The 144,179-nt window shown below is 38.8% G+C and overlaps 2 protein-coding genes across 2 annotated transcripts; both read right to left on the bottom strand.

The window, feature by feature from the left end:
• Window positions 1-1,286: 1,286 nt before the first annotated feature.
• On the bottom strand, window positions 1,287-39,323 carry LOC145986449 (tubulin alpha-3 chain). Its single transcript, XM_083120476.1, has 4 exons — window positions 39,243-39,323; window positions 11,785-12,007; window positions 8,790-9,091; window positions 1,287-2,523 (listed from the first exon to the last, which is right to left on the bottom strand). Exons 1-4 carry the CDS (start codon window positions 39,243-39,245, stop codon window positions 1,699-1,701), a joined length of 1,353 nt encoding a protein of 450 aa, XP_082976602.1. The 5' UTR covers window positions 39,246-39,323; the 3' UTR covers window positions 1,287-1,698.
• Window positions 39,324-64,465: 25,142 nt separating this feature from the next.
• Mettl2 (methyltransferase-like protein) lies at window positions 64,466-116,652 on the bottom strand. The gene is made up of 6 exons (XM_083121644.1): window positions 116,382-116,652; window positions 96,168-96,320; window positions 88,218-88,643; window positions 84,130-84,243; window positions 75,350-75,522; window positions 64,466-65,099 (listed from the first exon to the last, which is right to left on the bottom strand). Exons 1-6 carry the CDS (start codon window positions 116,597-116,599, stop codon window positions 64,957-64,959), a joined length of 1,227 nt encoding a protein of 408 aa, XP_082977770.1. The 5' UTR covers window positions 116,600-116,652; the 3' UTR covers window positions 64,466-64,956.
• Window positions 116,653-144,179: the final 27,527 nt, after the last annotated feature.

Genomic DNA, 144,179 nt, shown 5'->3' on the forward strand with positions numbered 1-144,179 from the left:
CTGTGCTAACTACTCCGCTACGTTGGCCGGCTAAATTTTCAAGGAAGTTTTCTAACTCAAACTCTTCAGCGCGATCCATACTACTGAATTTAAGGCTCGGATGAACCTTTGGCCGACGCGAGCAAAGCCATTTTCGAAAATTCATCTCCTTTCGAAAAAAACGCTATGATATTCCAAAATGTGAAAAATTACTTAGGCTTAGAATTCGTTCTACAGCATTCATGTGAATCTTCATGTGGTTTGCTTCACTGTTGTTTAGATATTCGCAATACTTTAATAGATTTACGTATAGCTACAGAACTATTGCGAATATCTAGACAACAGCGAAAACAAGACGACTTCCGTGGAGCTCAGCGCGCTACGAGTCCCGGGTTCGAATCCAGACTTAGGCTTGGCTGTTCTTTGTGAGTGTCCGTTCATAAATTTCCTCATATCATCCTCATCTTTACGACTAGCCAAACGTAATGCTTCTGGATGCAAGGCTGAAGTGCACACCCATAGATTCAGGCCACCAGTCGCCACTGCTCCAAAGGATCATTCAAGGCTCAACCAGGACATGTGTTTCATTGTGTTTGTTCTTTAATTTTGCCATTCGTCCTCGTTGCAATTCACAAGAAATATAATGCAAAATAATGCATCTACATTTGAGAATGAATAAATATTTCAAAAGGATAGTTTTTTAAAGTTTTTCACCGCATCATATTTAACTTCCGTTTTATTCTTCTCACCTTCGTCTTTGGTACTTACGTTAATGTTTATTATTATGATTAAAACGTAATAAATGTCAGATTTTACATTGGAATTATCTTGCATGTGTGTAAAGAGATAAGGCTAAGTGAAGTTCACTGTTCAAATTTTTGTGACTTTTGGAATTTGTTAAACACAACTTATTTCACGTGCACCTATGAAGTTTGAAGTATCCAAATCTTAGTAATGACTACAACTTTACTTTCACAAGGTCCACAATAAAAAACATGTTTACTTCATCGACAATAATTTATTTAAATACTTACTGACATGTTTGTCACCTTCGTCTTTGGTACTTACGTTAATGTTTATTATTATGATTAAAACGTAATAAATGTCAGATTTTACATTGGAATTATCTTGCATGTGTGTAAAGAGATAAGGCTAAGTGAAGTTCACTGTTCAAATTTTTGTGACTTTTGGAATTTGTTAAACACAACTTATTTCACGTGCACCTATGAAGTTTGAAGTATCCAAATCTTAGTAATGACTACAACTTTACTTTCACAAGGTCCACAATAAAAAACATGTTTACTTCATCGACAATAATTTATTTAAATACTTACTGACATGTTTGTCTTTCATTTAGCAAAGAAAAACAAGAACAGCCTAAAATTGGCCACAGTAAAAAAAAAATATAAATGCCCAATGTAAATTCAAATTACAAATTAATATAAATATAATCGAATGTTATATTTGGAATGATTTTACATTGTGCAGAATTTCTTGAATTACAAACATCAATTTTTTTAAAAAATTACATGAAATATTTGTTCTTGGAAAATATCTTATTTTTTCTTGTCAAAAAAGAACGTTATGTCTTAAATGGAATTTCTAACTACAAAAATCCCTGCCAGACATTTAAAAGTATAGTTTATTAGAGTTTGTGCAATGCTGTGACAATAGTCAAAGACAGTTTCGCTTGAAACAAAAGTAGTGTAGAAGAATGAATTAATATTCATCTCCTTCATCTGCCTCGCCCTCGACGGAGTCAACACCAACCTCCTCGTAGTCCTTTTCGAGGGCTGCAAGATCCTCCCTGGCTTCGGAGAACTCTCCCTCCTCCATTCCTTCCCCAACGTACCAGTGGACGAAAGCACGCTTGGCGTACATGAGATCAAACTTGTGGTCAAGACGTGCCCAAGCTTCTGCAATGGCGGTGGTGTTGCTCAACATGCAAACCGCACGCTGCACCTTGGCCAGGTCACCTCCAGGCACGACGGTGGGTGGTTGGTAGTTGATGCCTACCTTGAACCCGGTGGGGCACCAATCGACGAACTGGATGGTACGCTTGGTTTTGATGGTGGCGATCGCCGCGTTCACATCTTTCGGTACGACGTCGCCACGGTACAGCATGCAGCAGGCCATGTACTTCCCGTGACGAGGATCGCACTTGACCATCTGGTTGGCAGGTTCGAAGCAGGCGTTTGTGATTTCTGCGACCGTGAGCTGTTCGTGGTAGGCCTTCTCTGCGGAGATGACCGGTGCGTATGTTGCCAGAGGGAAGTGGATTCGCGGGTAAGGAACCAAGTTGGTCTGGAATTCCGTGAGGTCCACGTTGAGGGCGCCGTCGAAGCGAAGGGACGCCGTGATGGAAGAGACAATTTGGCCGATCAGTCTGTTGAGGTTTGTGTAAGTTGGTCGCTCGATGTCCAGGTTTCTTCTGCAAATGTCGTAGATGGCCTCGTTGTCCACCATGAAGGCACAGTCTGAATGTTCCAGTGTGGTGTGCGTGGTCAGAATGGAATTATATGGTTCCACAACAGCTGTAGAAACCTAAGATGGAAAAGAATATGTGTCATCTCCTTCCTTTGATACATATAAACTTATTATTTGTACAGTCGCCCACAGAGATACGTATACGTAAATTGTTCATCACTATGCTCACTTAATTTGTTGCATGCACTGGATATTCTATACCAAGTTCAATGCAACGTACAATTCTATGCAAATTTAAGAATTTATGCATAAAAAAAATTAGTGATGAATAAGTTGTGGACGACTGTATAATGTTTCTAATATTACAATTTTCTCACACACAAAGCATATGGATTTGTATCGGCTATGTGCTCATGTATCATATAACATACAATAATTTACACTGTACGTTTGTATACTACTATTACATATAAAATTTACAGTACGAGTAAACTAGAGAGTATCTCTGGTGAATTCTGTAAAGCATAAAATGCATTATTGGATTGCTGCCACCTATGTAAGTTTTTGCTATAAGTGTGTGAAAATATTTAAAAATATCAAATTCCCCTCCCATTCTTGATAGGCAACTTAAAAGTAGATGTTCGTAAATTTCTATTTATCTAATCGTGAGTTTAACAATAACGAGATTTGTATATCTTAGATTGTAATTGGTAATAGATATTTAGTCAAACAGTAAATTGTAACAAAACAGTCTTACACCCATTAAATCAATATTTAATGGATATGAAGTTCTCAGTTCCAATTCTAATAACTATATAAAGTATTTTAGTACGTATTTCTATAAATGCATGAGGTAAACAGCCGGTCTACATTTTCTTTCCAGAGACAGAAGTTCTCGAAATGTTTCTACAATTCCGACAGACAGATTCTAACATAGAGACATGATTAAAAGAACAAGTAAAAGCTCCTATCAAGCAGAGAATGAAACCATTTTCGGTTGAGGAAGCAACGGGTACTGGAAGAACTTTCCTTGCACGAAAGTGGACGTTCTATCTTATCTGTTTCAATTCATTATTGCCTACTATACTTTTGGTTATGAAACTATGCAGGTTAGATGTGAAAAGGAAACAAGTTTGATTTAATCTGCCATCTGGAAAGGATTCCCAGTTCATGGAAGTCAATATCTCTCAGGAACATGCTTGAAGGTTTTTATTCGGTTGTCAACCACGTCATCTGCAAGCGACATAAAGCAATGTCTCGGTTGGTTGGTCCCATCGTCAGAGTGCTGTAATAATAGGCTCAGAGTCGTCGCTTTATCAGCTGCAGGATTTCCACCTGACAGGCTCTGAAGATGTGTTTTTCCACGTCTCTACACAAGTAGACTCGGTGGTTGTTGTTATGGTCAAAGAGCTACACTAACCGCAAATAAACTCAAAACAGCGTGACTTGAAAGTGGCGCGTTCTCGGTTTCTAGGAATCCAGGGTGACATGTCGGTTTCAAAATGTCGAAGAATCATTCCTTGAATGTTTTATCCTTACACTGTCTTTGATTATCTTGGAAATTGAAAATGCCATAGCTCTTGAGCTCTTTCTCCAAAAGGCTTGATACAATAAGAATAAATATTACATTTTAACGTCAATTAGATTTTTAAATTTGTTATTTTAGCAAGCATTTTCTTAGATAAGTTCAAAATTTTTGTTGTAATGTGTACCTAGGTATTCTAATTATCACGCAGATCAATGGGTTTCTGCCTTAAGACTGTATTAAACCACCTACGCTATTGTCCCGACTTATCTTAAGTTATTCATCATTTATTCACTGATTTGGCTACTTTACGTCAGAATTGGTAGACCAACGTTCTGGTAACCAGTGAGTATCTGTAATCGCGCCAGAAAAAGTAAGAAGGCACAGGGGGCGGGAATATTTTCGGGGTGCAATGCCATTGAAAATACCTCTAAATGCAATATATTCAGGCGTAAAGACTAATTTGCTTGCTTGATGGGGAAGGGGTGGACTTGGCCTTCTCTGCCTCGTTGGTGTTGTCACTCTTAAAATTAGATGAAAGAATGGAGGTTCATAGGTAGGATGCTACATATTAAGGATCCCGGTCATAGTCAACATGGTGTGACACCATAACCTAGCGTAGAGAGAGATTCAAGCATGCGCCAGGAGCATGGCCGTCCGCAGAATTTTGTCTTGGTGAAGGGGAGAAGGCAGAAGTTCTCAAAGTGAGCGGATGTGAGGGATCCATATCCCAACCATGTTCCCCCATCATTCCCCAAAGTAGGCAAGGCAATCCCCCCCAAGCTGAGAATTTCCACTTGGAACAGAGTAAAATTTTATATCTTGTCATCCAGTCATAAAAACCTGATATTTTACATTTTATTGTTTTACAAATCATAGAACTGAAATTCAATTTTAAATACCTTAGCGTTGTAAAGTTCAGTCGAGTCAATGGACATTTCCACTCAATTTTTTTTACAACAATTTTAAAAACTACACCCTGGAAAAATGACCCCTGCAAGTTCTCGTGTTTCTCTGCGTCCAGTTTAAGGCAGAAACGAGACTTCCAAAGTTGCGAGGCTAGCGTTGCGCTGAAAACACGCCGCCGCCATGTTACTACGTCACTTCTTAGGGAGAGCTCGTTTGTCGTCTGCTTCGAGCGTCCAGTTCCGGATGGGTAGCCCACGGTGAGCGAATACGTGCAGCAGTTTTACAAATCGGAGCGATAGGAGAAAGGAAAGCTATGCTTTGTAATGATCATTCTCCTATGAAATATCCGTGCTGCTCACGTGCAAGATAAATGAAAGGGTTCAGCTGCGTGTGTTCTCAGGCCATGCGAAAAATATTGCTTATAAAATTGGTTGCTGACCATACACTCAAAAATATTTTTTAAACTTGTATTTATCGATGTTTACAGTAACGTATGTAGTGCAAAATAGGAATTTTCACATTCTTCACTTTATTTATAAAGCCTATTTAACTTTCTCTTCCATAAAGCAATTTCAGTTTGTGTTCCATTTCTGTTGCGAAAATTATGATCAAATATTTTTGTGCAGATAAGAGAAAATACAATAAGAAGATTACATTAGTTGCACAGTACATATCTATACTTAGTTTATGTATAATTATTACAAGGAAATAATGTGTATAACCATGGGCGTATTTAAGGAGGATTCAACGGGTCCAACCCCCCTCTTTTTTTGGTTCACTAAAATTACCAGTTTCCTTGTTCGATCCGCTTGTTCATAAAAAAATTCCTTCGCATTTATTTCATTCGCTTAAATTAGAGACGTATAGGACGGGATACGGATGAGAAGGAAATTTCAGTAATTCCACACACCAGATGGGACTGCAGACCAATATCTGCAAACTTCCTGATAGTTTCGGAATTTCTGCGATAAGAAACTGCATTGAGTCTATCAAATCAGTTATTTTTCCCCCTCGAATCATATTAAAGAAATTTGGTTCTTAAAAACGTAGTGACACAAGATGAACAGAAAAGTATCAATACTTCGTGACTACAAACACATAACTTTGTCGGGTCCAACATCCCCGACCCCCATGCTCCCCAACAAGCTTCTGGCCAGCAGTGTCCTGGATTTTCACTTACGAAATAAAGCAACCCTAATCATACCAAAAGTTGATCCATCCCTCACCCCCGTGAACTATATATACGCCCATGTGTATAACAATATCCCATTCTGAAATGGTACGATATAATTATTTTGAATTTTGTACTGCAAAAAAAGGAGCCTCATCTCGTTACCCTGAACGCATTAATTGGTTGGTTCACAACTTCACCACTAAGGATCCTATCGAGACGAGACATGGCAGCCTTGTTCTCGTTCTCGTTGAGAGTTGTAAATGTCTGTCTCGTGTTTATTTGTAAATGTCTCATTGACAGTCTCGTCTCAATTTATAAACATCCGTCTCGATTTGGGAGGGCAATTTTCGTTCTCGTCTCAAGTCTAGAAAAATATAGAATTAACAACGTATTCAGAGGCTTATCATTATAAACACAAAAAAAAACTTCCTTAATATTTTTTATTATTATTATTATTATTTGTCTCCTCGTTTCGACGGTACAGCCCTCGAAAACTAAATATTATCCTGCTTATATATGCAAACCAAACTGCAGATTCAGAATTACCAGGAATGAACTGGCGTTGTAATTATTATACACAAAATTCATGATTTATCTGAGGAAGTCGCATGTTCCAGATTTGACTCTCGACCTGGGCATGACTGTTTCCTTGTGAGTGACATTTCATTGAACTGGAAATTGTTACATGGTAGGATGTTTGCTCGAGACTTTGGGGACAGCTAGGGGGTGCTTCTATTGTTAATGTTAGTGTTGCTCACGAGACGAGGCATGTTCCGTCTCGTCTCATAAAAGGAGATGGGACAAGTGAATGTTTTCGAAATGAGATGGGACAGAAGAAAAAGTTCATCTTTTATCGTGGGAGGTTGGGTGATACTTAGATTGTGCAGTTGTGGTAGTGTGTGTGTGTGTGGGGGGGTGTACTCCTGCACCCCGACTTCGAATACAGCTTGTAGTTATTCATCTTCATTGTAGCGATTAGCCAAAAGTGGGAAGAAATGTGATGTTAGAGATGATACATAATAAATTAACCATGCGTTCTCATCGTGGCGGTTAAACAAAGAACGGAAAAGCGACGTAAAAATAGGCTAAATACAAAAAATTGCAATATATATATTAACTGAAGAAAACTGTCATTTACTGCAGGAAATTTAAAAACTCACCGTACCTTTTTATACCGTATCACCTCTTATATTGCAGAAATTGGCGTGTAAACCAATGTGTTCTAAAAGTATTATCTTAAAATTTGTGAAGAAAATATTATGACGAAAATAACTGTAATTCCAGAAAAGGCATTCCTATAACATTAAGTTCTTGCCAGTCAGAACTAACCTATGTATTCGCAATGAACAAGGCTGTTCACGTGTTCAGCCATTGACTTTTACAAGGTTTGCTTAGTCACCCTAATGGGAAAACCCTCTACCGAGTGGCTGAATTATAGTAAATACTACTATGCTGCTAGGGTATAATTCATCTCCAAGAAATGGAGCACAGATTTTTGCACTGGAAGTTGTAAGATACTTGTTTTACACAGTAACAAGTGAATTTTCTGTCGCTTCCGCGGCTCATGCTAAGTTGACGGGACAAGCAGAAGCCCCGCCTGCACGCATTTCTAAGTGATGACGTCAGAGGACCTCCTGTCTGTGGAGAGGACGTTTTCAAATCCGTGACGTAGTAGGTGAATTTCAGCGGTGTTTGAAGGCGTGTTTCTCGAGAACCGAAACAAATATCGCCGAGATGTTTTGCACATCTCATGTTTGTGTAAAATGTAAAATGAATGGATTTAAAACGTTTTTTATGTCAAAGTGGAAATGTCCATTTGTACTTTTTCATGCTGCACTGCACGGATGTTTTCACGCTAAAATTTTACCATTCGTATTATATGAGGTTTTCCCTGATATCTAAGGGGGAACAAGTGCCGCTGGTCCCCCTCTGCGGGCGCCCTTGACTACCAGTGACCTATGTTTTTCAGGTAGAATGACGAAACAAAACACTTTATTAGAAAGGAAATTGTAAAGCACGTTTGAAAAATTACCATATGAAGAAGGGATATCAAGTTATACCATGCATATATTTGTAAGTTAATAAATTATATCTACAGCTTGTTTACTTAAAACTTGATACACCCGCACATGCAGTCGTCTGTAGCAGATAAAGGAAGAGGGAGGTTTGAAGCATGCGTTAGGATGATCTGATGTATAAAGGGTGCGAAATCCTTGGGGGGGCTTTTCCCTTGGGGGGTGCTTTCCCCCAATGATTCTCTCGTTCTCTTTCTCTTTCTGCCTCTATCAATAACAATTTATGCACAATACAAGTGAAACGAAATATAATTATGATATCTAATTTATTTATATTAATAAAAAGCCGGAACTAAACAAAAACTTATACGTATAATAACCATTTCAACTATTTAGTAATATATTGACATTTTCGACCAGTTGGTAAGTGAATTACTGTGTTACTTATTAATATCTGATACATATGAAAGTAACGAACGATACCTTCATACCTGTATATATGTTTTGAAATATTTTATAATTTACTTCACAGATAAATTCATGACATGTGTGTGTGTGTGTGTGTGTGTGTGTAAATTAAGATTTTCTTCCCCCACTAGTTTTAAATGATTTCCTACCCTAACTAACCGTACACCATATTAAAGTGTATTTACTTTCCTGTAGTACTAATCATGAACACTGTATCGTCTTGGTATTTCAATGTAGTTTCTGACCCTAAAAAGAAAATAAAGTATCTGATATTTAAGACTGTCTTCCTCACCTGTGGGGCAGGGTAGATAGAAAATTCCAGTTTGCTCTTCTTTCCGTAGTCAACGGACAGGCGTTCCATGAGAAGTGACGTGAAGCCCGACCCGGTGCCTCCACCGAAGGAGTGGAAGATGAGGAACCCCTGGAGCCCCGTGCACTGGTCGGCAAGCTTCCGTATCCTGTCCAGCACCAGATCCACGATCTCCTTCCCGATGGTGTAGTGGCCCCGGGCGTAGTTGTTCGCAGCATCCTCCTTCCCCGTGATCAGTTGCTCCGGATGGAAGAGCTGGCGGTATGTCCCAGTTCGAACCTCGTCTGGAAAAACACCGTCAAGGAGCCTTGAGATTGCGTTCAAAAAGTTTGCACGATCCTATAATATACAGGGTGGTCCGAATGTCTTGTTACCACCTGCAGAAGTCCAGGTCAGTATGGGTTCCACCATTTTCTTGACACAAATAAATTGTCCGCAAGTCTTGTGTGAGATTATTGTCTGTCCCGATTGGTCCTCTTTGATAAATCTTTCAGTGAAATCACATTGCACTTCCCTTATTGTTTTACCTCGTCTGGAAATACACCGTCAACGTTGGAAATGGTGAGAAATAATGTTTGCATGGCCCTAAAATATACAGGGTGGTCGTTAGGGTGTCTGAATACCATGCTAAAGACCCGGGTTCGATCCCCGGCGGGGGAGAACCGGAATCTTTTTCACGTGTTCAAGTGGCTCCGGCGCCCACCCAGTGTCGTAGAAAGTGGGTACCTGGAGGAAACTCTGGAGGGTAAAGGCGGCCAGGATCATGGTGCTGATCACATCACCCCCACCTTCGGCCATGATCTCCACACCCCTTATACACCTTCATGGCGTGGTGCAAAACACAGGGGAGCACTTTACTTTACTTTTATATTGTTTTACTGGTCTATGTATCGTTTCGCTCTGATAACCACCTGGGGATAACAAGACATTCGGACCAGCCTGTAGGTATACAATGTGTGCCGCCGTACAACACCAACAAGCGTTCAAAGCGTGTAGAAAATATAAAGACAAAAACTTTTTCTGATAATGTTCTTTCGACATTACAAGCCCTCGAAAAACTGCTTTCTCTATCCTGTATATATGCGGACATACGCCACAGATTCGAACGTGTCCCAACCTTTCCAGTTGCTTTGATAAACATCTTGCATTAATTTATATTCCATAATCAATATCATATAAAGAGACAAGATACTGCTCTGTTCGACACAGTTCTGAAAGTTTCATGGATGTCTGAACAGATGACACACAAACGGACATAGTTTCTTCCACAATCAGAGCTCATTTATGTTAAATTTTGGGGGGGAGTATACAATTCCTTCACTTTGGGAGCAGATTCGGACAAATAGTAAAATGGCGTGAATGAAAGAATATATTCTGGCAAATCAATATTCTTATGAAAATAATAATTGAATTGTTGTTGTTTATTGAATCGTTGTTTATTAAATTGGTTTATTTTACTTCGCTTTTCTGCCACTTTTGGATAATCTCGAAGATGAGGATGAGTGATGATATGATGAAACTGATGAAGGGACATTTACAAGGAACATCCATGCCCAGGCCAGGATTCGAACCCGGGACTCCTGGCATCGTAGCGCACTGTGCTAACCAAGCTGTTTTCACCGCAAAGCACTAATGAAACCGCTTCCAAAGAAAGAAAGATTGACCTATCCGAAATATGAAAAAAAAAATAATGTAAGGAGAATACTGTTATGGACATTAGATGCGACGTGGCATCAACAAAACACTACATTCAAGTCGTATAATTACTGCAGAAAAAATGAATGAACTTTCACTTTATCTCTGTGTACTTTGACACGAAAAAGTTTTGCCGTACGTGTCATGCCACGTGACATAGCTACCACTTGAAAACGAACCACAATAAAAATGCACACAGGAGTGATGTTTTTATGTAAGTTTTTCAAGTGGCGTGTCATACATGCTGCATGTATGCATACGTGATAAGAAATACTATGAGAAGCTTTAATTTATAGGCCTGTATTAATTGCACATGTAATATAAAGAAGATTTTCGATAACTTATCATTTGTAGTTGACAGTAAGATAAAATATGTGCTCGAGGATCAACACTGAGACATGGTATTTTAATACCAGTAATAAAAAAAACCGTTAAATAATGACTCGCACAAACCACGTATATGGACGAACCACGTGGACTTGAATTGTATAAACTATGTAAGGTTCTGGAATGAATTTTAATACTTGTATTTTGGGTCAGATAAGGGAAAATATTTTGAAGCTTTTCCTCAAAACATACGCTAATAGTTTTCCAGCTTGCTCACACTAGCAGGCAAATTATACAGTGAAACTGCGATTTTACTACTGAAGTTAGTCTTACCAATATTAATATTCGTGAATCTTAAATGCCAGATTTGTCCATCTCCGTGTTTATTCCCCTTGTTTTGCATAATATGCAGTTTAATAAACTAAAACGAAGCCTCAAAGAGCAATTACAGGCCCATATTTAAGGGTGTGGGTTTGGGTTTAAAAACTCCGAAACTTCTGGCATGTTGGATTAATGCAAGGTCAGACACAAAAATTGGCAACTCATTTTTAAATACTCATTGAAAGGTTTACAAAAATACAACAGGAAGACAATGCTGAGAGATCCCTTCCTTAAAAGAACCGAACCAGAATTTTCAAACCATTAGAATTCCTGAAACATAGGTTTTATTCTTGGAATCGGAACCCACCAGCGGCCACTCCACTTTAATTACTGGCCGTCTTCTTTCCAGTGTTGTTCCTAAATTGGACTGAAAATCCCCAAGACTCCTTTCGACCCTTAAAATTCCTGTATCATTAGGTAAGGCATTTTAATACCCCTTTGACAAGTGTTCAAAACCTGGAACCTGTGGATTTGCAGCGCATTACACCGCTCCTCTACCCCCCCAAAAAAACAACAACAACAGAATTCATATTTTTCATTTCCCCACCAAGCATCATGCTAATTTGAAACGTACCGACTACTGTTGGCTCGAGGTCAACAAAGACCGCTCGAGGAACGTGTTTGCCAGCGCCAGTCTCGCTGAAGAATGTGTTGAAGCTGTCGTCGCCGCCACCAATAGTTTTGTCTGAGGGCATCTGTCCATCGGGTTGGATCCCGTGTTCCAGGCAGTACAGTTCCCAGCAAGCATTGCCGATCTGGACTCCAGCCTGTCCGATGTGGATTGAGATACATTCACGCTGTAACAAATGAACAAGAACATTATTATCAACTTCGAACAGTTGTTGAACATTCTCAGAAACACCACTTTACCCAGAAATGACAGTCCCATGGTCTTCAACTTATTGCATTTTTGGCAGGAGAGACAAGTTCTTGTTATTAGAACCTTCAGCTCAGAAGTACAAGTATACTAAATTGGTTAAGGAATTCGGTTCACTTTACAACTAGTGTGTAGTAAAAATTCAATTAAATCCCAGAAGGCGGAACGGAACAACCCTTACGTCATTTTTTCGTGCCATTCCCAACTGTTTCCTGTTGACAGTCAACACCCAAAACATGTATTTCAATCAGGAATGAAAACTAGAGATTTTTGCATTGCATCTACGGTGAGAACACTATAAATTTAATCAATAATAATAATAATTTAGATTAACAATATTATTAATAATATTGTCCTATAACTAGTGATTCTGGAAGTAACTTCATAAAACTATCTCCAAAAACACGCTTGTGTGCATCGGAATTTTAAACATGTAAATTTGGAAAATGAAACGGGCGTAGACCCCCACACAGGGTCGGAATGTGACAATCCCTGAAAAATCAAACACTGACGATATCAAGTATGGGGGTTAAAGGACCGTGGTGTTAGACACATCATCTCGACTATGGCCGAGAATGTTATCTACATCTCCTATGTGCCTTCCTGGCAAGATAATATGTACAGTGGGAAATTTACTCTTTCTTTATTAAACTATTTGTCGACCTTATGGAGTAGTTAGCACGCAGTCACACTGAAAACTTTACAAAACTAAAATTGTGTGTGTGTGTGATTCTAAGTATCTTTATTCCAGCTATTCCATGCTGCATAAGAATATAAGACATGCTAGCGGTAATACTCGTACATCTGATCAAATCATTAGGTCGATAATATTTCGTTCTCACTTCTGCACAGTCAATGAAATCAACACAAACGAAATATCCGCAACGATGCGAAAGTGAAATATTATAAATTTGAACACTGTTCAGTGCATAAACGGTATTAAGACAATGCTACTTTAAATTCCCGTTACTTAACAGTATGGCAGCCAGTTTGCTACTGGGAACCGTTTCTATCCTTTCTCTTCGGTTCTCGGCATCAAGAGCATCACGCATTTCTTGGATGTTTTTGTTGTGTTCGGAAAGAGCATTGTTCTTTCAGAAGCTTTATATCCTGATGAGAAAGATCAGCCATCGCGCTTTTCACATCATTCCCCACATTCTCACACAGAAACTAATCTCCAGATCATCACTGCCTACAAAGTTCCTTACCTTTTGCTGGTTCGCTGCAAAACATGCCTACTCCATGTGCAACGGCGAGGAATGTGGAATTTCCCCCGGAACAAGATAGAAAATGTCTGGAATTGAACTATTTGTCACTCTGGAGAACGTTAAAATATTTTTAAGATTTGAAGTTGATTCTTTTTAAGTCCACTTTGTGCATGGTTAGGCTAATGGGGACTGGACCTTCAGTTTAAAGTGGGATCCGAACTAGGTACAGTGTGTACAAAAAAGAATGTCCTAGTTTTAAATTGTTATAACTTCTTGTAGAATACGTGAACAGTGTTCATTCAGTGTTCATTCATGACTTGAATGTTTGAAATTTTGTTGTTGTTCATTAGTTCTCCGTTATCCAGGTAGGCGGCGCTGGCGTAGCAAAGGGATAGAATAGGCGACAGGGACATGTTAACACACACAATGTTCGTATTTGGGGGACCGAAAATCCTCACGAGTTCGTGCAATGTGAAAGAGACTCGCCTAAACTCAATGTGTTCTGTGCAGTGTCTTGAAGTCAAGTGTATGGGCCGTTCTTCTTCGCGGAAGAAACTGTGACAGGGGTAAACTACCTTGATATGCTTCAAGAATGGTTGTTCCCACAACTTCTAGCAGATGAACCAGAGAACTTTATCTGGCAACAAGATGGTGCTCCCTCTCACTGGCACACTTGTGTGCAGGAATGGTTAAATGGTGTGGTCCCCGACCGCTGGATTGGTCGTACTGGAAAGAATGACAGGGCTTGCTTGTCATGGCCCCCCAGGTCACCTGATCTGACCCCTTGTGGTTTTTTCTTGTGGGGTTTTATAAAGATGCTGTATACGTACCTCCCCTTCCAAATGATCTACCAGAATTGCGCCGCCGAATACGATCCCGGGTTCGAGTTCCGGCCTTGGCATGGACGTTCTTTGCGAGTGTCCCTTCGTCAATTTCATCATATCAACACTCATCCTCATCGTCGTGGTTACCAAAAGTGGCAGAAAAGCGACGTAAAATAATCTAATTCAATTAATCAATCCAAATATATCCTCCCCTATCCCGAAATACTAATATTAAATAAAGACTTGTAGAAGTCTTCTTTTTTCTTTTTGCATAATATGAAGTTTGTTTGTTTCCATCGAACATACGTGAATATAAGGTTTCGAGTGGAATGAGTCAGTTTTGTATTGGTGTCTGAAAATTAATACATATAATATTAATATACATAAACATTATAACCAGGAACTTCATTTTTTTTAACTGAAACTATCGCCCTTTTTGTTATCTCAAGAAAATTGCATGTTTCTATTTATTCGACATTGTTTTTAAAATTTTTTAAAGATACAAATTTTGTGGTCTTGAACTGTGAATATATGCGATCACATATCATCGTTTTAACTTTCCGTGTAATTATTATTCTACCTATTATTCCTTAAGTATTATTACAGTCGACATCTTCGTCAGCTTTCAAGGCTTTGTCCAGAATTATTATTTATAGATATATGCGTGATATGGCATGTGTTCTTTTCCTATCGTGTTACGAATGCCGGATGAGATTACGTCAGCAATAATTGCAGGTTCAGCTTGGTCTGCTTATAAATCATATTCCACGCCTCGCTGTTTTCCAGAAAAAAATCGTTTCCATCCCCCAGAAAAGCGTGTGACGTGTTCGTTATCTTGGCGTCAGAATGGCGCTCGATTGAGAGAGGCGAGTCTGTTTGTTCATTACTCAACCGCTGTTCTGGGAAGGCTTTGTCGCCAGCAAATAAATTGATGGCACCGCAAGACGCTTATTATGACGTGTCTCGCTGCATAAACCAAACTTTTCCATTAGTTCATGTCCGTCAGGGAAGGCCGTACAGAGCACGCGAGATCTCCGTACGCAATTTCATGGCACCTTCGATATTTCAGAAAGCTTTGTGTTGTGCTGTTTGTACAACAGAGTTCAAGCGCCAGATCAAATATTGATTTAGTACGGTTAGTGTCAAAAATGTTGTTACATCCATTCTCAAGGACAGGCAACCTTCATTTCACTGCAACACACAATGTTGCCTACCACGCAAGGATAGGGTAAACATTGTAAGAAGAGGCCATTTTATGTACAGATTTCTTCTTATGTACCAGCACTCTTTTCACTGACCTCTCTACATTTCAACTAGTTCCTCTGTTTTTGGTACCCTTTACAAATTTCTACTTAAAAAGGCAGGAAAAAGATCTGATCTTTTGGATACAACTTGTCAAAGATGTTAGCAAATCTTTATCCCATATCACTGGACCACAAAAAAGTGGTTTGGACATTAATATTTTGGGAAATTTCTTATGGAGGAACACTTTACACACATACCAATAAATGTTACGTCATTCATTATTTTCCTTGCAAAGTAAGTGAGCGTTAGCCTATTATAAGACATTAACATTTAAAGAATCATTTCATCACCAGCATTTCTGCGAAATGATTATCTCAAATTTAATTTTTACTTTTCTTAAATTTAAGTCGTTTTTACGCGACTATGGAGATGAATAGATAAAGTGGTACACATTTATCACCACCTCGATAACTGAGCGCGTTGAGTGGTCGACTCAGGATTTTACCATAGCAGCTTCTTGTCCAATCAGCATTCGCTCCTAATCGTCACGATTCACTTATAGAGGTAGAAAAGCGGCGTACGTGCTGGGACTCGAATATGGAACTTTTGACGACAATTAATTGATTTGGTTTATTTTACATTGCTTTTCTGCCATTTTTGACTAATCGCGAATATGAGTATGAGTGATGATATGATGAAATTGATGAAGGGGCACTCACAAAGAACACCCATGTCCAGACCGGGATTCGAACCCTGTGCCCCCGGCGTCGTAGCACATTGTGCTAACCATTCCGCCAAGTAGGTCGACTTCAGGTAACGACATCGTGAACAACCGTTCAATGTGCTTGACCAGAGAGGAGCACTGGTTCCCGCAGTAACGATATCAGCTGTCATACACTAATTAACATATAGAGCAGGACTGACTGTAAAGGTTCAAAACGTTTTTAAACTCTCCCCTAGTGATATTCAACAAGCACTCTCTGAAATTTCACAATCAAATAAGCCTATCTTATATAATACCTAAAAGGATGAGAAATTTTCCAAGGGGCGTCGCAATAGAGATTTAAAACTGAAATTAGATATGCTGAAGTCCGTGTGACTTGTTTACCAGCCGAGTGCTCAGTTCGAATCATTTGACATATTAGTTTCATTATTTGTAACCACTATCGGAGCTAAAGAAAAAAACATTTTACTTCTTTATATTCACGAATAAGCAATTGAAATTATTTAAGCTTCCTTCGACGACATTTGACAAATCAGGAAACGTCAAAATATAGGACAAAATGAGGAACAGTAACATTCAGTTTATTTAGTTGACACGGCCGCAAAAACTGAGATAATAATAAAAAATAAACAGATGTATTACACGAGTAAAAGACAAAAGTAAGAATATACATAAAAAAAATGGAAAAGTAGAAAATAAAAGTGAATAAAAGAGTGCGGAAGATAGAGAAAATACAAAGATAGTAGGAAAATAAGCATAAAATAGAAAAGAACAGGATACACCGTAAAAGGTTGTCTGGAGAAATGATGGTCTAAGACCGTTAATTTCCGCTGATATCCAACTACCGTAAAAAAAGAGACCATGACCGTTTTAACTGTTTAAAGTTTTAACTGTCATTACTTACTAGTTAACCTAATTTATGTAATTTTTATTATTCCGTTTCTAAAAATATACGTACGGTGCACTCAACTGCTCTTTAGAATAATGATCCATCTACACGCCTGGTATAAAATTCAAACTTAAATATACGGTTTCGTTCTATTTTTGTAAATTGACAAAGAGATTTACATTTTGACGGTAGATTATTGTAAATTTTACTGTAGCCTGTAACAGACGTGAAAGCGGCAAAAATTATGTAACATCTGAGTACAATTGACAACAGTACATTTGTTTCTTTGCCTAAGCAAGAGCCGTGTGAGTGGAGAAGTCATCACAGATAAATTGTTGTAGAACTAATAGAAATCTTTCCCGTCTGATATCATCGCCAAGTCATCTATTCGCGCACGTTATCTTCAACACAAAAAAAGGTGACCGCGGTGGCTCAGTCGGTAACGCGTCTGACTACCATGCTAAAGGTCCCGGGTTAGATCCCCGGCCGGTTCAAATCCGGGAACTTTTCTAACGATGGAAGCGGCTCCGGCGCCCACCCAGCGTCGAATAACATGGGTACCTGGGGGAAACCCTGGGGGGGGGGGGTAAAGGCGGTCAGGGGCGTGATGCTGATCACATCACCCCCACTCACGACCGGATCAAGAAAGTAAGGGGCGTTACCCCCACACCCCCTATACGCCTTCATGGCGTGGTGCTATGCACAGGGGAACACTTTACCTTTTTTTTTACCTTTTACCTATCTTCAACACACGTTTCTACTCCTTATTACTTAGAGACTGGATAAATACTTTGGCAAACGAGGAAGGAACACTTCAAACACTCCTTTTCTTTAATTAGACGTTATGAAATTTTCACGTTCACGCCGGCTTAAGGTGCGAAACGACTACACGCCCACAACGAAGAAACTTCAGCACTTCCAATGTGGAATTCTCGCTCATGATAATCCACAGGTGTGCTCGGCAAACAAGAAATTCTTGGAGAAGATAAATTATGAAGTTTTTTTTTCTTTCAGCAGTACAAATGTGTATTTGCCTCAATTCGATAAATTGCATTGCTCTTGCATGTCACTCAGGACATTCCACATATGTACTTGGGTAGCGGCACGACAAAATAGCCCTGTTCCGATAAGTATACAATATGTACAGTACATTTGAAATAATAATGAAACATGTACTTACTGTTTACAATAGATGTTGAAAGTGGTCACCATTAACCTGAAGACACCTTTACGTGCTGGATAACATGTTTCGCATGACAGCTTGCAGTTCCGCATGTACATTTTGTATACTAATCGGAACGGCGATAATTTTTCGTGCCGCACACTGTAGACGATAACCTTATCCAACCTTTCAATAGGTCATTGGAGACACGGTCGTTATACATTATTTGAGGTGAATCATGCATTCAGCTTGATTAAATGGTATTGATCATTTTCTATCAGTAATCGATATTTATAAATCATACAACCTGCACTTTAAATACGCGTAAAATTTCATAATGTCTCTAGCAGAAGGTTTTTTAATTTTTGGACAGCAAGCTAGAACCGGAATGCAGTGACTATTTCTTGCTTATATTTGATATCCTACGTCGCAGCCTCCTTGTCGCACTTCTATAGGACATCTTGGGTTTCTTTAAATTTGACACTACTGAAATCCAGGAAGTTAACAATGAACTAAACAGTGCAAAAGTAGGAAATATCGAGCAGAAATTCATAACGAAGCTGTAAGGTATCTTAGTATTTATATCCCCACATTCTCTTAAGAAGAAAAGTTTCTAGCTTTATACATCATAACCCTATTTTCAGTAAGGTGGCCATAGTTAAGCTCCTAGGGCAATTTACAAATCTCCAATGAGAGACAAATGTATTAAATTTTAAGAAAAAACTCTTATAACTAACTAGCTGATTACCCAGCGTTGCCCGGGTATTTATTTATCCCAATCTTGTATTAGACAGGAAAATAATGAATTCTAACTAAAGTGTAAAATGCAACTAATTTTAAATGTGATCGTGAATGTTACCAATTAGCTTAGCGACTCCGAAAACTATGGATTCGACACTAATCTACGTCATTTGTGGCATTTTATTTTTCACCCCTTCACCCCCCCTCCCCCCATGCCGATAGGTGATGAACTTGGAGTTGAACGGCATTGGGAACGACTCTGAAAACTATGGATTCCACACTAATATCGGGCGTTTTCGCAAGACAAAGTCATATCAGCCTGAATGTTAGACAACCCGAGAAACACTATCGTTGTGCGGGATTGCATAGAGTCACGGATGTCTGTTTGTGCGGAATTTAATATCGGTCGTTTTCGATTATTTGTCCATGTCACCACTTTCCACTCCACCTCTAGGAGTGCCAGGGGTGACTTACACCCAAAGTAATCTTTCCAGATTGCAAGTGATACGTGTACCAAGTTTGGTTGAAATTGATCCAGGCGTTCGAGAGTTATGCCGGAACAAACACACACATATACACACATGCATCTATTTATATATATATTAACAACATGTACCACATAAATATTTTGTAAAACTGCTTGTAACTTTAAAAAAAAAGATAATTGCAAAACCGTTACAAGTTGTTTCCAAGGTGGCCCACTGCTTATAGTTTCGATGTTGCTTGTGCTCAAGAAAACCTATTTATTCATGTTTATTCATTTTTTGTAATTTATTATAGAAATTGTTAGTCTCAAACTTTTGATTGGTGACATGAATTATGTACAGTAACACGCATAACCGACCTCCGTGGCGGAGTGGTTACTTATTGACCGACCCTCGTTTGTAGATTCCTCGTATGGATTTCAGTTGTCCTAACATTGGGGAACATTCCTGGAAAAAATATTTTCTGTAGTATTTAATTCCGGGTTGGAGCAAAATTTTAGCTAATTACACCCTGATAATTGTCTTCGAAATAAATAAAAGAAACACTTCCGCAAGATATTTTATCACTGAAGGATTAATATATAAACCTAACATATTCATAACCTTTAGTGATTCATGAAAATCTGTGCAAATTTAACATTATTAGGTAACTTTTAATAATAAAACTTATTTTAATGTGAAAGAAAAGTGTAAATTCCAGAGGCGAGTGCAACCTGTTCCCAAGGTGGCCCGCCATGGGCCTCCTTAGGAATTCGCTTCTGGACTACATTTTCAACAAAAATAGGTATAGTTCCTTTGACACAAAAAACATTTTTACAATGTAACTATGTGATCAAAAATATAATTAAACGAGCTTTCAAAATATGTATAAAATATTAACATTCGTTAATTTCAAGGACGTACACACACATTTCTTACTTACCTTAAAATAAAAACGAGAACTAATCTGCTCAATCCCTGATACAATAATTTACATAAAATGGCTGCTGGCAGCCCCAGACAGTTCGTTTTCTGCATAGTGCACGAGAAGGGGACTGGGTACATTGATGTAGTGCCATTTGTTAACTTTGTTAAATACTAATGTGATTTTCTTGAAGTGGGCCACATTGGGAACTATGGCCATCTTTGGCTCACCTACCTTACTGTATTTTAAGATATTCTGAAAAAAGGTATTTGAAAAAAACAGTAACAGGTTTAAAATAGTACCACGTCTGCTACACGATATTGATCCGAAATATCATGATGTATTAGGGATTATTCGAAGTCGTGTATATAAAATAATCCGGGACTCGACAGCCCTTGAAGGGCCTAGGCCGATCTCCCGACTACCAGACTCCCTCCCACAATCCTATCTAGAGGTGTGGAGATCTTCAACCGGTAATGGGGTGACGTGGGGTCAGGATGTCGAATACCCAGCCGTTATAGATTTCCGAGACCGGGTTACGCTACTCACACGTAGCTCCAAATTTCCTCACGTTGGTGGATTGCCACCGGTCCTATACACAGGCTCAGTGACCGAGCACGTTACATTGTCGGTTTTCGATCTCGCTACGAAGTTCTCGGGTTCGAGACACGAACTAGGAACGAGCGTTCTTTGTGAGTGTTCGTTCATAAATTCCATCTAATCATTACACATCCTCATCATCATGATTAGCCTAAAGTTGCAGAAAAGCGGCGCTAAATAACAAAATTACAATTTAGGTTGATCTCCTCACTGGCTAATCCAGTACCACTCTGACTTACGTGAGGATAAAGAAAGAAAAAATCGTGTTCAAATTGACCCAGTAAACAGAAGTACAGGAGTCCATAAATTAATTGAGAACCTGTACGTAGAAAGCACGGCGCGGCTAACTGAGGATAAATGAAGAAAAATGTTATTTCCTTGCACGAAGGTTAAGATGCGTCCATCTGCTGGCTGTCATTCGATGCGGGCGGCAATACTGGGAAGAACAATTCATTGACGTTGTCTAGACAGGAAACTGGCAACAGTTGCTCGGCATTTCACGGAGTATTTGTGTTCACTTGAACGTTTCGTTGTTTCCCCGTCTCTCATCCTCTCTATGTTGCGGTTTCTTCTTCTTGTTCTACCCCCAACTTTTCTTATCTTTCCAAGGCCAATCCGGCTGTTAACCTCTCCCAGGCATCCAAAGAGAGCGAAGAAAAAAAAACATTCCCAAGACGCCGTGAGTCACCCAGAGAAAAAAAACTTCGACGGATCATACAGAAAGGCCGTTATTGTGGTCTTATTTTGCGATCATGGACCAAAGATTGCACTTGAGGAAGGTTGCGCGATACTTGAGCTTCATGTCTTAAAAAAGAGAGGAGGAGAAAAGTGGTCTTTCAAGAACAAGGGAGGGCAAGAAGAGTGAAAAATTATACCCTCGGCTCAAGAGAGGAAGAGGGTGACTCATTGCTGAGTTTCTCCTTCTTTGGGCTTCTCTATCCAGAAATACATCTCCCACTCTTTATTTCTGGACGCAAAGCAGCCGTGACTGTCATCCCTCCGTTTGAACCAGGAGAATGCACATTCTGTAGAAATACTTATGAAGATGTGTGCTAGAAAATGGGATCTAGTTCAGCTACGCTTGCATTCAGAACGTAGACAGCGCTATTAATGTGATATGCAACAGTACCATGGACAGTACCACCCCATGCATTTGTATTTCTGTTACTTTACGTCGCTTTTCTGCCACTTAGCTGATCACGACAGTGTAACACAACACGTGTCAACTCAGAGGTGTTGAGAGACTTTGATACAGAGAATGCTGTAGATACATGCGTGCTATGTTTTCATGATACACGAGAAACAGTGGCAGGCTCAGAGGTCGAGGCAAACCCTACCTTTGGTCCAACTTCACCTTAAAAATAAAGTTAAATTAAGAAAAAAAAGATGGTACATTCGGAGACAGATTGCTAAAGGGAAAAAAAACCACCTCACTCTCACGATGTTCCTGTTTCTTTATTTCGGAAGGGGGGCTCATCCCTTATCAGCAGCCGCCATTTAATTGCGAAAACGTGGGAGGTACAAGCCCTGAAAATCAATTTCTCAGTATATTACAACTTATTATACATGATGTTTAATCCTGCTAAGGGAGTAAAATTAATTACCACTATCACTATTTAAATGAGATATTTGTAGGATTTATGAAGCCCCTGGCTATGTGCCTGTACTCATGGACAATTTGCCGAGCAATACTTGTGCTTCCCACTTACAGTTTATCACCCACTTTGAGAATCACTGATCTAAAACACGACCAAGTCTGAGAAGTAATAATCGCTATGCATACATGCTTGACTATAATTTACCTTAAAAGCTAAGCAGCTTTAAAGATCCACGAAAGTATGTTGGAACGACCTAAACCCAGTTCGTTATCATTGCCAATATACTGCGAGACTATGTAGATGATCAGCGCATTACCAATTAATTTCTTCGTTTACGAGCGCATCAGTGCCGAGAGAGACGTAATTGCACAGAATTACACACCGGTATCGTCTTTCTAGAAGAGGAAAAAAAATGATTGTCCTGTTTTCTTGCAAGCACCCAGGAATGTGACGGCATTGAACTCTAACACAGCCTGGCAACGCTGGTTTTTGTTGTTTCCGAAGTGTAACCATCTAGTCACGGAACAGTGATTGCCCGCTCAGCTGACCGAATCAAGGCCACGAAATCACATCCTGTTCTCCAAAAACAACTTCTGGATCTTTTTCATCCCGAAGAATCAACCCCCTTTTCTCCTCTAGTGAGTGGCTTGCAATCATCTTTAATGTGTGATAAGATCATTGTTTAAACACAACCCAGTTCCGGTCATAAAAACTGTACATAACCAGCTGCCTAACAGGTTTATTGCTCCCCTTCAAAGTGCATGAAGAAATGTCTAATCTGGAATAACTGTATCACAAACTTCACAGGGGAACGCAGGCTTCAAGCTCAGCACGGCTCTATACGCTATTAGAACTGCTTGTCCTGGAATTGAACGATTGTGTACCAGTCTTCAATTAAAGTCTGTACAAACTTATATTTGTGTAGAGCAGTGGTTCTCAACTTTTTTTCAGTCCGGGACTCACTTTGAACGACATTACACTTCATGGGGCCCATAAGCATGGGCCCCGGCAGAATTACTTGTAGGGGTATGTACCAAGTTTATAATCATATTTTTGCTAACATCGAGTACTTAAGAAGCCCGCTTTTACGCTTGCTTAAGCAAATTACACATACTTCATTCTAGAGTTTAGACAACGTTCAATACAGGTTGAATTTAAATTGTTAAAACAATATGTCTTAGAAGTTTAAATTTAATAGGTTTTTAAGACAGTAAATAAATTTTCGAGCCCTACTTCGCGACCCAACAGTGGGTCGCGCTCCATACGTTGAGGTAGAGTGTTTATTTCCAGATCACAATTCGCACCTAACAATTTGAAGAAGAATCTTACCTACTTTATGCACTGTGTTAAGTTAGCTATGTCAGAACAAGTGAGTCATCCACGCGTTTATTCAACATTGTATTTTCTTTTGGTTATTTAACGTCGCTTTTCTACCTTAGGTTAATCGCGACATTTAGGATGAACGATGATTAGACGAAAGAACAACGCAGCTCCCGCCCTTTTCCCTGGTCAGCATTCTAACCCAGACTCTTTGATGACGAGATCGACTGAAAAAAAAACGCGACACGTCGACTTTATTAACGTAAGTATTATATATATATATATATATATATATGTGTGTATATATATCAGGGGCGCCGACTTGTCAAAAATATTGGGGGGCTCTGATCACTGAAATAAATTAATGAATGACTCACTCTCTCCCTTTTTTAAGTTTTGGCCTCAGTGTTCTGAATCTCGTAAAACCAATGAGTTCCTCAAAAATATCAAAATTTTTATTCACAGTTCGAATGCAGAATGTCAATTGTTCACGGATGGATATGTCACAAGTTTCCCAACTTTTAATATCTGCAACCACGGAGTCCAAAACAGATCTCCCTAATATATCAATGATCTCGTTCTGAATGTCATGTGAGAGCCATTTGTAGCCCGAACGTCGCATCCACTCCCCTAGTTCATGCACATCGTCTTTTGAAACTCTTCTTAGTAAAAATGTTAACAATATTCATAATTATATACTTAGTATATAGTAATAAGTCATATTTTTCTGTCTCTGGTCATACCCCCCCCCCCAAAGTTGATGGTCTAGAACATTTCAAATGTGTATTTGTGTATTTCATGTGGCACAATTCAGAGTAAACGTTAGAAGAGAAGCAAAATAATACATTAGATCCTCTTAAGCAAAATTATTTGGGGTCTCTGCTCCCACATCGTTAACATTGGTGGGGCTCGAGCCCCCCCCCCCCCCCACCAAGCCCCATGGAGTCGGCGCCTATGATATATATACATAGGTATGTATATATATACATTTTACCCTGCATAACAGCCTGAATAATGTATTCGTAAGATGAAGTTGCAGCATAAACAGTATAGAAATGCGATGGATTGGGGAAAATACATTCTGTGGTGTGAAAACGGAACAAGCTCCTATTTAAATTTAACTTCACTGCAGGTGGAAACTTTAGTCATTGAAAGGCTTTTCAAGGTTATATTGAAAACAGACGGTACAGAAGGATAAGTGGTCAAAAGCAAGAATAAGTAAAATAAGAAACGGAATTAATACACGAAAAGTTAAGGAAAATTCCGTTCACATTTATACATACTTATACATAAGTAAATGCAATGATCTTAGAAATATTTCAAAACAGACACAAACTTTCAACTTCTATCTTAATGCACCTGCATGATTGGGAACAGATGAAACGGATTTATTTGAAAACTCGCTACGTTTTGGTGTGAAGGAGGTAAACAGGCAGCTAGGACCAAATCCCTTCGTCAACATCGCGTTGTGTAGAAATTTAAAGTCCAACATTGCAACGAAGGTTGCTGGTGTAATATCAGTTTCATCTAACCATTTACGTCGATCGTCGTAAACTCGCAATAATTTTCCTTGCAAGAAAACTGGCGTAAAAGAAATAAAAATCCAATATTAGTCAAACACAGTATGAATAATGAAATTTTATTTTTATTGTAACTTTTATCACCACATTCTCACCACCCGCCTGCACCCAATAAATTAACATTAGAATAGTTTCAAGCTACAGTAATACAATAAGAATAAGCGACGAAATGCAAAATACTGTATATAGTTGGCTTTTTTAACATTCGTACAACCATACTTGAATACCAACGAGATTTTCCTTCCAAAGTAAGGCATCTCCATGTGTATTGTCTCCCTTCCGAGGGTGGTATTTATAGGGAAGACCAAGAGAAGCAGCTGTCTGCTCTGCTCGCGCTTGTTCCAAAATAAACTGCTTTAGTGAAAGACAGATAAGGAAGCATCATAACCAGTTTTCTGAACATCTAAAGTTGAGATATTAATACGCATGTGTATAAAGTTGCATAGCTAAATGCAAAGGTTTAGGCCCGCCTGAAAATCCAATCGGCAAATTCCTCCGCAGAGAAAGACCGTTCACCGAAAGGACTGGATAAGGATGGTACCGAGAAAGGCGTTTAAATATCGAGCTGAGAAAAAGACCAAACTCTTTGAAACTTGTCTAAGAGACCTAAGACTTAGTGTCCGAGACTTCGATAGCAGCTAAAAAAAAAAAAAAGGTCAACACGATTTACTTTGTCATGCGACTACTTTAGACATAGCAAGCAGTTATTTACCTGATTATTTATAGATAAGTTATATCATATTTTGTTTATCATAATTGCAAAGTTAATCCGTTAGTGGCAACTGTGATCCTGTGCGGCGCGGTTGCATACATTCAGGATAAATGTAAGTTTTTCCGAAAAATATTAAGAAATATTTGCCTTGATGATATCTACATTTGTTTGTACTATGAATTTCGAGATTTGACGAGACGAGAACGAGGAAAGCATTTAAAACGAGATACGACCGAGAGACTACGAAATCTCGTCTTGATACCATTCCTAGGTAAGGTATGTAACACCACAGACACTGTTTACGGATTTATAACCTCATTTGTGAAAATTCTATTTGAACCCACTACGAAATCGCACCAAATCTCTGTCTCTCTGTGATATCATACATAAATTAACGTTCTTATGTTCTGCGTCGTTCTGTAAATAAATAATCAGGTAGGCATGTCTTAATCAGTCTGTATTGCTTTCTAGTTCACTAAAATTTCGAACGAAACAGCAGTGACGGCGACAGAGGTGGGCACGGGTGGGCAAGCGCCCACCCAAAAAATTCTGTGCCCACCCGATTGCCCACCCAATCAAATTCAATAAGTACGTACATATGCTTGGGGATATGTAAATCACTCAATAAATAAGTGTATTCTGGTGTTCATAACATGTATATTTTACTTGTGAATATTATCTATGCTAGAAATGTTCATATATTATCAACACATAAAAAGCTAATTTTGTCATTAGAAAGTGAAAGTAATTAACAGAGGTATTGAAACAAAAAAACTGTGATCAAATTAATACTTCTATGATTAAAAGCATCTAGTACGCTTAGGAGGATAAAATTATGCAGGGTATGATCAAGATTAGATCAGAATTTAGAGTGAACTTGAGGACTGCAGCTCCAGGCCTTCACTGGGAGACTGCTTTGAAAAGTACCACATAATTAAAATATTAGGTACTTCGGATGTGGTAAAAAATATAATAACAAACCACACCATGTAACTTGGCGAGAAGTTAACAGAATCTGTGTAGAGGGGATTGGAGCGAGGTCTTGGTGCTGTAAGCTCCAGGCCTCCACATACGTATATAAATCCCGGCCTGGGTATGGTTGAAATAATCTCCAAATAAGCAAATAAAAACATCTTAGCGTTACTTCCTCCAGCAGCACAATAAATTATTTCGACATTTTAATTATTATTAGAAAAATTTAATCAAGAAGACTTAGATTGGAAGGCCATGCGACACGAATGGCAGAGAAAAGAATAGTTTACAGGATTCTTGTTGGGAAACCTGATGGTAAGAGACCAGTAGGAAGGCCAAGACGAAGATGGAGGGATAACGTTGAGATGGACCTAAAGGAAATCGGTAAGGATGGGAAAAATTTGATTGATCTTGCTCCGGATAGGGACAGATGGAAGGCTTGTGTTGCTGCAGTCATAAACCTTCGGGTTTAAGTATTCTACGCAGTGTAGTATAGTTTTAATTAGCTCCGCATTGAAATTTCAGAAGTGTCCCTTTCTTTATTTCATTACAATTTTTATATACCTGTCATCTTCAAATACCACTATGGTAGGCTATGTGAAATGTAAACTTTATATTCGTTCTACTAATAAGAAACAATCACAATAATCACAACAATACCGAACTGAATAAATTTTGATAAACCAGTTATGTATGGAAAAAGCTACAGAATTATTCAATTGCTAACGAGTGACTTATCATATTTAGAAATCTTCGTTCCACACATAAATTTTGCCACATGAATCAGCCGAAAATGTCGACAGAATCTCTATATGCAGCTGAAGTAAAGGAAAAAGTTATGTCACGAAGTATCCAGAAGACGTTTTTGTGAGTTTGTTTTTAAGCCCACCTTCATGCTCAGATTGCCTAATCGGGACTAAACCCACAGTTTAACGTGTAGTCCGAACCAGCGTGCAATGTGCTTCCACCAGAGGAGGGGGGGGGGGGGGTCTCTTCATTATAATGCGACAGCGTTATGCCATTGGAGAAAAAATATACAGAAAGAACTCGCAACATTTTATGTCATTATGTCAACATGTCATTTACCCACCGCAGAAGATGCGTCCATTTTAAGAAAGTGTATTGCCTGAGACAAATATTTGAGACTTTTGGAAAACAACGTCATTGTTCACGGAAATAGCTGCCTTGATCTACTAATGAACACTGTGCAATGTGTTTCATTAGTAGAAACTACCCCCTCAACTTTCGAAGTGGTATGTACTAATGAAACTACATTTTTGGAAGATTAAGTTGTGGATGATTTGTCCTAATTTAAGTCATTTTTCTGCTAATTTGGATAATGACGACGAAAAGGTTCAATGGTGATAAGATGAAAGTGACGAAGGGGCGAAAACAAACACACGCGGACACTCAAAATACAAATCCCCATAAATTATTTCTTTGACTGTGGTTCCAGGCGCCAGGGACTCGTTGAGCTGCAAGAATAAAGTTTGCAGGATATGCTATACACAGGACAGAGGTTGACATTCTAGTGTGTTCGAAATGGTCATGCTATACAACCCAAGTCATCTATGAAAAATTGATGAATTATTCCTGGTACGGTGATCAACTTCGATTAATTCCTTTTGTCCTAAATAATTTTGTTACCTCAAAAAATATATTCATGTAACCATACATGTATTGCTTCCCCCGCATGAGTAACATTGTTACAAATGAAACATCCTCTATCTATAGGAAATATACTAATTATACAAACTATTATTACCTGCCTAACAATATCAACATTTATAAAATCTACATGACTTTCCTATGTATTATTTTCAGCATTTCTAGTTAAACATAAAAACAAAAATATAATAAACAATTCTTTTTAACCCATATATATAAGGAAAGATTATTGGGGGGGGGATTTTCGTCATATTGTTCCTAATTATAATTTAATTTAATATAATTCATCTTATGTAATAATATGCACCTCTCTTTTTAATTTAAATTAAAGTTTTATTCTGGCTTAGTTCAGAAAACGAATATCAACTTAGCTAATAATCTGTTCAATTCTGAACAGATTTTTCAATCTTACTTGTTTATTACTAATGAGTGATATTTTGTCAATATAGCCTTTCATTACCCTAGGAATACTTCATGGACAATGAACAAAGAATTGGTTTTCCGTCTGTGTTTTAAATAATTCCTAATAAGACGTTCATTTTAATCGAAACATTCAGTGGCGGCGATTAGGAAGATTGATTGATTGATTGATTTAGTTTATTTTACTTCGCGTTTTGTGCCTCTAGGCTAATTTGCGAAGATGGGGATGAGTGATGAAATGATGAAATTGATGAATGGACATTCACAAACAACCAAGCCCGACCGGGATTCGAACCCGGGACCCTTGGCGTCGCAGGATTAGGAAGAGCGGGAGGAGAAGTGTATCCCCTTCCCACATTTTGCCATTTTTTTTGCCCCCGCACTATGACCTCTTTATGCTAAGCCTTTTCGACCAAAATAAAGTATATTGCCCTTGCCCCTCAAATGTTGGAACCCAATCGCCTCTCCTGCAAACATTCAGATAGATTGTCAGTTGTACAAACCTTGTAAGCTAAGAAAAGTGACCCCAAAGAGTAAGAGAACTCTTTCAGTCAAAAACTCATACGATGAAAATACTATGCTCAGGAACATGCATTTAAATTACGAGAAACTTCACGATTGTCTACCATCGCACTTTCTATCACTGTCGCCGAATACATAAAATCAAGTATGTGATGTACTTTTTTTTTTCGAAGGGCAAAATGTGATGCAACAGAAGCTTAAAGCTAATTCACATTTATTTCATTACATTAACATGCGTCAAAGAATGTGACTGTGAATGTATGGCTGCGCATTGATAAACACTTCGTTGAAATAATTGTGCCCATAAGAGACAATGCGAAACGAAATGGTACAAGTTGCGAGAATAGATTAGAAAAGAATAAAGAGGAAAACAAGAAAAGGAAAGGGAAAATAAGCAAGAAGAAAATCGGGAGTGTAAGAGAGAGGGGGATACATATACTGTACGTCTTACATGCACATATATATGGGCTTAAATTCATACTGCCCACCCTAATCTATCAATATGGAGCTTCTGCCCACCCGGTCGAAAATTTCTGGCGCCGCCCCTGCGAAACAGGATCTGCCCGATGGCGTAGTGACAACGTTGTTGCATTGCAATCAAGAGGTCACGGGTTCGATACCTGGTGGAGGCATATAGTGGTTCGGATCCCACTTTAAAGTGTAGACTCAGTCCCTATGAGCCTATCTGTGCATAAAGTGAACTTCAAACAAACTTCGAACGAGACAAGCCTCTCAAACCGCAATTTTGGTCTCGTCTCGATTATGAAATGGTGGTCTCGCCCCCATCAATAAAATGGACTGATATCGGCTGCAGGATAAGATCTAGGAATTTGTTCGTACTCTCGTGTGAATATCCTAGGAATGGAAGTACTCTCCATTTCCTAACTTAAGTAGCGATGCAATGAAGATCCTAAGGGAGAAATACAAGTTTTTGATCCGAGACTTTCATATCTTAATATCCTAAGTGTGAAAGACAAGCTTCGGGCTTCTGCGTAAGGTGGCTAGTGCTCTCGCCCATGTTCCGAGCGGTTCAGGATTCAATTCCCTGCAGGAGCCCCTAGGACAACTGGGGAGTTACTTGATAGTTTCGAAAGCCGGAAAACAGTGACGATGGGACTCGACGCACTGACCACGCGTCACAAAATGAAAAAGCCGCTCTGGTAGACCCAGGCCCTTAGGGGGCTGTTGCGCTATGGAGGTGTTTTTTTTTTCTGACTAGTTTGTAATCGATACATTCTTCCTTTCCATCTACCTTGCAGCTAGACGATAGATAAAATCCTTCCGCAACTGCTTCTGTATTCACTAAATGAGGGATTCAGACTACAAGTGGCCTGAAAATGGAGTTACATGTGTAACTTAGAACGTCAAGTATCAGCATTTCAGTGCTAGAAGTAAGTATTTCCTATGTTTCAAATTCTTGCTCACAGAGACACCAGCACTATGTTTGTGCTCAAGAGCTAAACATAGTACTAAGTTATTTACTCCTAAATGCCCCTTTTTCTCAAAACTGTCTTGGAGTTATGCCACTTGTGCTCTGACTGAATCCCACAAATATCCTTCTTGAGTTGATCATTACTTTTTCTATCTTGAAAAACTGTTTCAACAAGTTCCTGTGATTACTTCACATATGCACTTTACATATTCTTGATTATTTTATTGAATTTGGTTATTTCACGTCACTTTTCTGTAACTTTTGGCTAATCGTGACGATGAGGATGTGCTAACCACTCCTCCACGGAGGTCGGATTAAATATTATTCTTTCCAGGTTTTATCAGTGCTGTGTTGCTCACGGCTAAGTTTTGCATTCCTAGAACTTCGCTTTATTGCTGGTTGTCCTCGTCTCCCTTACAAGGGACGGAGGCCTCATGAGGGTCAGAATCGTTCGAGCATAACGGACCATTCTCGTGAGTTACTCAAACGCACGACACAGCGTTCGCCCAAACTTCCCGCTGCAATTATCATTTTCCTGATACCACCCGCATTGCATGATGGCTGCAGAAGAAATACCATATTGACCATCGCTTCCTTATGATACCATGCATCCACTCTTGTTTCCAATTTATAGCTTTTATTGCCCTCTATTCGTGACTTTTTCTTCCTACGTGTGTGAAGTGTTCTTTCGGAAAGTTACTCCGGTAGATCAATATAGGATTCAGGCCACTGACCCAAGCGAACATGTCTGCGCAGGGGTTAATACCCACCGCCAGTCTAGCGCCTGATACAGCCAGCAGACTCTTCAAGCAGAGCGTTCTGTTTGGAAAAGTTGTCACGCAATGTTCCTCCTCGATCAATACGCCAACAGTTGGGAGCACCTGAAATTTTCACTTACTCATGAGTCATTCCCATAATTTCAGTAAGATAAGACGCTTTTCATGTAATTGTGGACCCGTTAATCATTAGGATACCACAGTGCTTTGTTAGTTTGTGCACGCGAACGAGCAGAAAGTGGAATGAACCAAGGAAACTCATAAATACAGGCAATGAATATTTAAGGAAGTTACAGAAAGTGCGATTCGGAATAGGATATTCTTTGAATTTTCCGGATTGGAGAAACTAAATCAGAGAGTTTTGAAAGTAGGATAGAGCTTCCACGTTTGTTTAGTTTGAATCACACAATCGATTTTGTTGAGGCTGTTTTCTAGTGAGGATAAATTTTCTCTACTTTCCAGTATTTTAACAATAAGAACAAAGCAAACCATACGAACACAAATGCAGAAGGACAAAAGAGACACGAATACTGGAAGAAGAGGGGAAATAGGAAAGAAAGTAACAATACAGAAACAAAATAGAAAGCCAGGTGGAAGAAAAAACAAGGACGGTTACTGAAAATAAAGGAAGAGAGAAGGAAGATTGATAGAGGGAATGGAGAGAAGGAGAGAGATTGAGAGAGTAAATGTAGAGAGAGGGAGAAGAAGAGATAAGATGAAAAAGGAGAGAAGATGTGGAGACAGAAAGGTGGGAGATGTAGAGAGAAAATTTGGAGACAGAGGAAGAGAGGAGATGGGGAGAGAGGGAGAAAATATGGAAAGGGAGGAAGAGGCGAGATGGAGAGAGAAGCGAAAACGATATGAAGAGTAAGAGCGGATATCTAGAGAGAGAGAGAGAGAGAGAGAGAGAGAGGAAAAGAAAAGAAATAGGAAGACTGAGAAAATAGGAGTGGATGGGAGGAAATCGAACTAGAAGAGGCAAATATAAATGGACATAAAGAGATGTAAAGATAAACAGAAAAACAGACAGCATTGCAGAGAAAATGGTGAAGAAAGCAACTGATAAGACAAGTGGAATACACGATTGTTAGTCGCGTTCTACCATGTCCAGTCACACGACAACAGAAGCTAATAGGCATTATTCACATTAGACAAGCTTCCTAATTATGAAAACGTTACGTACACAGTTTAACGTCGAAATTAAATTGCACTTTGTAGCCAGTCGGTCATCATGATTCAGAGGAGAATGATGACTAACTGGCGACAACTGTTGACGACATTAGGCACACCACACTGACGATAAGCACGATGATTCAGCCTCCCTTGAAAGGTTGTATGTAAACACTCGCCCGTCTATTTCCTGGGAGAACCAATATGCGTGAGTTTTACGACTATTGTGCCTCCTGGGAATTGCATGCGGAACAAGGATTGCGTGAGCATTTGCTTCATTGCAATTATGGCAGTCTACGTGCGGTCTGCCGGCAGCGGATGTTATTTAACACGTCACGGGTAAGAAACGCCAGGCTCATGTGAATTTCTACCTAACAATTCCACATGGTCTCCTTAGATGTTAAACGGGGCATTAAAAGAGGGAGGGAGGAGGAAGATCGAGTAAGTGGGAGAGAGAGGACGAGTTACAGAGAGAAAGAGAGAGAGGCGAGCGAGAAAGGGGATGAAGAGAGAAAGAGCATAACAGAGGGAGCGAGGAGAGAGAGAGTGTGCGAGAGAAAAAAAGAGCGAGGGAGAGAAAAATAGGGCCAGGGAGAAAGAGAGTGAGCGAGCTATAATAGGGCGAGATATATATATATATATAGAGAGAGAGAGAGAGATAGATAGATAGAGAGTGAGCGAGAGAGAGAGAGAGGAGAGAGAACGGGCGTTGAGCGGGAGAGAGGTATGCATTTGAGTTTGTTCACTTAAACACACAGATAGGCTAATCGGAACTGAACCCACAGTTTAAAGTGTGATCTGAACCACTATGTACCTCCACCGTGCATTGAACCTGATATCCCTTGAATGCAAGACGACTACACCATGGGCGAAACCCGTATACAGAGATACACAAAACCAAATTTGGAAAGAGAAAAAGACAAAAAATATAGAAAATAAGTAGGAGCAGAAAACAATGAGTGAAAAACATAAGGAAAAAGACTGGAAGAGACCAACTGAAAGAGTGAACTCAACACTTGCATAACCTTCCATTAGATGTTAATTGAGGTGCTAAACTTAATAAATTCCCATCTTCTGAACAGACAGAAATAGAGAAGTTTTTACACTGTATAGCCATAAAACATTCGCAATAATTGCGAACGAGAGAAACAATACAGTGAATTACATTCATACAGACTTCCATCCGTCCTTGTTTAAAAAATATTAATTCTTAACTTTATCGACAAATGACTCATTTAGCGCCTTTTCCAACATTACAGGCCGAAACTAAGTTATTTTCAAATTATTCTTAGATACACAACACTCCCAAGACGTATTTGCTGATAGATCAACCAAGTTTAAGTAAATATAGCTGGCGAATAATAGTTATTAAAATCACGAAAAGTACAAATGCTTATTGATTTAATTCAATACACAATTAAATTATCTTACGTATTTACTATTGCGTCTATGTTTTACTTTGAAGAAGGAAAATCAAGCATTTTATAATATCTTGGAAATACATTCCTTAAAAGGTAGATTGTAATATATAAATATAATATCTAAATATAATTATAATGAAGCTACGTTATTTATTTATTATTATGTTACGTTCGGAAGTGTTAGGGAGATGGAACAGCTACATTGGTTTTATTTCGTAACATATTGTAGTTCCTACGACCGCCGTAGCTAACATGAACAGGCAGATTAATACGGTCAGCATGTCTACGTTTGATTGATTGATTGATTTGGTGTTTTAAGTCCACTTTATGCACAGTAAGGCTAATTGGGACTGGACCTACAGTTTAAAATGGGATCCGAATTACTATGTGCCTCCACCGGGTATCGAACCCGGGACCCCAGCATGTCTACGTGGCGAGTTATGTGTATTTCTATTGTAATTCCCCATTCATGAGATCTAATTGTAGTTGTTGACTCAATCAAGAGCAAGTTATCGAATCAAAACTAGCAATTTTTTCATGCTTGAGACAAAAACTGTTATATACTGTGCAGAAGTTGGAAAAACATTAAAAAATATGATAGAAATAGGCCTATCGTACACACAAATCCAAAGGAACATACGAAGACACGGGCAAGGGTACTGGATTTAAATACGCGTTTCGCATTATTCCAAAGTAATTGGTAAAAAATTGATTTAAGTCCGCTTACCCTAATATAGGTTAATCGGGATCTGGACTTAAAGTTAAAGTAGGATACAAGGCACTGTGCAATGCACTTCCACAGAGATTGAACCCGGGATCTTGCTTGTTATCCCTTCGCCATCGGGGAGGCTCACAGTTTATTTCAATTCATGGCAATAGTTTACTGGCTGTAGCAGTAAAGAGTAAAGATAAGTTATCGTTCTTCTAGTCATACGCCCTGTAGGTTATGCAACCAACTTTACATAGAACAGAGTGCGAAAGGAAACTGCTAACAAAATCTTTGAATGCGGCCATTTTATATTTTCTTTTACTACCTCTCGAGTAGCTCGCGACAGTGAGGATGAATGATTACATAGATTTATCCAGAATTTTCCATCGGGGTGTAAATTCGTATTTGGGGGATGTAAAGGTTAATTTAGAGCTAAAATTACAAAAATTTGAGCCTTTGTGATTCTTCAGCAAATTCTTCTTAGGGAATTCTTCAGCAAATTGGGGCAGATGTTAGGGGTGTGTAGATAAATCACTAAATGGTTATTAAATTAGTTACAAATGATAATTAATTTTAAAAGTCTCCATCTATCTAAAAACAACTGAATACAGATTAAATCAATTTAGGCATCCTGTTCCTATCTCGTGGATTGTGATTGTGCAAATATAAAGGAAATCCCCAACTTCGTATACTTTCATGTAACCTGTTACTTGGCTCTCTCTAGCAATTGCCCATACCAATCTAATAAATTGGCTAACATTCTATTATTCCAACAAAATCTATGGAAATATATCCATAATATGTTCAATATATTTGTACGTAAAAAAATAATAATGAGGTATAAGTCGATTAACATTTACTATTTAAAAAATTCTTCATTGAGGAAAGCACCAAAGAAAAATTGTCCTCTTATAAATGTTTGATCAAGGCTTTGTTATAGTAATCGTTCAGTAATGAACCTTGTAAAAATCTGACGCAAAATAAAGCAAACAACTGTCACTAAGAAGCAAATTTCTTCATTTTTAAAACGTTTAGATTAGGGAGGGGAACAGAGTGGGCCATCGTCCACTCAAAATCAGACAGGCCCATGCTGTGAAATGTAATAAGCACATTTTGTGATGAAGATATGAAAGTGTAGAGATGGTGATTAATTTTGTTTTAGTATTTTCCATTTTTCCTAGTAACACTTACACACTTAATTCTTACATATACTTGCGTCACGTTAAAACAATGCGAATTCAAAATGCATGCTTGTTTGAAAATATGTCCCACCCAAGTCTTTGATAGCCATCCAAGCCTTCATTGTTATATTGTTGCGATAACATTTAAAAAAAAATAGTAAAGTGCTCCACTGTGCATAGCACCACGCCATGAAGGCGTATAGGGGGTGTGGGGGTAACGCCCCTCACTTTCTTGATCCGGTCGTGAGTGGGGGTGATGTGATCAGAATCACGCCCCTGACCACCTTTACCCCCCAGGGTTTCCCCCAGGTACCCATGTTATTCGACGCTGGGTGGGCGCCGGGGCCGCTTCCAACGCCGGATTTGAACCGTCCGGGGATCGAACCCGGGACCTTTAGCATGGTAGTCAGACGCGTTACCGACTGGGCCACCGCGATAACATTTGTATAGGGTAATTCGACTGTGACAAACTTACATTCATTTTTAAATAATTTTCTTAGCACCTTCAAATATGTAACTCTATCAATTCATATAATTTCATTTTTCTTGATGAAAGGTATTTAATTGCAGAATATTCCTCCCCCCATCTCAATTCTCAGCCACAGAAAATACATCTTTTGTAATTGTGACGGGTGTGACACTTCTGAGGCATGACTTTATGAACTTCCTAAGTCCTTCAGAAAACTCTGTGAAATGTATGGGTTTACTGAAACAATTACATTATATTTTCACAAAGCGAACTTTACTCGACATTTAGATGCTTTTAGTTTCTAAAAATATTACTACATACTTTCTTATAATCATTTTACCTGTGACAAATTTTGTGACAGGTGCGACATAATGCACATGTAGGATTATGGAGCAATGTAAAGGCTATGAAAATTATCACAAATAGATTCTTCAAACTAAGGTTTGTATCATAAATGAAGTAGGATACTTCAGAGCTTAAGATATAAAAAAATAAATGAGACAATTAGAATGAAGTTTGAATTATTTTAGTTTTCTTATGGTATAATACTGTATCATAATGAAACTAAATTAAATTAAAATCCAATTTTTACTTTAAAAAGTAGTAATAGGTTTGAAACAATATGTTGTTTGAAAGCCATGAAACTAATGTTTGTATTAATTATTCCAAATTCTGCATAGTTATCTCTTTAATTTCACATATAGCATGTGATAATTTCAATAAAAATGAATTAACCTTGTTTGTCCACTTTCACATGGAATAGCTCTATAGAAAATAATTTACGTATAAAGGTTCTGTATCATTGCAATTGTTCTCTTTGTCCATCGAAGAACACCCACCAGCTAGCTAACATTTTCTCCACCTGTAGTACCGATCCACTCAAAGAAAAATCTTTCTAAGGAATTATTGACTCTTCATCTTAACCCACAAAAAGTCGACAAATGTTGTTCCATGCAGGGTTGAAGAAAAACGTGCATTTTGACGCCTTATTGGCGGAGAAACGCGATAAACGTACATGTGCGTGCGCGTTGCCATAGCGACAGTAAATGACCCACTGGCAAATCCCGCTACGCAGCTGCGTGGATCGATGACCAGGTTACGTAACTGCAAGCAAAAGACTAACTTTATGACATTCGCATCGAACAAACAAAACACAATCGCTTCTTAGCAACAGAAAGGACAACAGAACCATTACCAAAGAGAACAAACCTCGTGTTCACGCCCAACAGACTGAAATTATTGATGAATTGTATACACTTCTGAAACACTTGTTTGATATTCTTCTGATTGTGCAAAGCCGTGTGGCACAATATTTCCAACCTGTGTGAACTCACACAGGCGAAGAGCATAGGCTAGTTAAGGGAACATATACAAAAATATCTACGAAACTATATGATTGATTTGGTGTTTTAAGTCAACTTTTTGCACAGTAAGTCTAATCAGGACTGGACCTACAGTTTAAAGTGAGATCCGAACCACTATGTGCCTCCACCGGGATTACAAGGCGACGACGTTACCACTGCGTCATCAGGGAGGCCCACGAAACTATATGAGCAAGACTGCGTCAAAAATGTCTATATGCTTTTGGAAAAAATCACATACACTACAGTCCCGCCGCCCTTTCAGCCGATGCGGCAACCGCCTTTATGGCAGTGACCCTCTGTTGACGCGTTTACCTACGAAGGAACTCGCAGTCAAACAGCTTACTGCTTGGGCGAGAGCCAGCAACATTAAAATCACCCCTCCCCAAAGCAGCCAGCAGGGAACCAGGATTTTGTGAAAATAACCGTGCTGGGCTGTGAATGGACACCGGTTGGTACGGCGGCTCAATTATAAATGACGATCTCTTACAATATTATCTTCGTTCAACATACTGAATGAATTTCCTTTTTGTCCTAGGACCAGGAAAAACTGGGTATAGATTCGTCATGTGAAAATTTTGCACTACTTTGTGAACAACTTTCTAGTTTAAAAGAGCTATGGGGAATGTCAAAAGTATTCGTACACTTTGAGTTTTCTTTCAAATCGATTCTCTCTTTCACCACATGTCAAATAACTCTTTAAAATGTGGTGCAAGGAAATCTTATGATTTCATTTGTATAAAATGTTCACGCTGATGAAAATGCATACAGGAGAAAATTATAGAATTCTTCAAAATGACACAGAAAGGAGGCGCAAATAGTATCCATACATCCGGTACATTGCCATGTTAAATATTATTTATTTCCATAAATATACAGAAATCCCAGACTGTTCTGCCTCCCTGCTTTGCTCTGTTTTAAGTCTTACAGCCGTGTCACGTTGGGTGCGAACGCGTAAGAAACGAACATGTTTAGTGGATAATATGATTGCGTATTCTCACTTGATAACACTCTCCTAGCTTCCAAATTGATAATTGTACAATAACATGTATTGACACTTACCATGTTGGCTGCAAGATGTCGCTACGATGCAACAGAGAAGACAACCTCACTACAGTGCCGACAACGGGACACAAGTGAGACTCAAGAATGCGCGCTCTTCCTGGCTGGTTATATAGGAGTCCGCTGGGCGGGGCCGACGCATGCTATTGGACGTCTCGTGTCAGTCGCTCGAAAACCACCCTAAATAACTTCGATGAAACCAACCCGCACGAAACCTCACATGACATGTAGACCAGGGAAATACTGTGCAATTTAATTTCATGATCAACGAAGAGGAGAATCTCAATCTTGGATCGCGGAGGGTTGGTAAAACAGATAGACGTGAATCGTGCAATGTAATATTCTGAAATTCACCGCAGAGTTTCCGTGTCTCGGAATACAAGTGCCCGAGTATTGTTGATGATATTCACCCCCCGCCCCCCAAAGGAAAGAATATAAAATTCATCTGTAAAAACGAATGGAAGAGAGCAGTGGCGTGTTCAACAATTTCGTGATGGTATTTAGGAGTCATTGCTCTATTTTACCATATTTTCACGCAGGCTAACTCGCATTCTAGTATTCTAGTATTATTATTATTATATAGGTCAGAATATTATATATATGTGTGTGTGTGTGTGTGTGTGTGTCTGCTAAGAATTTGCAACCAGAGAGCAGTACGCAGTGTCCAGAGGAAAGGGGGGTGGATATTGTTTACCCTGCACACAAGGCAGCCCTCAGGATTGTTTTTCTCAGGGGGGCAGCAGTGCTTAGAGTGGGGGAAAGGTGGGATGATGCTTTCACCCAGTTAAGAGAATTCCCATGAAGCATCCCCAGGGCTATAGTAGTGCCGTCATAAGAACCGGTCCACCATTCACAGCGCAGATCGGTTATTTTCACAAAATCCTGTTTTCCTGTTGGCTGATTCGGGGAGGAGGGATTTTTAAAGGTGCCGCTTCTTGCCCAAATAGGGGTGGGGGACAGTGGAAAACTTAATTGGTTGTTTAACCGTAAGTTTCTTTGTAGTAAATGCGGCAACAGCGGGTCACTGCCATAAAGACAATTCTGCTGATGCGAAGCAGATGTTGTCCACAACTTATTGACGTATTTATTTTAATTTATGATCATCACATTGTAGAAAACAGACTCAATGAAAGTGTTAATGGACAATTCGTCTCGTATTTCTTTTGATGTTTGGTGTACTGTACGAACAGTCATGGACAGAGACGCAACCACGATTTTTTGTCTGGGGGCAAGTACCAGGATAAACGTACCAACAATAATAATGTTAATAAAAATAATATTAATAATAATATTACTAATAATGTTATTATAACATTATTATTATTATTATTATTGATTTGTTTTATTTTGCTTCGCTTCTTGTGCCACTTTCGGCTAATTTGCGAAGATGTGATGGTGATGTGATGGCCTGATGAAAATGATGAATGGATACTCGCAAACATCCATACCCAAGCCGGGATTCGAATCCAGGACCAACATTATTATTACTATTAGTAGTGGTAGTATCAAAGACGTATTATTCTCGTAAATTACGCAAAAAGGGGGTAGAAGTTTGTGCTAAAGCATTTGTGTTCGAACAAACTATTTCAATTATTTTTTAACACGTTCAATTTCACATTAATAACGGAAAACAAGCACATAAACTATTTTTGAAAGACAGAAAATGCTTGATAAATGCATTTCAAGTATAATTCTTTTTTACATTAACATAACTTTCATGCACGATATATGTTTCACATATATACAACGTGGAGTGACGTGGACACTCACTAAATTGTGTACGTATTCAAAGTTTCTTTAATAAATATTATATACAGCATATATTATTTAAATACATAACACAACCAATTCATCCATCTCACAATAAACCAACAGAAAAAATTACATAAATTGTCTCTGAAATTTGCACACTCCCTTTCCTCAAAACAATTGTTCGTGCATTTAAAACAAAATCAATTAAGGCAAGTCTTATATCTCTGTCTGGCGATTTACAATGCATTACAGCGAACAAATAGAAATTGCAAGCGAAGCGAGCAAGAACATTTTTGGATCCCTAAGTACAAGGTTCGCCCATAAAAAAAACTTTTTTTTAGAAAAGAAAACAAGTAATGAACTTCAAATGACTTTATCACCTTCAAAATAATCACCAGAGGAAACAATACACTTTGACCAATACAGGTCTTGGAAACACTGTTGATAGTCATTGACAGTAAGTGTTCGCAAAATACGCGTAACATTTAATTTAATGTCCGCGACGTCGTCAAATCTTCGCCTTTTCATAGCCATCTTAAGCTTGGGAAAAAGGAAAAATCAGCAGGCGATAAGTCCGGAGAATATGGAGGGTGATTGATCACTGTTACTGAATGCTTAGCAAGGTATTGTTATACAGACAATGCGGTATGAGGCCGAGGATTATCGTGTAACAGAAATGCGAGGCAAAAAGCGAGCACACACTTTACTCATTTGCAGGTCCTCCGTTAAAATTAACCTGCAGCTTTCTTTGCTGACATGAAGCATGTCTGACAGTTGCTGCGTGGTTAAACTCTATCACCTCTCTCACCAGTCCAGGAACTTTCTATACATTGTCGTCATTCCTTGACGTTGAAGGGCGTCCTGATCTTGGTTCATCCTCGACACTTTCACGTCCACCTTTGAAACGATTGTACCAGTCATACTCCTGGGTTCTTGATAATGCTGCATCACCATACACTGCCCGTATCATCTGTCACGTTTCGGTAAACGATTTATCCAATTTGTAACAAACATTTATGCTGTAAAGCTGTTCTATCTTGGTGCGCGTATTTTGTACGCCGCCTGCACACGACCTGCATCTGACACACGCTTACCCCGATACCGACTGCCCTTACAGGTTGAAACATTGCACTGACGGGAAGTTTAGATATAGCTCTGCAGTGTTGCCAGAATACGGTACCTTTTTATTTGGTTTGGTTCTTTTTTTTGACAGTTCGGTTTCTTTATGGGCGGACCTTCTTTCACACTTGATCTCAATATTTCATATCTAATTACCCTCGAACTCAGTGTTTTGTTTCATCATTTATTTGCTGTAATAATTTAAATATACGAAGAAACAAATGTACGAGAAACATTAATATCACAGATGCAAGTCATCATACATCTATTTTATTACAATGAGTGATCATTTAATCTCATTGGAGGGGTGGGGTATTCCCGGAAAGGGCGCCCCATTATCTCTACCCTAGCGTCAACACCTAGTTTATAAGGGTCTCACTTATCGCACAACACTTGAGCAACCTTGTGGTCTGACGTCACGGGAGAAAGCTTTTTAATTTTCGGCTAAATGCCTACGTTGTTGGGTTAGGCTAGCTAGGTTTAGTTCTCTTAGCCTAAATAATATTTTTTTTCATTGTATTTATGATAATGGAACCTAAACTAACGTCGTAGGCATACCTCGTGTGGCGTCAGAATACAAGGTTGCGTTTGCGTAAGTGTTGTGAAACAAGGGAGACCCAGTTTATAATGTACACCTTCACACGATATGGTTTGTCACAGCAGCTGCGATGCTTTTATACTCTTTTCAGTTCATCTGAAAACTGACGTATTGTATTTCACGTGGCCCCATTTTGTGGCCGAAAAAAAGTATTGAATTTCAGCAAGATTTATTGTTCCGTGAGCAGTGCTGACCATGGAGAACAGGAAAAGATTCCGCGTGAATGTACTGTAACATCGTTTGTCATGTCAAGTTCATGTGATGTAGGGGAGTTCACTGGATTCGGAATCCAACACATGTTCACATGAATATGTGCAGAGGAGCCCATGCCCACAGAGGGGAGATTATGGCGCAGACTGCGCCATCGAATTTTTTTCTTTGGGTGAGGGGTTCTTATAATATTATAAAATTCAACATTTATGTATATTTCTAAAATATATGTAAAAAAGTTCACACCTTAAGTGCACAATGTTACACCTTAGGTACACCATGCACTCGAGTTGTATATGCCTGTCTCGTTCTCGTCTCGAAATATGTACAAGGGCTGGATAAAAAGTAGTGGTAAGACTCTTATAATTCGTATCAAGCTTTATTGGCAGAGGAAATACCAGTTACATTACTTCAATGTTGCCCCCCCCCTCCTTCCATGCCATCGTACACCGTCAGCACGTCTATCTCTCATGATGTCCCGTAGTAACCACCCTATGACAAGGATGATGGCGTTTCTTGTGTTGTGATACTTCCCAAGAAGTGGTTCTTTCATTTTCGGGAAGATATCATAAACGCACGGATTCATGTCCGGTGAATATGGCGGGTGTTCCAGTCTTTCATCGCCAGTTAAGGCGCGCATACACTACCGTGCAAACCGCGACGTATTTACGCAAGTACGTTACGCGAGCTTTTCGTCACATACACAACGACGTACATTTTTGCCGCACGCTCTTCTCTTCTAGCCCTGTTCTTCCAAGCACGAGCGAACTCTGGTGGTCGTGCCAAGAACCAAAAGAAGCAGTGGAGTGGGTTCTGTGGATGGAGGATTGCTGAATGCGGAACTCTCATCCAGGCTCTCGAAGTGGACGCCTATGTTTCGCAGAAACGTTATATTCATTTAACCATTATATGTTTATCTAAAATGTATCTGCTTCCAAATACAATTCGATCCGTTACAGCGTTAGCAATGTGACATCTTGCAATGTCATGGGGAATGATGGAAGTCCTTGGTAGCAAGTGCCGTCGCACTTATCAATACCATGCATTCAGTAGCGTAACTAACACGCTCTGCACCCCCCCCCCCCCGCAACTTTCAGTTGTGCGCCCCTACTCGTTTTTATTTAAAGCTCTCCTTTCTAAAATAGTTTATTCACGCCTACATTTATATCAGGTATACACAAATATGAAAATACTTACATTTGAATCAATGTAAAAACTGGTAAGAAAGGTTAAGACAACAGACAAACTGTAAAACATTATATATGAAAATACACGAGTTTTAAGAAGTCTATGATGTCGATGTCCCTTGAGAGCCAAACTACAAGTGAATAATGTTATTATTACATCTAAAATTCTTTTAATGAATTCGTGCCACTTATCCAGACATTGTTGTAACATTGTTTGAACATCTTTATGATTTTTCCAGGCAATATATGCCACATGCATTCAAGTGAATTCAGCACATTTCGTGTTCTTTGATTTTTTTTCTTAAACCTATCCAATCATTAATTTTACCTTTACACCACGCATCATTAAAGTGTTTATCGAACCTTTTGGAAAACAACTAGAAACACAATAAACCAACCAACACAATAAACAGCGTCTAAAATAGAGGAGTAGCATAACCAAAATCTCTTTTTTCTGTCCGGTTTTAGTGCTAGCGTATAATAATCGGAGGTTGAAATATTCAGCTAATGAAGGTTTTCTTCTAATCTGGTAATTCGCTTTCTACTCTTCTTGTGATTAACATTTTATGTTTGCAATTGAGGCGTTGCGGATAAGAAGGGCGAACTCATAAACGTACATTGTGAGCGAAATACGTTTTAAGTTGTCAGGCACAGTGCGAACTCCACAAAAATTTGTTAACAGTAGATCGGAATGTTTCATGCGCGATTTCGAAAGCTTTTGTGGACTTCGCACTGTGCTTGACAACTTGAAACGCATTTCCCTCAAAATGTACGTTTGTTGAGTTGGGCCTTCGTATCCGCAACGCCTCAATTGTAGGCGCATAAAAATATATATGTTTGGTTGGAAATAATGCCGAAAAGAAAACTTCGTGAACTATCGGTCTTTCTTAATCTCGTCCCCGAAGCTTGTGCGCCCCACAGCACGGCAGGGGTTGCGGGTTGTTATTTGCATCACTGCGTGCATTGTGTAGCATCAGTCTGTTTGCACATGCGTGAATGGTTTGCTTTAAATTGGGTGCTTTTGTGTCGCTTGTGGGTTCGGTGTGAAATCCCCATGTCGGGCGCAAAGGCGAAGTTGATAGCACACATATTTACTCGCATTTGTAAATGTCATTTTGCAGATTTATTGGTAAAGATTCACTTCAGCATACATTATAATAATATCACCAGCTTTATAGCATTCTCTTTCCCTCCCTTTTCCATTTACAAAATAATTGCTCGTTTTCAGTTCGTCGTGCGTGTACTGCCGCGGTGTACATGAGATACTTAATTGGCGGCCACAAGGCCACGTTATTTTTAAAGTCCGCTCGTTTATATGGCAAAACTTTAACAAATACCTTGCTTGACTATTATCGCACAAATGATGAAAACAAGTGCTCATTATTTCGTATGCTGGTGAATCTGTACTGGATACAACGGGGACTGCTCTAAACCGGAAGTTTCGGGGCAACGGGGGCAAAACGTCACCAATGTTTATGTTTACATTTTTAACACGGTCTATATCAGATACTCCGGTCACGAAAGGTAGAAAAACAGCGGCGATGGGATTCGATGCGCAAACCACGAGTCACCCAATGGAAAGCCACTCTGGCAGGCCTTGGCCCTTCGAGGGCTGTTGCGTCACGGAGTTTAGTTTTAGTTCTATATCAGATACATGTCTGTTTGATATGTGTGAAGGATTTCGAAGGGCCACTACCTTTAACAAAGGTTACAGTGTCTGCGAAACAGTAGTGCGTTACTGCTTCGTTTGTTCCCGTGTGGCTGTACTTTTTTCCAGGATACGATGAAACTGATGAAGGGACACTCACAAAGAACACCCATGCCCAGGCCGGGAATCGAACCCGGGATCCCTGAAGAAGTAGCGCGCTGTGTTGTTTTATGATGTTTCTTTTCTTGAGAATTGTTGATAAAAGCAAGGATATCTCTCTCTCTCTCTCTCTCTCTCTCAAAGCAAGCAAAAATGAAGCAAGTCACTAATACGAGGGTTGCTGAAAAAGTTTCTGCAAACTACCACCAATAGTGGTGCTAGTGTTCCGCTATTATAAAAATCGTAGGAATAGACCTTTTTATGTTTAAATTATCTTTGATTGTTTGTTTAAGCCTATTCGTTTATTTTTCACAGCAGTTTGAAGAAGTAGTTTCGTGTGAGAAATGGAAATTTCTCGTGAACACTTTCGGTCAATGATTTTTTATGATTTCGAATGTAGTTTAACACCGAAACAATGCATCGAGCGACTTAGTTTGACTTTTGGGGATGAGATGAAGCACCATCCAATAGGACTGTGTACAATTGGTTTTCCGAATTCCAGCGTGGTCACAAATTTCTCAGTGATGAATTTCGTGAAGGTCATCCATCCACGTCTGTTGTTGCCAGTAATGTTCATGCTGTGCGTGAAATGATTGCGAGAGATCGGCATGTGACATACCTTGAGATTCAGGCATCCTTGAACATTGGCATGAAACCAATACATACAATTTTGCATGGCCATCTGAACGTACGGAAATTTTCAAGCCGTTGGATCCCACACAACTTGACCGAAGCTCAAAAACAGGCTCGTGTAAATTGGTGTAAAGAAATGCTCAAAAAATTCAAACGAGGCAAGTCAAATTTGGTGTACTACATCGTTACAGGGAAAGAAACTTAGATCTGTTCATACGAACCCGAAACTAAACAGTAATCCACTGTTTGGGTGTTTCAAAGTGAGCCGAAACCAACAAAAGTTGTTTGTTCGAGGAGTGATGCCAAGCAAATGATTGCTTGTTTCTTCGGTTATACCGGACATGTGGCAACAATAGCTTTAGAAGATTGAAGTACTGTAAATGCTGAGTGGTATACAACTATTTGTTTGCCAGAGGTCATCAATGAATTGCGTAAAACAAACCCAAATCGTCGCATTATTATTTACCACGACAACGCCAGTTCGCACTCAGCACACCAAACTGATGATTTTTTGTCGAGTAAAAATTGAAACGTTCATAGATTTATTTCAAGTATTATTTATCTATTAAACGTATTATTATATTTATTAATAATAACTTAATAATACTCAGCGGTGAACGATGAGACTTGGTGAAGTACACAGACTCCTCTCAGGTACAGGTTTAGTGTTAGGCAAAGACAATATTCACAGCACAGAGAAATAAAACCACATTGCTGCAGTAGTAGATAAACTAAAAGGTTTTATTCTTTATTTATGGCAATTATAATGTGAATATACTTGAGACGAAGGCGAGGATTTCGCTTTGTCGATGAATTGACTCAACTAAAATGCATAAACTCAATGCGTGGCTATCGGCATGCCTATGATCACATAGACCTAGCTTGCACCCCGAACTACCATACCAAGATGTATGCACAACACCTAGGAGTTGTTTATAGGTTTAAAATCTTCGTCGATCCCTGGCGAAAGTGTGTTATTTCTTAGGCGATATCCTCGCTTTTATACTATTTCGAGAACACAGATTCAAGTACAGATGAATCACTCACTATTTACAAAAAGATGCTACCAACAAAGCTGACATCTATGCAGGTTTAGAAATACAAATTCATATAGTGCACTCTCTCAAACATAAAGATACATTAAATTACCCATAATGTAGCATAAAATACAATAAACAATAAAGAAAATATAAACATTACAAACAAGGTGCATTATTACATATAATAACAAGGAAATTACGCTTTCTTTCAAAAAAATAAATATATTAGTGACATATTTTCTACTAGTGACGTCACATAAAAATATGGATCATATCAAAATGTTGAATTAATGACTCATTGTCCGTACTCACCTGATTTATCACCTAATGACTTCTTTTTGTTGCGACACATGAAAAATAAGATGCGTGGTGAGCGATTTATGTCACCTGAAGCAGCTGTTGACGCATTCCGAACAGCGGTTTCTGAGGTATCAGCTTCAGAGTGGAAAAACTGCTTTCAAAATTGGTTTGAGCGTTTGCAAAAGTGTATGGATCTTAAGTGTGAATACTTTGAAAAACTATAAAGCCATTCCCAGAATTTCACGTTTTTTTTTCATATTGATTGCAGAAACTTTTCCAGCAGCCCTAGTACCCTCCAGTGTGTTTGGCATAGAAAACCTACTAAAAGTTGATTGGTATTGGTATTGATGTAGTGGCAAATGCTTGAATCTTTTTTTCCTTATTTTCAACATCGCACCCTCTCAGCACCTTTACAAGACCTGGCACCGCCACTGCCCCATGAGATAGCCTCCATTCTCCTGTACCCCCCCCCCCAAGAACCTGCATGGGAAATGCTCAAGACTCACTAATATGTATAGAGTGGACCTCGGGAAATTGTACAACAATAAGTGGCGATCTTGCAGGAAGGAAAATGCGGGAGTGCCACCTGTAGTGCCCAAGCACGACACAAACGTCTGCCATTTATTTTGCTACGTGTCATTGGCCAGTGCATGCAAGTATTCAGCTTGTGGAAACCTGCATGAGAAAAGTGTTGTAGCTATGCAATTTGAGCTACGCCGTGGATTGCCACGGCTCAATTCCAAACAGAGAAGGATAGTCAAGTAGGTAAAACGGTGGCATCAAATTGGTTTGGTCACCGATAGAAAGCACGAGGGATCACAGACGACATTACATAGTTGCAGTTTGTTGCATTGGATTGCGAAGTGTCATTTACAGTTCCTCCCTTACAAATTGCAATTTGTGCAACAGATATGGTCATGAAGATATGGTTAGACATTGATGGGGATCATTTACCTGATGTTATTTTCAAAGTATAGATATGGTAATTGGTGTTGGGCATGGGTTTTGATGTATCCATAATGGAAATGTGTCTCTACTGCACAGTCATCAATATATTTTGTGTAGGCTACCTACACGGTACACATTCTTTATTATAGACATTTTTCCGTTACCCACCCTGTAGAATAAGAATTAAACAGAGAGATGAGAGAGAGAGAGAGAGAGAGAGAGAATCGGAATGAATAAGAGAGAAACAAAAAGTAATAGACGGAGAAATAGAAGATAGCTGAAAGGAAGAAAGAAATAAAGATGACGAAACAAACAGCAAAGATAGGAACGGAAGAAAGATAAGAGGGAAAGATAGAAAAATATAAGGAGGAGAAAATGATAGATAAATATAGGAAGAGTGATAAAGTTATAATATAAGTATAAGGTAGATAAAGTATAATTTTAGCAGCTACATTAACTCCCAAAGTAGAGTCTACTTGAAAATATTTCACCTAACTTTGAGCCTTCTTGAACGAAATCCTCTGGCGATGCCACTGCATCAGATTTTATAACTGGACATCATCGTCTTCTGTCCTCGAGCCTTAATTTACACTGTGACTAGGGATGTGCCGAAGCCGATTACAGATGTATGAAAATCAGCCGAAATTGACACATCGGCATCGATATCGGAATCGGCAAAAATCCGATATTTAAACCGGTACAGATTATACTAGAGTTTTTACCTTCTAATAAGTTTTATATTATAGTTTTGTAAGATTTATTGAAAACTTGGTTATGATTCGTCATTATTGTAGAGTTTTTGTAATAAAATTATTGCAAACTCATTCAGAGGATCGGAAATAAAATAGTACATTGCTAAACTAGGATCTGCTGTGGTATTGGAAATTCAAAAATGAATATTCAAACCTGAAGCAAATCCTGAGAAAATACTTGGGCATACCTGCTGTATCAGTATTCAGCGATTGAGTGTTCAGTGTTGTTGAACAGATTTGAGATAAAAGAAGAAGTAGGTTACTTCCTGAAGCACTTCCAAATCTCGTGTTTCTGAAGTTGAATCTGGCAGAACAGGAATTCATTTTGCATTTCAAAGAACTGCTTGTGTACTAATGTTTAATCTCTTGAGAATCCATGTTCTTCTTAAAGGTTCACATAACATTTTGTAGATGCAAATGTACATTCGCATCTCTTGAGAATATATATGTATATACATATGATATGCAATAGAAATGTACGTAGCAAATTTATTTTTGTCATGCTGAAAATAACATCCCATTTCTGTTTAATAATCTTATGTATCAGAATCGGTTAAATATCGGCATCGGTGTTGGTTCCAAAAATTATCGGTGAGTACATCGGCATCGGTAAATTTTCAGCTTCGTCACATCCCTAACTGTGACTGTTGGCTTACAACAATGACGTGTTAACTGTTTCTGTAGATCTTATCTTATCCAAAATGCAGGAAACAAACCTGGGGCTAATACCAAATGGCAGATGGATTTTCAAAGTTTGAAGTAAATCCAACAAGGAGAAGGAGGTAAGTACATGATTTACAAATGTGTACTGTGCGCTCATCCAAATTTTCACAATTTGCAAATGCACTGGAATCAAGTTATTAGCTTCAGATTAGTATAAATTTTTGTTCAAGGAAGTGCATGATAAATTCAGATGCAAAATCTACAAAAAAAAAGTGGTTATGTGGACCTTTAAGAACAGATAAATATATGATAAATTTGTCCATGAAAACAATTGACAAACAAAAATCGCACATGAGGTGTCAAAATTCACTATTTCAAATTACGCATAATGTAGGTTATCATTAGAAGTGTGAGTGTGTGTTCATGAATTCATTCATTTAAATTACAATATCAGATGTTGTTCAAGTATGAAAAATTTAGTTTGGTTCAAAAACAAGGATTCATATGTAATAGTTACAGGAGCTCTGGAATTCTATTGTTGTAACATTGAATATTGCTGCAACAAACATATCGATGCTAATTCTTTTTCTGCATCACTTAAAAAGATTGAGAAAGGTGTTCAAAAATTATCTGCACTTTCGCCATAACTTTCTATAGGTTGGCCACACTGCCTTCAGCGTTCCCATGCTCAAATGTGGTACCACTCATGGTTTGGTGGCCGAGGTTTGATCTTAATCGCTCCATTTTTCTTTCTTTTCTTACAGAGTAAACAAACCACTCCACTGGCAGTGTGTACCAAGGAAGAACAGAGATCTGATTTCTCTGGTTTGAAGTTGTGTCAGAGGCTGAAATCAGTCTTTCAACAATATGGGGACTGCACTCCACTGTGTAGAAGTGTGTATGTGTGGATTGAGAGGTTTATAAATGGCCGGCATGAAGCACGAAGCGGGAGCAGGATGCCCATCAACGTCCAACACTGACGGGAAGATTCAATAAACTCTAGAGATGATTCTGAAGAACCGATGGGTGACCATCGATGAGGTGGCATGTTCTCTGCAAATTAGTCATGGATCTGCATACGAAATCATCTACGACAAGCTTCGCTTCTGTAAGTCTGTGCTAGATGGGTGCCAAGAGAGCTTACCAATCGTATGGAGATCTGTCAACGCCTACTCACCCGCTACAATGATGAAGGTGAAGGTTTTTTTTGGAGAGAATAGTGAGACCTGAGTCCATCACTTTGAGCCAGAATGCAAAAGGCAGAGTATGGAGTGGAAACACCCGGGATCGCCAACAAAGAAGAAATTCAAGACTCAACCTTACACAGGAAAAGTGATGCTAATCGATGTTAACTCAAAAGGACTATAATGGAACATTACCTGGAAAAGAAGTCACCAGTGTAAATTCTAAATGAACGGTGTACCCATACTACCATACAGAATGATGGTATGGTATTATGGGTACACTGTTCTTTTAGAATTATCTCCTAGCCTATATGGCACTTTTAATGTCATGTATTTTTACATTCTATATCCCAATACCCTTTTTTTGTTTACCTAATCCTGGATTTATTTATATAAACGAAGTATTTTATTTACTGATAAAAAAACCTGAAGAAGCGAAACATAGCTTCGCGAAACATTTGCAAGGATTGTTACGACTATTATACTCACTCACGTAAGTTTTTTATACTTCTTATACTGTGAAGATACACTATAACAACGTTCACAGATGGCAGCACACACTGTTCACTGGACTCCACTAACACTGTCCGTTAATAGCCAAAGTTCACATGATGACACCTGAGCTCCTCAAACTTGGGTCTCAACGAAAGGAGGATAGGGACCATCCATTTATTCCTCGCAGTGAGGTGCCTGGAGAGTAAAGGGACCTATTTTTATTTTTGGGTCATAGTCCATATGGAGTCAGTCCACACAGGCCTTACTCGTCAAGGGTCGATTTCGTACTTGTAGGAGAAATGAGGAGTCCGAGGGTACACTCAAGCCATAGCTAAGTATCGGACTTAATGCCCAAAGGTACCACCTCATGGCCGGAGCCAGTACAGATCGTTTTAAGAACGTAAGGGTACACTCTGGTCAAAGTCGAGATCAGACTGAAAGGTCCGAAGGCACCAACCACACAGCCGTAGCCGGTATGAGCAGAACAAGGAAAAGAGCCCGAGGATACACTCTGGCCGAAGTCGTCGAGTATCAGACTTATGGTCTAAAGGTATCAGCCAAAGCCGGTACGGGCAGACTAGGTGGGAATCTGCTGGAACTCTTTTCTTCCTGCTGCTTCTTCAGAGCCTGGATACCCAGAGGTGTTTGCCGGTCGCTGGTTGGACGAGAACTGCCGCTGAATGCACACATCCACGCTTATATAGGCGAAATGGTGGTGGCATGCGGACCTACATGGTGGAGTTCACGCAGGAATGTGCATGAGTGTTAAAGAGTGCAGAGTGACCTCAGATGGCCCACAGGGGAACTATGTGCACTTGACACGCACATACCGGATCAGCACTGAATATACAGTGCTGTGCAAATTAATGTGGACAAAGAGAGAAAAATCATTTTTCCACAGTTCTTTACTCCTTATTGGAGATGTACGTAACATTAACTTACACTAGTATGAAATATGTTCTCCTTTAGCTACTATTAGCTGCTTGATGATGTTTGGCACTGATTCAACCAATTTTGAACACACAACTTTGATATCACTGTCATGAAACCACACGTGAATCACATGGGTAATGACCATTTGTTTCGTTGAACAGTCCATTTTTGCAACACGTTTCTTCACAATACCCCATAAGTTTTCAATGGGGTTAATATCTGGTGAATTCCCTGGCCAATCTAGAATCATTAAATTGTTGTCAGAAGCAAATTTACGTACAGACGTTGATGTGTGGCAAGGAGCAAGGTCATGCTGGAAAATTTCTTGCCGTCGTTAGTAGATTTTGACCGAGTGTGAGAATTCTGCGCCTCAATATCTCAATGTATTTTGAGGAATTCATCATTCCATTCACTGGTACAAGGCCTCCATTCACTGGTACAAGGTCCACTGCAAGTAAAGAATCCACAAAACATTTGCTTGGGGGTGGGGTGTTTGACTGTCTGAATGCAATGTTCAGGTCGTAAAGATTCACCTGGACTTCGTCGCACAACAGAAGCTTTGTAGCCATGCACTTCAAAGTGAGACTCATCTGAGAATATTACCTTCCTCCAATCAGCTACTGTCTATTTCTGGTATTTCCTAGCCCATTTTGGGTGTTTTGTCTTAATTTTAGCGGTCAACAATTGCTTTTTAACCGTTTTTCTGGATTGTTTTCCAATTTCAAGCAAGCGACATCGAACAGTTGATGCATCAATACTGATCCCAGTAGAAAGCAAATCACGTTGCAGGTCCATATTTGTTTTGTATGGGTGAATTTTACTGTTTCTTAGCAGTAACGTGTCAGTTCTAGGTGTTGTTTTACGTTTTCTACCATACTTTCCTTTTCGTTTTGGAGAAAAACTACCAATTGCCCTGTAGTTTCCAGTGGCGTAGCATGGACATTTCGGGTGGGAACGCCAAGTCCGAAGGAAGAGTCGGCCCTTTCTTGCTTAATAATTTACTTATGGTATTAGTCGCCAAAGGTATTATTTGCCTGAAGTAAGCTGGGTTTTCAATAAAACATCATCATTGCATGTTTTAGCTAGAAAATTAGATGCCTCACTATGCCACATATGTTTTGAACTCTGGTGTTCTATACCTTTTTTATATCTTTCGGTATGACGCAAGTCATTAAAAACCTACCTGAATCACAAGCACCTCTGCACAACAGTAGACGTCATTGTTGTGGGCGATCCAACTACTGATTGATTTGGTTTATTTTACTTCGCTTTTCTACCACTTTTGGTTAATTGCGAATATGAATATGAATGATGAAGGGACACTGACAAAGAACACCCGTGCTCACGCCGGGATTCGAACCAGGGACCTCTGTCGTCTTGGCACACTGTGAAAAGCAGAGTGGATGATCCAAATATCGTACACTCTACTGACGTAACAGTGGCGATTAGTAATTCAGACCACTGTTTATTACATCTTGAGAATGCTGATAAACATTTTAAAATAATTTTCTCCAGAGACCATTCGATGTTAAGAGTTTTCAAATGAATGCTAAACATTTCCATTCACACAATATTAACACTGTAACGACGGACGGGTCTTTTAGGCCCGGTTTCAATTTTTATACCTGTCTAATTTTTTAATGCTGCAAATTAATGTGTTCTCCTTCCGTGACTTTTCGTCAATTTCGAAGGCCTTTGAAATCATTTATTGTAATCTTTGGTTATTTTTTATGTTTGGTCAGAAAATGTATTACTCGCGTTGCAGACGGACGGGTCCTTTAGGCCCGATTTTAATTTTTAAAAATATAGGCCTATTTTTCTACTGCAGAAATATCCCTCTTTGCCTCTGTGACTTTTCAAGGATAGTCACAACCTTGAAAAGCATATTCCTGGTCCCCTTGGCTGACTGGTTAGCACATCGCACTGTGACGTCAATGGTCTCGGGTTCGAATCCCCCTCGGCAATTTTCTTTGTAAATGTCCATTCATCAATTTCATCATTGATCCCCATCTTCGCAAATTAGCCAAGAGGCACAAACCGCGAAGTAAAATAAAACAAATCAATCAATTGAAATTCTATACAGTACCCTTTGCCTGTTCAGTTTACACAGGAAAAACAAATAACCTAAGTTGCAGACGGATACTACAGAAAATGTTTTTTTTTTTGTTTGTCGACAATAGTCTGCATAACTATTGTTGGTTATTTCAGTTTGTTGGTTTCAAAACACAGGTGCCGCGATTTTCCAGAACTTTCTGAACGAATCTGCATGCACACTTTGTTTGGTGCAGAGCATCTGTGCAGTTTGGACGACGAATTTGTTCGTTCTCGCGAGTTCTTGTGTATAACTGAAGAAATACAATGGCTCGCGTACCAGATACACGAAAGCTTAGGTCTCGTGTCTCGTCTCCAGGTAAGCTCGAACGTATAAGAGATGTATTCGAGACTTGGACTGTTTACCTCCGAGAAACGTACATTCCTGATGGCATCATGACTGTATACGAACAACTGGTCAATTTTAGAGAGCGATGCCCTTTTAGACAGTGCATGCCGTCGAAATCTGCTGAATACGGAATCAAGCTGTGGTTGATTTGTGATTCTCAAACAGCTTCTGTTTTGAAGGCTCAAATCTACAAAGGAAAGGAAGCTGGATTTAATAGGGAGAAAAATCAAGTAGAGAGAGTAGTGAAGGACTTAGTGAAGGAAATCGAAGGCAGTGGAAGAAACATCACTTGCGATAATTTCTTCGCCAGTGTATTTCTTGCAAGGGATCTACTTGCCAAGAAACTTACTCTGGTCGGCACGATGCGAAATAACAAAGGAGAGCTGCTGCCAGAGTTTACTGCCACAAAGCAGCGAGTGTGTTGCTCCACTTTGTTTGGATTTCAAGATGATCTGATGATAGCATCATATTGCCCCAAGAAGAACAAGGTGGTGATTCTACTTTCTAACTTCCATGAACAGCCGAAAATCGACGCTTCCACAGCACAGCAAAAGCCTGATGTTATAATTACTTATAATAAAACAAACTACAGTGTGAAACGAAAACCTTGGAGATGGCCAATGGTTATATTTCATGACATGATCGACTTCAGTGCACTAAACGCATTTGTTTTGTACCAAACAGTACAAGCGTAAGAATTGGGAGCCAAATCGGGTAGACGTAGAAGGTTCTTGCAGTACCTGGGAAAGGAGCTCAGTGGCAAACTAGTAATGGACGAGCAAACCAACGGGTGTTCAAATGAAGAGCAAGGTGTACAGAAGCATTACAGAAGGAGGTGTTATGTTTGTCCATCAAAAATCGATCTGAAAACAAGAACAGTGTGATCGAAATGTATGCAGACGTTTGTACTCAGCATTCACGTGTTCTATATAACACATGTTAATTGAAGTTATAAGTTATTCTTGACAAAAGTAGATAATAAAAATATGTAAATTCTTACAAATCATTACTGATAACTGGACGTATGATAAAAATGTTCCAAATGTAAGAAAACTATTACAATCAAAACTCAAGGGTTTCTTTATAACATATGTTATTCAATGTTTAAATTTCTTTGGTAAATCGTGTTACATATTAGAAACATGTAAATGGTTAAATGTCATTAATAAATAACCTGAAACATTATTTTCAGTCATTGATATCAATTAGAAAATTTGAACGCCTGAAAAAAATGTATAATATTTCCCCGGGTCGAATAGACCCGATCCGACAATAACGTATAGTCATTGTAGCCATCGTTATAGTGTTAAGTAGTTAGATAATAACGAAAAAATACAATAAAAAAATAATAGTTTTGCGGGTTAAGTGGTAGAGCAGCCACAGGCTGAATTTCTATCACGAGGACTTCACCAACTTATTTGACAAAAACTGTGTTGATCTTTTAGTTTCTAATACACATCGCTGTTCGTGCAATAAATTATACAATGCAGTGGCCATTAAGAAGCAGTATATTTGAGATTGGTAAAGTTACGTCAGTCAATATTGTGTATTGTAGCATCACACAACACGAGTGAGCGCGAAGAGCGAAGAACCGGGTAGGAATTCTGCCGCTGTCGTCTGCTTCAGAAGGCAGGAAGGGTCACATGAACCAATCACGGTAGACCTCTCGTACGCTGGCGTAGGAGAGCCCATTTACGCGCGTGCTGTAGAAATGGAAGCTTTCCCTCCATAAAGGCAGCAAGGAATATAGGAGTCCTGTACGCCGAACATGCTCGGCGTCCGGCCGGGAAAGGCATTGAAAAGAGATGCTAGAACGAGTGTTGAGTGTGCAGCGTTGCAAGCGGATCGCGAAAAATAGCCATTATAATGCCATGAAGGTCAAACATATATGAAATTAGTCACGTTTTACTTTATAATCACAGCATTTAAGCATTTTTGAAATTTTAAATCTGGGAACGCCGGGCATACAGGCGTACTATAACGCTACGCCACTGGTAGTTTCTAATAATTTTTGACACCACTGATTTCCCAACACCAGCCACTTCAGCGATTTGTCGCACAGTCATGGATGTGTTCTCACTCAATGTAATAATTCTAGAACGTTTTCTGGGTGTTATACCCATACTGAAAACACGTAGGAACACGGAGCATAACAAATGCGTGTTTACTACAGCCATTCACTCACAGAAATCTGTTGGTTAACAATTGGCATTGCACCACAATGACAGTAATGAAACAACAAAAATGCTTCAAACCTTGCAGTTGTTGTAAACATTATCAAGTACGCATCAAAAAGTTAGCTGATACTACTAGTATAAGTGTATGTTACGTATTTATTTGATTATCTCACATAAAGAGTAAAAAACTGTAAAAAGATGATTTTTCTCTCTTTGTCCGCATTAATTTGCACAGCACTGTAAATGTGTTCTAACAAAACATGTAATACATGTATATAATTATTACAAAAGTTTTAAATAGAATAAATAATCCTAGCAGGGCTTAATACAAGGTTCATTCTTTGTATAACCGGAAATATGTTGTAACAAATATTTATTACAAGCACCAAAAGAACTACAGTAGTATGTTTCAACGTAGTCCCCCCTAGTTCAATGCACCTACGCCAGCACTTCATAAGGGCACCTATTCCACAGGCAAAAAAAATAAATATTTTGGATGCATGCATAACCACTCATGCACCGCTGACTGGAACCAAGATCCACTTAGTGCATCTTTCAGTGGGCCAAAGGTGTGGAAATCGGAAGGTGCGAGATCGGGAAAATATGGCAGGTGGGGTAAGCACTCAAACATTAGGTCCTCGATGGTAGACAATGTGACATTGGCAGTGTGTGGTCTCGCATTGTCATGGAGCAGAAGCACACCAGTGGATACCAGACCACGTTGTCTCTGCAGAATGGCTTGTTTTAGTTTTTCGCTCAAAAGGTTGGAGTAGGTGGTACTATTTACATTATGACCTCTGAACATGTAATGTTCAAGAATTGGCCCTTTGTAGTACCAAAACAAAGATAACATGGCATTTCCAGCACTCCGCTGAGCACGCACCTTCTTGGATCTGAGAGACGAAGGATGTCGCCATTCCATTGATGTCCTCTTATGTTCTGGATCATAGAAATAAATCCAACTTCCATCTCCAGTGACAATACGATGAGGAAATGCCTCACCGTCAGCTTCATAACAGCGCAAAAGCTCCCTGGACACATCAAAACGTCTCTCCTTCATTTCTGGTGTCAAACGTTTTGGAACCACCTTACACACACTTTCCTGAACCTCATTATGTCATGACTGATATGGTGGGCTGATCCTACACTTATTTCCATCTGGGAAGCAATTTCACTGACAGTAATACACTGGTTCTCTCGTATCAAGTCCTCCACTTGAGCAATGTTGCTTTCCATGACAGAGCGACCTGGAAGCGGAGAATCTTCAACACTGGTTATGCCCTGTTTGAACTTCTCAGCCCACTCGTGCACTTCTGATCCACTTATACAGTTGTCACTGTACTGAACTGTCATGCGGCGATGAATTTCTATCGGTTTCACACCTTCACTCAACAAAAATCTCACGACACTTTGCTGCTCCAGCTTGGAGAACTTCTGTAAGGGTGCCAGCCCCAGCTATGAATAGTTTACAGATCCTCACAAAGTAACAAACATTTTTATACTACTTTTCTGGCTATTTATTGAATGCACCTTGTAGTATTAAACATATTGTTGTAACACCTCAACATTATAAATACAGCATTTACAAGGCATGCAAAAACAAATGTCAAAAGATTTACAGATTTGATTTCAGAACAAACAGTTCTTGTAACCACTAGTGGTGCATTATAGCAGTGGAAGCAAAATCAGTGACCCCCCCCCCCCCCTGCAGAACTGAATAAATCAAGGTTCGTAACTTTCCCTGCAATTTCCAGCACACTAAATTTTTATGCATAAATAACCTAAAAAAATAAATAACCTAATGATATTGATGTGCAAGAGAAATAGAATAAATGTTCATAATAAAATGGTTACATTTTATTTACATAAGGTAAAAACATTTTGTACTTTGCTAATCCCGAATCTCAGAGTCTATATTGGACCCCAGTTGCTACGAGGGTCACTATTTATATTTTGAGCCTAACAATGAAAAAACAGGAATTTAGCATTGAAAACTGCTTTATAGATTTTCGAAGTATTCTCCTTTATGGTCAATACACTTTTGCATTCGTTCGAACCATTTGTCAAAGCAGTTTTTCCAATCTTCTTGAGACACCTCCATAATATGGTTTTTGAACGCATCAATGGCGTCTTCCGCCGACGAAAATTGTTGTCCACGCAATTTATTCTTGACATTCGAGAACAAGAAGTAGTCATTGGGTGCCAAATCAGGACTGTACGGCGGATGACCCATCAATTAGATTTCTTGACTGTTCATAAAGTCGGTTGTTAGACGAGATGTGTGACAACTGGCATTGTCTTGATGAAGAATGATCCGACGGCGTTTGTTTGTTTTCCGTATTTGACCGAAGACCTCTGGCAAAAAAATTGTTGTGTATCATTCAGAGTTGACCGTTCTACGTTCCTCTAAAGGCACAGTTGCCACATGACTGGTTTTCCCGAAAAAACAGGCGACCATTTGTTTCAATGTGCTTCGAGGACGAACAACTTTTGTTGAATTGGGTTCATCTTGAAACACCCATACAGTCGACTGCTGTTTACGTTCCGGCTCATATGCATATATCAATGATTCGTCACCTGTTACAATCTTATATACGTCTTTTGAAGCACCACGATTGTATTTATTGAGCATTTGTTTGCACCAATTGACGCGAGCATCTTTTTGAGTTTTTGTCAAATTGTGTGGGATCCAACGAGAACAAACCTTTCTCACAGCTAAATGATCACGTAATATTTTATATATGCTGGTGGAACTAATGCCTATGGTTGATTCAATCTCACAGAATGTCACATGACCATCTTGCAGTATTAGGTTTTGCACAGCATCAATGTTTTCTTGAACAACAACTGATTTTGGACAACCTTCGCGAATCTCGTCGGTGAGCGAATGGCGGCCACGATTAAACTCTTGGCTTGATAATCCACGTCGAAAATCGTAAAAAATCATTGTACGAAGATGTTCACGAGTTAATTCCATTTTGTTGTTGTCGCGCAATCTCCAAGGCAACATAAACAACACAAATCAAGCTATTGACAAAACATTTGAAGTACGTTATGGTCAATAATGCCAGACGATTCCGTGCAAACGTCAAATCGCGCCTAACTTCAATCAGTGTTGCCAAGGCTTACAATATAAATAGTGGCCCTCGTATAAAGGGGAGACTCTTGCACCACTGTAGACATTGTACTAGTTTTGAATATTCTTTTGCAAAATACTGTGTGTATTGCTAGATTTGTATGATTATTATATTGGCCAAAAGCATTTGTTTGACACCCGACAAACAAATAGGAAGCCAGATGAATGGTTCCTTCGATTACCATGTGTTACAAAGAGTATTTGATTTTACATGTTCTTATGTAATTATGTGACTGTATTATTATTTCATATTTGTGTGTATGATCTGGCCAGATCGTCAATTAGGGTTAGTGTTATTTTCAATTGTAAAGTACAGGCCATTCGGTTTAGCTTGAGCTCTGACCTTCAGCTGTGCAGAAGCCTGCCGTCAGCACGACGATGCGAGAGTTCCACTGAGAGCAGAGTTGCTAACCACCTTAACAATTACCTACATCCATAATCTGACTTCAGAGCTTATTGCTAGGGGTGTTCTGCGGTACTTGCATTTAGTTTCTTTTTTTTAAGTGACAGTTTTAGAAGGTGACAGAGGATTCTTTTCGTCAGTGACAAAAAAGGCTGTCCCTACCCCTCTTCATCTCCAGGGGGGGAGGGGGCAGATCCTGTTATTGCTAGTAAGGTGTTGCAGGGGTAAAAACTGGAAAAAATATTGGAGAATGCAAAGTGATTCACAGTCAGAGTAGAGAAATTATCTCAATGTGCATAAGTTTATGAATAAAGAAGCTGAAGGTGTTCTTGCGTTGAATGTTAAACAAGTGCAAAAGCATGGTTCCGCTGCTACTGATGTGTCATTAAGTACTTTGAAATGCATCTAAAATGAAAATGATCGCAACAAAGTAACTGGGAAGAGATTAGTAATGCCTAGCAAACGACGCAGAAGAAAGAAATTGAAAGTGATGTGGACGAATTTGACAAGTGTGTTATTCGTAGAACAATTGACGAATTTCATGATCATGAAGGACAGAGTCCTACTTTAGATTCGCAAGTTGTTTTTTTCTAATGAGTCAACAGCATATAGCCTTTGCAGTTTCATGTCTAGTAGAATTGTAACTTCAGCGAATTGCAACACTGCTCCTATGAGTCACGTGACGTCCTCTGCAGATGACAAACCTTTCCCGCTTTGCACATGCCAGAGCTCAGGCTAAACCGAATGCACTGTATTATGTATTCTTGGTTCTTCCATGGGTTCCCAAGAGTGGTTCAAAATAGCCAATAGAATTTGAACTTTCAGCCCTCCCACGTGACAAGGGAGTGTGTATAAATATGGCCTCTCTGCCAGAGGGAGTGTGAAACTGAAATTCTGTGAGAGACAGTGTGGAGAGTGATCTTACAGACTTCAGCAGCCTCCCATCAGTTTACAAATCCGTTCCACCATTGCTGGCTTACATGCTGCGGTTCCGCCCCGAGAAACTATATGTATAATGTAAATTAGAGAAAGTAAATGTAAGAATCCAAGACCTGCCTATAGTGCAACTAAATGTACAATGTACACCCTGCAACGTTAATTCTGCAAGTTCTTGCCTGTCATTTTATTTTTTGGTTCTGAGTGCTCTGGTGAGAAACAGGATGGAAACCCAGGGATAACGAACTCAATTACGTAGTTGTTTATTTGGGTTTTTCCTACAAGCAGCAACCCATGTAAGGGTGATGTGTTTCAGAAAATGTGTCATTAATATTTCTTATTAATGTTCGTATTAAATTTCATAGAGAAAAATTTTCAATGCTCTTTACATTATGTAACAAAGGATTCCTTAATGACAGCAGTATGAAACCAACTGTTTAAGCAGCCGTTCCTGCACCGCAAGATCCATCCATATCATACTACACATTTTTCTTTTACTTCCCAAAAGAAATAATACATGTCAGTGGCAATAGTGAATGTTTGTCATCTGGTTACATACATATGCAGGGGTGTAACTAGACTGGTGGAGCCGGAGCAGTGCCCCCACCCCTGGAGATAAAGGGCCCATAAAGGCCAGAAGACTATAATGGATTATCCTGACTTACGTTTTTGTTAGACTGGCCTGCTGCAGGCAAATTATAGACACGTGTGATGCCCAAAGTTGGTGCTTTCGTAAAGTTGCACGTCTACAGTAATTATGCCATGACTTCACACTATACTACGCACGGTCAAATTATTGATTTTAACACAATTAGGTAAGGAAAGAAACGCTGGCTGGAAATTCGGTGGAAGTACAAGAAAAAAAAAAAACTTGCACTAGTCATAATTTAAATTTGGTTCTTAGTGCTGTAACTGGGAAGGGATCCTGTTATTTTTTAATTTTTTTTTTATTAACGGTTCAGAATAGCTATAATTTTTTTCATAACAGTCAGTGCTCGATGTGAGGGGAGATGCAGGAGGATGGTATCCCCCCCAGCTAGCAAGATTTTCACAAAGCAACCCCCTAGCTGTCTCATTGTCGCCATGTTAAACCATAGGAGCATCCCCCCAGCTAACCCCAAGGCTCGATCAAACACTTCCCCAGCTAACATTTTCCACAAGAGCTGATAACAACAGTATTCTCTGATGGCAAACCTTGAACAAGAAATAAACCAAACCCAACTCTCAAAACACTTAATCCAACATGATAGGCAGCAAGATAAGAAGTTGTGTATGCTCTCACAGGCTTTTTGATGTTTTGAAAATTTCTTCCTCTATAATTTTAACACGCAGGAAGCCAAATGAACGAGTGGGATATTGGCCTTAGGGGGAAAATTGAATCCTTCAGTTTCATTTTATTATTGACTGTTCAATGTAAAGTTTTGTAACAGCATTCCTAACAAGCAGAATATCTTGTTATGGTTTAATATAATCTCTTACAGAACACTCTCTTAGAAATGACTGAGCTTCGGAGATCATTTGAATCATTTGTTGAAATGAAAATATGTGCCAAGTTAATTCTCTGACAAAAGAATGAAAAAGATAAAGAAGCACTTTGACAAACCGTGTCCAAATACTTGCCAACCGAGAGACCTGGTTCAACGTATTTTACCTGATGATAGACACAATTTGCTCATAATTGGACAATCTTTTTAAAGGCATGAAAGCATTTATAGCCAAACAGAAAGTGATACAACCTTATTTTTGTCAAAATTTATAAACACTGAGCTTCACAAAGGACCTGACAAAATTGAAAAATCATTTCTAAACCTTTATTTCAGTCACAAATATTACCAGAAGAACTTTTGAACACAAGATAAAGGACATGAATGATGTGAAAGAGCTTGCTCATCTCCTTGTGATACAATATATTTCATTGACTTCCAGTTATCCTAATGTGTGCACAGCTTGTTTCATGTACAGTCACCAGCAATAAAAATGGGACACCTAGCTAATTGCTTCCCCTCAATGCATTATGTGTTGCCCAATTCTACGGCAATCAGCTGACTCAATAGCAAGTTTTTAACAGGAAGTTATTCTATTTTAACCTTTTCTGTTGTTGTTATTCTGTTGACACACTAATTAAACAGAACTATATTTATATTATTGACTTTCAAAATAATGATTATTCTCTTTTCTTTTTCTTCTGATTTGAAATAAATTATGCCAATTTCCGGTAAATTTAACCCCCTCCCCTTCCATTCCTCATGATTCCCTTGCATGACCATTGTCAATTTTAATGAACCAAGAAGTTTGAAAAATAATATATCACATATGCATGAGATTCATAAATCATAGTTGATTATCCTAATGTCTTCCCATGTACACAACACTGGAAGTGTTGGGATCTGCCTCATGTTGATTTAATTTACTATGAAGTTCCTCTACCAGTGTGATTTTTCATACCTATTTTTTTCTGTGCAATTGTTGGCTGAAGGAATTGTGGTGCCAAGTTTAAAAAATGTCAGGAGTCATTGTCATACCTTAGTCATTTATTAAAAATAAAACACTATAACAAAACAATTTCACCTTTAAGAATTCATAACATAACTTATTTACAAAATTTTTCTTTTTGTCTTTAGTTACAATGAAAAGTGTGATCCAGCTTATAATTAAAACATAATAATGGAAGGTGAGCTTGTAAAGGTTATAAATATTAAAATTCACGTAAAGAGCACCTAATAAATAAATTTCCAAATGTTCTTATGCATTTTTTCCCTTAGCTTCACTTTTAACAACACACGTTCACCAGTACACGAATTAAACTTTTTATTGCTTCCTCTATGGCAAAATGGTTCGGATCCCACTTCAAACTGTAGGTCCAGTCCTGATTAGCTTATCTGTGCATAAAGTAGACTTAAACAACATTTATAAATCTTTTGCTTTAGGGGTGTAAATGCAGATTTTTTGCACTTTACCTTTATTCTTGGAACTTGTATCACATTTTATGGAACCTATTTAACTAACAATGTGGTTTCCTGTATTTTGCTTGAATCCACACTCTATACATGGTGAGCAATCTTCCTCTGTTAACTTGCAATCGACTGTCCTGCAGATTTTGAATTTCTTCAAAGCCTGCTTTCTTGAACAATTCCCGCACATCATCTGAAGAATAAAATATAGTAAATTATAACTTTTTCTATACCAGGGTTCCCATTCATTTCAACAAAACAAATTCCATGACATTCCCAGGCAATTTTGTAATAAATTTCCAGACCATTCTGTGATGTTTTAACATACTAATAAAAAAGTTTTCAATGTGATAAACTGCACACACTGTTCAAGAGAATAAAGTTCAAAATATATATGAGAAAAACTATAGAAACATTTTTATGTAAAATATATAAAATATTTTCCCATTAAGAAGCTAAATTAAATAATAAAGTACAGTAAAGTGCTCCCCTGTGCTTTGCACCATGCCATGAAGGCATATAGGGGGTGTGGGGTTAGGACCCCACACTTTCTTGATCTCGGTCGAGCAGGGGGGGTGATGTGATCAGCACCATGCCCCTGGCTGCCTTTACCCCCCAGTTTCCTCCAGGTACCCACTTTATACGATGCTGGGTGGGCACCGGAGCTGCTTGAACAGGTAGAAAAAGTCCCGGTTCTCCCTGTTGGGGATCGGACCTGGGTCTCACGCATAGTAGTCAGACAAAATTAAATAATAGTGGAATTTATTTTCATTTCCAAACAATGGCAAGTACAAAAAAAACACTAGGTTTCCCCAGGCTTTTCCAGGTTTTCAAAGTAGGTGGGAACCCTGTAAACAAGATAGAAATTTATCTGCCTTCTTCAATTCAATTCCCTGCTTCTTTATAATCTATGACAAGCATGTTTGACAATACATTAAAAACTCATCTACAAATTAACATAGTGCTACTAGCAATAGGGATTTCACATTCTCAGAAAAGATCACTCATGAGTAGACACATGAAGTTTTTGTTTTCTTTTTCCCTAAATTTCAATATTATTTTTTACTGCAATATGGTGTTATTTTTCATGGTTTAGGGCGAAATTCAAGAAGCTCAGTCGTTAGGGCATCTGACTACCATGTGAGAGACCCAGGTTTGATCGCTAGCAAGGGGGAACCGGGACTCTTTCAACCTGTTCAAGCAGCTTTGGCATCCACCCAGTGTCGTATAAAGTGGGTACCTGAAGGAAACTCTGGGGGGTAAAGGTGGCCAGGGGCATGGTGCTGATCACATCACCCCAGCTTGGCCGACATCAAGAAAGTGTGGGGCCCTAACCCCACACCCCCTATATGCCTTCATGGCATGGTGCAAAGCACAGGGGAGCACTTTACTTTTTTTCTAGGGCAAAATTCGGTGTTATTTTTACATGCATTTTTACTGTTCCTTCTATGCTTATGATTTTCACATTGCTTTTCTTCTGGAAAATTGAGACAAATTTTAGTTTTAATTACAAAAAAATAATAAATTTAAGGCATACCTTGTGAGAAATAACCAAATTTCTTCCATTTGGAAAACTATTTTATCTCATCAGCAAGCAAATATGAAATGTTTATTGAATGATATCATCCAAATCTTTGAACACAATCATTCACATCACATTTCCCTAACAATGCCAAAAAATCCCTCTGCGGCCTCAAAATACAGTTTTGTGTACACCCACATACATGCCCCCTAACCACCTCCCCTGAAACACAACAGGTGCTTCTCCCTGAAAATTTTCCCATTCCTACGAAAATTTCCCTTCTGGGAAGATCCCCAATGAATTCTATTTCAAGACAAGGTTAAAGCAATAAAACTGCACCAAACTGCAATAAATGAAGCATGACAATCTCTTTTGAATCTAACTTTCACCAGCTAGACTAGAAATGACAGATCTAATAGCGCTTCAGGTAATTCTTTTTGAACAGAAGAAATTCGCGATTCCGAAACACCGAATACTTGTTTCCTTAACCTACCAAAATACATTTGAACACTTTATTTTGCTTTCCTCGAGTTTTCAGTGTTATCATTAAAATGAAAACTTCAAGTTCCTACTCATGAGTAAAGCCCAGATTTTTATGTAATATCAACCCCTAAAATATGTACATAAATATGTAATAAAAATGTCTGAAATATGTAAAAAATATGTAAATTCATAATGAAATATGTACTATAAATATTTATTCCAAACGTGACTTCCTATTTTTGTTAAATTTTTTCTTCACAAAGGGATATGTTTATTTCAAAAAGACTTACAAAAATTGAAGTTACAATATTACAATGCTTACATTAAGTATTTTTTATGTTCTTATAGAGCAAAAATATTAACCACAATTTGAATATATTCAATATTTAATATACAATGTCACCAGGTACCATTCAAAATGTTCAGTAGTAAATTTTTGTTGCCCAAATATTTCACTCAAAAAGCACTTACAAAAATTCAGGTTACCTTTGATCTTGGGGCAGGCACTGTATTTAATTATTTAACTTACAATATGTTACCAGGTACATTTCCAAATGTTCAGAAGTAAATGTTTGTCGCCGATCAGATAATATGTTCTTGTACGCAGAGAAACTTCTCTCCACGTCACAAGAAGTAACCGGACGTACTTCAGGAGGTGAATGTGGTCGGGAGAAATATCATTGGGAGGGTTAACTGTTTCACCATTGAGAATGCGGCTCACTGTAAATAAGCTGACGTAACCTGGGTTTCTTTCAGTCACTGCGTCAAATTTTCTTCGAGCTTTCTCTCCCACATCTCCTCCAACAGCAGACAGTTTCTTTCTTGCATCCTCATATATATCCATGGCTTCCAGGAGAGGAAGCCCAACAGTTTTAAGTTGTTTTATCCTTGTATCAATCCAACCAAAATTGCTGTTTCTGTATGCCATATCACAAGCAAGTTTGGTGTCCTTGAAGAGATTTTGAGCAGTGCGTACCGATACAGTTGAGTCCGCCGAAAATGAGTCAAGCACAGATTTCACTTCTTCAAAATGTTCGTTGTAAAACTTACTTGCCCGGATCCAAGTGCCCCATCTAGTAAGAATAGGTTCCGGAGGAAGTGGTACACCTGGCAATTGTTCCTTGTAAACTTGCACACGTTGTGGTGCCTTCAGAAACACCTTTTTCGTGGAAGAAATAAGTTGGTTGACTTCCGGGAAATTGCCTCTCACCCGTCAGCAATATGTTGGAGAGCATGTGCCAAGCAAGTAAAGTGGATCAAGTTAGGATAAAACACTTTAAGTGCCGTAGCAGCTTTTAACATGTATGACGCACTGTCTGTGAACATGTGAAGAACTCTCTCTTCTTGTACGCCATCTGGATACAACAATTTAAGACTGTCATTCACAAATCGTGCTATGGTGGAATGATTAGTACGCTCTAGAACTTTGCATGCAATGAGATGTGGTGTAGATGGAGAATCAGCAATTAGCGTTCCAACAATGAAATTACTTACATACCGTCCCAAAGCATCAGTTGTTTCGTCGATGGAAATCCACACATAGGAACTGCCTACTTCTGCCCTAATTGATTCTAAAGTTTCTTTGTAGGAATGTGGAAGATATCGCTTTCGAAGGGTTGACTCGTCAGGAAGTTTACGGCCACAATATTTTTCCAGAAAATACCGGAACTTCGTTACTTGAATTTTATACCAAGGGATGTTTGCTGCAATCATTGCTTCGCACATTTCCTTGTAAAACACACTGAATGAAGAATCCTCTTGCATCTGGGTTAGTAAAACTTGCTTCTTTTCACTCCGTAGTTGTACGTTTTTCACATGAAGTGAAGTGCGAACATGTTGATCTAATTGAGACTTCATAGTGCACTTTATCGCACACTCGACAAAAAATAACTTTACCATCCGTAGTAAATGCATCATCGACTGCTATCCAAGATCGTTACTTTTGAGATAACGAGGAGGTATGCGGAGCCATTCCAACTTTCTACAGCTAAAACACTGTTTAAATACTGAGGCAAGCTCTTCTTAAAACTCCAATGGTTAAATTGAAAAGGCGACGAAATATATATACGAAATTCTACGGTTGAGTTAACAATACTTCATTCAAGATTTGTCGCCGCCGGCTGCAAAAATCAAAACGATCACAACAATGTACGGATGAAAGGTAAGTGCCTCTCAGCGTTGTACTTGCCGCCTTCCATTGTTGGTTCTCTTCGTTCGCTGTGTGTTGCTTGCCGCTCCATGTTACAAACTGGAAACTGAAACACTGTCGAATCTTGATGTAATTGTTATGATGCGGCGAATCAACGAACTGCTATGTACGTACAACGAAGGCAAATCGCACTTTTAAGTTACTATATTTTTTTAGACCTGGAAATGGGGAGGGGAAGTGAGAAGATACTTTTTTAACTAGTAAGCCAAAAGTTCATTGGATTTTCCTCTTAAGGACTGTTTTATGTAAAAAGTATTTCATATCTTAGGAATATGTAACATTTAGTAAAATATGTAAAAATATGTAATATAAAACTTCACTGTGACATCTCTACTGACGTAATTCGTCAATATATTTTAATTCCATGCTTGTACATATAAAGGAAAAAATATGTAATTACATAGAAATCCGGGCTTTACTCATGAGACAGCTCCTTGAATGCCAAGAACAGATAAGTAAGGTTTTTCCCTCAGTTGTTCCATTCTTAAATGGCCAATTTCATAATTTCCACCACACTTCTTGGTGGTGCACAAATTAGAAATTTTGTATTCTACAAGGTATTATCCAGAATTTTGTGGCTGGTGTTGCCATCTGGAGGGCAGTTGTAGTAGTGCAATGCAACAGTAGATGGTAGTGCTATCTTGAGAGTTAGTGTATAAAATTTCACACAGGTGGGTGAATGTGCTAACCACTTACGCCCTTTCATTTAAAGTCGTGTATTTGATATGTCGTGATTTCTCAATGGATCTCAGATAGGAACAGCAAGTGTGCATCAAATTTTCAGTACATCTCACGAAAAGTGCACCGAAGACCCTGGCAATGATTACACAAGTGTTTGGGGAAGAATGCATGAGCATTGAATGGCATACTCAGTTCAGGACTGGTTATCCATCCATTGAGGACGATGAACACACACGGATGCTCTTCAGCTGCACAACACCTGGCGTTGTTGCTGAAGTTCAACAGCTCCCTTGTAAGAATGAAAGTCAATCATTGATGTCTTGGAAGGAACTTCATCATGTTGCCTCTTGTCCAGGGTTAACTCAAGGTGGCTACTCTAGGACCACGATAAAAATCAAGTATAATTCCCACTTTTCAAAGCAAATTTTCCAAAAATTCAATAGAAACATGCTTTCTCTATTTAAATATACATATTACCGCCTCTCACAACCCACACAAATATATTAACAATATAAAGGGTGTGTGTGATACCAATGTATCCAAAAATTCTTATTAGATTAAATTAAATGGTATATACAGTGTGTCCAGATGAAAATATACCAATAAGAAATTTGAATAGCTCGGCAACCGTTGATAATAGAAATGTCCAGTTATGTTTATTTGGAAGAGGGAATCATAGAATTTTATGATAAGCAAAATAAAATTGCAGTACTCACCTCAGTAGATCTCAATGTGAGATCTTTTGGTGGCTCGACAAACGTCAAGTTGGCACTCAACCTCAATTCAAACGTTGCACAACATTTGACGTGTCACTGATGCACATGCATTGATAATCCTTTCTAGTAGATCGTCCAACTCTTGCACAGGTGTCCGGTAGGCAATAGTCTTGACATACCACTAGTCAAGTCGGACGACCTTGGAGGCCATACAAAGGACCCCCCTACCAATCCAATTGTCAGAGAAATGATTATGTAGGAAGTTCTTGACACAATAGGCATAATGCGGGAGGGGGGGTCTTGTTGGAACATGTACCCGTGAGGTATATGGGGTACAGCATAATGTTCTAACTTTTCAAGGTAACTTGCTCCCATAACTGTAGCCCCTTCAAAGAGAAAAAAAGGCCAAATTACAGAAACTTGTGTCAAAGCACACCACACATTTAATTTTGGGCTGTCGTGTTCATGCCCCATAACTGCATGTGGCTTTTGCTCACCCCATATCTTGCAGTTATGCCTATGCACTTTCCCCAATGTATGGAAAGTAGCTTCATCAGAAAAGGTAACACGTGTAAGGAATTCATTGTCCTGATCAATGCGCGATAGCATTTCCACAGCAAAGTCAAACGTAGCAGGTTTGTCAGTGCACCTAAATTTGTGAAGCAGCTGTAACTTATACGCTCTGAGCCTTAACGTTTTATGTACGATATTGTGCACAGTTGAACGTGGAATCGGCAGTTGTGAACTCACACGTGTAATTGATTTGCTTGGACTTCTCTGAAAAGCTTCCTTCACTGCAACCACTTTCTCCTCACTCACACACTGCCTTTCTTCCTCAACAAAAAACCAGTTTTCAGCAATTGTTTGTGTGATCTAACAATGTAATGAGCTAATGATGCTCTGGTAGTTCTTGTCCATATTGTTACCTAAATCTCCTTTGCACTGCACTGTTACAGGGGACTTCAATTCCACAAACCAAAAACAGCACTCAACTTTCTGACGCACAGTAAATTATGCCATTTCATTCACTACTAAAGAACAAAGCGGTGCATGTGCGTACTCATGTTACGTTGTTGTTGTTGTCATCTGCTGGTAAAAAATTCTATGATTCCCTCTTCCGAACACTTGTGCAAGGGCTGGACGATCTACAAGAAAGCATTATCAATGCATGTGCGTCTGTGACACTTCAAACGTTGTGCAATGTATGAATTGACATTGAGTACCAACTTGATGTTTGTCGAGCCTCCAAAGGAGCTCACATTGAGATCTACTGAGGTGAGTACTGCAATTTTCTTTTGCTTATTATAAAATTCTATGATTCCCTTTCCAGATAAACATAACCGGACATTTCTATTACCAACGGTTGCCGAGTTATTCAAATTTCTTATTGGTATATTTTCATCCGGACACACTGTATATCTATTTAAAATATTTAATTGAAGGTGCGGAGTTTACATTTGCCATTTCACATACTCAAGATTCGAAATACCGGGTGTCCGAGAAGTGTTTGTATGAAAACAAAAATTAACTGTATCCGCTATATGCAACATAGACATGAAAAAATAGTACCAAAATGTTCGGAAACTATTCAAGTTTTTTTGTTTCACATTTCTGTACCGTTGCAGTAGTGTAGCAGTGCCAGTGTCCAGCAAACCGGAAATGTACACAAATCAGAAAAAGGCTAAGTGTGTCCTGTGGTTTCACGAGAGCAGGTCACAAAAAACAGTGCAGAGACAGTTTCAAACATCGTGCGTATCTGGGGTAAAGAGCCCCCTCATGAGGTGAGGAAGTCGACCATGGACAACCCGAAGATGAACGTTTGGTGCGCGCTGCTGCATGACAGAATGATCGAACCATTCTTTTTCTGTGAGGACACCGTAACATCTGGAGTGTATCTCGACATGTTGCAATTGTTTGCTGTTCCTCAATTGCTAGAATACCACCCAGATGTTATCTTTCAACAAGACGGTACACCGCCACATTGGAGTCTGGAGGTTCGTTCCTACCTTGAACAGACATTTCCTGGAAAATGGATTGATCGAGATGGACCGACGGCGTGGCCTGAACGATCTCCAGACATAACCCCTTTAGATTTTTTCTATGGAGTTATGTGAAAGACAATGTCTACAGAACTCCTGCATCTGATCTTGCAACTCTGCAACAACGGATAACCCAAGTCATCACATCAATCCCTCCTTTGATGTTGGCTAATGCATGGCGAAAAGTTGAATTTCGACTAGATGTACTCCGTGCTACCAAGGGTGCTCACGTGGAGATTTATTGATTTCTTTCCTATTGCCAATAAAACTTGAATAGTTTCCGAACATTTTGGTACCATTTTTTCATGTCTATGTTGCATATAGTTAATACAGTTAATTTTTGTTTTCATACAAAGACTTCTCGGACACCTGGTACATCTACAAACGCAAGTCACAAATGTTACGGTTTATATTCTAATCTACGAAAAATTGTTAATTGTATAAGAATGTCAGATTAAAATTTACCTAATCATCTTCGAGATATCTTATCTTCAGTCTGTCAGATACTGTTCTGCAAAGGATACTAACTAAGTAAACGGGTTAAGAAAATTCTGTCTTACTTTCCACACAGCTTTCTTTTCCTTCTTCGATAAAAATAAAATCTTTACTGTGAAAAACTTGCCTTGGGGCATTTATAAATATGTATAAATTCTATGGGTTTTGGATTAATAAAAGTTGCAGTTTTTCACGTCTCTGGAGGGAAAAAAATCAGAATTTATGCGTAATTCCCAGAGCCAATAATTCATGAGTAGCCACCCTGTAACACTAGTGATGAGAGCTAGGTTTATGGTTACAACTCTGAGACAAAGCTACCATCCTTCAAATGGAAAATACCATGACCGAAAAAAGCAGAGCCATATGAAGAGTAAGTTAAAAAAAGCATTACTTTCTGAGGCAACAAGGAAATTGTGCACAATGAATTCATCCCAGGAGGCCAAACTATAAATTCCACCTACTACTGTGATGTTTTGTGGTGGCTGCATGAAGACCTTACTCCAAACTTTGGCGATAAAAGAACTGATTTTTGCATCATGATAAGAGTCTTGAGAAACTGGGAAAAATTGTCAAAAATGTGCAGCAATCAAGGTTTGTGTTTGTTTGATTTTCCCAGGCTTTAATATGATGGAAAAAGAACTAATGATGACACAGAAGAAGGAATAGTGTTGCTCATGGTTCAATGTGAATACATCCTGGCAATCCACACATATCCAATTCCAATATGGTGGGAGTCAAGAAGATATATCAGCCAATTTCACTTAAGTCAATCAAAATAAGATTTTGAGACTTATAAATGGTTGTGTGGGAGCTAAAAAGCAGCCATGTGCTCAGTTCTCCCACTTTTGGTGAAAGTGGCCATAGGTTCAATCTCCCAAAATTTCAGTGTTGGCCCATCATCACGAAGACAATTGGGAAAATTACTTGAGAGCAATACGAGCTCTGGTCTCGAAAGCCAGAAGACAGCAGCGATGGGACATGATGTGTCATCTAATGAAAAAGGCATTTGGCAGGACCAGCACTTAATTGGTGGTTGTACCACAGTGTTTATTATTATTATTATAGTTTTTAATGGCAGGCAGAAGGCATTACCTTGTCAAAGCTGTGCATACTATGACACCAGACATAACAAAACATGTTTAGAGATAACTGCTCTTTCACCTATACATGTGCTATATGTGTGTAAACCTCCAGGTGTTAGAGGCTTGCAGGCAGGAGCGAGACAAACATCTGTTAAAGGTTGAGAGACTTTGAGCAATGCAAAAAACATGAGCTAACACTCAATCACACATCCAAAAATAAGACATGCATATCATACACACATTCATACCTAAGTACAAATTATACCTACGGGCCGAATTTTTTATGTAATTACATATCTTCTCCTTTGTAAGTAGGCAAGCACAAAGTGCAAATGTCGGTGAATTACGATGTTAGGAACGATATGTGTGAATTGTTTTGTTACATATTTTTACATAAAATGCTGTATTTGGACCATCTTTCTGGTTTTTGATTGATTTATTGATTTGGTATATTTTTATTTTACTTTTCCAACACTTTTGGCTAAATGCGAAGATAAAGATGAGTGACGATACAATAAAACTGAAGAAGGGACATTCACAGAGGAACACCCGTGTTATGGGATTCGAATCTGGAATGCCTGGTGCCGCAGCGTTCCTTCTAACCACTCTGCCACGGAGGTTGGCCATTCTGGTTTTCACTGAGTAAGGAGCTATAATTGTGGGACAAACTTGAAACTTTGATTTCTCAAAAAATCTGGTAATTTTTATTTGATTGTGGCACATCTGTCACCTTTCGCTTCATGTTGAAGATGACTTTGTTCTTTGCTGCTGCTGATTCAAGAATTAGTGACTGTTGTCATTCATGTTATCGGATTATAAATTTATCAACGTAACTTACCACATTACAATTTCATTATTCCAAGATAACTTCTTAAAATGAAATAGTATTGAGAAATTTATTTAATATAATTACAATTGTCAAAGCTAGAGAACTAAAAAAACAAACAGAAATCAGAGAAATAATAGACATATTAGATATTTTAAACTGCATACATATTTTGCATGTTTTGACAACATAAAAATCCAGGCTCTAAATATATCTGTGCATGTTAATATACAGTGGAGAAAATAAATATTTCCCTCCATAGGGCTACTGATATTAACAGCCTATTTGGCAAGTATTTCTTTCCATCACTGCACATTAGGATTAGAGGAACACTTAATTGGTTTCCAAATGCCCACAGTGGACTTCACATACTATATCACACACACTTACCTTGGGTGAAGAAATACACTCTTGTCCCATCTCCCCTGACATAGAAGTTATCTGATAAACATCGTCCCTTCTTGAATCTTAGTTGGGCCATATCATAACGTCCATAATCTCGGAATAAAACTAGGCCACCTGGCTTCAGATATGTGTATATCTTTTTAACAGCATGCAGCATCCTGTAAAGATTTATATACGAGTCTTAAAATATATTGCACTAACAAAAAAAAAAGCACTATGCTACAAGTAAACATGGAAGAATTAAACATTAATTCTAAGCATAAAATTAATAATTCCCCCCCTCCTCCCAAGATCCACCCCCCCTGCCCACCAACCACCCCTTGGAAAGATACATCACTGCCGTCATTTCCACCACCTCTGACAGCTCATTCTTAAATAACTTTCACAACCAACCTAACCTCAATCCCCCCCAACAGAAAGCTCTGAGACCTCCGCAACAACCACAACATCAAAATCCTCCCAGCTGACAAGGGGTCCACCACGGTGGTCTTGAAATCTCAAGACTACCTGGCGGAAGCCAACCGCCAGCTGGCTGACCCATCACCCCCTAGAGCTAGAAGGCCACTCCCTTGCCGCGTGACGTCACGCCGATCCGACCCTTCCAGCAGTAGCCAGAGCTGTTCGATTCTCAGTAGTTCCGAATATTGCTTCTACAGCGGGAAAGAATTACTACGTAATGTTCAGCAGAATGTTGTTAAACAAGAATAGTAAATAAGGATATACAAATCTGCTGAATGTCAATTATTTTAATATACCAAAATATAAAGTAATATATACATTGTACTAGATAAGTTCGAACATCTACTTTTTTCTTCCAAATGTAGAGATTTACATTTATGTACGCACAATTTTTGCATCTTGATCTTAGCATTGAAACGCATTCGAAAGAAAAATATTAATAGATACAATTTAGGAGGATACACAGATTTTCAGTCAGCGATTTTTCAAGCTAAAAGATCCGATCATATTCTTCCATTCTTAAATAATTACCAGGTTCTTACCATGGCAAACAGAAGGAAGTTGCACTATCTCTGTTTTATACGCCGCATACTGACAGAAGGTAAACCGCAGTACCTGTTTGAGAAGATGCATTCCCGTAGGGAAATCCATCAGTATGTTACCCGTAAGCGGAACAACTTCGATTTACCCCATCACTCTACCACGGCCTACAAATCATCTTTCTCCTTCTCGGCTCCCAAAGCATGGAATGCATTGCCTGCAAATATCGCTAGTGTAAACAACCCATTATATTTCAAAGGTAAAATAAAAGATCTGCTGTTAATGGAACAATGGCAGAGTCGGGGCACATACTGAAGGTATCAAGTCACTCACTATAAGGAATTGTATTATTATTACTATTGTCTTTTGTATTTCTAGTTACACTTTTTTTTGTATCCAACTAATTCCTATGTATTTTTTTCTTTCTTCATTTTTTAATTTTTTTATTATTATTATTATTATTTTTACGTTTAGCTTACTGCTCCGTAAGTTTATATCATCTCATATGTATTATCATATTGAAAAGAGTTAGGTGGCAGAGCAGCCCTTGGCTGAACCTCGCCCGCTGAATAAAGAAAATTTATTATTATTATTATTATTATTATTATTATTAATTTAAACAAGTTAAGGCATGCATATTTATTCATTCATTGTCGTTGACACATTTAACCTGGAAAGGCAGCAAACAGGCAGAAAAATCTTGTTTTTAAAGATAAGAAAATTGTGCACAGTGTAATTACTAGCTTCTCTTAACCTATCTGCAATGCCTATCTCTAACTTATTCACTGACCAAGTCATTCATGTGTCACTTGGATTCACCCGCCCTGGCTGACTTTATATTCCATTAGGTCATTTTAGATCTACATCTACCGACTTAAAATTTTAAAATCACAATAAAAAAAATAAAATCATTCTGAAATGTGATTGATTACCTCAAAACGTCTGATGAAAATTAAAACACCAAGAACATAAGTTTCATGAGCTCATTCTCAAATTTACTGGCAAAAACGAATAATGTAACTAAGCTACAATTACATCAAAACTAAGCAGATTAAATAAAAAATAACACCTCTAAGCAAAATGTTAGAATCTCAGAATAATCTCACGCAATTAAACGCAAAGATTCCTCCCTCTTAATTTAAGCAGCCACCTCACAAAAATCAAGCACAATTACACAATCTAAGTAAGATACAATTACATCAAAAGCATATTAAATTTTCGTTTTTTTCATAGTTTGATAGGAATGCTTTTCTCGGTTTCGTATCGAGATGAAAATGTTTCTCGTTCTCGGTTTTTCATAGTTTGAAATGAATGTCTTTCTCGGTTTCGTATCGAGATGAAAATGTTTGTCTCGTTCTCGGTTTTTCATAGTTTAAAATAAATGCCTTTCTCGGTTTCGTATCGAGATGAAAATGTTTCTCGTTCTCGGTTTTTCATAGTTTGAAATGAATGCCTTTCTCGGTTTCGTATCGAGTTGAAAATGTTTGTCTCGATCACGGTTTTTCATAGTTTGAAATGAATGCCTTTCTCGGTTTCGTATCGAGATGAAAATGTTTCTCGTTCTCGGTTTTTCATAGTTTGAAATGAATGCCTTTCTCGGTTTCGTATCGAGTTGAAAATGTTTGTCTCGATCTCGGTTTTTCATAGTTTGAAATGAATGCCTTTCTCGGTTTCGTATCGAGATGAAAATGTTTCTCGTTCTCGGTTTTTCAAAGTTTGAAATGAATGCCTTTCTCGGTTTCGTATCGAGATGAAAATGTTTCTCGTTCCCGGTTTTTCATAGTTTAAAATGAATGCCTTTCTCGGTTTGGTATCGAGATGAAAATGTTTCTCGTTCTCGGTTTTTCATAGTTTGAAATGAATGCCTTTCTCGGTTTCGTATCGAGATGAAAATGTTTTTAGTTCTCGGTTTTTCATAGTTTGAAATGAATGCCTTTCTCGGTTTCGTATCGAGATGAAAATGTTTCTCGTTCTCGGTTTTTCATAGTTTGAAATGAATGCCTTTCTCGGTTTGGTATCGAGATAAAAATGTTTCTCGTTCTCGGTTTTTCATAGTTTGAAATGAATGTCTTTCTCGGTTTCGTATCAAGATGAAAATGTTTGTCTCGTTCTCGGTTTTTCATAGTTTGAAATGATTGCCTTTCTCTGTTTCGTATCGAGATGAAAATGTTTCTCGTTCCCGGTTTTTCATAGTTTAAAATGAATGCCTTTCTCGGTTTCGTATCGAGATGAAAATGTTTCTCGTTCTCGGTTTTTCAAAGTTTGAAATGAATGCCTTTCTCGGTTTCGTATCGAGATGAAAATGTTTCTCGTTCCCGGTTTTTCATAGTTTAAAATGAATGCCTTTCTCGGTTTCGTATCGAGTTGAAAATGTTTGTCTCGATCTCGGTTTTTCATAGTTTGAAATGAATGCCTTTCTCGGTTTCGTATCGAGATGAAAATGTTTCTCGTTCTCGGTTTTTCAAAGTTTGAAATGAATGCCTTTCTCGGTTTCGTATCGAGATGAAAATGTTTCTCGTTCCCGGTTTTTCATAGTTTAAAATGAATGCCTTTCTCGGTTTGGTACCGAGATGAAAATGTTTCTCGTTCTCGGTTTTTCATAGTTTGAAATGAATGCCTTTCTCGGTTTCGTATCGAGATGAAAATGTTTTTAGTTCTCGGTTTTTCATAGTTTGAAATGAATGCCTTTCTCGGTTTCGTATCGAGATGAAAATGTTTCTCGTTCTCGGTTTTTCATAGTTTAAAATGAATGCCTTTCTCGGTTTCGTATCGAGATAAAAATGTTTCTCGTTCTCGGTTTTTCATAGTTTGAAATGAATGTCTTTCTCGGTTTCGTATCAAGATGAAAATGTTTGTCTCGTTCTCGGTTTTTCATAGTTTGAAATGATTGCCTTTCTCTGTTTCGTATCGAGATGAAAATGTTTCTCGTTCCCGGTTTTTCATAGTTTAAAATGAATGCCTTTCTCGGTTTCGTATCGAGATGAAAATGTTTCTCGTTCTCGGTTTTTCAAAGTTTGAAATGAATGCCTTTCTCGGTTTCGTATCGAGATGAAAATGTTTCTCGTTCCCGGTTTTTCATAGTTTAAAATGAATGCCTTTCTCAGTTTGGTATCGAGATGAAAATGTTTCTCGTTCTCGGTTTTTCATAGTTTGAAATGAATGCCTTTCTCGGTTTCGTATCGAGATGAAAATGTTTCTCGTTCCCGGTTTTTCATAGTTTAAAATGAATGCCTTTCTCGGTTTCATATCGAGTTGAAAATGTTTGTCTCGATCTCGGTTTTTCATAGTTTGAAATTAACGTCTTTCTCGGTTTCGTTAAGAGTTGAAAATGTTTGTCTCGTTCTCGGTTTCGTATTGAGATGAAAATGTATCTTGTTCTCTTTTTTGTCATACATTGAATTAAATGTATTTCTCGGTTTCGTATCGAGTTGAAAATGTTTGTCTCGTTCTCGGTTTCGTATCGAGATGAAAATGTTTATCTCGTTCTCGGTTTTTCATAGTTGGAAATGAACGTCTTTCTCGGTTTCGTTACGAGTTGAAAATGTTTGTCTCGTTCTCGGTTTCGTATTGAGATGAAAATGTATCTTGTTCTCGGTTTTGTCATACATTGAATTGACTGTATTTCTCGGTTTCGTATCGAGTTGAAAATGTTTGTCTCGTTCTCGAATGTCTTTCTCGGTTTCGCATCGAGATAGTTTGAAATGAATGTTTAACTCTCGGTTTAGTCTCGAATTGCAATTATTTGTCTCATTCTCAGTTTCTTATTGAACTGCAAAAATGTTGAGCCGTTCTCTGTTTCGCCACGAGTTTGAAATGAATGTCTCGTTCTCGGTTTCTTTTCGAATTGGAAAAGTTTGACTTGTCCTTGTCTTCATAAACGAAGATGAAATATATCTCATCAATTTACTGTTTGTACTCATCATCGTGATTAACCTAGAGAGTCTAAAAAGCAACGTAGCATTATTATAAAGTACAAAATTATTCTAAATTGTCTTTATTTATTACCGAACTAAATATTAGAAAAATATCAAGGGTGAGTTTCCGTTTATTGAAGTTAAGCATAATGTAGTGTAAAGTATGTGCAAGTGGAGGAATATCTTAAAGAGAACTACGTCTAGAGAAAAGTAGTATTGTCTATAAGAATGAATAGAACATAGATTCTTGTCTAATTAATTACTCATGTAATAATTTTAAACGAAGGAGAGGAATTGCTAGCTGTTTAGGAGTATACAAAGGCAACTTGAAAACGCCATTTCAAACAAAACATGCATCTTATATAATACTAGCTAAATACTAGCTACTTGAAATTACCTTGGAAGCTTTTGTTGGTGAAAAATATTTGCTGTGGATAGCTCTAATCCATTTTTCTCGGCTTTCTGGATAGTTTGGAAACGAAAAAAGTTGTCACTGTTGACTTATTGTCGTAATTGCTTTTACAATATGGCACACAACTACGAAATGGCATGATACCATCAAAAGTTTACTTCTTGTACAAGAAACAAAAAAAAGCCCCACTAAAACACTAAATGTAAGGCGAATGCACATCAAGCTGTAAAAGCACACGTTCACAGTACACAGCTAGAAGCTCAACTAAGTTGCATTTTTGCAGGGTGTGGAGAATTTTCACCCTCCTTTCCTTGACCCCGAAGGGTCTGCCTGTCCCTACGTCACGAGGGGGAGGTTGTTGACCGAAATGGCCTTGAGTTTCAGGGGGTGATGGCTGACCCCTCCACCTACAAACCCACCACAGTTGACCTATCCGCCGAACACCTCACCAAAATCCGTGACTTCATCCACACCCTAACAGCTCGTACCACCGCCATGTTAATACCCGACAATCCCCGCACCCCCACCTTCTATCTATTGCCCAAAATCCACAAACCTGGCAACCCTGGTAGACCCATTGTGTCCAGCTACAACTCACCTACAGAACGAATCTCAGCCTTTGTTGACTCCCATCTCCAGCCTCTTGTGAAAGCTCTGCCCTCCTACCTCCGTGACACCAACCACTTCCTCCAGAAAATCAGCACCCTCCCACCATTGCCCCCAAATACCATCCTTGCCACCATTGATGTCACTTCCCTCTACACCAACATACCTCACTCCCATGGCCTCCGCTCCATAGAATTCTATCTCAATAGCAGACCCAAACCTCACAACCCCAGCACCAACTTCCTGACCCACCTAGCCCACCTTGTCCTCACTTGTAACAACTTCACCTTTGAAAACCAAAATTTCCTACAGATCCGAGGTACAGCCATGGGTACCAGAATGGCCCCATCCTATGCAAACCTCTTCATGGGCAAACTTGAGCAAGAGTTTTTGGCTACCCAACCCCTCCTCTGGCTCCGCTTCATCTACGACATCTTCATGCTCTGGACACATGGAGAACCATCCTTGTCAGCTTTCCTGGACCAACTTAACCACTTCCATTCCCTCAAATTCACCTGGACGCACTCCCCCAACCAGATCACCTTCCTGGATGTGGACGTGCACATCGAGGGAGGACACCTGACTACCTCCATCCACATAAAACCCACCAACCACATGCAATACCTACACTTCTCCAGCTCCCACCCGTTCCACACCAAAAAAGCCATTCCATTCTCTCTGGCCCTCAGGGGACAGCGCCTGAACACTTCACCCACCTCCCGCCAGAATTATAACCTCTGCCTACACCAGGCCCTGGTTAACCGTGGATATCCCTCCATCCTGGTCACCAAGCAAATATCGCGAGCTGCCTCACATACCACCACCACCAAGAAACCTGCTGCCACCAACCCACCTGCACTCATCACCCAATACCATCCCCACCTCAACAAAATCAGGCACACACTGCACTCTCTTCTCCCAATTCTCCACAGTGATCCCGAAACCAAAAACATATCTCCCGACAAACCCAGAGTAGTTTTCAAATGCCCCCCCAACCTCCAAAACATCCTGGTCCACAACACTCCTTCACCACACATCCAACACCCCCCTGCCCATAAATGCAACCGCCCCAGGTGCAAGACCTGCCCCATCCTCATCACTTCTCACATCCTCCAGGTGCACACGGCCACTGGCAAATTTACCCTCCATCCCAAAGGGACCTGCCATGCCTCAAACCTTATCTACATCCTCACCTGCAACATCTGTGGTGATTTTTACCTGGGGGAAACATCAACGGCCCTCAACATCCGCATCAATAACCACCGCTCCTCCACCCACAACCTGGACTTCACTGTCGCCGTCCACACCAACCACCACAACATCAGTTTCAACGACTGCTTCCGGGTAGCGATCATCCATCTCCTACCCCAACCAGCCAACACCTCTGTTCGCAAAAGATGGGAGAGGGCCTATATATCGGCCATGAGTGCAACCACTCCACCTGGCCTGAACAAGGCCACCCAGTAATGCCCAACCCTCACCCACCCTCCCACCCCCCTCCCAACTCATCCTACACACACAGTTTACGACGAGCCTTAATGCCCAACCCTCACCCACCCTCCCAAGTCATCCTACACACTCACAGTTTACGACGAGCCTGGTGACGAAACAGTGTTTTTTTTCGTTCTACGCACCGCTTCTTCTTCGATGGGGACCTGGCAACTCTGCAGGGCCCCAACTTCCGGTTCCGCCTATTTCTCCTCACACCGATGATGCTATGAAATTAGCGAAAATTTTGAATTTTTCTACTGTCCGGTGAGTGTTTCCTTTTACCTTCTTTGATTTTTACTTAGCCCTTTTGGCCCTCCTTGCTTTTATCCATTATTATCCACATGTTGTACAATATGATGTATAAATGCCTCAAGGCAAGTTTCCCACCGTTATTTTATTTGTTTTAATGGGCCAGCTCTGTGACACCAGTGGCCAACATAACAGGTTATGAAGCTGGAGGTTCCAGGTTGGAGCCCTGGTCAAGGCATTGTGTTTGTACCATTTCACTGCTCATCCTCATTGTTGTAATTAACCCAAATGGTTGATATGATAGGCGATGTAAAATTTCAAATAGAAACAGAAACAGTTTTATTTTTTTCAATTCTTGAACCGGCATTGCACAAAACAATGTGAATGAGCATGGTGTTGGACAATTTTTCTGGTAATATGTATATTTATACATCCCACTCTTATTTATTCAATTGTCCTTAAGACATTCATTTCTTCTCCTAAACTTTTTGACACTATACACAAAAAACTAAAACTGAACTTTATGGCTCAACAGCCCTGTAAGTACCAGGCTTTGCCGGAGCAGCTTTTCCATTGGGTGATGCGTGGTCGGTGCATCGAGCTCCATTGCCACTGTTTACTGGCTTTTTGAGACAGGAACCCACTAATTCTTTTCAAGTAGCTCCCCAATTGTACTCACGATGCTGGGTCAATGTCAACATTTTGGGGGCTACCACAAACAATCAAACCTGGGATCAGTTGCATCAAAGGCAAGAGCGCTAACCATCTGGCTATGCAGAAGCCATCTATAGACAGACAAAGTTTTCTTTATCTATGCAAGCAGGGGAACTGAACGTGACTTCTGCGTATCGTGCTGAACTGCACACACAAGACATCAGAATACGTGCATAGTATAATTCACTTACCAAGTTGTGATCATAACTAATATGAAGAGCGTTACAAAAGCATGAACTGATACAGTAAAAATGTGTCACAGTTCAAGATAGAGTTTTAAATGTGAACAAGTATAAATGGGAAATACACGTTTCACACTTCCAAATCACCTTTCATATTATTAAATAAAGGAAAAATACACTTAAGAGCAAATACTAAACCTGTCAGGGTGAATGGCAGAAAGCACAAAAATAAGAACTGCAACATCCAAGCTGCCTTCTGGAAATGGAGTGTTCCATTCTTCTGACGTCATATCACAAACGAAGGCACAACACCTACACAAAGGAAATTTCACAATTTAAATGAGCAGTTGTGAAACATTAACATAGTATTGTATGATAGAGTGAAATTCCTTTAGAGAAGACATAAACACAAAGCCATTTATCATTTAGCTTACCATTCATTTAAAATTTATCTCTTGCCTTTTGTCATCAAAGTCAATTTTTATTCTAATTGACGTGGTCATGAAGTGATTCCACTCTCCAAGATTGTGAACCTGACGAAGGGACTAGTTTAGTCTTGAAACATTGTTTTTTTTATAGAATTTTTTAAGTACCTTTATTATTGGCACAAGAAGTGAAGTAAAATAAAGCAAATCAATCAATAAATAAATAAATCATTTTTAACCTTCATTTGAAAGTTGTTCCAAGACAAAAGTCGAAGTCAAACAATTGTACCCAGGGGATAACCCATTTTCTGTAATATTTTCCTTCCAACGAAATCTCTCACTCAATATCTAGGCAAGCTTTCGTTGACCAGCTGCACAAACCTGCACATCGCAACTACGAACGGCTACCGGTGGTCACCAAGGTAACCGGGAGTCATTTTTAAGAGAAGTTTTCATTTACTACATTGGTTTTTCTAAAGTTCTTCACTGCTCTCATTTGAAATTTTTGATATTCTCAAAATTTCGGGATAGGCTGTAGCCCCATCAGCTCACCCTTGCGTATACCAGTGCACACATTCTAATTTGGTATCTCTCAGCTTCAAGTCAAAGAATAACAGTGCCCTTTTGAACAATAATTTGACAGGAAATTGGTAGAAGATTGTGGGTTCACAAACAAGAAATTCAACTGTGTTCCAGTAAAAATTTTCCTTTGTACCAGGTTTGCGGTTCCTGTTTGAAACTTCCTTTTTCTATAGTATATGAGCTGATAGATTACAAATTGAAACGTATTGCAAAGGCATGCTTTGTTTCTTTTTTCCTTATATTCTAAAGTGATCACGATTGCACAAGAAATTGAGGCGAATAAAAGGGCCAATAATATTATTTACATATTTTGGAAGTGTGGAATGCATGGTGGCACATGTTGCACACTCCTAACGTCAACCATGCTCATAGAACATACACTCACACACACATACATATTAACATGCAAAATAAATAACTTATGAAAACGATACTTCGCCAGACTAACGCCACTTCAAGAAGGACCAGAAGAAGAGATGGTGATTAAAATATTCAACCATGTACTATAGATCCACCAACTCATCTGAAGCCCTAGCACGGGAGCAGTGGCACTAGTGTCGCTAGTTAAAGCTACGGGGAAGCCTGTAGTTCGCATATTTTCCGAGGTTTCAGAAAGCTTGGTGGATCTATAAAAGCAGTACAAGAAGAAGAAAAAAACATTGCAGGGTACAAAAACAAAATAGTAAAAAACTATTAAATTGTTAAAAATTATGAAAACTTATATTATTAATTATACAAATTTTGTATTATATTTTTGGTTTTGTAATGAAAAAAGTGAAATGTACAAACTTACCTGTACCAATTTGTATCGTACAAAAAGCCTTACGGTTCTTATTGGGGATCGAATCTCAGGTTATGAGAGAGTCTGGGGCTATGGAGTATTTGCAGCGAGAGGTAGTTATGCATATAGCTTGGGGTAACACCCCGCGGGAAACAACATTAACAGGTAAACAAGCTAAGGGGGCTCACCCCTGTGAAATAAGAACATCATTTAAACTTTAGATGTTAACACTTTGATGGTTGACTGGTCTGGCAGGGTTGTGACAATGTAAGAATTGGGATAAAGGAACGATCGTTCACCTCTGGTTCCCTGTTTGAAGATCTCGTAGAATCTGTAGATCCAGATGTGACGACACGGTCCCCGAAATAAAACTTCACTACCGCACCACTGCCCACGGGAACTCTTTACGTAACAATCGATACTCAGCTCATAACTTGGGGAGACAAGAACTGTTCATGTGATAGATTTCTAATAACAACTGGGGCAAGAAATATTATTTCGAGCTATTTATGTAAAATTAGAACTTTTGTTCGTTATCACTAGGGCTAGGATTTTGATGACCTTAAAATTGCTAAAAAATGACCTTTAAGAAATGCATTTATGACCTAATACATGCAAGAAAATGCCCTATAAAAGTAGATAAATGACCTACAAATTCTGAAGAATTTGTAGAACAAATTTATAAACTACCAAGAGAAATTCATATTGCAAATTAACTTTACGGTATCTATCACATGTTCATTGCATATGGTAGTACAAGTAAGAAAGTTCACTTTTTGTCATCTTTTACACATTAAGTACTGAGTTGCAGTACACAACGAAAATCATATGCAAATTCTCAAAAGTGAATGATTGTCAGTTTTCGGACAAGAGGGCCTTGTACATGAAAAAACTTCTCTCGAGTTCCACCGACACAAGAGGAGCGTACTTGAAATGAACAATATCACTTGCATTTTTTTTTAATTAAAACTTTTTGGGTGCATCAGCACTGAGGCTATCTTGCACCCATCACACTATACGGGGTCCAGCCCCTTATCATAACAAAAATAAAAGCGTATCTGAAAAGTAAAATTTCCTTACCTTGGTTAAAAGCTGAGGCTAAAAATGATGCTCAGCACAAATAAGGACAAAACACAGGACGACACAGAATTATACTGGCCATGGGGCCAGTCGCCAGAGCCTCGTTAGTCTGCAGTCCAGGGTGTACTATGTGGAAGTGAGGTTGACTATTGGGTGATGGCCAGTTGTCAGAGCCTCGTTAGTCTGCAGTCCAGGGTGTACTACGTGGAAGTGAGGTTGACTATTGGGTGCACTACGTGGAAGGAGCACCGCTTACACCCCCCACTTGCTGTTAAGTCACTATCAATTCCATAGAGTGCAAATTGCTTCCCTGACAAAATGTCCGATACAGAGCACAAAACTTTGTACCCCTTGTTTTTTTAACAATAATCCGTCTGGGGACAATGTATTTACTGATAGAGGGGGAAATCACATTGTTTGAGCTGAATCGTTACACATCAGCTTGTATCAAATATACTGCACAGAATTTCTTTGTTTCTTCAAACACAGTCGTTCAGAACTGCGCTGAAGGCAATGAGACAAGAGTCGGAAACCTCTCTCCTTCAAAGGATTACATTTGCATGTAAATTCTTCTTCACCAAAATGTAGAAAAATGCATAAGATGACTTTTAAAAGGCTGGAAAATGACAAATGGTTTAAAAAGTTTAAAAAATTACCTTTACTCCAAAAAGGGTCAAAAAATGCCCTAACAAAGGCATCCTGATTAATTCACTTACATGTAAAACACGTTCCTATCTGCTTATGCAATGTTTCTGCCTTACCAAACAAAAAGATGTATTTGCATCAAAATACTAGCCCTAGTTATCACCATTGACAGACCGCGTCTCTTGATAACGGCGTTTTCAGTGTAAAGCTGTGTTTGCTTATTTTCCTGCGATTTCCGGTAGAATTCAAATCAGGGATTTTTAAAGTGTTATGTGCTTCAAGGAAGCTCTTTCCAGCTTCTTCCGTAACCGGGCCATTTTTATAAAGTGATTAGACTATCAGGCTATGGCACTCAGGGTCCCGGGTTCGAGTCATGCCTTCAGCATGATACGGTACGGTTTGTATGGAGTAATAAATTCAAATGGACAACATATTTAGAACTGTAGAAAGCAGTCATCCTCAACACTCGTGGCACAGTGAGAAAGATTTTTATCTATAGAACTAAAGTGTTGTACATTTCGTATCAGCTTATATATGTATAGTGTAATAAGTACTGTGTTACACCAGTGAATATATTTGCAGACAAATTTGGGCTATATGACGAAATTTGCCTATAACTATAGAGCATGTTTTTGTTTTTGTCAGTTTATACACATCATGCAATATTGGCTACATTCCTTGTACAACCAACATGTATGTTGAGTCAAATAATGGAAATAATAAAAAAAACTTTTTTCTAAAAATAAATAAATTAAAAAAAAAGACAAACAAACCTGATAGGATCATAGTCTGGGTTCTCCTTCACAAGCTGTACAGCTGTGGTTGAAAAGTCACAGCAGTACACAAACAAATTAGTGTCATTCCTGGTTTGCAATATTGGGAAGACTGTGTTACCCACTCCACAACCTAGTTCGAGTATCTTTGTTTTGCAATGTTCGCCAGGATACACATCATGTTTGACATGATCACAATCAGAGTTTGTCATGTTATTAAGCACAGCACCCTCGAGAACAAGACGAGAACAATTCTTCACCAGAGGATCACAACTGTCACTTTCCACATGATTGTCACATAAATTATCACTCTTTCTTTCACTTGTGTCACTGCCTTTTGTTTTAGGGGAAGTCCTAACTACATCTTCAGTACCTGATGCCAGTTCTGAAAACTCTGTGAATAGCCAGTGTCTATCTTTGAAGAAGCTGAAAAACAAGGGTATTAATTATTGATTGCAAGGCATATCTAAATAATTAATAAAATGAAAAGACCAGCAAGTAGTTCATGCATTTACTGACCACCAGAAGAAATACTTCTTTAAGGCTCAGTTGGACCATTGGCCAACGCGAAGGCAACTTTTTTTAAAAAATCTCCTCATTTCGAAAAATCACTATATATTCCAAAACTTGGAAATATTATGTGCGCGTAAAATTCCTTATAGAGCAGTGGTTCTCAAACTGTGGTACGCATACCACCAGGGGTACATGAACGACTTGAAGGGTATACGCGATCAGCTCGGAAGAGAAATGTCGAGAATACCCACACGACAAGATTTCTGCTGCAGGTGTGTAGAGCAGACTTTACATAGCTTTAATACTCAACAGTGAAATAAGGCTTATTTTGTCACTGACACTCTTATCTTTGTTTCATATGCTTTGAAACAAAATACTCATTCAGAATCTATAAGAGACTAAACTTGGAGCCGAATATCCACTTGAAAGTTTCAAGTGCACAACCAGACATCAAGAAACTGTGTCAGGCTATGCAGGCATATCCTTCTCACTAGAAACTGACGATTTACAATCAAAACTCCAAAATTGTGCTTAACAGTTTGTTTACAAACTTATTTTTGTTCTTTTTTTTCAATAACTGGAAAAAAATTGATGAAAATTAAAGTTCTTTATAAACTTCTTAGCATACATGTGTTTCACAGTTTTATTTTTGTAACTAATCATAGGAACAGATAATAAACGTAGGATTCTAATGTTTATTTGGTTACCATTTTTCCACATACAGCCCGAATGCCATTTTCCTGAATTGCAGATACACGCCTCCAACATACCAAAAATGCCCCACCAATCAGGCAGTCAAAAAAAAAAAAAAAAAACCCAAAACCTAATATATTCTGAGAAAACGTATGTTGGGGGTACATTAGACGTTTAGTTACGACTAAAGGGTACATGAAAAAAAAAGTTTCAGAACCACTGTTCTAGAGCATTCACATGGCTTGCTTTCACTATTGTCTAGATATTATCAATAGTTTAATAGACTTACATAATCATGAAACTATTGAAAATATCTAAGCAACAGCAAACTACATGAAGATTTACGTGAATGTTCTAGAATAAATTTTAAGCAGATGTAAATTTTCGGATATTGGAATATCATAGCGGTTTTCCGAAACGAGAGGAAAAATTCAAAAAAGCTGCCCTGGCATTGGCCAAAGGTCCAGCAGAGCCTTAAATGAAAGACTAAATTTTAAGTAGTTTTGATCCAAAGGTAGTGTCGAATAATATCTTTTCACAATTTAAATTTTTGCATCATGATTAGCAGATTTAATATTTAAAAGCAGGATGTAACATTTTCTTCTGGACCTCTCAGAGGGCGTAGTTTTAACACGGTTGACATGTAACGACGAGTTTCTGGATTCCATCGCTGGTGGAGGCACATTCCACAGTAGTCCTGCATGGGATCTCTTTTGCTTGCTCCTGCTTTTGAGTCTCCCACCCTTGAGCATACTGCACTCATGGTAAGATAGACCAAACTACATTTTAAAATGGAGATTCACTAAGTTTCTATTTCACCTCATCTCTCACTACACGGTTCATATTGTAGGGCACACTGCCCCAGACAAATTATGGTTACACTTGTACTATTGGGCTTCCGGCATATAACTCTCCTTTTGCCTGGTCGAGCGTTATTCGCTTGAGCGAAGAGCTCTCAATTCCGTATGCTATCTAGCATCATTCAGGTGAACTATTGGGTGCTTGAGCAAAATCCTCTCCGTATAGCACTCTATTGCACAGTGGTTCAGATCTCACTTTATACTGTACATCGAGTTCTGATTGGCCTATCTGAGCTTACGAGGGTCGGTCATAAAGTCTTTTTTATCGTAGTGAAAAGTAAGGCTGAAGCCAATGTTTGTGTATTTAAGGTACGCACACGTCCCTCTATGTCAGCCAAACAGAACTAGCCAGAACCATAGTCTTGTGGAATGCTGCCTGAGCATCGTTTCCAAGATGATACCCCCCATGAAGACAGTGAAAGTTTACGCAGTGATTAGTTTCCTGTTTTTGAAGGGGAATAACGCAAAGGTGATCCATGCGGAACTTATCAGTGTGTATGGCGAAAATGCCCCATCCTATGACAGTGTGGTAAAGTGGCGCAGGCGCTCTCAAGCGGAAGCACACAGTGTCACCACCTCCAAAAAACGGGAAGATGCAGAAGTCATCGGGAAAGGTGATGCTGAGCATTTTTTGAGACGGCCAGGGCGTGCTCTTCACAGATTACGCTTGGAAGAGTCAAACAATCATAGGAAGGTACTACCAGGACCTCCTGACCAAGTTACGGGAGGCCATCAAATCAAAGCGCCAAGAAAAACTCTCCAAGGGTGTTCCTCTGTTCCATGGTAACGCACCAGCTCATTCTGCGCAGCAGACGGTGACACACGCAGCTGCATTGGGTTTTGAAATTCTGCCCCACCCACCCTATTCACCCAACTTAGCACCCAGTAACTTCCTTCTCTTCCCTTGCATGAAGAGCTCGCTGCATGGAAGGCGTTTCCAGGATGACGACGAGGTGATTGCTGAGGTGGAGTAGTTCTTCGGCAGCCAAAGTAGGGACTTCTACAACCAGGACCTCCACCAGCTCATCCACCGCTCATGCATCGCTCTGTGTGGTGCATATATAGAGAAGGACTAACCCCACCCCAGGCGTTCATGACACCAGCTCAATTTCATCACTACGATAATAAAGACTTTATGACCGACCCTCGTAAAATGGACTTAAACTATTTTTTTTGGCAAACACTTAACACTTTATTTACCATGCTTTATATGTACCACACTTACAACAAGAATCCTGCTCTCATCGTGCAATTGAAAGAAGTATCTAAATTGAATTAGCCAAGTGAAATAGCTTATAGCACACATAGGATACATTATATTATAACATACTCAACTTTTATAGAGCCACATAAGCTGTGGTAATTGTGAGGAAGGCAGGGGTTGGTTGGCTAGGTAGCTTAGTGGTAGATCATGGGCATGAAATGCCAAAGATCCATGGTTGATCTCTGTTGTGTCAGTTGTCATAAAATTTTTCAATAAAATTTAATATGATGCATGTGTCATAAGTAGGGCCTGGGACTTTATGTCCTATAAAACTGTAAAATATGTTTGTAATTATGTCATAAAAATTTAACGTGTGTCAGAAAAATGCAGAAATATTCTCAGTAAAGCAAAAAATTTCTCATAATATGGGAAGCATATAAGCATTTTCCAGGGAAGATCGACTAGGGTGGGTGTGGGGTATTAAATGAAGTCAGAAATCCTTTCACCGAAGAATGTCGTGGGAAAGTACTGAAAATTTTTTTAAGGTTCACTGCAATTGTCCTGTTTCATTTACTATTACACGTCTGTGGAAAGTAAAGCATAATTGGCAGCTTGCTACAGCTCTGGTAAATCTAGGCAATCAATACACAAACACAACATTTCAAGGCAGATCTTAACTATATACAGGGTGTTTCATAAGTTTGTTTACAATGCTTGGGAGGTGATTGTACAAGTGAAAATAAGGTGGAAAGTTCATGTAACGAAATTTCAAAAACGGCTTTGTTGCAGAGTTATTGACATTTGAAAACGTGGGAACATGATTTTCCGAAGTGAATAATGGTGGAGAGAAGTCGTTGGGCGGTCCACTAAGAAATTGGGTACACTCTTGTCAAAAAATCACGTGGCAATGTTGTGCAATGTCGGTGCAAGGGATACCCCAAAGGACGCGAACGAAGATGTTGACGGAAGTGGGATAGGTGTGCGTTCTGCGTGACCTGGTATCAACGAAAATTGGCATGTGTTGAATGGCACCAAAAAACAAAGAAAATTTTCTGAGCGAAGGGCACCATGACGTAAAAACGAAAAAAATGAACTGTCATAGGTTGCATACCCTGATGGGCAGATGGGTGTCCGTGTGATCTGACGTTAAGTACCACATTTCCCGCTAGGGGCACCAACAGTGTAGGTTTCCTCATGAAGGAGTGCACGTGTCTGTGCCATTCGTGCTTCAGGTGCTGTGCCAGCAGCAGGTTGTTAAATATTCACGGTTGAATGGAAAGACATGAGGTTCTTGGGCAGTAGTGTTGGGCAAACATTTGACCTAGCAGTGTTACGTGTTAATTCTTAGCCACAGCCCATCGTGTTCTGTGAAGTGTACTAGTGTTAACGGCCATAAACACTTGTAGCCTGGTGTAAGGGATGGCTGCATACACGTCCCAAGAGCTGGTGGACATGCATCTGATTTATGGGGAGACTGGAGGTAATAGCCATGCTGCAAGGCTATTACGTTTTCCAAATAGGGTGTTACCATCGCACACCTTATTCTGTAGACACTCGACTTCGGGAAACAGGATCAGTGTTGCCACCTCATTGAGAAGTTGGACGACCGCAAAGTGTGCTAACACAACGGTTTGTGGAAGATGTGCTAACTGCAGTGATGGATCATCCAGGCACCAGTTCGCACACACTAGCCCACGAACGAAACACCTCCCATGTGAATGTGTGGCGAGTCCTGCCAGAAGAGGGGATGTACCCGTACAAATTGAAGAAAGTGCAAGATCTTTTACCTCCGGACTTTGACCCACGTGAGGACTTTTGTCAATGGTTTGTTCATCAAATTGAAACTATCCCCAATTTTCAGAATACGGTACTATGGACTGATGAGGCTATCTTCACGAAAACTGGTGTGTTCAATAGTAAAAACAGTCATGTGTGGGAACATGAAAATCCACATGCACTGCTAGTGGCACATAGCACAGATTTGCAGTGAATGTGTGGTGCGGGATACTGCATGACCATTTGATTGGACCGTACGTTCTCCCTGTTCGCCTATGTGAACCCACTTATCAAGCATTTCTCAGTGAGGTTTTACCTGAACTACTAGAGGACGTGCCCTTGGCACTGAGACAAAGACTGTGGTTTCAACATGACGGTGCACCCACACATTTCGATTGGAATGTGCGCCATTTCCTCAATACCATATTCCACAACCAGTGCATTGGCAGGGGAGGGCCTGTGCCATGGCCACCTCGATCGCCTGATATTACGCCCCTGGATTTCTTCCTCTGGGGAGAGATGAAACGCCTCGTTTACGAAACACCTGTCGTGTCAGCTGAGGACCTCGTTGCCCGTATCAATGTAGCTGCAGCATCGATAGCAGAAACGCCGGGGTTGTTGGGTCGCACTAGACAATCCTTGATTCGCCGTTGTCGCCTCTGCTTGGAAGTACATGGTGGACACTTTATAAACCGTCTGTGATGAGGTTCCCTTCACATCTCCATTAAGCATACTGTGTGCCCTTCAGGGTATGCAACCTATGACAGTTCATTTTTTTTCGTTTTTACGTCATGGTCCCCTTCATTCAGGAAATTTTCTTTGTTTTTTGGTGCCATTCAACACATGCCAATTTTCGTCGATACCAGGTCACGCAGAACGCACACACACCCCACTCCCGTCAACATCCTCGTTCGTGTCCTTCGAGGAATCCCTTGCGCCGACATTGCACAACATTGCCACGTGATTTTTTGACAACAGCGTACCCAATTTCTTAGTGGACCGCCCAACACCGACGAATTCTCTCCACCCGTTTTGCCATTATTCACTTCGGAAAATCATTTTCCCACGTTTTCAAACGTCAATAACTCGGCAACAAAGCCGTTTCCGGAATTTCGTTACATGAACTTTCCACCTTATTTTCACTCATACAATCACCTCCCAAGCACTGTAAACGAACTTACGAAACAACCTGTATAATCTGAAAAGCAGCCTTCAAAATTTTGGTCAGAACATATTACATTCTGTTCCACAATGCACATATCATCTTGTGACAGCAATCAATACACAAACAACATTTTCGGGGGAAGGGGAATTTTAAGTATATAGAATTTGAAAAACAGCCTACAAATTTTTTGTCAGAACAAGTTACACTAAATATGTTTCCGTTCCACAATGCACTTACAATTTGGCCACAGAAGTTCCTGTTCGTGGCATTCTATTCACTCGCACTGTCATGCACTGACTCAGAAGACTCAAACGACAAGTTATCTTGAAACTCCCATACTCGACTGCCGATAGAATAGGGGCTGTAATGTACTGAATGTTATTTTCAATTTTGACTGATTGTTGTGAGAAGCAAAAAAAGGTAAACAAATGAAAACAATTGAAACTTGTTTACGCTGTTTCTCATGCCACACAACAATGACAGAAGGTTGTTCACACGGCTATCAATTGTCAGTGGGATAAAAAAGGGGGTATTATTTTCAGATTTTTTGTTTAGCATGGGGATCAGTGGACACGGAAAACCTTCACGGAAAAATCATATCTGATCCTAAATTCTGCCGATAAAAAAGCATATTTTTTAAAACGAACATGACATTACTAGTACTCTATTTGCCCAACAGCCACATGACAACTCCTGAGACAGTCAGTGTGACAACAAAAGTGAGTTTCAACACAAGAGAGTTAAGTGAGGAGTGGCACAATGGGTGGAAAAGACGGGACTAGAAAAAAGTGGCATGAAATTCTTGTATTCATGTGCATATTGGTTACGTGCGTATTACTCACTATCTATAAACAAAAATATGTTAAGAGTATTAAATTTCGTCTACTTACGTAAGTGAGTATATATTCGTTGTAAACTACGTTTCGGAAGCTTTACTGCTTCCTTCTTCAGGTGGTTGTATTTTAGGCTCGGAACATCAAGCCACGTCGGAGAAGTGTCATATGAGGATATTAGGTAAAAGGTTGGGGTTAAAAACACTTCCTAGTGCTCGACACATAAAAATTTAAAACTACCTTTGTTAAAAACCCTTAAAACTCACAAAAAAACATGTTAAAATCACCAACACTGTATGCTTGGGTGGCCGTTGAAAGTCCTAGTTCCTTCCTTCCTTCGTCCTTGCCAAGGAACTAGGACTTTCAACGGCCACCCAAGCATACAGTGTTGGTGATTTTAACATGTTTTTTCATGAGTTTTAAGGGTTTTAAATTTGTATGTGTCCAGCACCATGAAGTGTTTTTAACTCCAACCTTTTACCTAGTGTCCTTGTATGACACTTCTCCGACGTGGCTTGATGTTCCGAGCCTAAAAATATGACCACCTGAAGAAGGAAGCAGTGAAGCTTCCGAAACGTAGTTTACAACGAATATATACTCACTTACGTAAGTAGACGAAATTTAATACTCTTGACGTATTTTTGCTTGTATTCATGGTTAAAGGAATAGAACATGTGTCACAATCAGGAGACAAGGCCAACATTGAAAGGTACTGAAAAGGGAAGGGCTCTCAGGATGATTGATATGTTGTAAACAGTCTCATGATCAATACCTGGGTGAAACATAAATTTTCAGGAAAGCCTCTTTTAATTCAAACATTTAATTACAATTTCTAATGTTTTACTTCAGCAAATCTAACAACTCCGCCCTCCGTACAACAGCAATTTGAAAAATATTTTTTTTTACCGATTTTGGTGAAGTCCATAAAACTCATCCCAATATTTATCAGCATTATCTTCATATTCTTCCTGTTTCTCTTTGCTGAGATGAACTGATGAATTCTCCAAGACTTTGGTCTGAGCTTGAGAAATTTGATCGGCATCCCATTTTACATTATCCCTGAAACACACAAGGATTCATATTGAAACTGAAAATTACATAGGCTAATACAAATATTATATATGACAAGTGGTACCCTTGAACCTCTGTTGAAAAGTTTAAAAAATTACAGGGTTTATGAACATTATGTTGTTTATGAATGTTTTCTGTTGTTTTCAAGTTGCAAAGATATGTCTAGGTGAAGTAATGTACCTCTGTTACCTTAGTCTGAAGCAGTTCAATCTGCAGGCTTCATGCAAGTGAATATAGCACCCAACACAATCCAAAACAATACCAGCCGAGGCATTGTAAACAGAAAATATCAATGACAAAAGTAAATAAATTTAAAATAAATAATAATTATTTTATGTTAAAATGTATTATAATATAAAGTATAGCAAAGATATAGAAGTAAAAGCTTACGAAACCAAAACAGAAGTTAGGAGTGTTAGGTTTGACAATAACCTGTTGTGTAACAGCCCATGAGGGCCAGGGACTACCTACTGACTTCCAGCCTCACTTGCATCTATCGAGGTGGAAGATCATCCAACCAGTTGCAGGGAGACATGTGGTCAACACAATTAACCCCCAGTCTAATCCAGTTCCTGGCCATAAGTCCGGCAAAAATTTTGAGGTGGACGAGTTTTCTCTTTTGATTCTTTTAGGGCATGCCTAAAGAAAGCAAAGAATCTTGGGTAGACATCTGGCATACGAGGCCCAAGTTTTCTAGGGCTCATAAATTCAAGATGGCTGCCACTTCATGCACCAACAAAAGAAATCGATCATAACTTCTTTAAAATTGTTTTTTGACAATTTTTCAAAGAGACATATCTTGTTCAGAATTGAAAACTGAACAAAAAATATTCTTAGTTTTTTTTGTTTTTTTTTCATATCTTGCACTCTTATGGACATACATCCAGTGAAAGAATTCCCTAACCTTTTCTGCAAGGATTCTAAGCAATATTTGACACTTTACTTGACATTCTGGCATATAAAGCAAAAAATTACTGCCCGTGATATTTTGTTGATGCCTACTATTGTAGTGCATGCCCTGTGTAACGTTACACCTCAAAGATGGCTGCCTCTGAAGGCATTAACAAAGAAAATCGACCATGTCTCCTTATCCCATTCAGGAGTAATTTTGACCATTTGTAGGTTCGTTGGGTTTTTGCATGAAGGGAAGACACGTGTATCTTGGATTCCCAACGCCATGTACCTTCTCTTGACACATTGTCCAGCAAAACACCTAATAATATACTTATGATTGCATGCCTCAAAATGAAGGCATCCTCCATACACATGTCTTCCCTTCATGTAAAAACCCAACGAACCTACAAATGGTCAAAATTACTCCTGAATGAGATAACAAGACATGGTCGATTATCTTTGTTAATGTCTTCAGAGGCAGCCATCTTTGAAGTATAACGTCACACGGGGCATGCACCACAATAGTAGGCATAAACAAAATATCACAGGCAGTAATTTTTTCCCCTTAATATGCCGGAATGTCAAGTATAGTGTAAAATATAGCTTATAATCCTTGCAGAAAAGGTTAGGGAATTCTTTCACTGGATATATGTACTCTTTGCAACATCTTAATTGACCGCCCTGAAAATATTCAAAGTCCTGAATTCGTAAATGTGGCAACAAAGCGCTTCAAAGGCCACAAATAGTATCCAACTTAGCAAAAGTTTTTCTTTCTAAACGAAAACGCTCTTGTGAATTTCTTTCATTCTTTCACATTCTATGCAGTTAGAAACCCTAAACCAGTAATATAATACAGAATTAAACAAAAATCGTAAATTGGAAATAGAAATGTTGATTTTTTTTAAGACTATTCATTCTGAAATAGGAAATAGGGGAATATATGTTCAGTTGGAAACACTGAACTCGTTCTCCACCACCTGGAGAGAATTGAAATCACATATCAATGCAATGAAGCAAATCTCTCTCGATTTAGGCAAAATTACAGTAAAGATACCAGGTGTATAAGCTTAAATCTGCTGTTTTGTAATCAGAAAAACACATGGTTTGTTCATATAAAGCAACAAGAAATTTATTCAAAGTACTTGCCCTCCCGAGCTACACATTTTGCCCACCTCTCGGGCAATTTGTGGATAACACGCCAAAAAAAGTCCTTCTCTTTCGAGGCAAACCACTCATCAAGCCCTTTTCGGACATCTGCATACGAATCGAAGTGCTGCTTAGCGAGGGCATGGCCCATCGAAGAAAACAGATGGTAGTCGAAAGGGGCCAGGTCTGGTGAATAGGCTGGATGGGGTAGCACCTCCCAGTTGTGTGTCTCCAAGTAGTTTTGGACCAGTCTTGACGTGTGCGATGGGGCGTTGTCATGGAGGAAAATCAGCTTGTCATGTCTTTGTTGATAATCCGGCCTTTTGTCACACAGAGCACGGTGCAATTTGATCAGTTGTTGGTGGTAGCAGTGGGCAGTGACAGTTTCACCATGTTTCAACAGCTCAAAGTAGACTATACCCTGTTCATCCCACCAAACACACAGCATCGTCTTCCGGCCGAAGCAATTTGGTCTCGAGGAAGATGTTGATGGTTGGCCGGGATCAACCCACGATTTCTTGCGTTTAGGATTCTCGAAATATATCCACTTTTCATCGCCAGTTACAATCCAATGCAGGATAGACTTTCTTTCTAGTCTGGGAAGCAAGATTTCGCATGTGTTTTGGCGTCTCTCCAGCTGCCGATTGGTCAATTCATGTGGCACCCATTTTCCGATCTTTTGAACCTTTTCCATGGCACGTAGACGCATGGAAATGGCTGCTTGAGTAACACCCAATTGCTCGGCAAGCATCTCTTGCGTTTGGATATCGTCCTTGTCCAAAAGAGCCTGCAATTGATGGTCATCAACCTTCCTGGGCCGATTTTCACGCTTCTTGTCGCTCAGGTCAAAATTGCCATCTTTGAACCGACGAAACCAATCCCTGCACGTTGTTTCCGAAACAGCACTGTCACCATAGGCCTCCACAAGCATTCGATGCGATTCGGCAGCCGATTTCTTCAAATGGAAGCAGAAAAGCAGAGCTTCCCGCATATGCTCTTTTTCTGGCACAAAACTAGACATGCTTACCACAGGAACACTGTCTGTTGTTGTCTGCACTTGCTGACGATGTGCACTGATTCGTGTTGGCAGATGTCGAACTCATACAAGCACCAGGTATGGCATGCCCATGGTAGCTTCATACACTCACTAACACCATCTATGAGCAAACAGCAGATTTAAGCTTATACACCTGGTAAATTGCACAATACCGGACGATTCTACAAAGTGCATCTTTTCCCTGATCTGTGGCGAAACATGGTTCGTAACTCCGGCAAAATGTTATTTCAACTTAGATCAACTTGTTTTACAGGCTTTCGTGTTAGCGATCCCCTGGAGCAGTTGGTTAAGCGGTCGTCTCGTTTTGCTTTTTTGTCAAAAACGAAACATCATAGGTTGAAATCTCACCCACTCCTGATCATTTATTTTTATTGTTATTTATGTAGTACGAAGTGTTGTAATAATGTAATATAAGATTACATTAAATCACTGTAAATATTTATGCGATCCATACCTCGGAAATGTTTCTACTCATCTTCTTGATTTTTCAGTGATTGGCAGGATTTTTGGCAAGACCTTTCTTTTCATTTAGCTGTCATAAGCTATGTTAACACACATTAAGAATTAATATATTATAAATACATGTCCTTAAACAGCATGTTGTAATCAGTGACAAAGAATAGTCACTCCGGCATCCAACACACATCCCACAAGACAGCGGGAGGTAGTCACTAATTGGTCAGTCTTTGTTGCTGGGTCTTCTAAGTCAAAGTAGAAGCTGACGTGAGTGGAGGTTGAGAGGTGGGGGATGAAGAAGAAGTCCAGTTGGAATGGTAATTTCTTTTACACACTTTTGCTATCCAAGTTATAAGATTGGTTTAGGATAGAGCCTATTACATTAGCCTAAATTACAAACTATATCATGCACATTCCCTAGTCTTTATAGCTGGATATGAATTCGAATATTGCCCTTGTACTGTATCAGACAACAACTATTTTAAACACTGAATGTGCATGGATTGGTCCTACAGAGATCTTGAAATGTACAGTGTGCATAAGTTGATCTACAAAATCCCTCACCAATTTGCTTTCCAAGCATGTGTTTATTAAATTTCTCAGACTCTGTTCATGAACTAATATTACTTAGCACTTGTACGTAACTGTCATATTTTACTGTACTTTGGTCTATTACCACGTGAAATTCTCTCTATTTTCCTTTACTTACTTAACCCTTGCACATATTCTTGAAAGATTCAGAACTGTCGTTTATCCACAAGTTGAATAGATATGCTTTGACAGACATCAAACAATCGTGAGGTTTACGAGGAAAATTAAGTTATGAAACTTTCTACACAATTGATCAAAAGTATTTCAAATAAACGTAAATTAGTAATATACGCCAAAGAGAAAGAACAGTTATTTGAGAACAATCTACACAATATTTTAGTCCAAGTTAATTACAAGGAAAAAATGTATGGACAAGTTCAAAACACGGGATTTTTACACAATTTACAAAATATGACAAAACACCAATAGACGTCATCATCTTTCCTTTCATCGTTTCTCGATTTATTCTGAATTCTTTTACTCATGAAAATTGCCATGAATTGTGAATTGGTTTCTTCAAACTGGTAGCTAATCATAACATGACCTACCTGGAGGAAAGGTAGTGTGCTTGATTCTCACGAGGGAGGTTGTAGGTTTGATTCTCCACCTAGGCAGGATTTTTATCAGGAGTTTATCGTTGGATGAAAAGTTTATCCACAATGCTAAGAAGTTAAGATTGGTCTCTGTATTTCACGAGGTGAAAGGAAATAGTAAGAGAAAGTTGTTTCGGTGATAGGAGGAAGTCACATGCCACGTGGAATGCGCAGAATTAAGTTACGTAGAGCTAAGTCTGTAATGGTGGTATCGAATATTGCAAAGTTAGTGGGGAAGGTTTGTTATATCTGATACTCGTACTTCTGTTCAAAGAAGACAAACATTTTAGATACAAAGGCAGTGACGAATTAACGATCATTATGAGGTTTTGATTTTTTTGTTTGTCACTCACTACATAAATACTTATTAGTAGTTTCTTATCGAATCGGCCTCCGTCACAATAACCTTTTACTTATGTTAATTGGCGATTTACTATTATTTTTAGACGCATGGTAAGATGGTTATGAGGGGATTGCCAAAAGTCATTACGAAGGAACGGACATAAAATTACCAATCTTAGCAATTTGAACTCACTAAACGCTCTCCTTCGTTACAGTAATGCACTACATCACTACTTAACATAACTGTATATGTTTGTTTTAGTATATCGAAATCAAATAATCAATATTTTAGGTGTCAGTAAGGAACAAACAATACATAACTTAAATAACATTGCATTTTGCATCCTGAATACATATATGTGATTTGTGATTTAATCATGATCTGTGTGTTAATACAACATATGAACAATAACTAAAAAAAAGTTTTAACTTAAAAACTGGAAATCTGCAACTTCTAAGGGGAAATATGCGCAGAAGGGACGTCCCTCAAGTGTGCATCAGATTCATTTTTTAAATATTCTAATATCAACGGTCTCTGTTCAGCAAAAAAAAAATATGAGGAGAGGGTGGGATTTGAACCCATGACCTTTCATGCTTGACGAAAAATAAGGAAAACAGGGTGTAACCAACTGCTCTACATTAACTTCATGACTTGATACCCTTAAAAACATGTTGACGTTTATGAAGACTCCCACCTTTCTGTGTTCCAAGCACATTTTCTCGACAAGTCGTTAAAAATATTATTTTTTGAGAACAGTTCGATATTATGCAAGCTATTGTAAATAAAATGTTGCATAAACTTCTCACAAATTTGCTTCTTTCTGCACAAACTTGATGGCGATATCCTCCAGGTGGAGATAAACTGCATTCAGTGTTTCAAACCCCTCTAATTTCAAGTCTAGCAAGCAGAATCGTAAAAATTCCTCAAGGTTATTTTTCCAATTTATTATTTCTGTTTGATTGTGTATAATAATAGCGGTTTATAGTTTCTAAGTTCATGGAAAGTGCAAAATTGAAAACCTCTCACCGCAGCATTTTTCGTCTAGTGGAAGGACCAACTCAAAGTTGGCTACTCTCACTTGGAGCTGAAGTGCAATGTTGCTAAGTTTACGAATTCGGGATGTTGCGAAGTTGTCAAATAAGATGTTGCGAAGTGTACATAACAGTGCAAGATATGAAAAAACTAAGAATATTTTTTGTTCAGTTTTCAATTCTGAACAAAATATGTATCTATGAAAAATTGTCAAAAACCAATTTTAAAGGAGTTATGATCAATTTCTGTGCATGAAGTGACACCCATCTTGAATTTATGAGCCCCTAGAAAACTTGGGCCCGTTATGCCAGATGTCTACCCAATATTTTTTTGCTTTCTTTAGTCATGCCCTAAGAGGATCAAAAGAGAAAACTCGTCCACCTCAAAATTTTTGCAGGACTTAAGGCCAGAGACCAGATTAGTCGTCGTAAGTTTCCATGACCGGGTTATGCCACACATTCGTAGCTCCCCAATTTCATTCACGATGGCGGGTGACCACAGTTCCCATACACAGGCAGAAATGTCTGGAGAAATGTTGTTCAGCTTCCCCCAGGAAACTCAAACCTGTGTGCATACTGCAGCCAGAACACAAAGCATGATACCTTAGACCGCACGACCACGGTGTGGGAAGTGAAGCTTGATGCTGATAGTAATTTTCGACTTGTTTGTTAGGTTAGGAGTGCTAAGTTTGGTGGCATTATCATTTGGACATATGTTTTCGCTATTTAGTATGCATACTTTACAACTGTTTTTTTTATGATTCAAGTTATGGTTCAAGTTGTCTGAAATAGCAGTTGGTTTAGTTACGCAGGCCATGCTTTGGGATAAAATATCTCTGTTACTTGTGGTTTACACACCTTGATATAAATTTGATATTATGTAAAACCCCAAAAATCTATTGATTAGCACTCCAGTGGTTACATAGAAAAAACTTCAATCATTGATCACATGGACCACTATTGTGATCCATAGAATATTATCATTTTTACTCATTATTGGTCAAAATTTCTGCAGTTTCATACAAGAATGTCCTTTTCAAATTATTCTGGTCACTTAACAAGAATTCGTAAGTTAATGCACACAACACATTACAGCAGGGAGGAAATTCTAAATCTAGTGCATTACATTTGGATGTGATGAAACCAAATGAAAATACATATCTTAGAATCTTACTTCTATTATTTCCTTTCCCAAAAAATTCATAAAACAGGTTTTTGGTGATCTGAACACAACCATTCATAACAGATTTTAGAAACACTTACTTATTTATATGGAAGTACGGTAACGGTTCTAATTGTTTTATGATTTCTCCTAGCACAAAGACTAATTATCGTAGAATTTTGGAAATCATTGTTACACGAAATTTGAACCTTTCTTAAAGTAATGAGCACTGTTAGACTCGAAAAAAGTTATTTATGTGGTAACAGTTTGATATAGGCAAAACACATTTCTTCAATTTTACAGGAGAAAGTACTTACGGAACTGAGTTTCTGTAGACTTTTAAAAGGTCGTGGAAGTGTTTTCTCCCTTCATTCAATTTATTTGGCCTGTAAAACACGTATTTTTCGACATTAATGTCTCTGTGATGCACAAAAGCTCTTGCTTCCATTACCTGTCAGTGTTTCCAACGACGCCATTGTTTTCCCACAACATGACAATTTTAACTGTTTGCCTAACCTAACCTTGCTGTGAATGGTTCATGGGGCTATTTATGAATGGTTTGTGGGGCTATCCGTAAATGGTGTGTGGGGCTATGCATGCATGGTTCGTGGGGTTTTGGAACCTGGAAAAAAATACAAAATCTGTAACACGAAAGTAGGAATTTTTTGGTTAAGATGGTTTGAAACACTGCATACCCCACAGAAATAAGACAGCGCTAGTCAAGATTTGCCTGCCATATTGCGTGTAACGGAAGCGAAAAAGCAAAGAACAATAAATACTCGTAATGTGAAAAATTACAATTATGGTAAAATTTTAGTATGCCCGAAACGTACTTCTTCAATTTTACAGGAGAAAGTAGTTACCGAACTGACTTTCCGTACACTTTTGAAAGGTCGTGGAAGTATCTTTTCCCATCGCTTCATTTATTTTGTATTTTTGAAAATTAAAGTCTCTCCAATGCACGAAAGCTGTTGCCTCTATGTCCTTCCACTACGTGAATCAAATGTTGCGTGCGTTCGATGATGTAACCCCCGGTCAGTGTTTCCAACCACACCGTTGTTTTCCAAGAACATGACAATTTTACTATGTTTGCTTAACCTAACCGAACCTTGCTGTGCATGGTTCGTGGGGCTATCTGGGTAACGGTTCCGATTGTTTCATGATTTCACTTAGCACAAAGACTAATTATCGTAGAATTTTGGAAATGATTGTCACACGAAATTTGAACCTTCCTTAAAGTAATGAGCACTGTTTGGACTCGAAAAAAAGTTATGGTAAAACTATCAAAGCCGGGAAATGTCTGTAACTCATTTATTCTGTAATTGTTGACATTCGTACTTACCTATTATGCATTGCAAAAGATTGTTTAACAAGGGATTTCGCTTTTTTTTAACGAAATTAGTATCGATTGTCGACATATCGAGTAATTATTTTTCGTTCTTTTCACACTTCCTGAACACGCAAAATGGCAGGCAAATCTTAACTAGCATTATGTTTCAAACGGCAAAGCAGTCTTTCAACCTTCTCATTTATTCTGTAATTCTTGACATTCCTACTTACCTATTATGCATTGCGAAAGATTGTTTAACAAGGGATTTCGCTTTTTTTTTAAGGAAATTAGTATCTATTGTCAACACATCGAGTAATTAATGTTCGTTCTTTTCTCGCTTCCTGAACACGCAAAATGACGGTAAAATCTTGACTAGTGTTGTGTTTCAAACGACAAAGCAGTGTTTCAACCTTCTTAACAGAAAAATTCCCACATAGCCCCAAAAACCATTCCCGCAAAGCCCCAAAAACCATTCTGGATCATATAACCATCCACGAATAGCCCCCCGCACCATCACAGTAAGGTTAGGTTAGGTTGATTTAGGTTAGCCAATATAGTGAAAAAAACTGTGTGTTTGGAAACACTTACCGGAGATTACGTCATCGGATGCTCGCAACATCCCGTTCAAGTACATGGATGGAAATGCAAGCAACAGGTTTCGTGCATCGGACGGACATAGAAAAATACATGATTTAGGGGCCAAATACATTGAAAAATGCGAGAGAACACTTCTACGACCTTCCAAAATTACACAGAAAATCAATTCCGTAAGTACTTTCTCCTGTAAATTTGAAGCAATCCATTTCCTGGCTATGACATTTTTACCAAAGTTATTTATTAAAAAAAAAAAACAACTTGAAAATTACCTTACGCACTTCTCATGGATAAGATATTCTCCGTCGAGAAGCGACAGTAAATATCGTAAAGCGAGGGAATGAATGTAGGAATAAATCGGAACCTTAGTAGAATGCCTTTAGGGACCTTATGTTAATGGTAAGGGAACCAAACAGTACTACTTTACTATACCGGAGACACCTATCAATGATTTACGTCGCAATTTTTTACATTGCTAACGTACTATTCTGCATTGCAGAACATTTCTTTAGGTGATATAATGAATTTCTAACGAAAATAATGTATATTTCTTACATTAATGAGTACTTACTGTTGTTGGTACTATTATCGTATGAGGGAAACACCTACGAATCATATATTTCGGACTTCTTTACATTGCTAACGTAATATTTTGGAATGCGGAACATTTCTTAAGGTGAAATAATGCATTTCTAACTAAGATAATGTCTATTTCTTCTATTTACGAGTACTTACTGTTACTTGTTGTTTCGAATCTGTAACACATTATGGCCGTGATAGCGTACTGGTTTAGGGGGCGTTCTGAGAGTGTTTTGTCGATTTATGCAGTGTTGCAACCTCGTTCACCGGAAAATATCTACTTTCGTGCCCGGATTTGAAATTATGCTAATACATCGCAAACCATTGATGTTAGCCTCACAAACCATTGACGTTAGCCCCAAAAACCATTCACATTAGCCCCAAAAACCATTTTCCGTAAGGTTAGGTTAGGTTAATTTAGGTTAGCAAGCATAGTTAAAAAAAAATTGAAAATACTCGACACATCATGTTCTAGTGGAGACACGGCGAAGCTGAAACACTGGCTACGGGGTTGCATCATCTTAACACACGGAATATTGCACTCTCGTGCAGAAAGCAAATGGCGGGAGCAGAAACAGCGTGTTGGACAGAGATTTTCGCAGAAAACAACACGCATTCACATTAAAATGGATCAAATCTACATTCAGGAACTTCCACAACGCTAAAGAAAATGATTTCCGTAAGTACTTTCTCCTGTAAATTTGAAGAAATCCGTTTCCCTCATACGATAATGTTACCGTTTGTTGGAAATAAGGAACAACAGTAAGTACTCGTTAATGTAAGAAATAGACATTATTTTTGTCAGAAATTCATTATTTCATCTAAAGAAATGTTCCGCAATGCAGAATAGTACATTAGCAATGTAAAAAAATTCTGCATTGCGGAACATTTCTTTAGATGAAATAATGAATTTCTGACGAAAATAATGTCTATTTCTTACATTTACGAGTACTTACTTTTGTTCCTTATTTCCAACAAACCATCCACGGGTAGCCTCAAAAACCATTGACGTTAGCCAAAAAAATCACGATAGCCCCACAAACCATCACGGGGATGAGGTATGCCTACTATTGGTGAGCCCAACTTAAGAGTTCAGTATGGGGCTTATGGGGACAGTGTTGCCGCATGGTGCGCAGTGGAAGAAGGCTCCGGCGTGCATCGAACTTCTGCTGTGGTACACGCCGAAACAAAAGTTAGTGATTAACGGAACGGGTACTGTTCAATACAAGAATACAAATCCTTTCGCCATGATTTGATGGGAAGCTGTTCTTTCATGCGGCTGTGGTACAGAGTAATGACGGTCCATGGAGGGAGATTTGCAAATAACTGTTCCTGAATATACTTGTCATACGTCTTGCTGTCCATTTCATCGTGTATGTTGGCCGTGTTTTTTCCCTTTAAGTCCACTTTTTGCACTGAAAGGCTAATCGGGATGGGACCTACAGTTTAAACTGGGATCCGAACCACTATATGCCTCCAAAGGGTATCAAACCAGGACGTTACCACTGTGCCATCAGAGAGGCCTGTTTCACATTTATCGGCACACTGTCTCGTTTGAGACAAAACCGTGTTCATTACCGGCATGCACCAAAGCAAATCTAGAAAGTCTTGTTGTGTCTTTATTGTTTTGTCCCTCTAATCGTTTTGCATGGCAGCAGCTCGACAGTCATAGGCGGGTCTAGATTATTTTTTTTCTGGGACGTGCACAGAATATGCTGTAAGCATTACGTAATATTGGAAATATAATGTGCAGATTTGCAACTTATTCGACACATCAAAGAGTGCCCTTATATCAATGTTGTGCCCAGTGTTTTCGAAGGGGGAGGGGGGTAGTACATATACTTTTTAGTAGCTGGTCCTCATATGCCATCTTCTCCTGCCGTTGATCCTCTTCTTTTAGGAATACTTATCCAAGGAGGAGTTATGACCAGCATATACGCCCATTGGACATGTCACGTCATTCACATCAATATAATTGCAAGGGTTCGTTCTAGGTGTAATTTGTGGTCAGATGAACTAATCGGAACTGAGCCTTCAATGTATAATTCATCGTAGAATGTACCTCCTCCAGGAAACTGAACCCAGGGTCCTTTGATAATAAGGGGATAGCATTAGCAGAATTTCCGTCGTCGCATTATAATCAAGTGATCCAGGGTTCGATACCTGCTGGAGGCACATAGTACTTCGTATCTCACATAAAACTGTAGGCCCAGTCCCAACTAACCTATCTGCGCATAAAATTGGACTTAAAACTCAATCAATCAATTATTAGTAGAGGTGTGAAATAAAAGGAGTTCTATTGTATTTTTACTCATATGAAGGATAATTACAGAAACGAGACTGACATTCTTTTAACTATCTAGGGGCCGGTTGTATAAACATCGCTAACTGGAGATCAGATTTGATCTACGATCCGGTAGTGAACTAAGTTCAAGCTTCTATCATGTTGTATAAAGCTAACTGTCGATTTGTCGATCTTAGATCAAATCCTGATCTTGGGTCAAAGAAATACGTTTGGCAACGTGGCAAATCCAGACATGTCGCTAGTGTGCGTGTGATGTTGCCAATTGTCCAACACTGAACAGTAAACATTTTAAAGTCGGTTTCAGAAAATGCATGTATTTAATATTTGAATAAAGAATAAATCTGAGGTGCTGGACGTACTAAATATTCGAACATGTTGCAAATTTAGTAAAATCACTTAAATTAGATACTAAACTGCCATTTATTGCTTGTGCGAGTTCCACGTGGATGATTTGTCATTGACAACGAAAACAGCTATGGGTTCTCGGTTGCAAAGGGGAGAAGAATATGCTTGCATAAATAGAATTTTGTACAGAAATCTGAATTTCTTTTTAATGCTAAAAAGAGATATAACAACTTTCTTATACTCGGATTTGGAGCTATTGTTCATGTAAGGAGATGTTTATTATATTTATTTTGTTATTACACAACATGTTACAGGTGGACCATTAGTTCCTGTAAGTAATATACGGAATTTTCCTTGCACTTGAATAGCCTACGTTGTGAAATGTAAAATGTGTTTGCGTTTTCCCGAATGGAAAGAAATGTTGAAACAACAGTGGCGCTTGTCCTCTCGGATGTAAATTATGCACAAAATAAATAATATTCAAAATAAAATATGTGTAATTTATATATCGGGAGGAGAGAAAGCTTTACCAACTAAAATGCAACGTGCTCGGTTCATAAAGCAGTAGATATATACACTACAACCAAAGTTACATGATCTGTTCCATTCTGCGGACAATATTCAATTGCAATAACACTTGGCTGGATGCAGTAAAGCGAAATGGTGATATTTTTATTCTCCCTCTTCATCCCAACGCAAGTTTTACAATGATATCATATCAACAAGAAAATGTAGCGGGTCTATTTTCGGTTTGTATCAACACTCGATTGTTCTCAAGTTACTTTTCTCTGATCGTGCAATTAAACAATGTTAGAATATGCTCTTGCAGTCATTGAAGGCAAATTTCAAGGAAAAAATACATGGTATTTCAAACAGTAAATAACAATGACACACGATATATGGAAAGAAATAAAAAATAAAGAAATATTTATCATTGTTCACCTCGTTGTGCATGCTTCTTCTTTATTATTATGGAAACAGGATTTTACGAATTGATTCTCCCGTCTTGCCGCATACGTTCACTTGCAACACATTTTACAAGCAAATATTCGTTAGTACAGCCATGTTACAACAGCTGAACTATGGTCAATGTCTGCTGATCGGAGAAAAATCGCGGATCAACTTTGATCGCAGATCGCAGGGACTGAATCTCAGTTCAACTTTTATACAACACAAAATCAGAGTTCAGCGTAACTGCAGATCAATTTTACTGGCTAATCGAGGATCAACTGTTTTACCCGTATACAATCGGGCCTAGGAAAAATAGCTCGATCATTTTTTTTATCTTTTAATATAACGCTCTCAATACTTTTCATAATACTTAGTCATCATTTTGGGAGGAGCAAGTGAACCTCCTCCCGAAAAATCCGGCAATGTATTATATACAATATGCCTGGGAAGTTTCGCCGCACATCGCCTCCTATTAAAGTCATATTCGAAGTCGTTGGATTTTGCGTACCTCTTGACGTTTTTTCTGCTCGTTTGGTGTTGCAAGAGGACCTTTAATCGCTTCGCAATTAATTTTGTAAACAGTTTTGAACGAAATTCCAGTAGTTTCAGAATTTTCGCTTGCAGTCCAACTAACACTTTTACCGGGATTTTTCTGCTTGAAGTATATTTATATTTATTACAATTTGTCTCTCTTTACTTGTAAAACTCTGGACACTTTTATGCTTGATAATACTACCCCTTGCCATTTTGCTGTTGTAGAATAATTATAATAATAAATTCCTTCAAGAAATACCCAAAATGAGAAAGCGTGTACGCAAACAACAAACCACTTGACCCCCGACAGGAGCCACCTATTCAGGAACTTTTGCCTGGCCATTCCCCGCCCCCTTCCCTCTTCCCAACACGTGTTTGCAGCAAGTGGCAACCATCGGACGGCTGTTAGTTTTAACTCCCCAAATCGCGGTAAACACAAGAAAGGAAAACGTCTTTTTTTGATGGTCCGAATTGCAAAAGAAGGTGTAAACCATCAAAGCCTTACATTTCCTCTGGTTTTTGCTTATTTATTATTTTCTCTTTGAATGATAACGACTTTTGTTTCTGACAGAAACACACTTGTTTAGGGGTGGTGATCTCAAAAGTAAAAGCCCATAAGGGCCCATACTGAACTCTTAACTTGGGCTCCACTATAGGTTAGGTTAGGTTCCATTAGCACTCCTTTCGTTCAATTTAGCATATACGGACAATACGAGAGCGTATTGTGTTCTCGTGCAGACAGCAGACAGCAATAGCGCATCGGAAATAGATTTTCGTAGAAAACCACATGCATTCGCATTAAAATGGATCAAAACTACATTCCCGAACATCAACAACGCTACAGAAAATGATTTGCAGGTAAATGTCTGTTATATCGGAGACACATTTCTTCATTTTTACAGAAGAAACTACTTACAGAAATGAGTTTCTGTAGTATTTTGAAAGTTCGTAGAGGTATTTTCTCATCGTAGAATGATGCACAACAAGAAATAAGCACTTTTGATATAATAAACTTGCATTTTGTGCAAAGCGACAACATTATGCCGTTGTTTCCATTATGTACCTGCAGATGGTGCGAACGTCGAAAGTCACGCGGTCTTGCCAGTGTTTCCAAACATGCTTTTTTTTTACCAGATTTTTTTTTTTTAACCTAACCTTGCCGGAAATGGTTCATGGGGCTATCGGGAATGGTCTTTGGGCTATCCGTCAATGGTTTGTGATGACATAATGAACACGAAAGTAGGTATATATACCCACTACAAATCGACAAAACACAAGCAAGACGTGCGATGATCCACAGCTGTGTGCGCCATGTTGTATGTTCCGCAACGGAAAAAAGGACCCAAAAGAATTACTCGTAATGTGGAAAATCGAAGTTATTTTCATGTAAAAATCATGGTAACATTATCGTATGGGTAAAACGGATTCCTTCAAATTTACAGGAGAAAGTACTTACGGAAATCATTTTCTTGAGCGTTTTGGAAGTTCCTGAATGTAGATTTGATCCATTTTAATGTGAATGCGTGTTGTTTTCTGCGAAAATCTCTGTCCGACATGCTGTTTCTGCTCACGCCATTTGCTTTTTTGCATGAGAGTGCAATGTTCCGTGTGTTAAGATGATGCAACCCCGTAGCCAGTGTTTCAGCCTCGCCGTGTTTTCACTAGAACCACCTGTCGAGTTCGGAATTGTGTTCAGACGTCACAGGAGAGAGGTTAATACAATTTTTCTTTGTATTTATGCTAATGGAACCTAACCTAACAGGCCTCACCTACCACGTAGGCATTCCTCGTCTTTGACGTCAATATTCAAGGTTGCAAGGAAGAGAATTAACGAATTACGAAAGAAAGATGGTTCCGACCCGAATGGGTGTCACTTATCGCACAACACTGTAGCAACATTGTGTTCTGACGTAACAGGAAAGATCTTTCTCATGTTAGGCAATACAAGCTAACGCGTCTCTTAGCGAAAATAATAATTTTTCTTTGTATCTATGCTAATGGAACCTAACCCAACAGGCCTAACCTAACCACGTAGGCATTCCTCGTCTGACGTCAATATTCAAGGTTGCAAGATGGTTGTGCGTAAAGGAAGAGTATTAACCAATTTCGAAAGAAAGATGGTTCCGACCAGAATATGTGTCACTTATCGCACAACACTCTAGCAACATTGTGTTCTGACGTCACAGGAGAGACCTTTTTCATGTTAGGCAATACAAAGGTAACGCGTCTCTTAGCGAAAATATTACTTTTTCTTTGTATGTATGCTAATGGAACCTAACCTAACAGGCCTAACCTAACCACGTAGGCATTCCTCGTCTGACGTTAATATTCAAGGTTGCAAGAGAGTTGTGCGTAAAGGAAGACCATTAACGAATTGCGAAAGAAAGATGGTTCCGAATTGCTGTGTATGGACAATGAACGTGGTAAATCGCAAGGTTATTTTACAAGTTCTACACGTAAATGCGACGTATTAGCATAATTTCAAATAGGGGCACGAAAGTAGATATTTTCCGGTGAACGAGGTTGCACCACTGCATAAATCGACAACACACTCTCAGAACGCCCCCTAAACCAGTATGCTATCACGGCCATAATGTGTTACAGATTCGAAACAACAAGTAACAGTAAGTACTCGTAAATAGAGAAAATAAACATTATCTTAGTTAGAAATGCATTATTTCGCCTTAAGAAATGTTCCGCAACGCGTTAGCAATGTAAAGAAGTCCGAAATATATGATTCGTAGGTGTTTCACCCATACGATAATAGTACCAAAATCATAATGGCACCTTCAACTATGTTCCCCAATACACAATTGGTTAAGTACGAACCATTTAAAACTGAAAATGGTAAAAATTTACTATCCTTCGGACACCCCTATTTTTTTCGTTTCGTCAATTTTTGACGTTCTTACTTATGTATGTGCTTCGCGGAACATTCCTGAAGGTGTATTAACGTTGTTTTCATGAAATTAATTCCAATTTTTCACATTACCAGTACGTCTTGCCTCAAACATAATATGCCGAGTACACCTTCCTACATAATCACGCGTCGTGCTTGTGTTTTGTCAAATTTTTGACATTCGTACTTACGTATCTGCCTCGCGGAACATTCCTGAAGGTTTATTGACGTTGCTTTGATCAAACTAATAGCAATTTTTCACATTACGAGTACTTCTTTCTCCTACCTTTCCGTTTGCTTCACACACAATATGGCGCGGATACCGTCGTAAATAATGACGCGTCGGGATGACACATCGGCCTTCTCTTTTCTCGATTTTCAATTGTCATGCAGTGTTTCAACCTTCGGAACCCAAGAAATGCCCGACAACAAATTTTAAGGAGCGATTTTACAATACCGGGAATTTCTTCATTTTGTTTGAAATTCGGTATACTCACCAATTTTGGCCCCGTAATCACGTATCTGCAGTTAAAATTTCGCGCTCACACGTGGAAATAGCAAAATAATCTCAATTAAGTTCGTATTTCCACACCCTCGATTTCCGAATTTCCCGCCGGTTCCGGGCTCCGCCCCTGGGGTAATCGACTTACCGCCCCCAACCGCTATCGCGGCCCCGCCTGTTTCTATAGACTCCCTGTTAAGGGCATGTTAGAAATTGGCCAGATTCACCTGCCCCCAAATAAGCGCCAGCAGTTAAAATTTGGCGCTCACACGTGCAAATAGCAAAATAATCTCAATTAAGTTCGTATTTCCACATCCTCGATTTCCGAATTTCCCGCCGGTTCCGGGCTCCGCCCCTGGGGTAATCGACTTACCGCCCCCAACCGCTATCGCGGCCCCGCCTCCGCTCCGCTCCGCTCCGGCTACCCGCCTGTTTCTATAGACTCCCTGTTAAGGGCATGTTAGAAATTGGCCAGATTCACCTGCCCCCAAATAAGCGCCAGCAGTTAAAATTTGGCGCTCACACGTGCAAATAGCAAAATAATCTCAATTAAGTTTGTATTTCCACATCCTCGATTTCCGAATTTCCCGCCGGTTCCGGGCTCCGCCCCTGGGGTAATCGACTTACCGCCCCCAACCGCTATCGCGGCCCCGCCTGTTTCTATAGACTCCCTGTGAAGGGCATGTTAGAAATTGGCCAGATTCACCTGCCCCCAAATAAGCGCCAGCAGTTAAAATTTGGCGCTCACACGTGCAAATAGCAAAATAATCTCAATTAAGTTCGTATTTCCACATCCTCGATTTCCGAATTTCCCGCCGGTTCCGGGCTCCGCCCCTGGGGTAATCGACTTACCGCCCCCAACCGCTATCGCGGCCCCGCCTCCGCTCCGCTCCGGCTACCCGCCTGTTTCTATAGACTCCCTGTTAAGGGCATGTTAGAAATTGGCCAGATTCACCTGCCCCCAAATAAGCGCCAGCAGTTAAAATTTGGCGCTCACACGTGCAAATAGCAAAATAATCTCAATTAAGTTCGTATTTCCACATCCTCGATTTCCGAATTTCCCGCCGGTTCCGGGCTCCGCCCCTGGGGTAATCGACTTACCGCCCCCAACCGCTATCGCGGCCCCGCCTCCGCTCCGCTCCGGCTACCCGCCTGTTTCTATAGACTCCCTGTTAAGGGCATGTTAGAAATTGGCCGGATTCACCTGCCCCCAAATAAACTGCAAATTTATACGTGAGCGCCAAATTTTAAGTGCAGATTCGTGATTACAAGGCCCAAAATCAGAAACTTCACGGAATCCTCCACACCCGGTACAAACTTAATCACACATCCAGCAAACGTCATTCTTCTACCTCCCGTTTCACGTTCTAACGCTAGTCGCAAACGCAGACAGTTCGAAACACTGCATATCAACAAAACACAATCACGACCCGTCATGATAGTCACGACGGTGTACGAAGGTGATGGTGTACGAAGGTGTACGAACGTGATGTTGTCGGAAGATGTACGCGCCAAACGCTATCTCCGTCGGAGAATTAATTTTCAACGAACAACATAAATTTCAACTCTGAAACATTCCCAAATCACACAAAACACCTTCCCGATGTTCGACAATGCTACAAGAACTTATTACGGTAAGTAGTTTCTTCTGTAAAAATAAATAAATGTGTCCGAAGGATAGTAAATTAGTACCCTGAAAATATCCGATAGAAATGTGTCTCCGATATAACAGACATTTACCGATTTGCGCAAGTACTTTCTCCTGTAAATTTGAAGAAATCTGTCTCCGGTATAGTAAAGTGTTACCAACCAAATCTAACCTAACCTAACCTAACCACGAAAGCATATATTGAACAAAACCTTAAGTAATCGTTAAAACTCTGCAGTATGTGTTAACAGACGTACATCGAAAACGAACCACGTAAAAATTGCATTCGTAGCATGATGAAATCGAAATAAAACAAAAGGAACTTGGTCCTCTCCCTTGTACTTAAGATACAAATGAGAATTATACCGGCGCAAGCTGTTTGCGGTACCGTCCTGGGCTAGAATGTACAATATAGAGAAAGTCTCCAATTTCGTTAATTTTCGGTATACTAACTAATTTTGGCCTCCTAATCACTAATCTGTTGTATAAAACCGGGGGTCACTTCTGGAAATTGTATATTTTGATGAAAAATTGTTCGTTAGCACCAAAAACCATCCACGGGTAGCCCCACAAACCATTGACGTTAGCCCCAAAAACCATCCACGGGTAGCCCCACAAACCATTGACGTTAGCCCCAAAAACCATCCACGGGTACCCCCACGAACCATTCACACGAGGTTAGGTTAGGCCTGTTAGGTTAGGTTCCATTAGCACTCATTTCACCCCTACATTCATCGAATAAATAGGGATCGTACTAGAATTGAACATCATAAATCATTTTCTTGTAAAACAACGGCGTGGTTGGACACAATGACAGGATATTACATTTTTGTTCGTAAAACTACGCATATACACCTATATATATAAAAAATTCAATCGGCTTTTTTTCAAATTTTCAGACGTGACCCCCGGTTTCTTTCAACAGATTCGTGATTAGGAGGTCAAAATTAGTTAGTATACCGAAAATTAACAAAATTGGAGACTTTCTCTATATTGTAAATTCGCTCCCCGTCCTGTTCCTCTTTACTGAAATTAATGTCAATATTGTACTTTATACAAATAAACAATGAAAGATAGAGAAAAGCAAACCATGCATTATGCTGAAAGACGTCTTTTGGGTCTGTAAGAAATCTATTGCCAAACTGTGGCCTCGATGTTTTCGTGTCATCTTGAGTATGATCTTCTTTCGACGAAATAGACATTGTCCTTATAATGCGAACCAGAGAAGGGTACAATCTAATCTGTGGATAGAATAAGATCCACGGTCGAAAAGAAATTCTCGCACAACTATAAAATTTTTCGATCATAACCAAACAAAACCAAACTAAACGTGCTTGCTTGAGAAATTTACATTGAAAACACAAACATGTTCGGGTTCTCAATTATTGCACAACACTTGAGCAACCTTGTGTTCTGACGTCACGGGACAGAGCTTTTTAATTTTAGGCTAGATACCTACGTTGTCAGGTTAGGCTAGCTGGGATTAGTTCTCTTAGCCTAAATAATAATTTTTCATTGTATTTATGCAAATGGAACCTAACCTAACAGGCCTAACCTAATCTCGTAGTCATTCCTCGTCAGACGTCACTTATGGGACACTGTATTGAACACCCAGTGTTGCCATGTCCGATTTTTAAAAATCGGGAGATCGCTCCCTGAAAAAACAGGAGATCTGTTTAAAAAACAGAAGAACTAATTAGAGGGGATTAACAACGTTGTAATCAATTGTCAGGAATCTGTAAAACGATTGTTAGTAGTGCAACTTGTGACGTGTTTTATGTTGCACACTACATGTTCATTATTGACAGTTTGGATACGTTATCATATTTGTGAAGTGTTCTGGTGGTGTGTAGTTCATTTGAGCGTGTTTTCTCGGAAAAAATGGGCAGAAAGTGTGACATTTCGCCACGTAAGCAAGGAATGGTTCTTGCTTTGCATATGGATGGTCATTCTCAGAGAGAAATTTGTCGACAACTTCAAATGCATCAATCCACAGTTAGCCGCTGCCTGCAAAAGCAACAAGAACATGGAAAATCATCACTGAGAAGTCACTGTGGCAGAAAGAAAAAGACATCACCTCGACTGGATCGTATGATAAAGGACATGGCACTGAAGAACAGAGGAATGAGTTCACGCCAAATTGCACATAATCGTCAAAATGAGGTGGGAGTTAATCTTACTCATGCTACTGTAGTATCCCGACTAAAGAAACAGGTTGTTTCTAAACACGTCCCACGTAAAAAAACCAGACTAACTGACGCACATGCAAAAGCTAGACGTGAGTTTGTCACACGTTATGGCGCATGGAATGATACAGATTGGGAACATGTGATATTTTCTGATGAAAAACGATTTAAATTGCTGGGGAATGACAGATCAGTTAAACTGTGGATGCGGAAGGGAGAAGAACTTGCAAAATCTTGTATTTTAGAAACTCAAAAGTTTTGTGGCAGTGTTATGATTTGGGCATGTTTCTCTGCAAAAGGGATTGGCAGGATGCATATTTGCACAGGGACAGTTAAGGCTGATCAATATCTGGAAATCCTGAATCGGAAACTTCTACAAACTGCAGGAGATCATTTTTCTGGACAGAATTTGGACTACTTTATTTTTCAAGACGATAATGCAACCTGTCATCGTGCTCAGGTGGTGAATAACTGGTTTCATGATATGAATATTGAAAAACTTGGTGGCCGCCAAACTCTCCAGACATGAATCCTATAGAAAACCTCTGGGCTATGATGTGCAAAAAACTTGGTAATCAGACGTACATGTCAAAAGAGGAACTTATGGCAGCAATTGTACATGTTTGGAATGAAATTGAGGTCGAATATTGTCAAAATCTCATTCATAGCATACCTCGAAGGTTGGAAGCACTTAGGAAGGCCAGGGGTGGCCACACTAAGTACTAGTCAATGTATTTACTTACTATCATTACAAATTGACATATGATGCATTTAAAACCTTTGTTCAATTTTTTTACTTGTAAAAATTGTCTTTGTGCGAAAACGTTCCACAAGCTATATTTGCAATAATTTTGTTATTAGTTCCGTAAAGTGCATTATGTACGTAACTATGACTTAAATAATAAAAATATATTTTACAGATATAGTGTTTTATATAATTGTTAGGAAAACAAATCGACAAGTCGAATAAAATCAATAAAACAACTGATAATTCACGAGTGAAATGCTGACGACCAAAAATAATGAAGTGATGCTAATTTTTTTTTACAGAGTGTACTTGAACGGGAAATGGCCATTAACGCTAAGTCAGTGCTTTACTACAGTTTTCTCTACTGAGTTTACATTACAAATAAGATTTTTTGTTGCCTTATGCCGAATCAAGCTTCCATCTTGTGGGTTACAAGAGAAGAGCTGCCCGAATTTTATAGCTGGACGTGTTGTGGATATCACAGTGGAAAATAAAGATTTCACCATTGTGCACAAATACGAGTACCAGATGCTCCAATAAGATATTTCTCAATGTACCCACGAATGGGGAAAAAAACCTACTTGTTTGTGTGTGATTTACATGGCGAGGCCATATGAATGATAAGCTATAAGAACAATGAGTTACTAAAAATACTGTTCTATTTGATTACGTAGTGCATTACCATGGGCGTAGCCAGAATTTTTTGTACAGAGGAGGGGGTTCAGTCTCTGATAAAAGTTAAAACATTAAAAATAATAATAATGGTTATGATTGTTATTGCACAACAATAATTATTATAAACTAATAAAATGCAAAGTACTGTATTTTGTTTTTTACATTCACACACCTTGTTCAAGAAAAAAATTAAGTTAGGAGCAAATTTTGGTCATATAGGTAGTACGACCTCTCACGTAAGAAATTATTTTTTGGAATTTAGAAAACTTGAACACCCTATTCCTTGTATTAAATTATAGAAATATGATTCCTGAATTTTACACAACTTTTTCGATCTCGCGCATTTTTTTACTTTGATTTTTCTGTTGGAATCTTGAGCGTCGAAAGGAGAGGAGCCCCCCTTTGGAAATTGGCATAGTTCATTTCAAGTAAAAAAAAAAAAGAAAGCTTGTTACTTTTATTGTTAATAGGGGAAATAAAGATAATTTAGTTAGTATTCGAACAGAATATAGCGACAGTAGAAAGTGTGTTAGATCAAAAAGAAAAAAAAAGAAAAATATGGGAACCAAGTTGTATCTCCATGTTCTACCATTTAATCCATTAAAATAAATGGTTCCACAGTTTTCAATATTACAAAAAATATAATTTTTTGGGAAAGCTCACAACATAAACCTTATGAGTAAAATTTTCCCCTACCTTTTACAGCCATTTCGCGAATGATGTATGCAAAAGTTAATAACAAATACAATAACTGTGAATTTCAGTACACTGAGTGAAATTGAATAAAAAGTGTATGAAATAACTTTGTACTAGATATTCACTCATCTGTTTATTTTTATTAGAATATAATATTTATCATTGTAAAATAACAATTATATTATTATCAATTTTTATTATTGTTATTATTTCTACTATTCAAGTTTTATCATTTCCCGAGCTCCAGCAAAAAATTCTGGCAACGCACATGGTTGGAATAATAACTAACTGAAATTTATTTCTGTTATTATTATTTTACAATAAAATAATATACTTTCTGTTTCTCGTAACTTGAAATGATGCCAACTTCTAGGAGCTGGTCAACGGACCGGTTCGAACCCCCGCCCTTCCCGACGCTCATTTGCATTACTTAGACTACATTTATTTTCAGCTTAGCAAGAAAAAATTAAAAAACGCTGGTTTATACCTTCGTGCAAAAAGACACTGACATTTTTCTCCAGGTAAACTTATTGCACTGCAGTAATACCAACACTACTAATAATAATTGAAAATTAGGAATGATTGCTACTGAGAAAAATCTTTCAACAGAATAATATTAAATGATCTTGAATAAGCTGTCGATGAAAGTAAACACCATGTCAAATTTCCCTTGCAAAACTTAACTCGCTGCTTTCGCTCCTCTTTGTGAGCTACCGTGAATGCATCTGCACATGCTAGATTGTCGGAATTGGCTTTCGTACATCTCTCGCATGTCATAATAGAAATTTTAATTTTGAAAATCACAGATAATCCTCTTCAATATTCAGCGTTACAAACACGAGGAGCAGGAATTCCTTTCGGGGGGGACTCAACACCATTTTTTTAAGGGGTATAGTAAGAACCTCCCAATTGTATGCTTAAGACCAGTGGTGGTAATTGGGTTCCAAAAAGGGGGGGGGGTAGACAAGGCTTAACACTAAGAGGCCATAATGTTGAGGCAAAAAAATGGGGAGCAACTATCCCTTAAATCGTCGCCACTGTAAGGCTGTCATTTTAATCAGAACGTGAAATCGGAACGTTTTTTACCACTAGACTCCTCTGTTTCCATGCATTATTAACATTGTGTGCCAAAACCACCTCAGTATGTGCGTTTGTCCATTTCTTCTCATCAGGCATAAAAAAACATCTACGGTGTCTTTGAGTGTTTTTACGAAGCTGTTACACATGCACGGGATGGACAATCCACTCAAATTCCATTCAAATTGTGGGCTGCGAACTGGACGCAGACAGCTCTCCAATATTTCTCTCTGATTCGAGCCTGAACACCACTAACGTGTCTTGTCCTCCCATGTTTGCAGCTCTTATAAAAGCCGAAACCCACCAAATTGTTCAGATTCAGGCCTTAGCACTCACAAGTGTTCAAAAATGCCTGTCACAGCTTCCGCAGTCTTGTCATATATCGGCACGAAACAAAGGAAGTCTTCTCGAATACAACTGGATCACGAAACAATTAATGCACAGTGAAAACCCTTCCGTTCCCAACACATCTAATGTTTCGTCTCCCAGTATGATCAAATGCTTACTCATTTAACTCCAGTGACGTGCCCAAGGAAGGGTTGGTGAGGTCATAATCCCATTTGACCCAGTATTCCTTTTATTCTTTTTTTTAAAAAAAACAAGAAGAACGTCAAAGACAGGAAAAAAATGGCAAAATCAGGACTGACCACCAAAAATAGTATGCGTAACCCCTCTCCCTTCCGAAAATCCTGGGCACACCACTCTTTATCTCGGACACATTTTTTAAAATCAACTCACCAGAAGTTTTATCATTCCGTATTGGAGATTAAAGCAACATGCGTTCTTCCAGCAGTTTTGAATATGATCCTTTAGGGTTCTGTCGTCTGCCTGCCTTCCCACCTAACCTTAACAAGGCCCTAATTTCCCATTCTTGTGACTTGGATTTTGAAGACTTAGGAAGGTTTCAGACCGAAGGGACACGCGATACATGTCGATTAGAATGGACCAATCAACAGCAACGTTTCACACCGTAGCGACACAAAAGGCCGCACAAACCTAATATCGACTTGTGAAATCCTCAGGCGGCACGGTGTGAAATCTCCCTTATTAGGCCACTGTCATTGTCACCTCGAAGTAGTAGCTCTTGTTGACCACAGAAGAAAAAAATTATCCTCAACCGGTGGGAATGCTCGTCAGTTTTCCTCTCTCTCCTATATTTTCTGTGCTTGTTCACTATACAGGCAACACCTTACGATTTGATATACACAGGACATGTACTATGTAGACATTTTAACGAAAAATCGGTTGAGGATGGCTAGGTGGCTCAGTTGGTAGAGCCCTGATTCGGGTTCTGGTAGAGCCTGAAATTTCCACCTAAAATGTCTACATATGCAACATCTTCTTGCTTTCTCTTCTCGACATTCATAAAATTTTCGGCAGTCTCTTTATGGTAGTTAAGTGTTTGAGTAGAGTAGGTTAGTCTTTCACCGACAGTACTTCGTACGAGGCCTATTATTTTTATTAATTTCACCACAATAGAAAACCTGTTTTGACGATGTTTTTGTCGATTTTATACTATTGCAAATCTGTGATTTTTCACCTCGTACTTGATACGAGTGGTACGAGGTCTATTATTTTTATTAATTTAACCACAATGGAAAACCTATTTTGATGACGTTTTTGTCGATTTTACACTATTGCAAATCTGTGATTTTTCATCTCGTACTTGGTACGAGTGTCATAGTTTCTTACGAGTTAAAGTACGTAATGCCTACACCCACACCCACCCACGCACACCTACGCTCACCAACACTCACCCACGCCCATGCACACTTCCACAAATTTATTTCTGGTCTACTTCCGGTCCACTTCCGGTCTACTTCCGGTCTACTTGACAGACACTTGTGAGTTTTCAGGTTTTTTTTAAAGTATACACCCACGCACACCCACACCCACCCACACAAATTTCCTTTCGGTCCACTTCCGGTCCACTTCTATTGTCTCTGGAAATTCTGTATAAATAACATAGCTGAAAATTTTATCGTAATAGCTACAATTATTTTATCTTGAAGGCGGTTCAAGTTGTTTTTCATACAGATTGAATTTGTATGAATTTGTATTTGTATTGAATTTTCTATTTTTTTCGGAGAAAATTTGTATATAAATACCAGAGCTGAAAAAATATAATTATAACTATTGCTTTTTTTTTAAGTTACATTCTATCAATTATCGTAAGTTTAAAATTGTCTTATTGAAACTTGACTTGATTGTGCGTCTTATTGTTATTTAGTTAAAGCATATTAAAAAAAATGTCATCTACCACTTTCATCGAATGTGTCATTTGTGGAAAATTCATCTTCAAAAGTAATATTAGCAAGCATAGGGCAAGATGTTGCGAAGCAGGTTCGAAAATAAATCGTTCGTTACCTACTAGGCCTTGTACTCAATGCGAAAAAATAATTAGCATTGCTAATTTAAGAAAACACATGAAAAGTTGCAAAGCATCAACCGGACATGGAACATTGAAAAGAAAAATTGATCATCCTGATACTGAAGCTTCTACTTCTAAACAAATTAAGATGTCTAATGACCAAAAGCCGATTAGATCTGCATTCAACAACCAACTCTTGGATTTCTGTTTTACTTCGAACCCACGCTGTGATATTTCTTGTTTCTTGAGTGATATTAAAACATCTATCATAAATATTCTGAAAAATAAACTAGAAAACAACTGCATAAAAGTATATGTTGATCTAATTTGTGAATATGAGAAACCCAATGGTACAGTCATGTTCAAAAAATCTGTCGCATAGATTTTTTCTAAGTCCAACGTCTTACGAAATTATGTTGGTAGCTCTGAAACAAGGAAGTGTTGTGAAATATACGATCCTCCAATCAGAGTGAAGTTCGATTCGGAGGAGCAGGAGGCGTGACTCACGGTTTTGTCCACAGGAAGTTCAACCAATGCAGCATTTCCAAGTATGAGATAACGTCCCCATTGGTTAAATATTGTTTCGATAATGCGAATCGGCAGAAAGATTGCGCAAAAGTTTACTTTGTCGTTTTAATGCCTTTAATCGTTTCAAATTAGTATTAAATTGTCCCAATTATAGTTCATGAGCTTAATATAATGTATTCATGTATGTTTTTGACAATCATAGTCACTCATTAGAACAATTTTCACATTGTTTTCACTACGTGAGATGACATTAAATTTACATTTACGATAAAATAGTGGTTTGGGTGTAATAACAGTTTTCATTAATTAATTTAGAGATGCATTTTTATTTGTTGAGTTAATGATTAGGTTAATTCGTTATTTCTCGCGAAAAGAGGGAACCACAGCTGAAAGAAAATACACAACTTGTATTATTGAGGTCAAGAGTTCGTTTTAACATCACTTTTTGCACACATAATCTAATAACGACTCGGGATACATTTAAATTGGAATCTGAAACATTATGCGACCTGACTGGAACTCGGAAAAGGACACACCGATTACAAGACGTCGATACATTACCACTTGGTCTGGCGAACACCAATAATAATGAGGGGTTGTGGGAGTGGGAGAGGGGTGACGGAAAGTAGAAAATAAATAGTATTTTTGGGGGTATTTAATGTTCTATTTATACACATACAAACCTAAGAAAATATTTATTTTGATACATGTGTTTGGGGGTGGGGAAGGGGGAAAAGAGAGGGACAGAAAGATATTGGGAGAGATGGGACGAAGAGGTGATTGTGGAAAATGTTTTATTTGACGTTCAGTAATAAAAACAATCAAAACAATGATGATTATCTTATAAATACCATATTTAAGGTAAATTTGTTTTAAAAATGGGGGCGGGGAGCTGTTTGTTTTACGTTCAGTGCAGGATAACAAGTGGAGACACATAGTGGTTCGTATCTCACTTTAAACTGTAGGTCCAGGCCCCATTAGCCTATCTGTGTATAACGTGGATTTAGAATTCAGTAGGAAATAACGTCGATCTAGTATTTTGGATTTTAGATGCGTTGAGACCACTAAAATTTCCAAACCTTATAAGAAGAAACCTGTCCTCATATTACCATTTTGAAAGAGATAGAGTTAATTGTATAATCTTTCGTTGTTAGTTTCAAAGACGACTAATTCAAATAATAACAACGGGAACGAATAAAGCTTACGAAACGTTTTTGCCACCGTGCGGATTTGAACCTACGACCATTAGAGTGACAACCCAGTGCGATAACCACTACCCCACGAGTTCGTTTCTTCTTACGGCATGATTATGAGTTAAGACCAATGCGTTCAATATGCATTAGAAATATAATCCCCATCCGCCTCTTTATAAACAACACACCCAAACGCTCCTTTGTAGCAAATGAAATAAAGGTGGTATGAATGTCACAAAACATTTAAGCAAAATCTACTATATTTACGACGCAATCGTTTTACATGGAGAGGCTACAGCTTCGAGAATTGATGTTGTGACGTGGCTTCTTGTAGTGGTAGGGTAGATATTCGTATGTCAAGGTTCCAGCGTGCACTAGCCAGTAATTTCCGAGGAAACAACTTCAATTTATTTTATGATGGCAAAGTGGTTCGGTGATAGGCTATCAGTATTACACGCCGAAGATTATAAGTTTGTCTGTTCGATTACCCCTTTTATTATTATATATAGCAGCTAAGTATTGTATTTAATTAATAATTGAAAGAAATAAAAATGTTATATATTTTTTTAAAAAATAACACTCCTTTTGTGTTATAACATGTTCACCATGTATAGTTGTATTCTTATAAAAAGCATGAAAAACAATATATTCTCTACATTTCGCAAAGCAAATAATATACGAATTTTCGTAATAAGTAAAATGCAATAAATAATTTTTCGGTTTAATATGAAATAAAAATTGCAGAGTTAACCGAACGGTGAATCGAACACAGAATTTTACAACCCATAAAATGCGTTGTAGCCTTTGCAATGAAGTGATGTAGATTCAAGTAATAAAATTTCATGCAAAATCGTACGTTATAAGATTGTTCAAATATATTAAATCAATGTGTCCATAAGTTATTATACTGTCAGCCATTTGGCACATCTCGTTACAAAATCTCAGCACATCATCATTCACTAGTTAATCGAATTGAATATTGATTCACTTCACAGTTCAAATTGCAACAATAGTTTCGACTCATATCACGTGAGATGTAAACTCAATTCAATTCTCTCATTGTATGTAACTTGTATGTTGAGCTCATGTAGAAATATCAATTATGAGCTCTAAGCTAAATTTGATGCTACAATCGCTTGATCAACTCTTGCGTCTCGCTGCCAGACATTCTACGTTCCTGTTTGCTCCAGGTCGCTTCTGCATTTCATTATCATTTTTTTACCTCTGTTTCATTCTCATTGTCGTTATAAACCTACGTAATTTCTACTGTTTACAGTAGACAGAATCTACTGTTATCAATTGTAGTACTCTACTGTGTCTCTCGGAAATCTACTCAAAATCAAACATTTCATACTGAACATTTTCAGTAGGCCTAATGTGTAATTACAGTTGAGGAACTGCAAGTGAAATATTCTCTTCAGTATTACATGTAATATTGCATGTAGTGTGTTTGAATTTCAATTTGAATTCAAAATCTTGGGTGCAACAGCACTAAGGCTATTTTGCACCTGTCACTTTATACGGGGTCCAGCCCGTTACCAGAACTAAAATAACATAACTGTAACGTCGTGTTGTAACTAAAATATTAAAATATTCTGAATTCGGTTAAAAGCTGAGGCTGTAAAGAGGCACTCAGCACCCACAAGGACCAAACACAGGACAACACAGATAATTATACTGGCCATGGGGCCAGTCGCCAGAACCTCGTTCGTCTGCAAACTGAAGTCCAGGGTGTACTACGTTGAAGCAACAATTGGGTGTACATACTTCGTGGAAGGTCATCCCTTACCAGGGACTGCGAACCGAATTTGAACTCGAACTGAAACATGCTCCAGTTCGACTTATAGTTCGCACTCGAACCTGAACTGAAATGTTTCGCTACATTCTGGTGCACCATTACCCTCCGTGTACTTTCAGTTTCAGTTCAGTTCCGGAATGAAACCTCATTGTGAAAACTTTTGGTTCGCACCCGAACTTGAACTGAAATGTTTCGCTATATTCCGGTGCACCATAACCCTCCGTGTACTTTCAGTTTCAGTTCAGTTCCGGAATGAAACCTCATTGTGAAAACTTTTGGTTCGCACCCGAACTTGAACTGAAATGTTTCGCTATATTCCGGTGCACCATAACCCTCCGTGTACTTTCAGTTTCAGTTCAGTTCCGGAATGAAACCTCATTGTGAAAACTTTTGGTTCGCACCCGAACTTGAACTGAAATGTTTCGCTATATTCCGGTGCACCATAACCCTCCGTGTACTTTCAGTTTCAGTTCAGTTCCGGAATGAAACCTCATTGTGAAAACTTTTGGTTCGCACCCGAACCTGAACTAAAATGTTTCGCTACATTCTGGTGCACCATAACCCTCCGTGTACTTTCAGTTTCAGTTCAGTTCCGGAATGAAACCTCATTGTGAAAACTTTTGGTTCGCACCCGAACCTGAACTAAAATGTTTCGCTACATTCTGGTGCACCATAACCCTCCGTGTACTTTCAGTTTCAGTTCAGTTCCGGAATGAAACCTCATTGTGAACACTTTTGGTTCGCACCCGAACTTGAACTGAAATGTTTCGCTATATTCCGGTGCACCATAACCCTCCGTGTACTTTCAGTTTCAGTTCAGTTCCGGAATGAAACCTCATTGTGAAAACTTTTGGTTCGCACCCGAACCTGAACTAAAATGTTTCGCTACATTCTGGTGCACCATAACCCTCCGTGTACTTTCAGTTTCAGTTCAGTTCCGGAATGAAACCTCATTGTGAAAATTTTTGGTTCGCACCCGAACCTGAACTGAAATGTTTCGCTACATTTTGGTGCATTATAACCCTCCATGTACTTTCAGTTTAATTTTTGTTTCGGAATAAAACTTCGTAGTGAACAATTTGGTATTTTGGGGGCTGCCAGATCCGAATATTTGGAAATAGAAAAGATCCAAAATGCCATTAAGGCAGTCTTTCTCAATTCTTTTTTGCCTGAGAGTGCCCCTTGTCATAATTGAATATTTCTGTGTACACCCTGAATTCTCAATATTTTATATACCTAAAAATTGTATGAAATAAGTGTGAAAAATGACACCAAACACGAACTCATTGCTTCCAATACGCTACATAATAATATGTATACGTAGTTATTACTTCTGAGTGGCAATATGTTTGTAATTCGTATATCTTGGTCGTGTTTGGTGTTATTTTTCATATTTTATAGCCCAGATTTCAATTATAACAAAATAAATGTAATATTGTTACAACATAAAAAAAATAACATTGTTGATTCAAATAGTCAGTAGGTGACTCACTAGTCACTACGTCCGTCCGGTCCAGTTTCTATTGCGTCACCACCTGTAGGAAGGGAACAGGAAGTATGTATTTTCCAACAGTGCCTTATATCGCATTGCATTCCCGTTCCCAACCAATCACGTGGCCTCCTACCCGACTGCCATGCCATCAAACTGTTTAAACCCAGGTACTATAAATAACCTTTTTCATGATTGATTGATTGATTTAGTTTATTTTACTTCGCGTTTTGTGCCTCTTGGCTAATTTGCGAAGATGGGGATGAGTGATGAAATGATGAAATGGATGAAAATGGACATTCACAAACAACCATAACCGACCGGGATTCGAACCCGGGACCCTTGGCGTCGCAGCGCGATGTGCTAACCACTCGGCCACAGGGTCGGGCAGATAACCTTTTTCATACAAGAGATTAATCAAATCCACATTGGAATCGTGTTTTTCACCACAGCTGCAGCGCAATTCAAGAAACAATTCTCATATCGGCATTGTCCAAGAGTGGTGGTCATTGGTTCTGCGGTCACGAAAGACGTTTGATCGACACACTGTCGCCTTAAACCACAATACATTTTCTTTCAATGGGTAACTGGGGAAGGCAAGTGCAAGGCGCATTTTTCCCACTTTTCATTGTGGTTACTCTTGGGAGGGAGCATTTTTCCCACTTTTATTGCGAGAGTGCACTTTTCCGGGTGCATTTTTTCCCGACACCGGTGGTTTTGCCTGCACCAGCTACACCAGCTACCCAGCGTGGAGCGGTTGTTCTCAAGTGTGAAGTTTGTAATGTCAGATTTGAGGTACAACCTTTCCTCTCCAACACTTGATGATCTCATGGTTTTGCGGACGAATGCTTTATTCCAAAAGCGTTCTGATCAGCACTTGCCAGCCTTAAACCAAGATGAAAATTCTTTCAGTTCCTCTATTAGCTCCAGTAGTGTTTACGAGTTCGTCGAGGAGGAAGGTGAATAGTCATTGTCCTTCATGCTCACATGTTTCCTGTCGTTTTTCATAATTCTCGTTTGGAAAGACATTTAAAAGATTAACATTGTAAGATTTATGTATGACCTAATTTCCTTTTTTATTCAAAATTTAAATAATAGCTGTTAAAGTGCAAATGTTTCATACGAGGAGGAGAAACTCGTACTACAAAATTATGACATGTATAATTTACAATCAACCAAAGTTTGTGAAGCATATTTTTAAGTGCTTTTTCTTTAATCCATGGTTATATTTAGGTGTGAAAATATCCATCGAGGATATATGCTTATTGCGTTTTTCATAAATTAACAGTTCATACACTATTTTATTTTAATTTTCTATTTTCAGGAATTCAGAAACAAAATTATGTAATTACATACGAAAGAATAAATGCCATTTTCCATGAATTGGAAAATTTGCTGCCATAGGAAAATCTAATGTGTATTAATCTTATTGATGTAGTTTTGCGCGAAAATGGACACACTTATGAAGCTAGCCACAGCTCACATAGAATTGTATCTGTTTTATTAACTACAATTTGGTTGCTGTACTGTGATGACATATGCTACTTTCAGAAATGTGTTTGATTAACTACAGTTTGGTTACTGTAATGAAGATACGTAACTTTTTTCACAGTTAATTTTCATCCCATTGTTTGATGCCATTTTGAACTGAATCAACTGAGGTAAAAGTGACGCGGCGGATTCATATAAACTTTTCGTTTTCATTTCACAGATAATTACAAAAAAATACACTTGTCAGTACAATGTGAGATACAGTTCTTAAATGAAGAAAATGTAAAGTTACTCAGTATTTTTCTCTATCTCAAACATCGCAAAACGCGCCCAGATCCTTAACATTTGGGTCTGGAAACGGTTTAAGTTCGAGAACTGAAACTTAACTGAAAACTTTCATTCCAGGTCAAACTGAAGGGAAAGTTCACACCATCCAATTACAGTTCGGGTAGATATACTCCGGTGTCGTTCGAATTTTAGTTCGAGAACTAAAAATGAACAGAAGGGTTTCATTCCGGGCCGAACTAGAAGTACAACCTCAGATCATTCTAGTTACGGTTCGGATAGATATGCTCCGGTTTCATTCCAGTTTCAGTTCAAGAACTGAAAGTGAACCGAAAGGTTTTATTCCGGGCCGAACTGAAACTAAAACCCCAGATCATTTCAGTTACGGTTCGGATAGATATTTTCTGGTTTCATTCCAGTTTCAGTTCAAGAACTGAAAGTGAACCGAAAGGTTTCATTCTGGGCCGAACTGAAACTAAAACCCCAGATCATTTCAGTTACGGTTCGGATAGATATTTTCTGGTTTCATTCCAGTTTCAGTTCAAGAACTGAAAGTGAACCGAAAGGTTTTATTCCGGGCCGAACTGAAACTATAACCTCAGATCATTCCAGTTACGGTTCGGACATATATATTCCGGTTCCATTCCAGTTTCAGTTCGAGAACTGAAACTGAACCGAATGGTTTTATTCCGTGCCGAACTGGACGTAAAACATCAGATCATTCCAGTTCTAGTTCGGACATATATACTCCGGTTTCATTCCAGTTTCAGTTCAAGAACTGAAAGTGAACCGTAATGTTTCATTCCGAGCCGAACTATAACTGAAACTGAAAGTAGGTTTCAAAAGCAGTCCCTGTCCCTTACACCCTTGTAGTGTGTTTAGCTCAGCATGTTAGCTGTAAATATAACTTTTTATTCCTCCTCACTAACAATTTGTTTTTATATCTATTTAAAATTTAAACCAACCTCAGTTCCATGTAGTACACCCTGAACTCCATTTTGCAGACTAACGAGGCTCTGGTGACTGGACCTACTGTTAGTATAATCTTTGTAGGACTGTGTGTGTGTTGTCCTTGTTTGTGCTGACTGTCTGTCGCTTTACAGGCTCAGCTTTTAACTCAGGTAAGGATATTTTAGTTTTCAGACACGCTTTTATTTTTGTCATGATAAGGGGCTGGACCCCGTATAGCGTGACGGGTGTAAAATACCCTAAGTTTTCAGGCACACAAATTGTAATTCAAATTTAAAACATCTTAACATAGATGTTTCAAAACACCTATTGATCTACTGAAAACAGTAGACAAAAGTTTCATTGGAGTAAGTAGAAAAGAGTCATGAAATAATACCCAAAGACGTCAACCATTATGAATTAATGTTACATACTTTTTTTTTATTTCACTTTCCAAAACCTAGGAGCTCAAAATAATACATGGCATGCGATTTACTAGACAGCCTGCTTTTCTGTGATTGATTCGTCGTGCCCCGTCGGGGATTACTACCGTTCAAGGTAAAAGGGGAAGGGGAAGAAATCCACCACAGTACCATGACGTATGAAGTACAGGCATCCAATGCAACTGATAAGGGTTCACCTGACCTTGGAAGTGTAGGAAACACGTTTCACGCTGGTTTCCAGAATGCTGTGGCTAATCTGGAACTAACGGTGGAATAAGAAATAGTTTCTAACATTTAACAATGACATTTCGCATTTACAAAATATGAGATATGTAGACTTTGATTTATTTATTATAGTAGACGGTAGAGAATTACTTACCACGAAAGTCAAGGTCTAAATTGCAGACATCAAAATCTACTCCAGGTTGTAAAATACATTTGTGATAGACAGCAGATAGGTTAATAAGGTTTACAAGATTGCTAACGACTCTTAAGACAAACGTTCAACGAAGGTTATTGAGTGAGAAAATGGGAAATTGTTAAAAATAGCGGCCTAGTTGAGTGAAGATCGAAGGTTCGAATCTCTTATAGAACCGGCTATTTTTTTACACTAATTTTTGGTGCGTAATATATTTAATGTATTGTCGACATTTATAAGAAACAAAACATGAAAACTCACCTCCTCTGTAACGGTGCGGTCTAAGACTATGTGATTTGGATTCCGACTGCAGCGGGACGGCATGGATTCGAGTCGTCCTGGGTTCTCGGCCTGTTATTTGTATAGGACCGGTGGCAACCTACCATCGTGAGGAAATTGGGGAGCTACGAGTGACTGGTGTAACCTGGTTTCAGATATCTTCTATAACGGCTGAGGGTTCGACGTGCTGACCAACGTCACCTCGTTGCCAGTTGAAGATAACTCTAGGTAGGATTGTGGAAGGGAGACTGACAGTCGGGAGATAGCCCATGGCCCTTCGAGGTTTTAAAATATGAAAACTATTCCTTCCGTGAATCTAATTTCTCGTCATTGTCACGTGAGATTTCTTTTCAGCATGACTACTGCAATACTAATTAGTTCCTAAGTAGGATAATGAGATGGACAAAGAGATATTAAATTATGAGTTCACTGTTTAAAAAATTTGCATTAACACATTTTTATATTCACATACCTCTTTACAAATTCCTGAGCACGTCACTACAAATGAACCAATCTAGTGCACACTAGAGCCTTGAATTATCGATATGGGGTATCCTACAATTACACTCAAACCGCAACCTCAATTCTCGAAGCTGTAGCCTCTCCATGTAAAACGATTGTGTCGTAAATATAGTAGATTTTGCTTAAATGTTTTGTGACATTCATACCACCTTTATTTCATTTGCTACAAAGGAGCGTTTGGGTGTGTTGTTTATAAGGAGGCGGGTGGGGATTATATTTCTAATGCATATTGAACGCATTGGTCTTAACTCATAATCATGCCGTAAGAAGAAACGAACTCGTGGGGTAGTGGTTATCGCACTGGGTTGTCACTCTAATGGTCGTAGGTTCAAATCCGCACGGTGGCAAAAACGTTTCGTAAGCTTTATTCGTTCCCGTTGTTATTATTTGAATTAGTCGTCTTTGAAACTAACAACGAAAGATTATACAATTAACTCTATCTCTTTCAAAATGGTAATATGAGGACAGGTTTCTTCTTATAAGGTTTGGAAATTTTAGTGGTCTCAACGCATCTAAAATCCAAAATACTAGATCGACGTTATTTCCTACTGAATTCTAAATCCACGTTATACACAGATAGGCTAATGGGGCCTGGACCTACAGTTTAAAGTGAGATACGAACCACTATGTGTCTCCACTTGTTATCCTGCACTGAACGTAAAACAAACAGCTCCCCGCCCCCATTTTTAAAACAAATTTACCTTAAATATGGTATTTATAAGATAATCATCATTGTTTTGATTGTTTTTATTACTGAACGTCAAATAAAACATTTTCCACAATCACCTCTTCGTCCCATCTCTCCCAATATCTTTCTGTCCCTCTCTTTTCCCCCTTCCCCACCCCCAAACACATGTATCAAAATAAATATTTTCTTAGGTTTGTATGTGTATAAATAGAACATTAAATACCCCCAAAAATACTATTTATTTTCTACTTTCCGTCACCCCTCTCCCACTCCCACAACCCCTCATTATTATTGGTGTTCGCCAGACCAAGTGGTAATGTATCGACGTCTTGTAATCGGTGTGTCCTTTTCCGAGTTCCAGTCAGGTCGCATAATGTTTCAGATTCCAATTTAAATGTATCCCGAGTCGTTATTAGATTATGTGTGCAAAAAGTGATGTTAAAACGAACTCTTGACCTCAATAATACAAGTTGTGTATTTTCTTTCAGCTGTGGTTCCCTCTTTTCGCGAGAAATAACGAATTAACCTAATCATTAACTCAACAAATAAAAATGCATCTCTAAATTAATTAATGAAAACTGTTATTACACCCAAACCACTATTTTATCGTAAATGTAAATTTAATGTCATCTCACGTAGTGAAAACAATGTGAAAATTGTTCTAATGAGTGACTATGATTGTCAAAAACATACATGAATACATTATATTAAGCTCATGAACTATAATTGGGACAATTTAATACTAATTTGAAACGATTAAAGGCATTAAAACGACAAAGTAAACTTTTGCGCAATCTTTCTGCCGATTCGCATTATCGAAACAATATTTAACCAATGGGGACGTTATCTCATACTTGGAAATGCTGCATTGGTTGAACTTCCTGTGGACAAAACCGTGAGTCACGCCTCCTGCTCCTCCGAATCGAACTTCACTCTGATTGGAGGATCGTATATTTCCCAACACTTCCTTGTTTCAGAGCTACCAACATAATTTCGTAAGACGTTGGACTTAGAAAAAATCCATGCGACAGATTTTTTGAACATGACTGTACAAGAAATGTTTTCTTTCACAAAACGAAAAACCAAGTTCTTTATTTGGCAGACATTGATAATTTGAACGTTTTTTATTCTAATCTTACTAGTGATTTGATTAGGAAACACGATGAGTTCGAGGCTAAGGGATCAGGTTGGTCTCTATGTGGAAGTCCTCACAGGTTAATCGCTTATTTAAACAAATTTACACCTTTTTCTGCTTCGAGCTACGTTCCACTTCCGGTAGAAATTCTGCATAAGAGAGCTGTGCTGAACGTTCATAACACCGACAATAAGTGTTTCATGTGGTGCATTTTAGCAGCGCTTCACCCGGTTCATTGGATAGATCATCCGGAACGAGTTAGTCACTATAAGAAATATATCGATGAGATTGAATATGCTATGACAGGCATCGAATAAACTGTTGCTATTTCCGACATAACAAAGTTTGAAAACAGGGCATGAAATGGAGAAGGAAAACGATTAGCTATAAATGTATATTCAAATACTTCAGTTAAGAATTTTGTGCATCCTGTTAGGATAACTAATATTGTTGATGACGAAGCCATTGAAATCAATCTGCTTCTTATTGCTGACGATGACAAGTTTCATTACACGCTAATTCGTTCACTCTCCCGCTTAGTCAGAATTCAAACAACCAAGCATGCAAACAACATCGAGATCTGTCCAAGATGCTTGACCACGTTCGACGATCAAAAACAAGTCGACTACAGAAAATACACCGGACGTCAAATTGCCAAACAAAAACTTGCTGAACATAAAGTCTATTGCGGTGTAAACAGACCGGCTCGCATGTTGATGCCCAAAGCGAATGAAATGGAAGAATTTAAAATGCACAAGGCCTTGTTGGAACATCCGGCCATCAGCATTGCGGACTTTGAGGCTTTTCTCAAACCATTGTCTTATTGCGAACCGGATCCAGAATTGTCTTCCACAACACCGTACCAGGTTCATGATCCAAATAGTTTTGGATACGTTGTTGTCCGGCAAGATAGGATAGATAAGCCATATATATATCGCGGACCGAATGTCATTGAACTTTTTTTCAAAAAGATGGTGGAGGAGGTTGAGAACATTGGCAGCTTCTTATGTCAATCGAAATCAATGCTTCCACTATCAAGCGATGAACTGAAATCTTACAATAACATTGAGACGTGTCCAGTGTGCGATCAACATTTCACGAATGAGAATCGGAAAGTATTTCACCACAATCACTTCACCGGAAACTACATCAGTGGAATCTGTAACACCTGCAACCACAAGATCCAGAAGCCCAAATTCGTACCAATATTTTTCCACGATGGATCCAATTACGATTTCCATTTCTTAATTAGTAATCTTGGATACGATACGTAAAGAATAGATATTCTTGCTCAAAACGAAGAGCGTTATATTTCTATAAGCAAGGAAGTTAAGATTCCAGCAACGAATGAAATCATAGAGATGAGGTTTCTAGATTCTTTCAGATTCCTATCGGAAAGTCTCGATGCTTTAGCGAGTAAACTTACTGACGAACAGTTTAAAATTACAAAAGCTAGTTTTCCAAACGTACACCTAGAGCTGATTAAACGTAAAGGCATTTATCCTTAAGAATATGTAACCGATGAGTCTAAATTTGACGATGACACTCTCCCATCTCAAAAAGAATTCTTCAGTCAACTGAAAAGAACCGGAATCACGAACGAAGAATACGAACATGCGAAATTAATATGGAAGGAATTGAGATGCAATACTCTTGGCGATTATCACGATGCGTATCTCAAATTAGACGTAACGATACTTGCTGATGTATTCCAAGTGTTCAGAAAAACAGCAATAATTATTTATAAATTAGATCCAGCACACTTCTACAGCAACCTTCCAGGTTTGGCGTGGTCTGCTATGTTGCTCCAGACAAGGATCAAGTTGGAATTGATATCGGATGTGGACATGTTACTTTTTATCGAAAGGGGGATACGTGGGTGGATGGTGCAATGTTTGCAGAGATACGCAAAGGCAAACAATATTCACATGTCTGAGAATCAATACGATGCAAATCGGCCATCGAATTACATATTTTACGCTGACGTAGATAATCTATACGGGTTCGCAATGATACAGAAACTTCCATACGGAGGATTCGAGTGGCTGGATCCTATTTCAATTGATATTAACCGTTTCGACGATCGTGAATTTGGTTTTTTGGTTGAGGTGGGCATTGAATTTCCAAATACTTTGCATGCTACTTTTTCCGATTTGCCTCCCGCTGCAGAAATTAAATGTCCACCTGATTATAATCAAAGCAAGCTTATGTTAACTCTAGAGAGAAAAGAGAGATATGTCGTCCACTACAAGAATCTCCAGTTTCTGATTGGGAAGGGTGTTCAGGTAGTAAATGTGAGAAGAATTCTCAAGTTCAAACACTCTGCATGGTTAAAATCTTATATTGAGACCAACACGAGACACAGAACAGCTCCCATTTCAGAATTAGATAAAGATTTTTATAAACTAATGAATAATGCCGTTTATGGAAAGACGATGGAGAACGTCAGAAAGCATGTAGACATAAAATTAGTTTCGGATAACAATAAATGTAGAAAATTGATAGCTGATCATAGATTCAAATCGCGAAAAATTTACAATGAGATTTTAACACTTTTTAATCTAGATATAAAATTGATAAAATTCAGAAAACCTATTTACGTTGGCGCAACGGTTCTCGACTTGTCGAAACTGTACATGTTCGAATTTCACTATAATGTTATGAAACCTTTCTATAATGATAAGCTGTCAATTTTGTACATGGACACTGATAGTTTCATTTATGACATACAAACATCTAACCTCTACGAAGATCTTAAACATCCTTCCATGCTTGGGTATTTCGACACTTCTTCCTATCCTCAACCCAACAGATTTGGAATTCCTTCCCACAACAAGATGGTTCTCGGCAAGTTCAAAGATGAGTGTAACGGCGATATTGTTGTTGAGTTCGCTGGTTTGCGTTCGAAGATGTATACATTCAGAACAGAGAGCAGCGTCACGAAGAAAGCAAAAGGAACGTGCAAAGATACTGTGGAAAACAAACTAACATTCCAGGATTATATTTGTTGTCTTTCTTCACAGTCGAGGATACTTCAAGAGGATAATAGAATACAAAGCTCAAACCATGAGATTACAACGTATAAAATAAAAAAAAAAGTACCCCTGGATCCACATGACGACAAGAGGTGTATTCTCGAGTGTGGAATCCATACTTTGCCTTGGGGGCACTTTAGTTTAGAAGTTAATAATAATTGCAGTCTACACGTAGTTTAATTTTTTATATATTATTCTCTACTATGCTATTAAAATTTTTCTATCACTCTTTCATTTTTTACATCATAAATATATGATTTCTCCACAATTAAAATTGCACTGCATGTAGTATTTTCAGATAGAGTTTCATGAAATTCACATATCAATTTTATATTAGTTCGATCATTTATAACTACTAATTTTCTTTTTGATGCGTTGATTAAAATCATTGGTCTGTGAATTATTAACTCATCTGGATTATAATACATGTCTATGCTACCTTCAGTTACTCGTTTAAATGCACTGTAAGCTTCATATAATTTTAAATAATCTTGTTCTGAAATGTTTAAATTGTAATTTTCACGAAAAAATACTTCATTTCTGCCATTCTTCAGATACACATTTTTAACTTTACAGTTATCAAACTGGCTGCTATCTTTTTGCTGATTGTCATCTCTCCCTGTCTGAAATAGCACAGCTACGAACTCTGGCATGTCATATTGCAAAGATTGGAACTGATTAGTAAGATCAAATTCAAACAATTTACCCTCCACTGACCTCTGTATGCATTGGTATGTATAAAACTGAATCGGAATTTGATGATTTTTTAAAATGTTCGCTTTGTATTTGAGAGCATAATTCGATTCATCTTCAACTATAGGCATTCGCAACTCCATAGACTGGATCACAAATTTCGCAGCTTCGGGTAAACTAGCCTCATTGGCTGTTCCATCTGCATTCAAAGTTTTGTATCTCATGATGGCATTATGATCATTGGGTGCTCTGCGAAATATGACACTCAAACCACCTTTCCACATAATTTATTTGTAATCAGAGAAAAATCCAAATAGCAATCTCATGGGGAACAGTACTGTGTGACTTGTTGCTTGAATTTTTGTTCCAGCTTCGAACCCACCAACTTTGTAATATGCACTCTCTGATTTGGACAGTTTCAATGTCCCTACTGTAGTGGATGTAATTCCAGGGCAATCAATCCTGTCAATCACTGTACCATGCTTTCTGACTTCAATTTGAGAGAATAAGAGTGGAACAAAATTATCTATAAGTTTTATATTAGCCCCAGGGAGGGGATATTCTTCACCATTACTTTGTTTTACAATATCAAATTTTATATGCAGATCAGATCTATGTGGATGAATGGACCCATCCCCTATCGTGATGTCATACTGTATCTCTTTGTTGGGCTGATTCAAATTTGCAAATGTTCTTCTGTTTGGAGGGAAGGACTGTAATTCATAACTCTCGATATTTTCCATCTTGGTACGATTATTTACATATTTCAAATATTAATTTCTATTATCGCAGTGCTATTAGCACCGGCAAAGTCGATGATCTCATTTTTCTCATTCGTAATTGTTATCTCTATGTAATTAACTTTATCAATAGCAACAGGGAAATAGACTGGTGGGATTGGGGAATAGAAGATAGGTTCCATAAATTCCGAATTCGGTTTAAATGTAGCAATGATACCTGTCTCCTTGTGGCTGCCAATCGAATTTTCTTCTGCTTTGATAATCATACCTTTGGCAATGTTACAGTGAATATTCAATGTCTCTATAGCTAAGAATTTTGGTATAAATTTACCTACGTGCCTAACACCTGGTTCTAATTTGCTATTGTTTTCAAATCCTAAAAGTTCCCCCATGGTAGATAAGTCCACTGTTTCATTAGTAGTTACAATCTCTACTCTGTGTGTTACAGTATTTTAAGAAAGCAAGACAGTGGTTGGAAGTTCAGATTGTAAAGTAGATAAGTTATACTGTCCAGGAGGAATAATTATTTTTTCATTACCTACTAATATACAGAAGGTCGTTTCATGTCCATGGTAACAAAGTTAGAACCCACCTCACCTTAAGAAAAACCGTGACTCCACGAGCGGTGGTGCTCCACGTGATACCCCTGTCTTGCAGCAATGCCCCTGCAGCGGAGTTTCCATTGGAGGAGACTGTGTTGAAGAACACATTGGTCCAAACGATCATATTCCTCCTGACAAGCTTTCCAAAGACCCTCAATTGTGCGGGGCCGTCTGCTTCCCAAGGCTCGTTTCAACAACGAAAACCCATAAAAATCCATGGAAGAGGCAACGGGGGATTTCACAGGGATGTCTGTAAAGGGGATTGCATGAATGCCCCTTTCACGTGCCATCCGATCCATGTATGCCTGCGTGGACTTTGCCGTATGACTGGAAGCCTTGTCCAGGTGAATGACAACACGAGATGTGTCGCTGCCATAGAGAGAAGAAATATCATGTCTGTAAAGTGGCTCCAAAATAATCGTCTGGTAATAGGCTGTATTTATTTTAGCCTTTTTTTCCACTCTGCGCAGTGGAAGTTTGCCATTATGGCAGTAATCACCAACAACCATGAACCCGCGAGGAAAACTTTCAGCACATTCACGTACCCACTCAGATCGACCTCTTGCATCACGTGGACGATAGTAGATGGCCCTTTTTTTTTTTACCAGATCCCGACAGATACACCCATGCTTCATCCAGGGACACCACATACTTTCAGCGGTCCCCTGCCAGATGGCGTTCGTAGAGCTTCCGACTGTTGGTCTTCCTCTCCTGGACATGAGGCACGCAACTCATGAACTTGAGGCTTGTGCTTCCGCACAAGTTGTAAATCTTGGGCTATGATGCGATTTACAGTTGCAGGGAAACATTGCACTGCCTGTGCAATCACTCTTTGCGTTGCAGGGTTTTCACATCGCACCAAGTATCTCACTTTCCGCACAACATCGGAGGAACGCTTGGGCTTCCGATATGTCCGAGGCCCACTTTCACTGGTTCCAGCAACAGGTACGGTGCAAGTTTTATGGCGATTCAACACTGCATTGATGCCCTTCTTTGACACATGGAATGCTTTCATGTGGCACTGTTTAATTATCTGGCTATAACTATAACCAACGTCGGAAAGGGCACAGATGTACCCCACCCAAAAGACTGGAATTTTTGGTGCCATATAAACACTCACTCACACACCAACCATTGTCTTTGCAAGTCAACACACAGTACTTTCGTCCCAGGGGGTGCTCGTTTGGCGGCGCAGATCGTATGCGCAGTTGTCCGTGGATGCATGACGTCACCATCGAAACACTCGGCACGGAAAAGGCTGGTTTCTTATGCAAATATTGAGAAATTTGACAACGAATATCTTCTAAAATATAGTAGCAAGGGAAAAGTTACAACTTTTACTGTTAAGATTCATCTTTTCTAATCAATTTATCACAAAGTTGATTCAAATGTGTAAAATGGTTTTCAAGAAATCGTGTTACGAAGGAACCCCTGTTTTGTTCTCTCCAGGCTTCCAATGTAAGGGAGTAGTTTTAACTTAAGCGCGTTGGATTTCTTTTTGCTCAATGTTTAGAAATAAGATTATTTTGTTCTTGTCAACTGAAATCATGCCTAAATGCTATGGAAATCTGTAAAAACTATTATCAGAAAACTAACGGAAGAAATCTAAAATATCACAGCTTGATTGATATAAAAAAATGCGAGATTGCCCATTTTTGTGAAAAAGGCATTGTGCGAGATCTAAAAGTAGAACTTTATAATATTGTATGTAAATGTAAGGGTGTAATAAACGTGACTGCTTCCCAGGCACGTATGAAAGGGGGGCTTAGGGGGCTCAAGCCCCCCCGAAAGTTTTCGGTTTACACTAGATAAAATGAGATTTTTTGTTTCTTGGGGTGTCAAATAAAATAATGTGACGTTAATTTAAGGAGAGAAATAATTATCGAGGCAAGACGGAGAATATTCTATAACCCTGTTATTGGTAACAGCTCGTATCCAAGGTGGGAATCAGGGGGCTCAAGCCCCCTTTCAGAAAATTTTCAGTTTACGCTAGATAAAATTAGGTTTTTGGCTTCTTGAATAATATGGTGATAATTTGAGAGAGATCATTATCTAGGCAAGACGGAGAATGTTCTATAACCCTATTATTGTTAATAGCGCGTATCCAAGGTAGGGATCAGGTGGTTCGAGCCCCCCCCCCCCGCTCCCCAAGGAAATTTTTCAGTTTACACTGATAAAATTAGGTTTTTGACTTCTTGAATAATGTGACGATAATTTAAGGAGAGGAATAATTATCGAGACAAGACGGAGAATGTTCTACGGACCCTGTTATTGTTTATAGCGCGTATCCAAGGTGGGGATCGTAACTCGTGCACTCCCCCCACCAGGAAAGTTTTCATTTTACACTAGATAAAATTAGGTTTTTGACTTCTTGTATAATGTGACGATAATTTAAGGAGAGGAATAATTATCGAGACAAGACGGAGAATGTTCTATAACCCTGTTATTGTTAATAGTGCGTATCCAAAGTGGGCATCAGGTGTCTCGAGCCCCTCCCCCAGGAAAGTTTTTAGTTTACACGAGATAAAATTAGGTTTTTGTCTTCTTCAATAATGTGACGATAATTTAAGGAGATAAATAATTATCGAGGCAAGACGGAGAATGTTCTACGGACCCTGTTATTGTTTATAGTGCGTATCCAAGGTGAAGATCGTAACTCGTGGACTCCCCCCACCAGGAAAGTTTTCATTTTACACTAGATAAAATTAGGTTTTTGTCTTCTTGAATAATGTGACGATAATTTTAGGAGAGAAATACTTATCAAGGCAAGACGGAGAATGTTCTATAACCCTGTTGTTGATAATATTGCACGTAAACTTTTCTTACGCTTTCGGTGTTGTCGTAGCGAACTTGAACACTATGTAGAAGAGACTTGTCAGCATTTGGAAGCTGCACAACAAAGGTAGCGCCGCAGGTAGGGCGATTCGGATTCATTGTAATTTTTTAATCTCTGGAAAGCGCGAGAAGGAACGTTCTTGAAAAAGAGAAGGAGTCGAACTACTGCCAATATTTACGGATCGTGATATCTGCGAAACGTTCTAGAATATAATGAGGATATTAATACGCGGCTTCAATTTCCCGGTTGATCTGTACAACAGAATAGGTGGAGATTTCAGAGGTAAGTGTGACAATTCATAAAGTCGATTAGTGATCAGTCAGTGTCCATTGGTTGATTTATAAGATCTAGTGATTCGAAAATGAAATGGACTAAATACCGTAAAGTAACGAAGTCTACCACTAGTTCCAGTTCGGTCCCAAAGCTAAAGACATTGACGACAGCGGAACTTCGAGTAGTGCTACGAGTAGTTCGGGTCGAAGGACGAAGAGATCGAAGGTCTCTCTCTCTAAAGCGAATATTTCTGCAGTATCGGGCTGGGCATTGGAGCGATTTATGAAAAAAGAGATAAGCTGCACAGATCAACTGAAAATCAAAGTTTTGAGTGATGATTTGGTTGTGCCAGGACCAAATTTTGTGTATGCAGTCCGAGAATTTCATGGCATAAAAAAATACTTTTAAGGCTACTGGGTTCGACACACACTCAACAGACAATTTTGGACACTTGCGAGTGCTTAGGCATGAATATGAACAATTTGGTGGGTTTCGGCTTTTATAAGAGCTGCAAACATGGGAGGACAAGACACATTAGTGGTGTTCAGGCTCGAATGAGAGAGAAATATTCGTGAACTGTCTGATTCCAGTTCCCAGCACACAGTTTGAATCTCGCGTTGTCAAGTGGATTGTCCATTCCGTGCATGTGTAACACCTTTGTAAAAACACTTCTGGTACATAGATGTTTTGATGCCTGATGAGAAGAAATGGATAAACATACATACTGAGATGGTTCCGGCACACAATATTAATGCATGGAAACAGAGGAGTTGAGTGGTAGAAAATGTCCCGATTTCACGTTCTGATTAAAATGACAGCCTTAAACAGTGGCGACGATTTAGGAGATAGTTGCTCCCCATTCTTTTGCCTCCACACTATCACACTATGGCCTCTTAATGCTTGTCTCCTTGTCCACCCCCCCCCCCCACACACATTTTGGAACCCAATTGCCACCACTGGCCTTAAACATACAATTGTGATACCCCTTTAAAAAATGGTGTTCAGCCGCCGCCCCGAAAGGAATTCCTGAATTCGTGCCTGCTGCTTCCCGTAAAATGTCACTTCACTCTCTACGTTCTTCTTCTTCTGTCTTTTCTTTGGCGCCGTCAATAGCTTCAACACGTTGTTTTTTTTATATATATTTGTCACATATTTGTTTTAATTAGTATTCTGCTCGTTCCGCCACCTGAACGCAGCTGCTAGGGCTCAAAGGGAAGTTACACCGGAAGAAGGCTCGGAAATGGCAGGCTTCAGAAGTTAACTCATCCAAATTAAATTAAACAGGTATGTGCTCTCTCTAAATTTAAATCATAGTTCACAAATAATTTGATTAAAAGTTGTAAAAGTATCTGTTTTATTTAATAGCGGGAACGCCCCCCAATTCTCGTTCGACAATTTCTCTCTCTCTCTTATCTGCCCCAGTAAAGCGACAAAATAAATAAATGAATCAATGCTCTTTTAGCCAAAATATGCATTTTTGTGTCGTATGTAACGGAATAATAAAAATGATTGCCCCGGGAAAATATGATTTACCCCTCCATCTTTACTATTGTGCTGTCACTAGCTACAACATATTTTGATTTCTATTGTTCCCACATATTTATTTTAATTTTAGTATTGTGAATCATATTCCACTGTTACCTCACGTAGCCCCCCCCCCCCTTACACACGTACGACTTCAGTTGTAAGTTTTAGACTAAGCTTGTCAAATATCCACTTATATCTTTGTATTCTTGAG

This window comes from Lepisma saccharinum, chromosome 4 (genome assembly GCF_977018435.1).
Source record: "Lepisma saccharinum chromosome 4, izLepSacc3.1, whole genome shotgun sequence".
Classification (NCBI taxonomy): Eukaryota; Metazoa; Arthropoda; class Insecta; order Zygentoma; family Lepismatidae; genus Lepisma; species Lepisma saccharinum.

Bases quoted from the DNA above. Each gene is read 5' to 3' on its own strand.
- LOC145986449 (XM_083120476.1), bottom strand. The intron at 9,092-11,784 runs GTACGTTTCAAA...GTGTTTTTCCAG, and splicing joins CCTCGAGCCAACAGTAGTCG to ACGAGGTTCGAACTGGGACA. The intron at 2,524-8,789 runs GTGAGGAAGACA...TTTCCATCTTAG, and splicing joins CTATCTACCCTGCCCCACAG to GTTTCTACAGCTGTTGTGGA.
- Mettl2 (XM_083121644.1), bottom strand. From the start codon at position 116,599: ATGATCGAAAAATTTTATAGTTGTGCGAGAATTTCTTTTCGACCGTGG. The intron at 88,644-96,167 runs GTAAAAAAAAAT...CTTGTTTTTCAG, and splicing joins TATGGACTTCACCAAAATCG to CTTCTTCAAAGATAGACACT. The intron at 75,523-84,129 runs GTTTAGTATTTG...AAATCTTTACAG, and splicing joins TCTGCCATTCACCCTGACAG to GATGCTGCATGCTGTTAAAA.